This window comes from Callorhinchus milii, unplaced genomic scaffold (genome assembly GCF_018977255.1).
Source record: "Callorhinchus milii isolate IMCB2004 unplaced genomic scaffold, IMCB_Cmil_1.0 Scaffold7, whole genome shotgun sequence".
In the NCBI taxonomy this organism is placed as follows: Eukaryota; Metazoa; Chordata; class Chondrichthyes; order Chimaeriformes; family Callorhinchidae; genus Callorhinchus; species Callorhinchus milii.
This window is the reverse complement of record NW_024704748.1, coordinates 21,592,160-21,723,240: the sequence shown is the minus strand read 5'-3', so window position 1 is coordinate 21,723,240 and position 131,081 is coordinate 21,592,160. Positions and strand designations below refer to the sequence as shown.

At 38.2% G+C, this 131,081-nt stretch overlaps 2 protein-coding genes and 1 non-coding gene across 7 annotated transcripts; 1 reads left to right on the top strand and 2 right to left on the bottom strand.

The window, feature by feature from the left end:
• The first annotated feature begins 23,052 nt into the window (after window positions 1-23,052).
• Window positions 23,053-42,355, top strand: LOC103180408 (dihydropyrimidinase-related protein 2). Of its 2 annotated transcripts, none has more exons than XM_042336859.1 (14): window positions 23,053-23,610; window positions 30,669-30,757; window positions 32,375-32,559; window positions 33,558-33,728; window positions 34,553-34,614; window positions 34,721-34,801; window positions 35,238-35,306; window positions 35,988-36,108; window positions 36,533-36,689; window positions 36,997-37,138; window positions 37,702-37,872; window positions 38,252-38,431; window positions 39,103-39,268; window positions 40,454-42,355. In XM_042336859.1, exons 1-14 carry the CDS (start codon window positions 23,218-23,220, stop codon window positions 40,543-40,545), a joined length of 2,079 nt encoding a protein of 692 aa, XP_042192793.1. In that variant the 5' UTR covers window positions 23,053-23,217; the 3' UTR covers window positions 40,546-42,355. The 2 variants fall into 2 exon arrangements, with proteins under 2 accessions (XP_042192793.1, XP_042192792.1); XM_042336858.1 differs by lacking the exon at window positions 23,053-23,610 and adding an exon at window positions 26,026-26,153.
• On the bottom strand, window positions 32,975-33,046 carry trnaa-ggc. Its single transcript has one exon. It is a non-coding gene; the product is annotated as a tRNA-Ala (tRNA).
• Window positions 42,356-48,227: 5,872 nt separating the features above from the next.
• LOC103180419 (serine/threonine-protein kinase 32C) lies at window positions 48,228-128,677 on the bottom strand. 4 transcript variants are annotated; one of them, XM_042337076.1, is made up of 13 exons: window positions 128,471-128,677; window positions 93,075-93,130; window positions 71,735-71,886; window positions 66,365-66,538; window positions 64,804-64,841; window positions 64,533-64,622; window positions 63,473-63,576; window positions 63,022-63,138; window positions 53,435-53,560; window positions 53,129-53,260; window positions 52,899-52,966; window positions 51,928-52,005; window positions 48,228-49,718 (listed from the first exon to the last, which is right to left on the bottom strand). In XM_042337076.1, exons 1-13 carry the CDS (start codon window positions 128,520-128,522, stop codon window positions 49,592-49,594), a joined length of 1,314 nt encoding a protein of 437 aa, XP_042193010.1. In that variant the 5' UTR covers window positions 128,523-128,677; the 3' UTR covers window positions 48,228-49,591. The 4 variants fall into 4 exon arrangements, with proteins under 4 accessions (XP_042193010.1, XP_042193011.1, XP_042193012.1 ...); XM_042337077.1 differs by lacking the exon at window positions 51,928-52,005; XM_042337078.1 differs by lacking the exon at window positions 51,928-52,005 and having other exon boundaries at window positions 49,665-49,718; window positions 52,890-52,966.
• Window positions 128,678-131,081: the final 2,404 nt, after the last annotated feature.

Sequence of the window (131,081 nt, the reverse complement as noted above, 5' to 3'; positions counted from 1 at the left end):
TACACTGGTGGAGTGCAAGAGGCTATAAATCTTAGGCTAATGGGCCTTTAGTAAATGTTATAACATGTCATTGTAATTACAAAAAAATGCACTTCAGAAAGTATTTAGATGTTAATCATTAAGCTTGGTATTAGATCTGTTTGATGGAAATATGTTATTGAATATCAAAATTTAAATCTCTGCCTTATGCGTCATTGGCTGCCATATTTCATCCACTAAAAAAATGCCATCAATCCATTTTACAGTGTATCCTATGAAGCACTTTGAGATGTCTCAAAGACGTGATAATGCACTATATCAAATGCAAGGATTATTATTATTTCATATTTTAGACTTGTTCAGGTCTAATTTGCAATATTCATAAACTGGAATTTTCTGTAACTAATGAAATTTGTGCCAATCACATCATAAATTCTACAAGTTCAAAAACAGGCCAATGAACAAACCGGCCAGCTTTTCCTGGCAGCAGTTTCCTACCAATCGAAAATAGCCACATGTTCTGTTCATCGGCCTTTTATTGGATGTTTTCGCCCTGGGATTTACGATTTGATGGCCATCTATTTTACAAACCAGAAGATGTAATTATCAGTAGGAAACTGGTTGTGAGCGTCACAAACTAGACTGCACAGTGTTGATTTCACATTGCTACCAATTGTAATAATAATAATTGTTGCATTTAATATAGCGCCTTATCATGCCTTCTAGACGTCTCAAAAGTGCTTCACAGAATATATTGTAAAGTGAATTGACTGTTTTGTGGGTGAAACGCGGCAGCCAATTGCACACAGCAGTGTCCCACAAACAGTCGTGGATTGACAATTATTCTCTTGCACTAAAACCTTATACTGTATTACAATTGGCTTGAAGTTGGCCAGATGAAAGAAACCGGTTTGGGCTATTGCTCCCTATCTGATAGTTACCAGAACTTCAGGGAATGATGTTAACCGAGATTAAAAACAGAGATTAAAAACTGAAACTAAAAAACATATCAGGTGACTTGGGTGACTGGGTAAAGGAAAAGAGAGTGGGGGCGTGGGGGTGGGTGGGGGGTGGCGAATGTAATGGTAGGAAATCTAAAATCAAGTAGAAATTACTAGAAATGTACAGCAGGTAAATCAGCATCTGAAAAAGAAAGAAAATAATGCTTTGGGTGTGATCCTTCATCAGAACTGAGTGGATTGTCATTGCAGTAAAGATTTGGGGAGGAGACAGACTATGCTGTGCCTGAGCATATTGCTATAGCAAACTTACTGTGGGTTTAAATAAACTGCTGTTTGCTAGACACTCTTTGAATTCAGCTACTGTCATCCTGATTTGTTGGTGATGAGGATAGGCGTGTGTCAGGTTTTGTGAATTCGAGAATTTGGAGACATTACGTTCTTGCAGATGTTTGACAGATCCAGATTAGCTACCCTTCGGGCCAATTCCTCCAATGTCCTACTTGAGTCCGAGGCAAAATTCCAATTCCCCAAATCATTGTGGTGTCAGGTGAAGAGCAGAACACATGGGATTAAATATTCTCTTTTCCTAATAAATCTCATTTTTATTTAAAAAAAACGCTTTGATAGCTTTTGTCAAACTGCATTGTGAGATAAAGCTGAGATAATCAAATATCTGATTGTTCTCAAATGACACAAAAGACTATGTCCTTAAACCTTTTGAGCCTGTTTGGAAAAGAGCTCTCATTTGTCCCACTCAAGCACATTGTGCGATGGTACAAGCTATTTTCACCCCACTAATCTGCTCAGGGAACACAGACCTGCTGCATGTCTACCGACCCCTCTGTGCCATCATCGGTTTTCACCTTCAATCACTACACTCTAATTTCTGGAACTCGCTGTCTCTGACCCTCTTCCTCGCCCCTCTTTATCCATCTTTAAATCCCACTTGAAAATCTCTCTCTTCGACCACTCCTATAGCCACCTCCACTCCCCCTTCTCCCTCGTTCAGCATCCACTCCCACCACTGGACAGTGCTCCAAGACTCTATCATGCATAAAGGTTGCTCTATAAAGGCAAGTTGTTGTTGTTGATGTTGTTATAAAGAAACAGTGTGTTCGAGAATTCTGTTGTTTCAAAGAGCACAAAACAAGAGCTTGTTCAGCATGTAACATTGAGAGGCTACACTTTAGGTTCATAGGATAGCAGGTTATAGTTCTGAGAATAAGAAAATTAGAGCTGTTATATCTGGAATAGAGGGTAAGAGAGAACCATGAGAAATTTAGAAAAAAATTAAGAGGATAACATGGGGTCAGAAATTTAGGATTGCCACTGGAAGAGTTAAGGGAGAGGGGAAAAAAAATCCACCCAGATTTTGCTTCTCATTGCTACCAGTGGCTCCTGCAGGAAAGTGTGTGGACAATAGATGATAACAAGGTTAGGCTCAGCTTTAATGCCCTTCATTGTCGAACAATCTGCCAAAACTGTCTGATTTCACATATTAAGAGAATGGTGAAGAGACACTTTAATGCAGTGCTACAGAGCTGCCTGTGCCTCCGGACTGTATTCCGGCTACGGTCATCCCCTTTAGAAGAGAACAGAAAAAGTATAAATAGTCTTTATCAACATACCCAGACGAGTATAAAAGCTGACAGTATCGAAGGCTGCATCCAGTATTTTCTTTCATTAATCACAGCCATGTCACAATGTTCCATGTATTTGGATTATTCAAAAGTGATTACAGTGGGATTCGAGCTCATAAAAATGCATCTCAGTATTCATTGTAAAATACTGAAGCTGAAGAATTTGCAATTTTTAGAAACAGCATTGATGCAATTTTTTTGCAAATTTTAATTTGTAATTCAGCCTAAACTAATACTACTTCTTTCGGCTCTTAAATCTCTTTGCCTGTGCATTTGTATAAAAATCCAATTAATTGAATTATTTGCATTTTGTGTATGGTGGAGCTGAGGAGGGCATTGAAATAGTCCAGCCGGGAAGTAATGAAGGAGTGGACAGTTTCAGCTGCATTGGTTTGTAAAACATGTCAAATGGTGACTTGGACTGACAGTGCACAATCACGAGATTTTGATTTTAAGTACATTCATTAAAAATAACAATTCGATAGTCATTCAGTTTCCTTGATGAACTATAAAACTTTTTGTTACTGTGACTGCCACAAATAACAGTAGTTTGCTTGCTTATCAACTACTACAGTACTATGGTGAATGTGCAAAATACTTGTTGTATTTAGTTATCTTTACAATTTCAGCATTTTGTAATAAAGAAAGCTTCAATTAACTAAAATGACCACTCTATATCTCTCTCTCCTTTAATTTAGATTGAAGTTCCAATAAAAGATTGGTTACAACATGTGACTCTGAAAACCAGAAAGGCAATAGCAAGACTCAGGTCAAATGGTTGAATAAAAAGGTAAGAAAAATGAAATGTTTCCAATGTAATGACGAGGAGAGGAAAGAAAGTCCACAAGTAGCAGATGTTAACCCCAAGATAATGCACATCTAAATTTGTAAAATTGGATACAATATTTCAGATGAATAAATTCTTTAAGCTGAATTTCAAAGGGATATATTTGATCATTTTACATGATGAAAACCTTAAAAAATTATAATTGGAAATATTGAGATCTAATATGGAACAATATCTACCAGGAATCCTTATCTTGAGAAATCCGAGTGGAGATTTCTTCCAATAACTCAAACTATGGACCAATTACACTAACTATTGGGAACTCTACTCTGAAAATAGATTGTGTCAGAGCTGATCTACTTCCAGTTTTCCTATTTAGGAATCCAGTTAGAACATTCCTTGTTTTAGACCCTATTGATTCATTATTTTACGTTAAGTTGCACTACTGGAAGCCTTTTGAATATAATTGCAAGCACCCTGGGCAAAGTTGAAAGTGGCAGCAAAATAAAGAGTGTATTATTCCCTTATTCCTGTTAATGTTGTACAATATCGGGCTCCAGTGTAGCAATGGTCTGGCCAGTGATTGTGACACATATCTAAATGTAGCCCTGCAGACATGCAATTACATTTTTTATTGTCCAGCCACTTCTTAAATTCATTATTGTCCCCAGCTCCACATTGTTCCCCTGTCAACAGGACTGATCGATGATTGCACTTCTCATGAGCTAGCGACATGAAAATCCTCACGAGTGCTAGGAGATTAATTTTCCCCTCCAATTTTTCTCTTCCTCCCTTGGTCAAAGAGCCTGGCATTTACTAGCCAGGTTTAGCAATTCATAGTGAGCAGAGCCACCATTCTGTAAAACATAAATGAAGCACAAGCCCACTGCATCATCACAGCAATTCATAAATTACAATTCCAAACTTGGCACATTTCTTCTAGATAATATTTTTGCTAAAGGTACATCTTCAGGTTTTTTGCAGTTTAATGAAACTACAGTTATCATTCCCACACTCAAGAGTGCTTGGTTGCAAGTTTCTTTGGTTCTGCAGATCTGCTTTCAGTAACAGATGATCCTGTACAACCTTTTTATCTGTGAAGAGCAACCAAGTAATTAGAAAGGCCAATGACCATTTGAGTACTGTGATCAGTCTTCGAAGGCCTCATTGGATATGCAGGGTTAACACCTTCATTAACATTGAAAAAGGTCTTCAATTTAGCTCAGCTACACAGCTGCTGTATCCTAGCCTATGTACTTTTTATTGATACAGAATTGATTGCTCCCATCTGTCAGTGATGCTCAGTATCCCGTGTGCTGTGAGATTTAAAGGCACATTTCCCCCCCAGTTCAGTCAAAAGTTCACAGCAGTTCAATAAATGCTGCAGGAGGCTTCCAGTTTACCAGTGTCTGGCATGATCTGAATGGAGATTTAAACTTTATTTATTCTCTCAGCCCAAAATTTAGACTCTTAGGAATACAATACATGTATTCATGTATCAACAATTCATTACTAATTGATGAGTTTGGCATTGAATTTTTCCTTTCATTACAAACCTAAAATATTGGTTTGGATGAAACAGTTGGCTTGGTGATGTGATTTAACATTAACACATCGAAGATGAGGGTATCATGCAACCTACTGCTCCAAATGCTATTTGTTAAATAGCAAATGTAAGGATATAAGAATTGCTTGTAGGAAAGAAGACCAAGGTCAATCCAGTTCGCTTTCCCCCATCCTGACTGCCATGCCACATCCTAAACTAGGAGACATTGTTTCCTGACAGTAATCTATCTAATTTGTTCTTGAAAAATCAAATCAGTGAGGTAAAGACAAACCTTTGGGATAAATGTAGCAATAACAGCAATGTTGCTGAATTGTGCTCAAGATTTGTTTCTAATTACCTGCTGCAACAGTAAAACTGTGACAGGAAACTCCATTTCTAATAATTGAAGTCATGCAAAAGGTTTGAGGTAATTTCCCCAATGGTTTATTTAATTTATCCTATGACTAGCTCAGGCAAGTAGACCATGTAGATCAGTGCTGAGCTAGCTGATCTCATCCAGGTTGCAGTAGGCTTTGATGACCCTGGTCAGGGAAAGCAAAATCAGCCAGCATTCACACTGCCAATCATTATCTAGAGACTACAGCAGGAAGATTGATTACAAACTTAAAAATGTTTCCAATCCTACCAACTACAGTTCCCTACAATTTCCCTCTTCTCCTAAATGTTCTGCCGTATGTTGGAATATGTCACAAGCTCCAGTTGCCCTCCATTTCCTCATCCCGATGCTCAATCTTCATGTATGAGACTCTACAGAGAACGTTAGTCTATTCAAATCTGGGAAGGATAGCAATCAGAAGCGGGAAGCATTCAATCTTGGATGATTCCCCCACCAGCCAGGGAAACTGACACTCATTGAAGTGATGTTGCTTTTGCCCCAAGCAGGGATCGGTAAATTCAGTTTTTATTATGGACCCAACCAGACACTTTGGGTCCATGTGGCTTGTGAACGGTACATTTACTCACTGAGTCATAACATGAGTGGAATCTGTAACATAGTGATTAGCATGCGGGTCTTGTAAGCGAGAGGAACCGGGTTCGTTTCCCAAGCGGGACGAAACCTTAGGCAAGTTTCCTTACTCCACACGCCTCTGTTTACCTAACAGTAAGTAGTTACTCGATTGGCATAACACTTTCCAAGGGTAATAATCCCTCAAAAAAAATCTGGTCACTCAATCCACGACTGTTTGTGGGACACTACTGTGTGCAATTGGCTGCTGTGTTTCACCCACAAATACAGTCAATCCACTTTACCCAGAGCCTTAATGTTTCTTTTACATTCATTACACTCTAAAGCCTTGTAAATGGACCGGAACAGGTATACAGATGAGACTGATGATAAACCCCTCTGGAGAGAAGCTCACCACTTACTTTTAAGTCCGATCCCTTTTAAATAGTGACATTTCCTGTACTACCCATATGCTGTTTGAATAATCAATCAAATCTGATCTCGGCATTGCTGCCATTACATTTGCTGTCAGTTAATTGGATTTTTTTTGGATGAGCGCAGAATGAGCATTAACATGGAGTAGAATGGATACCACTTCTTGCATCGTGTAACGTGCAGTATTATTCTATGTGCTTTGAATATAGCTCTCCACAGTTGAGTTAGCAGCTTTGAAAATTCCATTAACCATCTTTTAAATCGGAAGTCAGGTTGAAATAGAATTAGTACAAAGTTCACACCTGATTTATTCCATTTAACAACATTTTCAAAATTCAACAAATTTGATATTCCTATATCTGCATGAGAATGTGTGAGATATACAGGGTCACTGGCTGCTTCTCATTGAATTACAAACAAATCCAGTTGAGGATGGAAGATGCCATGAACTGTTAAAGCAAAGCTCGAGTGTTTTATGGTTGCTATCTGAACCTTGAGATTCAATGAATCTCCTGTGCGCTGAGATGCATTGAGTTGTAATCATAGCAGAGTTTTCAGTAGACATAATTGTTTTTCTGAAATTATTAATAGATGAGATAAAGATTAGAAAGACGTCACAGAAACCTGATTTTGATGAATTTAAGTAACAACCCCTGATGTTTGACTCCAGGAATATTGGTTTTATGATTCATGACCTTGAAGAAGAGTTTATATCAAGGGCACCTTCCAAATGGGTTATTAGGTCAACTTTCTCAAAGGCAAATTACTGCATTTTCATCCATGTTATCAGAGGTGCCAAGCTGATTTAGTCTGATCAAAGCAGAATAGTTATTGTTGTACTTTTATCCCTCATTGCCCTGATCTGCATCATCTAGCAGATACAATCAATGATTAGCTTCCAGTCCACAATGAATTAGCTCAAGCCACGAGATAAGGGAGTTGATAAGAGAGTGCTTGTATCTGTCTGAATTGTTAATTTACTATCAGTTTTAAGATGGGTATTTTTACTCCAAACTAAAGTAGTAGATAGCTTTCCATAAATTGCCCCACAATTCTAAAAGCTACTACTGGCTTAGCAACTCCTACATGGCACGACCCTGTTGATGTTGGTTTGATTTCCTCTCCTGACAAAAAAGCAGGAAATAAAGTGCCATTCTCAGAAATGTGATACCGAAACACAGCATTTGTCCCAACTAGTCCGTAAATATTAGGTCACAGGCTTGAACCCTACAGTCTGTATGGAGTTAGCTGATCTTAGGTAGTTTAGCAGTTGAAGTGCTACAATTAACCTCAGCCCACTTGGGCTACAGAAGGGAAAAATCAAACAGGTTTCACTCCGAATTCCAGCATAAAACCACTGCTAGAAATTGTAATTGGGTTAATGTTGGATGAGAATGGGATTAAGATTGGTTGGGTTACAGCCAAATTGAAATAGTCTGCTGAAAAAGTCATTGTTTCTGCTCATACATGAAGAATAGCATATTTGGGAAGAGGGTGGCTAATGTGGACCTATGTCCTGTAAATAGTCAATATCTTCAGGAAAAGACAAGGGAAGAATATCAGCAAAAAATAATGAACAAAAAAGGAGATTAAAGTTCACAACACTTTGAAACGAATATTAAATTGGATACTGAAAATAACATACTTTACAATAAACATTTAATTTCCCACTCCTCCGAAATAAACAAACCAAATATGTTTTTTTATCAATGGGCAGTTACTGTAGTTGCTAACCTTGAAGTACTGCAACAAGCCCTGAAGAAGCAGGTACTACAAGATAGAGAAAGAAGCAAGAAAAGATGGGAGGTGCACTGGAAATGCACCAGTATTTCTACCACATTCTATATGTATGTGTCTGTGCACATATATACATAGGGCGAAATGTTAGCCAAGTTTCCTTACCCCACATGCCCTAGTTACCCAGAAGTAACTGGAAACCTGTTGTAAGTCAATATGTGGATCGCATTTCCGGGGGTAATAATCCTTTTAAAAAATAAATAAAAGTAATAATTTGATCACTCAAACCATTAGTGTTTGTGGGACACTGCTGTGCGCAATTGGCTGCCGCATTTCACCCACAAAATATACAGTCAATTCACTTGACAGTATGTTCTGTGAAGCACTTTGAGACGTCTCAAAGAAGTGATCAGGCGCTATATCAAATGCAAGGAATATTATTTCTCCTGAGAGTAACTTTCCAGTTCTGCTTCTGCTTGGAAGGCGTTCAAACATCCTTCTCTCTAATGCAACATTTTTACTTAATGTACAATTCCCTGAAAATATTGCAGTAATATTCCTTATCATAAACCCAGCAGGCTCAGTAAGCTACAAAGTTCCCTTTTATTAAAGTCAATAAGATTTATTATCACTGTCACCATGAACCATTGCTTCCACCCATTCAAGGAAATGCATTAAATTGGTAAATTACTACCGAACCTACATACCTGAATGTTACTTACAACAAAGGTGAAGGTTATTCTTAATACAACCAAGAGAACTCAATGATTAACAGCATGTCCCACAGAACCATACATATTTACAGCACAGAAGAAGGTTATTTGGCCCATCGTGTCTGTTGACTCAGAACAGTCCATGCTTTTTCCCCATCTCCTGCAAATTACTCCTTTTTAGGTATCACTAAGTTACATAGAAATCCTGTCATAGAAACAGAGATTTAATTAAATGTAAGAACATTAAATTGGAATTTGCTGTAATGCAAATATAAATTAGTTATTTTGTCCTTCCTGAATATTGATGATATAGAAGGTTTTTTTTGCCATTGATGGTTTAATAGAACGAATAGCAATAAATTGAACAGCAGATGAAGCAGATGAACAGATTATTTACAATATTCTATACTTGCAATATTCTAACTCCAACAATATGTTTCAAATCTTACCGATAGTTACTTGTACTTCAACTTCTTTCTAATCTCTTTGGTAAGAATTTGCAGAAATTATGTCTATGTGCAGATCAGATAGAAAGAGCTCTTTGATCTGTGCTGAATAACTGGGTTATCAGCTTCACTCGATCTAGGTTAATTGCTTTGCAATGTTTACGAGCTCCAAAAGAGCAAATGATATGTAGATGGTTCAATTATAGAGCTAATGGCTTCAGTAAAGTCGGTTAAGGCATCATTTGGGAAGTAAGCAGAACACATTGTACATGTGAGCTAAAGTACTTGATTTACACATAGGAAGTGCCCACAATGCTTTCAAAACTAGTATTATAGACAAAGCAAGGGATAATGCTCAGGTAAATAACAAGTAACCATAAAAATATAGGCCAAAAGAGCCTATAGTTTAAACTGACACATCCATAATTTTTTTTCCATAGGTCACAAATAAAAATATATAATTTGCAGAAAATCCATTGATAGAAGAACTAGAAAACAACAAACAGCACACCCAATGTAATGTGCATTAAAATTTTAAAAAGCACCAATGCATTATTAGTGTAGATTTGGCTCTCAGTATGTACTGTCTTTGGTGATTGAATGCCATTTTCCACATAGAGTGTGCAAAGAAAATGACTGCAATAAAATCGAGAGCCACCAGGCATCTGTGAATTAGAGCCTAGACTCATTTATTGGCAGCTTCTTTATTGTATGCGTGCACCAACTTTTCCCTTGACAGTATTAAAAGGATGCTACAAAGCCAGGTGACGTAAAACCATGAATGTAGAATTATTTTATTGTTGTCCTGTAGTAAATTACAAAATCACATAATCCCGATGAAAATGCACCAACATTGATCTCATTTATTTGCTGGCACAAATGCCTCATAACGTACCATTTAATGATCTCATTATGTTGTATCTGACACACTGACTTTACAGAATATTCTTTTCTTACAGTGTAAGTTTGACAGATTGACTTTAACTCACATTAATGACAATTTGGAAAATATTACTGATATCTTCATTGTCAAAGTATTCATTGGTATCAGAAATGTATATCTTCATATTTAAAAGAACTTTTTAACAAATGCAAACTCAGAATCAGTTTTGAAGAGGAAGTGGAAAAGAGATGGGCGGGCTGCCATTACTTTAACATTTTGTTGTTTGCATGGCTGCAAAGATGTGCAGGATATATTATTGACCTTCCAAGCACACTTAAATAGTTCCAGTATTTACATCCAGCATTTGTGTTCTCCCAAAGGAATTAACAACAACAACTTCCACTTATATAGTGCCCTTCACTCCAGACGGTGCCTTGGAGTGCTTAGAATCATCTCAACCAGGAAATTCGTGATTGAGATGATTCTAAGCCATATTTACCTAGTGCTCAAACCTCACCCTCTGGAACTCCATCCAGAATCCCTCCACCTCTTCTCCTCCCTTACCTCCTTCAAGCCCGTCTCAAAACTAGCCTCTTTGATCATGTTTTTGACCATCCTCCCACCATCCCTACCCTCCACCCCTTGTGATTCCACCACGTAGCTCAGATGCAAAGCCTTAACTGTCCACTGCCTTGAACTGTCCTTACGACATGAAAGACGCTATAATAAATGTAATTTTGTTGTTGATGATGGGCCACTGAATGATAGGCCACAAATATGTACACACCCATTAACCTTGGTCTTCCTGTCAGGAGGAAGTGAGAAGTGATAGTGGCCATAATCAGAGACCAGAGAAGGCCATTTCTGAAGCCCTCAAAACTGATCACTTCCTCAACTGTAAAACTACAGAAGAAACTTTTAAGTTTTAAGTTACAGAAGATCACACAATAGTGGATTCCAAACCTGTATCCGTGAGAATAGAGTAGCTGTGAGAGAATAATCAGACTGGTCACCAGGAAATGTCTCCAGAGCCTTGGCATACCTAAACAAACCTAACGCCTTCTTAGACACCACAAGTAACTATTCTGTGCATTTGGTTCTGAATGAAAGGATTTGATCAGCTCTATTGTGCATCATGTTTTACTCACTTGGAAGCTGACATTTACTTTTGAAAGCTTGCCTTTTCTTTTGGGAACATGAGTAATCTCTTACAGTCGACTGTGCCCAGAAAAAGAGTGATTCATTTGTTAATTTCTAGTGAACAGGAGTCACTCCAATGTGTATGCTATTTTTCTGGGTGATAGAAGGGTAATGGGAGTTATTCTGCCCTTTGGCATTGATGGGTAGGTGATTGTAAACTGCATTTGAAAACAAAATCATACAAAACTGTTTGATTAATTAATGACGTCACACACAAAAAGACCCAAGCCTAACAATCTGTGCTAATGAAATAAACTGGCGCATTGATGTCTAATATATGGCTATTTCCAACAGAATTCCTTGATAAGAAAGACGATTTGGAACTCCTTTCAATAACTAATCATACATCATAAAGTTCTCGCTGCACTGTGCGAATTTCGCTCCGGATATCAATTGCATTGCAGTAAAATTCCCAGGCGTTAGCGTGATGTACTTCTGGTTCCTTCTTAAGGTATATTAGAAGTTATTTTGATCTTTGTAGAACAGGCTGTTCATTCAATTGAAATTGTTTAAGACATTAACTGGTCACATTTTTCAATGCATCCAATTCATGTCTTAAAATAATGTCTGTTCTAAACATTTATGTTGTGCATGTACCAAGATAATATTCAAGTACAAATAACTGGATGATGTGTAAATGAATCAAACATAAGAATACTGCAATCAGAATGAGGTTTACAAAGTTAATGAATCTCACCATGAGGACTTCTTTACAAATCAACCAGGAGAAGAGAATTAGGATCAACATTAGCATCTCTTTGAAGTTATTTTTCTATCATTTCTGTTGATCCTTTTACACATCTGCAGTGGATGATGGATATCAGTGGGAGGATTGGCTTGGAGGCTATGTTGGAAAATCTTCCTTGCCTTTGAGAGGAATAGACTGTAATTATTTACTGAACTTGAATAAAATAATCAGTGCATTTGAAAATGTCCTTTCCTCATCCGATTTTGTAAGAGGGCTCTGATTAGTTCCAAAACTTTTGTTAAAAAAAATCAAGCACTCATTTATGTGACCTGAGTGTGAGCTGTTGCAGATGATGCTCAGATAAATACATAATTATGACTTTTTATAATAATAATACTTGCATTAGATATAGCGCTTTATCACGTCTTTGAGACGTCTCAAAGAAGCTTCACAGAATATGCTGTAAAGTGAAATAACTGTATATTTTGTGGGCGACATGCGACAAAACAATTATGCACAGCAGTGTCCCACAAACAGTCGTGGATTGAGTGACCAAATCATTGTTATTTTTCTGATACAGCATAAGTCAACTTGCTTTGTGTTAATGTGGCTGGAGTAATCACAGACCATAGAAGCAGGACAGTTTTAAGAAACAGACTCAGTGCTGTGTGCTGGCCATCTGTGCATGTGAGTTTTTGAGTCAGAGGACCTAGTATATTCTTTGGTAATAATGTTATGAATAATGGGGTAAACCAGTGCATGTTTGATCTGGCCCATTCTGCCTGCGACCAAACAGACAATTGCACCATGAGGACTTGTATGAAGTAAATAACACCCTTTTTACAATAATTAATTAGGACAAATTATTTTAGTAGAAAAAGAAACATAAGCTCAGAATAAGGCCCAGCTGTTTCAGAGCATTTACAATTACATAATCACATTAAGTATTTGAGAGAACCTGCAGCAGAGGTACTTCATCACAGACTGCAACATCGAGACCAACGGTGAATTATTGTCCTTCAAAACCAATGTAAAAATAATCATAAACAGATACAAAGTCCATCCAGTTCAATGCAGTAGTTCTTGGGAGAAAACAAGTTAAAGAAAATTCAGAGCATGAAATAAAACAGGAAATACTAGGATTTTTACAGCAAGTCCACCTTTGACGGAAAACTGCACTTTAAACAATCTACTTCTCTCTTTCAGATGCTGCTGGATCTGCTCAGCATTTGTAGCATTTTCTGTTTCAGTTGTAAATGTGGCGAGAATTGGGATGTTAATGGGATAATTATCACCAGTGCAAATTATCACTCATTGCAATTTTCACTCCCAAATAACCTCTGTTAGTTTTATCCTGGTCATTTGGAGTGGTTATTTTCTCTTCTAGAATCTAGAATCTCTCGTGTATCTAAAAGACACTTAAGAAAACAAAACTGCAGAGGTGTGGAAAAAATGAGAACTAAAAGCAGGTCAGTGAACTGCTGTATCACGACATTTAGAAGAAAGCGGATTGAGAAGATCATATTTTAGTATGATTTCCAACCTGTTATTTATCGATGAAGTTAATTTCCTCAGCTCATAACTTCCACCCACACAATATGTTGTTCCTTAACTTATAGGGCAACTTGTTACCAAGCCTCAGCTAATGCTGCTGTGGAACCAGCAACTGGGAGATCTGGAGTGTGCTAAGGCATGTTTCCTTAATAGACTGATCGACATTTCCTGACAGTTCATGTACGAGAACCTTAAGTGCAACCTAGCATTTGTCAAATATTTATGATTCTTCAATAATCTAATATAACTTGATGCAATTTTCTCATTTGGGGTTTCTCACACAACCTACCAGTCTTCAACTATTAATGTATAGCATTCTCTAGCATCAAGCTCACCATTTGGTTCCACCTATGAAACACTCTCCCGTGAGAAGAATGACTCACATGTTTTTCTAACCTCACAGTAGAGCTGAATCTTGTATAAAACACTTCAGTATCTTAATGCCCTATTTGAGCCATGGTATCTTTGACTACAATGAACTAATGCATTTGCCATTTTTATCTTGTAAATTAAACGGCCTGTGATATTCACACACTGGAAGGTATGGTTGGAGCATTTGAAGCATGATTTGCAAATTAAACCCCATATCCGATTTTTCATGAATTTAGGATTTATCAGTGCCATTAAGAACGATGATAATAGAGATCTATGCCTTTTTGCATCTCAATCTGCTAATTGTTTAGTTATAAATAAGCAACTAGCAGGCTGTGATTCATATATTTTTATATATATAAAATATCAGTATAATATCAAATGAAGAATTTATCCTAAAATTCTCAAGTCCATAAATATAATCTTTTAGCCAATAACAAAGCTGTGTAGTACAAGGAATGAAAACCAATAATTCTATCCACTTGATAGACATACAAAATGTTAAATCTTGACTGTGCATCTATAATCATCAAGGATGGTGCAAGTGTATTTTTTTTAAAAATTCTAACTGAATGGACCATTATGTGGGAAACATGCAGGAATAGACCGGTTTCTCTTTTTAACCAAAACTAGTTTATGTTTGTAAGAAAGTATCATAAATCTGTTGAGTAAGTAACATTTTAATGCTCTGTAATATTGGTTAACAGACAATATGAAAGCAGCAATTACTAAAACATTACCAATATATTGAGAGATAAGAAACATTCAGAATAGGACATTTGGAAATTACAGAATTTTAATTAAAACAGCAGGCAAATAAGACACAGTGGAACATACGTAGACTATTAAAATGAATGCAGGTTGTCTTAAATGGGGAAGACATAAAATGATCCACTTACAGCGATGGTGTTAGTTTCTCCCCAGGCATATGGTAACATAGCCCGCTGAAGCCCACAGGAGGGTTTAGTGAGTGGACAGATGGACCCTGATAGACAGCCTCTGTAAACCCATCTGCTGAATCTGGATGGGATTGCATTGACAATGTCTGATGCATTGCCCATTATCCCCTGTTCCAGCATAACAGCAAAACAACAAGGGCTGAGTAATATGAAATGTAATCCCTAAGACAGAGATCATCTTATCAATATACTCATAGGTCCTCTCGTGGCAGCAAGTCCTTGGTGTCCACTCCATCACACAAAGCCATAGTAGATGTACTGGGGGGGGAATAGGAAAGTAATCAATAGCTGCTCATCTATCTTTTTTATTACAGTCAACGTACAAATCACCAACTCTGATCAGAAAATTTTAATTTGCTTAGAATGTCATTTGAAATATCAGATATGTCTAAAACTATTTATTTTGTGATGTTCGTAATGGTCAGCCTTTCGTTGAAGTACAGAATAACATTTTGCTAATGTTCCTTCTGGACATAAAGGACCAACACATAATGAAATCCATGTTCATGAAAGTGCTTGTGTTGTGTTAAAGGGTAACAGTGTAAAGGTAAAATCCAATTGTAATCATTCAACTCTTACATATACGCCAATAAATAATATATTCATCTGATTAGCAAATTAATAATTCTAGTTATAAGGCTCCACAGAGAAACCTGATGAGTAATTCTCCAGGTTTATGGGAAAATGAAATGTTCCAGCCTGTTTTTTAGGTTATCTTTGCTCAGTTCTTGCGTTTCAAGGACACTCCATAGCAATTTTATTTGTGCGATTAAACTGGGTTTCTAAAAAGAACATTTATAATGAAGACACTAAATCGTGGCAGTTTGCAATAGCAATTCAGAGTGATGAATGGGAAATCCTGTCAGGAACTGGGAGTATGTATACAGTCGACTCACAGGATAAGTGACATCATTGGGTTCCTGTACGATATACTAATGGTTACCAGCAAAAATCCCTGTTAATTACTCTGAGCCACTATTGTATCAATGAGTCCCATTGCATACAGCAGCCTTTTTAGCTTATATTTATTTGCAAACTGCAATAATGCAGTTGATATTAACATGTTGCATCAAAAACAAACACTGCTGAATTGTACAATTTCTTTTCACATGGTAAAGTGAAATACATTAACATTAAAAAAAATGATCTTTGAATCTCAGTGTCTCCAACATCACGGAGGCAGCATTTCCATGCAGCAATCATTCAGTGCTCCCTGCTGTGCCCTTCAGTTTCTTTCCACTTACTAAATGAGTAGGAAAACAAAAACATTTGCCAACATAACTAACTCTGTGGCTGTTAAAGAGACTATTAGATGGACTGTTAAGAAATAACTTAAATAAGTATTACAAATAAGAGAGGGTAAATGTTCTACAGTTATAATTAATTTTACAGTCTAAAAATTAAAGGTTTCTCCAAAAAGGTCAATAATTATTTGAACTTTGTGTAGAAACCTTTACAACCTCATGATCATATACATTTTTGAACATTAACACTTTTGGTAGCATTACATTGAGCCAAAACAACTTCCACAATATAAACATGCTTTTGCATTATCTGAAAAATTAGTTGATTCTCTAAGGCAATTAAACAATATAAATCACCATAAATGAAGGCAACTACTCTATTGTTGGAAATATTAAACATTTTTTCAAAACTAGTTTTTACATGCATCATATTCGGACCTCTTACAATGATCATTATAAATGATGATTAATTAATTTGAAACAAATCTTAATTGATCTTTTACTATCTACAGTATTGAATTCACTCTCAAATCAAGAATGTTGAAGAGTCACCCAAGTCCCATTTTAGAAATATCATTCCACTGTCCATTCCCTGAACTAATTTTGCCCATAACACAAAATGAGACAGGCACACAAAATGCGCATGGGGTACTTTTGCTGACATTCATCAACAATCTTGTGGGACTAGGCCAGTAATGCTACCAAATTCATCAATTTGGATGATTCAAGTAATAATCTTTACATTTGCAATATAAAACATGATTTCATGTTCATGTAGGTTAGAGCAGCTGAAGGAACAAATATCAACCAAACAAAATATAGGGTTAAATGCAAAGTAAGCGTAACAGACACTAGATTCAATAGAACTGTAAATGATTAGATTTTTCATGAGCTGTGTATCAGCAGTGGTCTATAGAGATTTGCACTGAAACTACCAATTACAACAAAGGGTCACGGAGTTAGAGTAACATCTTCATGTACCAACAGCGTTCAACATTCATATGTAAAATTAACAACAGCATGCATGTATGTGAAATGTTCTGAGAAGATTTTAGATCTATTAATGGAAGTCAAATCAGTAAGAATGAATCAATGTGTATTTGTGTAAATTGAAAATCACCAATAGATTTAAAGGAAATGATGTACAATAAGGTGCTAAAATTGCTGATCACATTCTGGTTGTGGTCAAGGGGCTAAATACAGCAGATCTCTGCAACATAGCTCTTGGGAGCTTTACGAAATGTATTATCATGAAGGTCATGTTCTAGAGAGACTTTTAAATCATTTTCCTATTAGTGAAGAAAGGGTAGTCAAAAGGTCTTCAAGGCTCAGGAAGAGTAAAATCTAATATGTTCCCTCCTCTAATGTTGGGGATTATACTGGTTATTTAATTCACAGCTGCTAATAGTCTGGTGCTATGGGGATACTCGCTTCTTTTCACTGGCCCAGAATCAAGGAACCATCAAGGTTCAGTAGAGATACCAGTTCAAGCAGGCTAATATTAACGTTTTGTTAGTTGTCCAAACAAATTACTTTAGGACCATTAGATATCCAATTTTAGTACATATGAGCAAGAGAGATCTGTAAAATACCAGTGTCACTTAGAATTATTTGAATTGTGAAATTACTTTCTTTTTAACATTGGTTAAAAAGGTTTATACTTCTGCCCAAATGAATCACTTTAAAGTGTACTTATAAATGCTATTTATATACATATTTGTGTTCTTCAACAGCATTTGGATGAACCTTAGTTCTGTCAAGTTTCTGAAGAGAATGAAATTCAGTCGAACAATCTGAACCAGCTCTGTGACTGCCAACACCCTCGGCTCCAGGAAACCATGTTTCTCATGTGATTCTGGTCCATTATTTCCTATACAATGTTTCTTGTTCCTTCTGTTTCCTTCATTGTTGCCTTTGCTGCTCCAAGAATCTATTGCATTACTAAAGAAGATACCTCTCATCCAATCAGATGAAACATTAGAAACCTTGATACCAAAAACACATTTCAGAAATGTTTGGAATCACGAAATTGAATGTTTCTGGTACCTCAAACCAAGAAATTGAAAGCTATCCATATTCAAAAATGGAGAGGGGAATGAAGTGGCCAAAGGTGTGATAATAACAGTGTATGCACATTAATACTACAGACTCGAAACAAGAAGTATTGTGCATTAATGAAAGGTGCAGATTTAAAGAAATCTAGTGAAGGAAACACTCTGACATGATTAATTAAATAGACATTTTTAGCAAAAAAAATTATTAATGTTTGCACTTTGCAGAGTGTTAGATCAAATACTGATAACCATGTTCCCATGTTTGTATAATTTATATATTAAATAAGTTTAACTTCACTGTACCAAAAATGCATTTTAATTTGGGATAATTTAATAATGATTTGTGAAAATGTATTGATTTCATCTGAAAGAAAATAGTAAAATGTTGAAAGAAAATATAATTGTAATGGACTGGACAGTACACGTTGGTATTGGAAGTACTATTGGGTATCTTTTAAAACTGAAAATGAAAGTCTGAATACACAGATGTATATGAGCTCTACTGCTATTAACGGAATCACGTGGTTTTGCAGGATGTTTTATGGCATTAGTAAAACTAGACGATATTTGGATTATGTAAACTGACTCTTGTGGATACATTAATTTGAAGCTTGATTCAATTAAAAGGTTTCACTCAGGCCTTGTGCATGTTGTAAATATGCAAGAGGTGGTTTGTCAAAATAGTGATTTTTACACAGAGAAAAAGTGATATTACTGTCAATGAAAGGAAAGTTTGACTACAAAATGTACAGGAAACTCCAATGAAGCATGTTTGCAGTGATAGATGGGTTAGAATGCTTTTGATGTTTATATGTACAAAGTTGAAATGTACTATGTACAGAAAAGATGTAGTTGGATTGTTTTGATCAGTTAGTAATGAAATTGTCTGCTACATTATTCAGTTTAGTTTTGGCCATTTTAAATTGTCTAAACTAAAATCCATTGAAACTTTGACACAAGTTTGCTGACACCCACTAAATGTTTTCCACTCAAGGTCTGTCCATTGTATCGTTCTGGATCTTAGAGGATAGTAGTTTTCATTTCAAGAATTAAGTAATTTATCCAGTATTAAAAAGCCTTCAAAGAACTCCAGAGTGCCTTAAACAACTTGTTAACAAAATATAAATAATTATTGATTTCAAAGATGTGCAGTACAGCAAGCCCAGGCAAATGAAGCACACATTAGTTTGGGTACTTGAAAGGCAATGAACTCAAAAACGTTATGTCAGCATTCAGATACTACATTTATTTGCATGGTAAATGGATTTAGTTTAGACTCAGGAAATCATGCTGTGAATATGTGTATTGAATCATACAACCTTGATTTCTTGTACATTTTATAAGAGTATATTGTAAATTTATGCAAAAATATAAAAATATGAAAATGGTGCCACCTCTGACCAATAAGCTATAGGTCACTAATTTATGTGCTCTGTAAGGTAATCTCTGTTTACCCATAACTTAACTATGTATCCCTTTGTTTCTGTACTAATATAATAATTTGCTGTCCTAAAAATAAGGACTCTATGTTGATCAGCTACAAATTTTACACATATTTTTGTATTGTGATTCATGTATATTAGCAGATCTTTCTATCCATTTGTAAAATACATATATTATTGTACATTTTTTAATAAAAGTTACTGTGTTAAACTATCATGACTGCAAAAGTGGTTTTGTTCTGTTTATGATTTAATTATTCCTTATTCTTGACGAGCTCATATGCATTTCATGTCATGCATTCATTACAGTATATGGAGTTCCTAACATCTGTAGTATCTAAATTTTAAACTAATAGCATACAAGAACATCCTTTGTCGACAGAACTGAAAGCAGGCAAACCAATCAAAGGTTGAAACCCCTGATTAAATCCTTAAATCTACTGGGCTATCCTCAATTCCTAGCAGCATTGTATGATTGGTTTAATTAATGCTATTCAATTAGACTTTTAGAATATTGAAAACACTTCACCTTTTGATGAATGGATATTTGGGAGAAATTCTACTTGGGTCCAGATTTACCCTATTTATGAAGCATTTTAGAAGGTCAAAAATTTTATAAATCATTGAAATGAGTCAACTTTGAAGTCAGTTTTCTGATGTTAAGAGATCCTACAGAAAATCAGCTTTAAAATGAAGGGTGTATTTATGAACGTCTGAATTTAAATTCTGGATCCTCTAAAATACTGCATAAATAAAGTATGTCTAGACTTAGGAAGCTGTTCTCAGCCTGCTTAAAAGCAGAATAAGTTTCAGCTCAGGCTGAGAAAGGTATGATGTAAATTGCCTTGACAGCAAATATTTTATGAAATGACATAAGAATTTTAGGAAAAGGCCATTAGATCCAACACATTCCCATGTGATTGATAAATTCATCCACCAGCTATAATATATTCCTCAACCACTTCCCTTACTAAAATATCCAATGGTCTCTTGAGCTCTTTTATACATTTCACAATGTATCACACTACCCCTTGCAACCACCTCCTGCTCAGCCCCAGTTTATAATATCAATGATTTAGTGCCATCCTTGCAGTATAAATAGAAGACAAGTTTATTGTATATCTTTCTGAACAGTATCCGTTTTATTGAGGCATTGCTTTTCTACAAACTTGTCATTTGCAAACAAAACCCTTCTAATGATATCCTAATTAAAATCAATGATAGATACTGTGTATGAATAGGAGAAATGCAAGAGAAATCTCTGGGGACTCTTTTGCACACAGTTGTCTAATTTGAACATACCATTTACAACTATTGTTTTCTATTATACAGTTAATGAATCACCACATTTGCATTCTCTGTAATTCTCATGAGCTTTTATTTTAACCACAAGTCTCATGTGAGATGCCTCATCAACACTTCTGAAATAAAAAGTACTGTATATAACATCCACCATATTCTATGGTTCAACAATTTCAAGAGTATATATAGACTATTATCCACCTTTTATATTATACGCTAACTCTGACATTTTTTTTACTCCCATTAGAAGTTAAATTCCCTTAGGAAACACACAAATATTTTTACCATTATGGGGTCAACTCCAAATCTCTATGTACCCTTGCCTCTATCTAACTCTGTGTTCTTCTCCAGCATCACTCTCCTCTTTTACACAGAAAATGTGGACCCCTTAAGCATTCCTTGGCCCGTCACCCCATCATTGGCAGCCAAGCCTTCATCAACTATGCCCTTACTCTATCGAACTCCTTCCCCAAATCCCTCTGTATTTGAAAACTCTTGAAAACGTACCTCTTTGCCTATACCTCCAGTCACTTCCTCCTTCCCACTCACGGCTCGGTGTTAGGTACCAACTTTGTAAAGTGCTTGGAGACATTATCCAATGTGTAAGGTGCAACTTATTGGGGTTCATATCTTTAGATGATCTGTACTCAATAAAAACACGGCATTTATACCAAATGCAAGGATTATTATTATTAGATACCAATAGCAATTCAAGAAGTAATTGTAAAATGTTACCATAGGAAAGCCAAAAGTAATGAAGACCCACAAATATTCCTCTTTGGATCCATCACATTCACCAATGATCTTAGCTTGGGTATAATAAACAGACCCGGATTAGATAGAATATAGCACAGAATGTTGTTTGGGAAAGCAAGCAGATGCAACTTTTGTTAGGGAAAATGAACGTATGACCCAGATTCTTACGACAGTGCGATGGAGCAGTGGGCACAATCAAAAACTGAAGAAATACTGAGCAAAGGAGAAGATCTCCATCAAGAAACCATGAGCAACATTTAAGGAACAATTACTTCATAATTAGAGAAGTTAACTTATGAAATATCATGACACACTTTCTCGTAGATATGAGGTTATACATGAGAGTGCTCAGGAAATTCTCATTATATTGGGCAGTGAGTCAACTGTCCTGAGTTGATAGTTGACTCACTGCATAATGATGTAATGAAAACTGAAATAACTGAAAAGGCCTGAACTTTTTGCAATATATCGATTACAGTATCGATTGCAGGACAACATGATGGACTCGGTCCCACCAGCAGTGTATTCTTATGAACCAGATGAGAACAGGAGAGGAATTATGCAAAACACACACACACACACACAAACACACACTTTATACAACTCGCACAACAGCTGTGAAAGAGAATCCAGACTCTCCTGTCAATTACACCGGAGTGAGTCGATTCTTCGGAAAGCAAATTTGATTATCTACGGATTGGTCATCAAAAAAAAAATAAGAGACTGAACTAGCACTATTATGTTCAAGATGAAAGAAAAAGTTATTTTCGAGTGCAAACCCAATATTGGGCGATGAGCTAAGCAAAATGCTGATATAACTATATAATGAGATTTACAGAATTAGATTTCAGATGCTATTAAAATACAAGTGCGTAACATTCATTTGTACACAGCATACTGTACCGTAATGACTCACAGAGCAGTTGCTGACAAGATCTCCTTGGACAGAAGCATCCCCTCCCCTCCCCCCAATTATTTTTGTGAAATGTAATTTCTGATGGAAACACTGTCCAAACTCTTAAACTGAGCTTTAACCTGACATCGCTGAGGTTGTTCTTATTGGGTCCACATTCACGAGGTGACTTGATTGATGGTTGACCACACGTGTGTTGAGGGGGGGGTGGGGGGGGGGGGGGACATATGATGTACATGTAGTAGTGGTCAGAGCCCTCACTCGCTCCCTGTATCCAAGCGAAGTATTGCTGTGGTCCAGACCTGCCATCAGCACCACAGTCACTGAACAGCTCCACTGGTGCTTTGGGTGGTGGGTGGTGGTGGTGGGGGTGGGTGGGTGGGTGGGTGGGAGGGTGGGTGAGGGGGGGGGGGGGTTGGAGAGAATCGAGGCGGTTCCTCGTTAAATGAAGGTCGGCTGGAGACACAGGCAATCAAAGCTCGTCGCTTCCGGGTCAGGTCTGGAGCACAAGTAACTTCACAGACACAGAGGGAGACTCCACTCTCTTAACAGTTCAGTTCTGATCCACTCAGCCCTTTTGAGTCACCTCGACCAGACAGACAGTCAGACAGACAGTCAGTCAGACAGTCAGACAGACCATGGCAGAAAAGCAACCCAAATTGCCCAAGGAGGAGGAAGAGGAGGAGGAGGAGGAGGAGGAGAAGAAGGTGTACTTGGCCGGGCTTGGCACCAGCAGCCCCAAACCCCGGCAAAAGTATGGGGGGATGTTCTGTAACGTGGAGGGAGCTTATGAGAATAAGACCATCGACTTCGACTCTTTGAGTGTCGGGCGGCGCAGTGCCCGGGGTTTAAGTAGACCCGGTGGGAGCCACATCTCCATGGAGTCTGACGGGATGAGTGAGACCGGGAGTGATATCAGCGAGATGTCCGGCTACAGTGAGCCCGCGGGTCGGGGAGAATCAGGGTCCAATCCCCTGGATCAGTCTCTCAGGACTGACCGGGGAGGTGTTCCCCCCGACCCCCACAACCAGGTAATAAGCGGCTTTCCCATTTCTTCCCATTTCATCTCCTGTCCTTGCGAAAAGGTGAGCGCTGGGACTTGTTCTGCGCCGAACGCATCTCTTTAAAGTGCCTCAAAGCCACTTGTGCTTCAGTGGTTAAGTTGTTCAAACTCACACACTCTCTGTATTCGCAAATGGCGCAGAAAAAAAAAAGGGGAGAGAGGGGCGAATGCATTACTCAAAGTTCTCAGTAACGCCTCTCTGTGCAATTCACAATTCATTCTCGTTCGACTCGGTCTCTCTATCTGCCTGAACTTACCTTTCGCTAACCATGTGTGTGTGTATGTATGTGTGTGTTGTGTGTGTGTATGTGTGTGTGTGTGTGTGTATGTGTGTGTGTATGTGTGTACAGAGAGAACGAGTTGAGAGAGAGGGTGACTTTTCAGAGCGAAATCCAACGCAAACCGTTAGTTCTTTCACAGTCATTCTCAGCCGCTCTCCAGCCTTGAACTTCATTGCTATAAAGTTTCCAGGTTGTTCACGATCAGATCCTTCGCGTGGACCTTTAAATGAAGTTCAAGTCGTCTTTGTCTGTACTGTACTTGAATGTCGGCGTGGAAGTGGCAACGGTTCTCGATGACCTGAGTTTATCCCGGAATAAGGCGTCAAAGCTGTGTGTGTTTGCAGTTACACCCCTTCCACTGGAAAGAATGTCAAGCGATAGGAAAGTACAATTCTGTTCAAATTTCTTATTAACTTGTACTTGATGTTGCAATAAGGACTCATTGCACATTCACGGAAAACCCGTGTTTTAAGTCCATTCAGATGTTGCATAGATAATATGTCACTCGCTTGGCTTTGTTTGACTGGTAAGATCATACCATTTGATGTGTGTGTGTGTGTGTGTGTGTATATATAAAAAAAAACTGAGGCACAAAAGTAAAATCTACATTCGACGTGTTTGATTGAACGTAAATCGTGGATCAATGAATCAATACCCGAAACAGCATGTGTCACTTATACAATAGTACATCTGGAGGAACGATTTGAAACAGATATTGTGCATCTCCACCACGTCCACGTTACTTAAACCACAATTCAGTCCAGTCCTTACCAGAGAAGCCGCTTCATTACATTGCCAACAGCACAAAGATCAGTCAGCGAGGGTGAGGCGCCTATTCTTTAAAGGGATCTATTAGGGAGAGCTTTTTTTTAAAAAAAACACACACACACACACACAAAAGCAATCGTCCGAAAGGTTACGAGATAACAGAAAGAGCACCAAAAAAAATTCTAAATTAATTTCCTCTGGAAAGCTTCAACGTGACGGGGAGTGTGGGCGCTGGCGGAACCCTGTGCCCGGGGATTGCATATGTCTATGGTTCCAGGGACTACTTGAGGCTAAAATGTAAAAGCAAATCGCAGCTCTCCAGCAATAAGAACAAAGCAGCAAAAAAAAAAATTTGCAGAACAAAGGCAACGCCATCACTGGGAACGACCGCAGACACAAACCGCGGACACTGCCATCGCTCCGCCCTCTGGTCGTCGTTTTCCTCTGTTTAATATTGCGTTGCTCTTGTGATGTTCTATTTTTTTTTAATCAGTTCGTGTTTGGACCATTTAGGCGAAATCCCCCGACTGTGCTGTGATTTTCTTTTGCCACTGCTTAAAATACCCCGACACCCGCACATCAACCAACCTTTGAGCTATAAGGATTCTCTCTGTCTCTGTCTCTGTCTCTCTCTCTCTCTCGGTCTCTGCGCATAAAAGACTTAAGAGAGTACATAACGTTGGTGGTGTATTTTGCCTTTCTATTTATGCACCGATGGTTACAAAAAATCAACGAAGGGTGGGTGTGGGAGAGAGGGAGAGAGATGGAGGAGGAGGAGGAGGAGGGGGGGAATAGAAGCAATTTAATTCCAGGGCATTTGCCTACATCAGAGGGACCATATGAGCAGAGCTGAAAGCTGTGCCATCAGTCGGTTGCTGCTGGAGACTCCGTTTTGCAGTCGTGAGACGTGTGAATGCTGTGAATGTTAATGTAGGGAATGCTAATGAGGCAGATGGTCTTCGGGCTCACTGGAGGGAGGAGGGGAGGGGAGGGGATGGGGGGGGTGGGAGGGAGTGGGGTGGTGGGGAGGGTTAGTGATGGGGAGTGGGAGGAGGAGGAGGAGGAGGAGAGACGAGGCGGTGCCACATTGAGCTGCAAAGCCTCATCCTCTGCGAGAGCACCATTTTCAGCACCAGCAGCACCAGTCCAAACGACAAGAGATCCCGCGGCTCAGAAGCCTCTCAGAAACCCCTCGAACCGAACCGAACCGAACCTTTCCATCTGTTCGACCGACCGACCGACACAACGAAACACGACACGAGCAAAGAGGGGAGAGAGAGAGAGAGAGAGAGAGGGGAGTGAGTGAGTGAGTGAGTGAGACAGAGAGAGAGAGAGACAGAAAGAAAGACAAAAGAGAGAGAAAGAAAAAAAAATACTGTTCCCTTGTGTTTCGTAGTCAGACCGTTTCAGGTTTAGGAACATGTTGTCCTACCAGGGGAAGAAGAACATCCCGCGGATCACGGTAAGGGTTTTCCAGCCGCAGAGCCAAATCAATAACTTAAAGGAAATCTTCTTCAAGACGCACTGTTGGGTTTGTTTGTTCCGCTGTGAAACGTTGAGGTCTGTGGTCGAGACGAGTTGCGAACCCCTTTCTGCTGAGAAGGGATACGAATGTGTGTGTGTGTGGGGTGGGGGGCAGTGGGGGTGGGGTGGGGGGGGGGTGGGGGTGGGGTGGGGGGGGGGGGGGTGGGGGGGCAGTGGGGGTGGGGGGGCAGTGGGGGTGGGGGGGGTGGGGGAGCAGTGGGGGTGGGGTGGGGTGGGGGGCAGTGGGGGTGGGGTGGGGAGCAGTGGGGGTGGGGTGGGGGGGCAGTGGGGGTGGGGAGCAGTGGGGGTGGGGTGGGGGGCAGTGGGGGTGGGGGGGGGGTGGGGGTGGGGGGCAGTGGGGGTGAGGGTGGATTGTGATCGTAGAGGAAGGAAGGATGGACCCCCCCTCTCCCTTCTCATCACCATCACCTTTTTTTTTGTTGTTGTTCTAAATCTGAAAATGGCGACGTGAATATTGTGATCGAAATGTTAAATTATCTGCAAAAAAAACAAACCCCCCCAAAAAATCCCCTGTATCTCTCTCCCTCTTTCTCTCTCTCTCTCTCCCTCCTCCTCCTCCCTCTTTCTCTCTCTCTCTCTCCCCTCCTCCCTCCCTCCTCACCCCCCACTCCCCTCCCTCTCCTCCCCCCCACCCCCCGCCCCCACCGTGGGAAAATCCGAGTTTGGGCAAATCCCACGTCTGTTTTTAATGGGAAAAAAGATTTGCAAACGTAGTGAAAACGCAGAGGATCAATGCCTGACACCATTGGGAGGTGTGGGGGTGAGGGGATATGTGGGTGGGAGGGGGGGGGGGGGGGGGGGAGTGGTGGGGGGGATGTGGGTGGGGGGGGGTGTGGGTGGGGGGGTGGAAGGGTGGGATGTGGGTGGGGGGTGTCTGTGCTCCCATTAACCGACAAAGAAATGGGATTTTCATCTCCCTGCTCTCTCTCAGCCACTCAGTGCTTTTCTCTCCCTCACACTCTCACTCCCAAACGCAATGAGCAAACAATGCTGGTGTTTTATTGTGTGTGTGTGAGTGTTTGGGGGGTGTTTTTTTTTAGGATGGATTGCGTGCAATTCGTGTAAAAGTACATTATTATTTTTTTTGTGTGTGTGTGTGTGGGGGGGGGGGGGGGGGGGGATGATTCCCAAAAGCGTTTCTATGGCAAATGTTTAGCATAAAAGAGCCTCCACCGCCCACAGGGTTTGTGGAGGATGGAGGGAACATGTCTTTTATTGTGTGTGAAATGATCCACTTCTCTCTCTCTCTCTCTCTCTTTATAATGATGGTAGAGAAAGGAGCTGTGGACATGCGCACTCAGCACCAGTGGGTACTTCAGCCTTTGTGTTGTGCGGCTTTTGCTACGAAAAAAAAACTGGGCGTAGATGGTGTTTTCAAGAAAATATCTCATTCACCACAATTCTGTTTGTCAGTTTCAGGTCGCGGTAACCAAAGGAATCCATCCAGTGCTTCGACCGGTCGCCACGCTTTTGTTGGGCTGTTTTTTTGCTTTTTCGTTTCGCTCGTTCTGGGCGAGAAATGCAATTTTAAAAATCCGAAAATGTTCACCGGATTCAGACATTTAAATGCCCACACGCATGATCCATTTCTCTACCCTCTCCTTAGCACAGTGCAGGATTTCTTTTCTTCTTCTTCTTCGCCTCCTTCTTTGGATTTAGAGAATGGCGTTAATTGAAATACCTTGGCCTGGATTTTCCGAAAGGAAAAATAATCGTCTCCCCAAAGCCTTTACCGAAACGATTCATTTTCAAAGAAAGTGAATGTTGTTGCATAGATAAATCAGGCACCTCATGTGTGCCAGCAACACCCCACAAAGAATTAGAATTTATAATAATAATAGTTCTTGCATTTGATGTCGCGCCTGATCAAATCTTCGACACGTCTCAAAGTGTTTCACAGAATATACTGTAAAGCGAAGTGACTGGATATTTTGTGGGCAAAACGCGGAAGCCAATTGCTCACAGCAGTGTCCCACAAACAGTCGTGGATTGCGTGACCAAATTATTATTATTACCACTAATGTAAAAATAGTACGGAAATGAGTGAGCAGGATAATTTCCTCATTTTATGTGGTAACGATTCTTTTTATTAAAAATACCGAGGTAATAAGACAAAAAAGGGTGAAGTTCTTCCTACAAGATGGAAGTTTAGGAGTCTGACCTAATCTTTAAAAATCTTTCTGAGCACAGGAAATAAATGCTGTAACTGAGCCCTTGTCAAGCTGCTGAATTAGGCTTCACACCTTCTCCCACTCACGAACAGCAGCCATGTTCCTGAACATCACGACTTGGCCCATTTTCCAAATACTCCAATGTTGGAAATAAGTTTTAACTCATTACCAGTTCCCTGGGGGTCAACCTAAGCTATTGTGTTTCTGTTCAATACTTCAGGAAGCCTTCCTATAATTCTATAGAGTGAATTATCATGCAATATTTTAAAGACACGTTAGTGGTGATAATACAAAATATAGCACTGAAAAATAATGCATGTAATCTTTTATTAATGATAATCCTTGCATTTGATATAGTGCCTTATCACGTTTTTGAGATGTCTCAAAATGCTTCATAGGATATACTGTAAAGTGGATTGACTTTTTGTGGGTAAACCGAGACAGCTGATTGCGCATAGCAAGTCCCACAAATAGTCGTGGATTGAATAATTTTTTGTTAGCCAATGTTCTATGCAATCCATTACACTTTAGAAAGAACTGCATATTTACAAGTTTTGCTTCTGTTGACATAATTGGGAATCTAAATATTCACACAGATACGTAAGCAATACAGGGGAGTGGGGGGAGAGAATCACCAAAATTTGTTGTACTTTTCATACTAATGTTCAAATGAATCTGGAATTTGCTGTCCATTTATTTTAGTGCTGAACTTTTGTTCCAATCAAAGGCTACAATTGAAATTCAGAACTCTTTTTTAAAAAAAGAATGTGCTTTGCAAACTGGAAACAATGCTTTAAGAGATGGTTCAGTGGATAAATGCAGCAATTATATTGCAGTAAGACAGAGGAACTTGGATCCTTGCTCTACATTTGGCCAACAGATCTCATCTTGAGCAGCAGAAAAAAGTTTAAACTGGGAAAACACCCACTAGAATTCTTGCTTCTATTTGCTATCCAGTGACTGCAATTCCACTTATTTTTAAAATAAGATCATTCATAATAAAGGAAAATTCTTAAATTTGGCAGCCAGTTCTTTTTTAAAAATGGCAGAAGACTGGTTTCCAAATTGAGATTAAATGGATTTTACACGATCTTAAATTTTAAGACCAATAGTCTTACAGCTAACACAAGGTGAAATTCCAGGTGTGTATGTTTCCACTTTGGGTGAAGAAAAGACTGGGTTTGGTTATGCTTCTCTTCTGGACCACAAAATTGAATTGATCAGGAAGAAGAGTAGCAAAAAAAAGGCAATATATATATATTTTTTAAAATGCATTTTGCAGTTAATTGGCTCAATAAGTACAAATTGCTAACAAATACTTCTTGCAATAGATCAGAATAAATTTGATGTTGCAAATGACAGCAATATAACTCATAATCTACAGCTGGGAACCAGCATAAAGGACCCATTGCTGTAAAAATGCCCTGTATGTGCTCCAATCAGCACAGAGTATCTAGAAAGCTCACCAGTCTCTCGTTTTTACAGCAATGTGAACTGCACAAATGATTTATTGCAAATTGGTCCAGACATAAAGCCCAGACATAAAGCAACTCACCTCAAGGGTTGATTTCATAGTGAGACTGACACAGTCTCAATTATCAGCAGAAAGCAATGCAATGTTTGAAAATCCACAGCATCCCCCCTGGGAAAAGCAAATGCAAGCATAATTTCTGCTTGTGCTAGGTCACACTGCAAGAGTTAGTAAAGGCATTATTGAGACCAGTTGTGAAGCTGCACAGAACATGGCTGCAATGCGTTAGCCACATTTACAATTTTTCTTTCAGAATTAAAAGAAAATGTTCTTGGTGTTGATATGTGAATTCACCCTCCTTTATGATCAGCATGTATTCTCTGCCAAAGAGAAATGGGTGTGACACTTGAGAGCCGTAGATATGTCTTGCCAACTATCAACAGAAATATTTATTTGCATGAAATGGCTGAGTCAAAAAATAACATGAGCTGCACCATCCTACTATTTGCAATTCAAACGCTTCCAATTTTTGCTTTATTTTTATTCATTTATTCTGCACAAAAAGGGTGTTTCCTCATTCAGAATAGATCCATTATCCCACTTCAATTTTATACACACTATACATTTTTTTAATCTACAAAACAAATATGAACATTGATTGGCATGTTTTGAGCTAAAGCATTACTATTTTATAGCGTTAGTGTTTTGAGAAAGCTTGTTTCAGTCACGAGGTTGCTGCATTATTGTTCAAATATCTTGAAGTAGTTCATTGATTAAATATTTCTTTCAGAGTGATCGTTTGCTTATTAAAGGAGGAAAGATCGTCAATGATGACCAGTCTTTTCTAGCTGATATTTACTTGGAAGATGGGATCATAAAGTAAGTATCAGTGTAGTTTGCACAAATAGAAATGGAACATTAGATCAATAAAAGCGAATTACATGTTTATATGCTGTCCTGAGTTGGTCTAGTGCTAATAGGTGCACGAGTGCCAAAAGCACGGACAACCATACATAACTGAAATAGCCCTTGTATTTGACAATATATTTTAAACTATATAATCCATAGTTTAGATCATGAAATATGTCAATTATTGTGGAAGTTGAGTTAAGAGACATATCAATAATAAAGAAAAAAATTGAGTGTCTGACTTTGAAAATGAAATTGTACATTGAAAGATATCAGAGCCTCAAAGTATCTGCTTCATCTAATATGGAAGGGCTTATTATTAACAATTACTGTCATCATTGCAGCTATTTTCCTCTGGTGAAGGTAATACTAATAACATTGATACTAATGATAATGTGCGTTAGGAGTGTACTGACTACCAGAGATGATGATGATAATAATAATAATCATCATAAACCTTATATTTGATATAGAGCCTCATCATGTCTTTGAGATATCTCAAAGTGCTTCACAGTAGATACTTTAAAGTGTAATGACTGTGTATTTTGTTGGCGAAATGTGGCAGTTAAGGCGCACAGAAAGAGGAATTGACATCTGCACTCATGAAGGTCGAATTAATTAAATCCTAGCATCATGCCTAATAACATAATTTCAGTTTTAGGAACGAGGAGACCATTTAAAATAAAGTGCAGCAGTACAAGATTACATTTTGCCCCCTGTGATAAGTGATTTTCAAAATAGGCAAAATGGAAGTCAAGGATTAATTTCCATATTCTGATAAATCATTGTTATTTTTGTCACAACGATTAAAAGGTTTAATCCAAGAAAAGCCAGATAAAACCATTAGACAACGTGAGAACACTATTATGCCCTGGAAATGTAAGCTACTGCTTTGAGTCAAGGTAGAGCATAATCTAAATAATTGATGGCAGCAAATTCACCTCCACTTTTGAACTGAAAAAAAATCCCTTTTATAGACAAAGAAGCTGAAGTTGCTTATTGCAATTCATAAATTTCCAGAAAGAAAGCAATGTGCAAAGTTACTACTGTATATGCACGAATACACTTCTAATCATAATTTGAATCATTCTTATCACAAAGGTGACAATTTTTACACGATTTAAAGAATACCCTTTTCCATCCATTTGAAATCAGTTAAAGATTGTTATTAAAGATTGCTATTGACTTATCAGAATGAACTTTGACATCCTTTTGTTTTGTTCCATTTGGGATTTGGTATTGAGAGAGCTGCACTATTGTATACAATTGGAAAGTGATGATCACCAAAGCACCAAAATAACACGGATACCATCATGACAAAATAGTTTAGAGCGATGAACTAAGGTTCTACACCAAGACTGGAAGTGAGGGAGAAATGCAAGTCAATGTCTTCACTTTAGGAGAGTTAGAATTAACAAAGGGAAAATAGTCTACGAAAACAAATTAAAGTATGCAGGCAAATCATTGGAAAATAAATTATCTTGGAAAACAAGTCTCTTTTGAGGGTTGTAAATTTACTGCTCAACATTCTTACAAGTTTTAACACATTGTGCAGTTCTAAATTAAACCCACATCATGTCTTATTAGGCAAATTGGCGATAACCTTATTGTTCCTGGTGGCATCAAGACAATTGAGGCCAATGGACAGATGGTCATGCCAGGTGGAATAGATGTCCACACCCATCTGCAAATGCCATGCATGGGCATGACTACAGCTGATGACTTCTATCAAGGAACAAAAGCAGCACTGGCTGGAGGAACCACTATGATAAGTAAGGAACGTGACATATTGATTCACTGGACACTGTAAACAGTTCTGAATTGAGTTAAATCGAGGAGATCAAACTAAATGATACAATTATTTCTCAACAGGTCTTGGCTCTCGCCAACCTGCGCTAAATACTCTCCAGGATTAGATAAGTAGATCGAGTCCATCCAGGGAGAGTCTGCATATAATAATAATGCTTGCATTTGATATAGCACTTTTCACTTCTTCTAGACATCTCAAAGCGCTTCACAGAATACACTGTAAAGTGAATTGACTGTATATTTTGTGGGCGAAAAGCAGCAGCCAATTGCGCACAGCAGTGTCCCACAAACAGTCGTGGATTGAGTGACCAAATTATTATTTTTCTTTCTTGAGGGATTATTATCAGACGTGTGGAATAAGGAAACTTGCCCAAGGTTTCTTCCTGCCGGGAATCGAACCCAGGTCTCTCACTTGCCAGGCGAGTGCTCTAACCACTGAGCTACAGGACTCCAACCAGCAATCCAACCACAGAGACATTTCCATGTGTAGGCAGCATATATATGTGGAACTCTCAATGTGGTTTGAATACTCTTAAGCATGTGACATTCAGCTGAAAGAAATACAACAGAGGGCCTGGAAATTGTAATCGTTAGAATGGAGCCCTTGACAAGAAGGTTTGTCAAGACTGTCAAATGATGTTCATATTAAGATTCCTCAACATAATAAGTTGTACCTGTCCCAGCTGGATCATTCAGGATGCATAAAAAAAAATCATTGCATTTGATATAGCACATTTTACATTCAGAGGGCGGATCAAAACTCCTCCCAGGATTTACTTTAAAGTATAGTGTTAGTAAATGGCTACTTTATCTCTGGCTGAAAGTATGGCCACCACTTAACTGGCTTCAAATCAGAACCCCCAAAACGTTTGTGCCGACCTGAATAGCACCCCTCAGAGGAAAAAATATGAATGAGAAAAAAATGAAATGAATTGCTTGAGTTGATTTTTTCTTTGTGCAGTGGACCATGTGATCTGTGAACCTGAACCTGGATCAAGTCTGCTTTCTGCCTATGAACAGTGGAGAGAATGGGCTGATAACAAGTCCTGCTGTGACTACTCTCTACATGTGGATATCACACGCTGGCATGAGGCTCTGCGAGAAGAAATGGAAACATTGGTGAAGGATAAAGGTAATTCTCAGTCACGCTGCCGACTCCAAAAGGAAAACAGACTTTTCTTCTAATGTATGTTTTCTCAACTTTACTTCATTAAAACTGAAAAGATATATTTAAATGACTTTCATGAGCAAAATTTTCCAGTGTTCTACAGAACAGAAGATATATGACATCTAAAGAACTCAGTTATCCTTTTTCTGGGAATCATAGATTTTTTTTAATGTATCAGAAATGTAATGAAAGTAAATAATGAAAACTGCTAATTCGTTCATTTTACTGTGGAATGGGAAATAGAGTTCTGTTCTGCAACGTTACTGTGAAAACAGTTACACGGCTAACAACATTTAACTAAAGATCACCGTGCCCCTGTCTTTACATTGTTATCTCGTTGCTTAATCAGCATCACCACTGTGACAACAGCAGCAGGCATGCCAGGAGCATCCACTCACACTGTACTAACCACCAATAGGGCTACGCAAACCACTGCACTGCAGTTTGTAATGGGGGAGGAAAGTTATTCCTTGACTATTCATGAAATTATTCATGCCCGACTATATTAACAAATTAGGTGCCGGATTATTCATATAGCCTGATAAATGGTCAATATATGACAAGTTAGCAATATTTCCAGTATTAATGTTTTTTCTAGTGAGTTTTTAGTGATACGAGGATAGGATTTTTTTTTAAAAAGGTCTGGAAATTAAATTTTGAGTTCATGTATGTATTGGAAATTTTAGCTCCAAGAATACTGCAAGAATGAAATAAATATTAAGTATTGCCGGATCGATAATTAAACATTAGTTTTTTAATATTGATAACTTTTTTTATTCGTAAACCAGGTGTGAACTCTTTTCTCATATTCATGGCCTACAAAGATCAATACCAGTGTACCGATTCTCAGGTAATAACAACCTTCAGACAAAACAAAGCTATCGATAACACTGTTTGTTATAGATTTGTATTTCTGGTGAGAATCCATAGGCAATGTTATGCTTTTCCATTGGCAGATATACGACATCTTTAGCATCATTCGTGACCTGGGTGCTATTGCACTTGTGCATGCTGAAAATGGAGACATCATTCAGGAGGTAAATTTACTTTTAATTTTTAATCAACAGCAATGAATTGCATTTGGGTAGCACCTTTCATGTCAGGAGGATGTTGCAAGGAGCTGGACAGTTAGGGATTTGGACCTGAGCTAGGGGTTGGGATCAGGAAGGGTGCAGGACAGGGTGGGTAGCATGAAATTAAACTTTTAAACCACTATAGAATGATAATGGAGCTTTTCACATAGCCACAAAGAACAAATTATTCATTCATTCAGAAATATAACATGTTAAACCTATTCAAAAAGTTGTGATGCCTTTATTTGCCTAGTTTCCTCCCTATGAACATAGCTGGTCTTTAAACATAGCAATGTACACAGTATGCTTTCAGACAAGTTACATCAGGGTCTAATGTGCAGCAATCCTGTAATATACCGCTCTACACTAGAAATATTTTGATATTTTCATCTATTTTTAGGAGCAGAAAAGAATGTTGGAGCTTGGAATTACAGGACCAGAGGGACATGTTCTGAGTCGACCAGAAGAGGTAATTCTTTCCTGACCCACTGAACGATGTTATTTATAAGTGAATGAATCATAGGAATCTTGGTATTTTAAACACTGAACAACACATTAAAATGGTGTCAAAACTGATGTAACCTTTATTTCTGAGTTTCCTCACATTGCCTTATGTCTGCAATAATAATAATAATAAGTAATGGAGTGATAGACCAAGTATTTATTCCCCAATCTCAGTTGTATCATGCAATAAAAAAACTTACAGAAGACAAGAAACAAGAATCAAGTGGTGGAATGAGATGGTGAACCACAAAAATGTCAAGGGGATTTGGGACTTTGTCATAGAACACCTTTAGCAAAAGTTTAAATATTTAGGTGGTTACATAATTGTCTAAAAGTTAAGCAAGAAGTGAAAATGTACTATACACGTGTATAACCGATATAGTGGCTTATTCTAGCATTCTAACATGTTATGACCTCCTTAAATACATTTATTTTTCAGCATATAGTTCATTCATTGATGGAGTGTACATATCATCTGTTGTGAAGTGGGTCTTCATCTTGTTACAATCCAAATTTATTCTTCCTCTTCCCTACTGAAAACATTTTCCTAAGGGATCCACTCATTTCAATGGGAGAAGGCAAGGAAGGCAAAAGGGCATTCTTTAATGAAAGCTTGTTCATTGAAGTTTAAATCAATTTCTTTCAGGTCGAAGCAGAAGCTGTGTATCGTGCAATCACCATAGCAAGCCAAGCCAACTGCCCCTTGTACATCACAAAAGTAATGAGCAAAAGTGCTGCTGATGTAATTGCACAAGCACGGAAGAAAGGTAAACAGTCGACTCAATAAAATAATAAACGTCTTGAGTAATGGAATGCTTTCTTTTCTTCTGCTTATATATTTTTTCCTGATATATACAGTACCTAATCAGTTTATCTCACAGCTACTATCTTCTGCAAGTATGTTTTACTAGTCCCGCAATTTGACTAGAAGACTGTAAGAAATAAATGCATCTTAAGTATTTCCACAGAATTATATATTTTTCTGCTTCCTGTTCTCTCGTTCTTCCTCCCCCCACCCCACCACCCGTCTAGAATTTAGATATTCAGGCCTAAAAAAAAGAAGCAGATATATATTTATGCAAACAAGTATTTTGCACAATGACCAGTTTAAGTTATGTGTTACAGCAGTCAATAAAACACAACCAAGGTTTTATTTTGAGCACTTAGCCAGTTCTTTGAATGGTCTAACAGGTGCAGTGGTGTATGGAGAACCAATAACAGCAAGTCTTGGTACTGATGGATCTCACTACTGGAGCAAGAACTGGGCTAAAGCTGCTGCGTTTGTTACTTCTCCTCCACTGAGCACTGATACCTCCACCCCCGATTACCTAAACGCTCTGCTGTCTTGGTAAGATTATGTCAACGATTCTTTTTACCAAGCGGAAACAAAAAAGGCATTTTGTATTTTCATAATTGCCTAGTTAAATGCATAAATGATAAAGTAAAAAAAAACAGTGGTCAATTACAAATGAATAAATATATATACAGAAAGAAATTTAAAAACAAATTGTAGTTGTTCAAAGTGCGCTTCTTAATTCTTTACTGGGCGCTGTGATCATACCTTGATGTGCCATTTTGATCAAGTGGGTAATATTATTGAAAGGGATTGTTCCACCATGACCTTTAGTAACCAACAGTTGACTTTCTCCACACAGTGGTGATCTGCAGGTTACTGGCAGTGCTCACTGTGCTTTCACCACAGCGCAGAAAGCAGTCGGAAAAGATAACTTCAGACTGATCCCCGAAGGAGTTAATGGCATTGAAGAGAGGATGACAATTATCTGGGATAAGGCTGTGGTATGTTAACCTTTATCAGTTTATATAGTAACTACTGCTAGCTTCGAACCATTTTGAATCCTAGAAATCTAAATAAATTAGTACCTGCCTTCGGGCTTGACACCAAATAGTGCAGCTCTCAATGGTCTTTGCTAAAATTTTGCTGTATATAAAGACAAAGAAAATTAATTTCCCAAACTATCACAAATTGAGATCAGTACATTCCTGTAAGTTGATAAGAGCACAAGAGAGATTCGGATTAATAAGCCCTTCGAGCCATTCAAGCTCATCCTTCCAGAATTCCCAACCTATCGTCTTCCTATCACTTCTTTGAGCTGTTTTTAAATGAGTCCATTGTCCTGGCCTAAACCATCCCTCCTGCTAAACTGCTCCAGTTGTTTAATTACCTTGTGGCTATAGAAATCTTTCTGGTGTCTGTCCTGAAATTGTCCTTTCCAACCCTAATCAAACATGTGATTAATATCACCAGGAAGGTGACAGCAAAATATATAGATAATTTTAGACTGTAAACTATTTGCATTCAGTATAATTCCTTTTGTTTTGTTTTTCACAACAAATCTCAGACTACAGGAAAGATGAACGAGAATGAATTTGTTGCAGTAACCAGTACAAATGCTGCAAAGATCTTCGGCCTTTACCCCAGAAAGGGGCGGCTTGCTGTTGGATCTGACGCTGATTTAGTTATTTGGGATCCAGAAGCGGTCAAGATCATTTCAGCAAAAACACACAATCTGGTAATGCAAATATATAGTTATAAGAATAGTACAGTTGAAAAATCTTCTCATGTTTGCGACCTGGTAGCTCATAGAAATTCTTTCATACATTTGCATGTAATTATTCCTCTTTATTTCTTTTGTACCTATTATACCTTCCTACAAACTCCATACATCTGTTTGCTCAACTTCCTTGTAACAAATCAAAGTGGATGAAGGTTACTTTTTTAAAATTGTTTTTCTATTTCTTGCTTTTCACCCTCGATTAATTTACTTTCAGTTTAGAATCTCTTCCAGTTTCCACCACCCGCCCCCACTTCTTAAAATAATCCAGGATTTACAAAGGCATTTGATATGTAAACTCTTAAAAAAAATTAAACTCTGCATTGTACTTTTCCAGGCAATTGAATACAACATTTTTGAAGGCATGGAATGCCATGGTTCCCCTTCCGTTGTCGTAAGCCAAGGTAAAATTGTTCTGGAATATGGGACTCTGCATGTCACTGAGGGCTGTGGACGTTTCATTGCCAAAAAGACATTCCCAGATTTCGTTTATAAAAGAATAAAAGCAAGATCCAAGGTAAAGTGTTCAATTTTAATCAGGATTGCAATATCTGGGATTTAACATGCTGCAGAAGTAGCAAGAGGAAAACACAGAAATTAAATTCAAGTAAAATAAATGGGAAATAACACCTACCCAGGGTTGAGGTATACAACAACATGCAGGGTAGTGTCCCAGAATGAATATAGGCAACTATTGCCTTTCGGGGCAGTTAATAGATTCGTTAGCATTGCTTTATTAGCAGCATTGAAACTGGCAATTCTGGAGGCATCGAGCGCATATGATTTTAGGATCTCTTTAGATTGTTAATGCAAATGTTTTCCAATTTCCAACACCTGGCACATTACATATCGTTCTTTCAAATAAGAAGCCTCTAAAGCACTACAAACCCTGTACAGGCTCCCACATCCGTTACCTTCAATGAGACAACTTTCTGGTTAAAATATTTAACTGAACAATTGTTCACAGATGGCACCGTTAACACTCTCAATACATAGTTAACTGATAGTTTGAAAACTGCTATTTATGTACTACTGATCAAAACTTTTTTTATTTTATTGCTTTGAACATCTTCCAGATTGACTGTGAAAATTGTCTTATTCCCGACTTACTTTTGTTAAAATATCTAATGTTGTTCTACACGCCTTGGATCAATAACTTTTTCTCAAAGATGAGTTACACTTTTACAGTTGGCTGACATTCGAGGTGTTCCCAGAGGAATTTATGATGGTCCTGTCCAAGATGTGACTGTGGTTCCCAGAGCTATGACTCCCATTCCATCAGCCAGGATGTCCCCAGCTAAGCAGCCCGTTCAGCCGTTACGCAACCTGCACCAGTCTGGATTCACTCTGGCTGGTAAAATGTTTACTGCTTATTACATATCATCATCATCATCATTATTATTGTTATCAAGCTGTTCCAGATTGAACTGAAATCTTAAAGTGGTTATTCTAGAATTTGATAACTTGTTTTAGAACCATAAAAATCTACAGCGCAGAAGGAGGCCATTCCAAGGAGGCCCCATGTTGACCCTGGAAAGATCTCTCAACCGAGTTGTATTCTCCTGCCTTTTTCACACCAAATCAGCTGCCACGTTCACCCACAAAATGCATACAGTCACACCATTTTACAGTACATCCCGTGAAGCACTTTGAGACATATTTACAATGTGATAGGTATGATACCAAATGAAATCATCATCATTATTATTATTGATTACCCTTTTATGTTAGTCATTTTTAGATATTTGTCTAATTCCCTCTTATTTTCCTCAAAATCAGAAAAGGAACTTTTATCACTAACTGAATTCTAGCAATCTAAATACAAATAAAGTGAATAAAACAGCATAAATTAGGGGAAAGAACACAAGAAAAAAAACTGCTTTATTGGCAGTTGAGCAGCTTGGGTGAAAGAGACTAGAACTCCCATTTGGAGGGTCACATCTTAAACCCGCCACTCAGCAGTCCCCACTCTTCAGCCTCTCTGCCCCCCCCCCACCTCTGGAACTCCATCCCACATTCCCTTTGCCTTGCTCCCTCCTTTGCCTCCTTCAAAGCACGTCTCAAGACCCTCCTCTTCGACCGTGCCTTTAGCCACCCTCCCTGCTCCCAACCCCTCTCGGGTTCAAATCCCTGACTGTCCAGCTCCTTGGGACGTCCTCCTGACGTGAAAAGCGCTGTACGAACGTAATTTTGTATTGTAAATCTGTTTTAGCTGGGCCTATCTTTGCACATTGGGCAACTTAGTTTTTAGCCACTGGGTGGCAACAGAGTGCTCCAGCACAGACTGCACTGGATGCCTGAACAGTGGACAACGGAGAGATTTGGTCTTGGCTAAAGAAAGATCCAAAGGAACAGGTCACGGTAGCAGCTAAGAGATTAATTCAATTGAAACACGACATGTGATTTAAATAGCAAATGCAATTCTAAACAGACAGCGCTGAATTACATTATACATTCTCTTTCGGGATAGGCTTTTATAGATTTCGCTAGAGGTAGCTATTGCTTATTGTTTAAATGACATTTTTTCGTTCTCTTTCAGGATCCCAGACTGATGATCATATTCCTCGGCGTCCCACTCAGCGTATAAGTGCACCCCCTGGTGGGCGCTCAAATATAACTACATTGGGTTGAATTCCAATCAGCTACAGATGAGAAGAATTAATCTCAGAGCCCTTATATTGCTGCAGGTTTTGTCATCTGAGGCTCAGAAATATTCTCATAAGCAGCTGTATATAGTACAGTATTTGCGGCAAAAGTTGGTTTATGAAGTCACTGCCTTTAGCTGATGAATGATGCATTTGGAACCTTTTTGATCTGCCAAATAATTCAACAAGAGCTACAGTTTTGTATTATAAAATATAGCCATTAATTTATATTAATATTTGATTTAATTGGAAAGTATGCAACAAGCATTGAGAACTGTTTTATTGTTGTGGTTCAGTAGGATTGTACTTGTGTTTAATTCAAAAGCATGATAGTGATATTGAAGGTGACGTGTATTTTACTTTGTATTACCACAAGAGTCTGAGATGGTGTAAAACAATACAGTAATATAGGAAAAAAAAACCTTGAGGTTTTAGAAATATTTTAACCACTTTCTACAACCACATGCCAACGGTAACTCATGATGCTGTACAGCAAGCCAGTATTTTTTACTCTATTTACAGGGTAACTTTTCAAGATTTTTAACAATTAACAGAACTTGCATTTTATTGAACCAAAAAATAAGTTAGAAGCTTTTCCTCACATTTAAATGAAGGTGCATTTTTTTATGTTTAACCTTGAATATACAGTTATGGAAAGTAAAGACCTAGTTAACTGTAAAGGGCATATTGACAGCTTAAGATGGTTCTGTGCCTGAGTTTTCCAGTATCTCCCTTGCACTTTCACTTCCTTTTAAGTGTGCAATGGAGTAAAAAAATGGCTACAATGCAGTGAGTAAATTGCTCACTTATTTAAATATAAGTTGAACACAAATAAATTGTAATAAAACCCTCAAACATACAGGAAGGTGCTTGCTACAGGGGTACTAATTAGGTTCACCATCACGTGTCACACTTGGAAGTTCTGGATTTAAAGCTTTCAGAAATCATATCTACACAGCACACTTTTCAAAATAATACCATCTTTGAACAAAGCGAATTGTAATATCTTAAAATGCAGTGGTGTTGTCTTGTATGGTTACCATGTTTTTTTTGCTAAATGTCACTAATATAACTTGAACTTTTGCGAAGGCTTGAATATGTAAAATTGTAATGTTATGGCAGCTTCATTATTAACATCATCTAATTTCTGCAATTATGGCCTCAATGTCTGGATTGTCTTATAGTTTGAAATTATAAACTGAACAAACATTGATCTCAGTTGGAGCACACTATAGTCCTAGAAAAGTGTCTTTGAGCTGAAGCCATTACCCATGTGTGTTAGACTTGTATTAGGTGGTTAGAAGATGTAAAATTAACCTGGCCCAATAAACTTTCTGGGACAAGGGCTTGGTCTTGAGGTTAACAGGCGCCTATTAATTTGCTACTCATACTTAATCCAATGATGGAAAATGAATTGGCCAAAGCTAAATACATTTGAATCAAATTGCCTTAGGCTTTAGTTGAACAAGTGTGCATTGAGTAAAAATGGCTACAATGCAGTGAGTAAATTGCTCACTTATTTACATATAAATTGAACACAAATAAATTGTAAAACAAAAAGTGCTTAAATCTGATCGTCCAACTCCTCGTTGAAACAAACTCCAGTATCAATGGGCATCTACAGTGCAATCCAGATTTGATCACAAGCGGGCCAGTGTTCAGATTTTCACGTCAGAATTCTGAACACAAACTGACAAAGTTTCTAGCACATAAGCAAGCCTCAAAACTTTGTAAAGTTACGTTGTTTCAAGTTAATGGTCCGTCTTTATCAAATAAATTGTTACATAAAACAAAAAGGTTTGACTCTAATGTTCCTCACCTTCAGCAGACTGGTAGAAGGGTTCTTTCCACTCGCTGCAGTTGACCCTGGAAGCCAAAGCCCTGTAATGGGTAGGTTGATCCTAATTGTACAAACAGCAGGAAGCTTGCCAGACATTGCTCTTAATGGTCTCCCCTCACTCAGCTATCAGGGATCACACGAGCAAGGGAAACAGGCACAAAATTCAGCAATCCCAATAAAAATGGTGAAAACAACAAATTACCCGATGCAATGATGGCAAAACCCATATCGTAAATTGAAGGCCTGATTGATTGTCATCAACTGAAAGCATGAAAAGACCACAAGACATTTACAATTACATTAGATTAATTTTTAAGCGCTTTGGGACGTCCACCCGACTTGAAAAGCGCTATATCAAATGCAAGGATTATTATTATTAAACAATTTCCATTTACCCTTACAACAGCAATTACTGGCAATCTCCCTCACTGGAAAAACATTCACCTTCCACCACAGGAAATGGCCATCAGTTATGTGCAATGGGTAATTCACACTGCACATGGGCATTTACTTTTAAAGGGACATTATCCTCTTAGCCAAATTATTGACTTGTTCATTGCTGTTGCACAAAAATCTCTCAAATCATATTACAATTCATTGTAATGATACAAGCTCTCCCTTTTTCTGCTTTGGAGAGGAGAGGTTTGACTGCAGAAATATTTGTTTTTTTACCTAAATGAGAGTGAACATACTTGGAGCGTATATTTGTATCCTTTGTGAAGAAATGAGCTTTCATCAGCTCCCTAATAGTTCAAATGGTCTTTTCTCATTCCATACTTGAGTTTAGATGCTTCCCATTGTGCCAATGCCTTGACTGGAAATGTAAAGGAACAGATAATCAAAGCCATCTCACTGTTTAGTGGCACAATAAGTACACTTTACTGCATTACAGCCATCCTGTTGCACTGTTTTATTTCAATGACTCTCAGTAGTATTTTGTCCTGTGGTCAGCAGATAGGATGCATCTGAGTCTCAGCAACTGCCTAATGATCTAATAGGTACTAGAACCACAATAGATATTCAATAAACCAAATTTCACTGTAGAAAATGCAGGGAGTTTCTTCTGGTGTAGGGAGTGTCCTGGCCAACAATGCCCAGAATAAATTGGCCATTTGTTTGATCGCCCTACGAAAGAAATTGCTGTCTGCAATGGGCTGCTGCGTTCACTAACAAATTTACAGTCACTCCACCTCACAGTAAATCCTGTGAAGCACTCTGAGACGTCCTTCCAATATGAAAGGCACTAAACCAAATGCAAAGCTTATTATTAATAATTCATTTTGGCTTGATTAGTTATGTAGATTTCTGCGATGAAACAGTAACCAGTGTATATTTATTTTAATCTACATTTAGAATCTATACAAGAGGTGTATTTTCCTTTGCCTCATTATTCCCAAATTGACTCCAGATTGTCATAATATTTTTAACTTTCAATGAATTAATTTAGGATTTTTTTAACAGGAATTCACAACTACTTTAGGTTGCACTTTATAAAATGGGCAAATTGTCTTTTAATAGGCTGTTAAAAAGCCACCAGTAGGTGATGCTATTCTAGTTCAGTTGTAAACTTTGAAAAGAGCTTTAAATCATAACAAATAAAAATGTTTGTGACCAAGTAGAAAAGATTATTTTATTTGGTGCCTTTTTTAAAAAAAATCCCAAATTCCAATTCATCCCCTTAATTTTTCGAACCTACTATTTTGATGTTCAGTCTTTCTCAGTACAGTTCACAAAATTCAGACCACAATTTCATGAAATTTATGAAATTTGCCAATACATTGTACTTGTAACCAGTGTGCAGGCCATTAATCAAAGTAAATCAAATGAAAATACAATAATTTTACATTCATTCAGAGAAAAAAATCAAATTGAAAGGTACGGTTTCTGCATTTTAGTCATAAAATATTTCAAAATAGACGTATCCAGAAAATGATTGCTGCAATTAGGGTATTACTGGAAATATATTTATACCGCAAGTGTGGTTTGTGGGTATGGATTACTGAATATGTTTTACTGCTCATTACACTTTAATTTACATAATTTATTCAGCTGTGGAGTTTGGCCTTGCTTTCCAGATACTCTCCAGGTCCCAGTAATTAATCATTGTAACTTTGGAAATGCTACATTTTAATAATTTTGTCACAGAGCTGGTTTAAATTTAGTCTCTGTGACTCACTGAGAATGCCACCCATTGTAGTTTGGGCCTTCATTACACTTTGTAAAGAAGCTTGATCTCTGGAAACAATTAGGATTTAAATTTTCATCTTCCTCAGAATTTGTGTGCAATGTGGGATGGGGGAGAGAAAGGAAGGTGCAGGGAAAGAGGGATGAAGGTGAAGAGGGAAATTCACACCATCAGACCAATTTCAGTAGATATATCAAAGATTGTGTTCCTATAGAAAAAAACAGTTGCCTGGTTTTGAAAATCCATATGGTTATATCTATTTGAAAAGCTCTGTACATGAAAAAAGTGAGATTTCCTTTCAGTGGAAGAAATGTGAGGTGGTGGATGAGACTCCAAGGCCTTTGATCTAAGCCCAACTCTGAATTTGAAGCCTAAAGTCATATGAACCCATGGCTTTAACGAATTCTTCCACCAGCTTTCTCAGACATACTTAAAAGCACAGCTAGGAATTAACTGATGGACATTAAGAATATAGTTAATTTTTCGCAAGATTGGTGAAAATTCCTACTCTAACAATTTTTTAAAATTTTGCTAGAGCAGGTGGAATATCACATCTCAGGGGCTTCAATACTGATGCTGGGATTAGAATTTGAGTTAAAGAAGTCTATACATAGGCTGCTTTAATAGTTCTAATTGCTCTCTACGCAAAGCCTGCCACCTGCCGCTAAAGATTCTTTATGTCAAAGTTCTGCTTCTTAGGATCAATATCTCTCACCTTAATGAGAACAAAAAGAACGTAGCCACTAAAGGAAAAGAAACATAAAACCATAAAGCATTTATTTCCTGCTGTATTTTCCAACCAGATTAGCTATGTTTTTACTCAAAGCATTAATCTACTCAATATATAAAGTAGACTGACAGCTTTTTAAGCACAGAGACATCAGGGCTTCTTATAAGTATGAATAGATTCAGTAAGTTGCTATTGGATTCTGTTAGCAATTTAAATGGCAATACAATAAGGACCCAGGTTTCACCAAAGCCTATTGTTGTATACATGAAACTTGCTTTTGGACTATTTCTTCTTAATTTACAGATGGACGGTCTGACATATTAACAGCCCCATGGATCATATCATAATGCTCTTCTCATTGTGATCAACAACAAATCAAGTATTGAGGCAGTTTATTCTTGTAGAAAGTGATGTGGTTAGTATTTCCTTAGCTATCTTCTGAGTGTAATATCAGCTGTTTTTAATTCACATTCTGACAGTGACTATCAGAACACCAGAAGTTAATTCTTTGCAAGATTGGTGAAAATTCCTACTCTAGCAATTTTTTCAAATGCTCACTGCCAAGCCATTATCTATCTACTTATAGCAGAAGCTGAGAAATAATGTAACAGTCAGCTATTCAGATTATGCTTAGCTATGCAATTGATCGGGACATCCAACCTCTATCTGTTTAAAAGATGTAATCAGATTATTATCTGTATGAGGACCTGTGTAATAATTTTAAAGTTCTCATTATGTGCGACTCCAATGAAAATAAACCTTTCCAAATGACATTTTAGTGAGTGAATTGATCCTTGGTCATCCACTGAAAAGTGCGATTGATCAATTTACACCATTTACATTCTGCTTGCCCTGTGCAGGAACTCCCAAAGGAGCTCTGATTCAGGCAACGGGGAACTAATTCAATCGGTTAGGAATGACACTGGACTGATGGAGAATTCTGGGCACTGATTCTAGAAACTGGAATGCTTCTGAAGCAATCCGTAATCTGTAATTGACTCAACATATTGAAGAGGTTTTCCACATTACAAAATTGCTAAAGCACATGCAGAGGTCTACAGATAAGTTTTCCTTACACATTTTTCTGTGTATTTGTCCATTTAGAACAAAGTAAGAATTACGCAAAATGTTTTTAACTGCTGCTCATAGAAGGGATTAAAAAGCAAACTTGACATTTCCTGGTTTCTCAGGCATTGAAATTGCTGAGTGACTCAATACTGTCCCCACACCTCTATTTAAACACATCTTGAATCCAATCACTCTATGAGCAAAATGGTTCATCTTCTGGACCCTGCAGCATCTTGCCGTGGTAAAGAACGTCATCTCTTCACACAACCCCTCATGAAGTTGCTAGGGGATACAGTGACAATACTTAAATATGCGTAAGTAAAATCAAACATCGGTTCCAATATATTGAATTGTTTTATTTCCTCTACATAAAAATATATAGTGCCATTCTTTGCTGCAGTTCAAATTTCATTATTTACAGAGGGGCCTTTTTGCTGTAACAATATTTCACAATAAATATCGTAAAAATAATGACTTTTCAAATATTCTAAATATACTTCAAAGCAGCTCCGCATAATTTACTGAAGTGAAGCGAGTTGAACGGTTCAGTAAGCATCTGAGATATATGTAAAGGTAGACATCATGCAGCCTGTGTTGAAAGGTACAGTGAGGAGAGAACATGAGCGAGCGAATGAGTGAGTGAAAGAGACATCCACCCACAAGGGTGAGAACTAGTCCACTGAAGCTGACAGGGAATTCAGTAATGATGTTGTTTTATATCTTGTTATTTCCTACCCTATTGTTAGACATTAGATGTAATCTGGATTAACACAAAATACAATTTTGTAACTGGGATCTTGTGCGTTTGTTTTTTTAGCAGTTTGAGTTTGAGCTGCACTGATATCAGTATATATCGCTCGAACAAGAGATGTGAGAAATTGAATGGTGAGAGAGAATAACACATTGTCATTAGTTACTAGAGAACAAACAATTGGTCATGATATATCTTTCCAAGTTTTGTCATTCTGTAAAATCAAATCCACACAGGGTTTTGCGTTAATGAATATGAGTAACCTTGAGTGCCAACTCTAATACATCACTGTAATATCAGACAATGGTTTGAAAATCAATATAAATCAATATAAAGCAGTCAGGCTGCACTCTGATCTGACGGCTCCACCTCTGCTGAGAGCCACTGAAGTTGCTTCCTTGGTGCCAGAGTTGTACTAAGTTGCTTCCAGGATGACTGATGCAGTCGACAGACTATCCTGAAGCCAATATCATGGCACAGACTGAAACCACCATATCCACTAATGAAGTCTAAAGGCCCAAAGGGGAATGGGGTTACACATGGACTAATAAATTGACTGAATGTATATGTGGCCAAGTTGAAATGAGCACTCATAGTGGGTTCTCCAGTTTCCTTTAATATGGAAGTGAAGAGTTGTGGCAGCATTTGAAATGTACCTTCATGTGCAGTAATTAGTAGTTTTGTTCACACAATGACTAACTTTTACTGTGCACATTCCTCCCCCCCCCACCCAATCTTATTTATTGACTACTGTTTTTGCTACTATTTCAAAATTTAATAGAAACCACTGTAGCCCATTTAACAATCATAAATTGCAATTCTACAGTTCAGTTAGAGTGGGATCAGATCCTACACTGTGAATTAAGTGAGAATAGATTACTGTCTACTGTAGTGCTTCAATATGTGCCACGATATTACATTCAAATCCACCCTAGGTTTGTTATTAATTCCAATGAAATAAATTGTAGTTCAACACAACTTGAAGTAGGTCAACCTTTTGAAGTGACCTTAAGTCACTTTCCATCTCAAATTAATTTCATATTTTGAAAACTAGGAAACTATTTTGTGCAATAAATATACATGCTAAATCAATGTTATGTACAAGAACAAATTTATTTGCATGTGTTTTATTACAGCAAGAAACTGGATCATGCTCCATTTCTTTCAATATTAAAAATTCAACATCTCAATAATGCAGAGATACACCGTTTTTTTGAAAACCTTTGTTTCAATTGAACTAATTTGGATAAACCAGACTTTAATCCAAAACAATGTACTGTCCATGCAACAAAAAATACATAAGTAACATTTGAATACATACAGTAGGTTCTTAAAATATAATTTACTGTTTGTCGTTATCTCTGAATGATTTCTCGGTATCATCAAGCAAATTGAGCTACATGACTGCTGATGCTCAGTCTCAGAAAACCTCTTAAGGATCTCGTCTATCAATTATAATAGCCTATTGCATTAAGCAACTATGATATCAAACACTAATAATGGGCATTTCATTCATTTTTTTCTACTTTGCTATAACATTTTGTAACTGATCACACTGTACATCATTCAAAGCGACAGTATGCACTTGATGTAACAAATTGAGTATTATTATCATTTCAAGTCATTGGGTAATATGCTAATGGAATACAGCTAATTGCATGTTCCAAATGAAAATGTCAGTGCTATAAAAGCTTTGGCCATCTCACCCATGTTGTGCCTGCACATCTGATTTTTTTTTGAGCAACAGTGTAAGCTCTTGTATGAAAATTTGGTTTAATAACACTTTTTCCTATCAAAGCTTTCCACATAAAACTGTGGATATGAAACACTGTTACTATTTACACATAAAACCTTTCAGTTCAATATCTCCCAACCCTCCCCTCCCTCCCTTCCCCGTATGAAAGATTCTGAAGCTATAGAAATCATTGTTTATTTCTAATGTACGGTAATGTAGTCCAACAATACTTTTGACAATTTCTTATGTGTAATAAAATGACTGTAAGTTATCAATCTGTTTTTGTGCCAAATTTGTTTGAATAATATATTTTACATGCAATGGTCCTTCCTAAATCAAGATTTTCACCTACTGTTAGCAAGATATTATTGTCAAAGCACAAAAACTAAATAATGAGAAATACAGATAAAGCTTGTTTTAAGCATTCAAATTCCTGTTAAATTCATGACATGATGTGCCATAATGTGGTTGCATAGAGAATATCTACCTTTCAATTCCGTGAGAATCATCCAGTTTACTGATCCATTTCTTTCTAAAATACATGAAATAAATTCACTGAGCAATGCTCTTTTTTATCCCCACTGTGATTCACTCAACTTCTAAAAACTGTTCCATGGACGATCTGTTTTCAAAAGCTGTTGAAAAGTTTTGTTAAGCTTACTAGCCCAGTGAAGCAGCCTGAGAAACGTTAAGACAAATGGAAAGAGCAGCCTAACCTCAGTCCTAGCTGCTACTTGTAGAAGAACAGACCGAGCTACACATGTGCAGGTTTCCACTTTCACCCTCATCTTCGGCAACTGCTTCAGCCCTTGATACAGATGGTGTCAGCTCTCCTGGCATTTTTTTCAACCTATGTTCAGTTTTTAAAAAGTAGAAGATAATTGAAATCATGTTACTGTTAGCTCACCGCATCCCTTGACCAAATAAATTAAGGTGCGAACAGCAAAGGTTCAGTTTTTCGGTGGTAAATTAAAAATGTGTATTAACCATTAAAGTATACAAGTTACTAAATGGGTGTAGATCTTTGAATGGTTATAAAAAAAACATGTTCTGATGTTCTGAGGCCAGGTTTTCCACAGGAATTGCAAGCCCTTATTTATAAATTTAATTGGAAGGAGAGGTTTTTGGAATCCTGAGCTGGAAAAGGTGAGCTCATTATTAATGGTGACTTTCAGTATTTCTGTGTGGACCTCATTCTGATTGAAGCATGATGATGAAAACTTTAGATCTAGATCATCGGCTTAATAGAGTAATTACTCTGTTATATAATAATTATTATTACGATGTGCATTGATGAAACAATATACATCAAATGTAAGGATTATTAATAGAGCATATGGTGAATACAAGGATTATTATCCTTGTCATATAATAACCATTGTTGACACAGAAACTGATCCTTTCCTGTGCAGAAGCCATTATGAGGAAGAGGGAAAGCGTGATTAACAGATTACAAATTACGATTTTTTGATTTTTGGAGGGGAGGCAATTTAAGCGGTTAAGAATATTACCAGAATATCACCATTCTCACTGAAAATATCCCAGACCAAGGCAACGTGAAGTGCAAATAACAAAAGCAAATGTAATATTGTTTGTGATTGTTGGGCAGTTAACGGAGATCGCTGCAGTATGATCTGTTATGGTTTATCTTGAAGAAATACTTGAGATTATACAGGGTTGAAGAGAGACTAATTGGATTATTGTAAAAGTAAGGTGCAGTGCCCCATAATAGGCTTTCATGGTACGATTTTAAAGAGCTTTGCCTTGCTTTTTAACAATTTTATTTTCAGAGAAACAAAAAACAAATTTTACTGTCTGTGAGCTGCAGGTTAATGTGAGTCTGCAAAATCTCATCTCTGGAACAAACTGAACAACAAAGGTGCTTTGACAAAGAGAATTACCAGAATTATTCAGTTACAATTCTGTGCAGATATCTGAATCTGGTGCAAAACTGCATAAATACTAATTTAGTTTATCTATGTATTATTGCTGTAAGGTCTCAGATCACTTCTTCAAATATTAATACAATTCAGAGAAGTACATAAGGTTAGAATTTTACTAGAACCACAAACTCGCAGTTTGACAGAGGCCTCTACCCATACAAGTTTGACTGATAGCTCAAAAAGTAAAAAAAAGGCAAACTATATCACTCTATAAGGGCAATTCGAAAGTAATTTAAAAAAAGAAAAAAAGGTACCTTACAAAGCATGTTAGAATCGTACTTTAAGGGGAGCACTGCACCTTTAAGTCAGTTTGAATATTAAAGCAGATGGTAACTCCAGGCCTTTAAGGTATTATGAATTGTAAGTGTTTATCCCTAATTATGTCCCAGATTCGTTTTAATTTAGAGAACCTATTCTCCAAATATTGACTTTTGTAGTGCTTCCCTGTGAAGCCCTGCATATCACCCACCTCAGTAACTAAATAATGGAATAAAGGATGACTTACACAAAGGAGAGCTCCTTGGAGCGTGCTTAACTTCTTATACTTGGCATCAGTGAGCAGTCTGAATTTAGGCAACTAAAGCTTATCTTTTTCCTTCTAGCCTCCAGGGCAAATAATTATAGAATATGGGGAAAAGACAAAAAAGACACCCTAGGATGAGTTTGAAACCTTCCTGGTCACAATCAGAAAGAAAACGTGCATTTTTATAGCACGCGATCACATTAAAACAGCTCAACACAACACTAATGATAGAAAGCAAGCACACTTCAAAGACTCAATACTCAATATCTGAGTCAATAGTCAGTGTGCTCCAACATTAACGTATGTCGTGGAGATTATACAAGATTCCAAGAAAAGGATGAATGAATAAATAAATAGGAATGACGATTTGGACAACTTAATCCAATGAACAAAAACTACCAGGGACTCATTTAGGGATATTCACTTAACAAATCCACAGGTTACCTGGAGTCATCTCCACCTTTCACACCTTAATTCCAAATCACACAAGGAAATTTAATTCTACTTATTCAGAATTGTGCAGGACTAATCAGCAGAAGGCAAAGATTGAGAACGATGCTTGACCTAGTCAAAGATTAAACCCGTGTCATTACCATTTTCTAAAAGGAAGACAGCTGCCAGTCCAAACTGTAGGTTTTGATCTTGGTAAAACTTTGCATTGATTTTTCTCCCTAGGCATTTAAAAATATTTACATTGAAATAAACTGAATGACGGATTCACACAGAGAATATTCCTGCTAAAACGGAGCTGGTTTTAATTTTACAAAATCTAAACAACCAACCTCAAGTTGATGCTTAACTGTTTTTAACTACCAAAAACAAATTTGCTTTGCTGGTTACTTATTGGCTGCATTTTCCTGCTGGCTTTAATCAATACCCGTGTTTATATCACCGGTGACTTGTTTTTCTCGACTGGCCAGCAGCAGTAAAACAGCATTCGCAGCAGCTGTCTATTGCCAGAGCTCCAGGTTGCAAAGATCTCTGCTTTGATGTTCCTCTTTGTGTGCGGGGACAAAGCCAGTTGGGAGCTGGAATTGATCCTGTTGCAGTAGAGTTTTTACCCTCGATATTTCTCACACAGAGCTCAGTCTGGTATCCTGCCCTGACAGAACGGGACTCCAACTGTGTCTCAGGCACAATTCATCAAACAAAAGATCCCAAACAGAATACTTACTGTTCAGTACTGAGTACATGAACTGATAGATGCTCGACTGGATAATACCCATAACTGGATATTCGAATATAACTCTGGCACACAGAAGCAAAAATGGGTTTTTTAGCTGATTCTCCATTGGCAGAGCCACTGGTAAATCCACTATTGTCCACCATGGGTAGAATTACACTAGTATTCCAAACAACATTAGTTCAACCTCTCATATGTGTCATGTTATACATTCCAAATAAATATTTCAATAAACCGTACAAGACAACTGTGAAGTTACCTGGATGAACGCAATTTAGGGAGTTAGATCTCGTTTCATTTCAGACAACTGAATTCTTCATGTGCAGTCTAATTTGCACTGTAGCTTCAAGATTAATGATAAAATGCTCTTACCATACTTACTTTTCTCTGTTGAAGATCATAAATTCTTGTCTCACTACTTCTAAACACTCCTGGAGATACTCATTATCCTTTTAGAGAAAGGAAGAGAACATAATTACAAGAATATGAATTGCATGCATGCATACATGCATGCATACACACAGACAAACAAATAGACAGACAGACAGACAGACAGACATCTTATATAGTCTGAGTTAGTTTAATAACATAATAACGCTGGGAAGACTTACTGACTGGGAGCTATCCTTGCTGTTGTCCCTTGATTTGTTCTTTGCCAGCCTTTTCTTCTTTTTGTGCAGCGGTTTCGACTCTAAAATCATTTCTTCTAGTTCAAATGTAGGGTCGCAGTGCAGCCGACCTTTCTGTTTAATTGGCAAATAACTGTAGTTATTGATTGAAACAGGCACCGTCTCCAAGCTAATTGTGGTGACCACATAATAGTTGCACATTTAGCATTAGGGTCACATCTAGAAAGATTGGTGGGTTGTGTGATAAGAATTAAACGGTTTCATTCAATGCAGAATTGTCTTGCTTACATTCGGAACGAAGCCAGGTTCCATCTTCTTTTCAAAAACTGCGTCCCAGTTGACATCGGTTAAGTAGGGGCAGCTCTGAATCTCTGAAAGGCTGGCGACCCGATGCTCAGGGTTGACAGTAAGTAACTGGAAACAAAGCCAACATTTGTGTATTTAATTATAAATAAGTATTTATAAGTATTAAACAATAAATTAGATATCAATAAATATTGATCAGATTTTTTTGCAGGATTTTTTAATAATGTGTAACCACATTGAGATATCCACTGTCTGTGTTTGGACCCACTTCTCTAATTCCAGTTTCTGTCCACCTAATCTAATACGCCTGCATTCCACTACAATATCCTGATAATTCTTCAGCTATTGCAGTATTTAAGACTTAATTTTATTTGATACAGGATTTAAGGACTATTCACTAAGAGTATTTTCTCTAAAAATGAACTGGTTAAAACTTTAATAACTTTCATTTTTTTGAAAACAACTTGGGCGAATTACTCTGCTTGACAGCACTTATTACTTGAGTTAGTAGCTTCAGCTTCAGACGCATGAGTGGGGGAATTGCTGGCCATCTGCAAGGGCAGTGTGGAGTCCCTGTAGCTCAGTGGTTAGAGCGCTCGCCTTGCAAGCGAGACACCTGGGTTCAATTCCAGACAGGGTGAAACCTTGGGCAAGTTTCCTTACACCACACGCCTAATAATAACCCCTTCAAAACAAAAAAATAATAAATTGGTCATTTTCAATCCACGACTGTTTGTGGGACACTGCTGTGCGCAATTGGCTGCCGCGTTTCGCCCATAAATATGCAGTCAATTCACTTTACAGTATATTCGGTGAAGCACTTTGAGACGTCTAGAAGAAGTGAAAAGCACTATATCAAATGCAAGAATTATTATTATATTATTATTAGTGTGTAAAACAGGGGGCAGCTTCCACATCATACAGGACAGAGTTCTGCTTACAGAAATTGCTGTTAGAACACTGAAGACTAAGAAATATCCCAAACAGTAACTTTATTCTGAAGGAAAATAGAAACAGTGGCTTTGTTATTGCTCTGGATGCAGGCTCGTGGGATTAGTTCCCATACTGAGCAACCAGATCAATATTTTGTCCCAAGGTTCATTTAAATTACTAACTCTGTGATTTATTAAGGCAATGATTATTTTTCAAACCATCAAAACAAGTCAAAAAAAATGCAGCTTTAAGGCAAATAGTGCCTGGCTCTCTGCTGCTGCTCCCCATTCATCATGCCAGAGAAAGCCATTGTCCAATTAAAGGAAGAATGCAAGTGAATTCCAGCTAAGTAACTGTTACGTCAAGAGTTCATTGGTTGGAACATGCTTTCATCTTTAATTAGTCACAGTAGGAGAGCACTGACAAAGCATGGACGTAAAATCTATGGTTCCACAGGTCCCAAACCTACTCTTGTGGTTTAATAATTGCATCAAGTAAGTTCAGTAAAGTCATTAGGAAGCATGGAAAAGGTCGTTCAGCTGATCAAACTCACATATGTTGCAAATCATGCAAAAATAATGTCCCCTTATTAAGAACTCCACCCATCAACTATCTTCTGTGGGAAAATTCTGCACCGATATTTCCTAATCATAAAAACTATCCAACAAAAGCTCTAAATTATCCATCTATCGTCACACTTCATTGCGTCTTGACAATATCTCAGTCTGCACCTGCCTATATAACCTCCAACCATATCCCGAGCATATATTGTACTTATTCCGATCACTTTGAAGAAATTAATGAATGTAGCATCGATTGTTTTCGTTGGGAGGATCCGTTGCTCATAACTGAAGCTGATTGACAGATAGCTGCAATGTTATAACAGTGCACATGTCTGCCCCTGTTTGGCAACATACCATTAGCAATTCATCAATCAATACACCGAAAATTAAAAGAATTAAAATTGGTAAATATCAATCACCACTTTTACCTTCAGTTCAGTCAGGGAAATATTCACCAGATTAGAAACAGGAGGTTTGAAAAGCCACTTTTGTGCCAGTTAAGATCATCCATTCACCCACACCTGGTCTCCATTCCTGCTTTGCTCTGTAGCATTTGTGTAATTGGCTGCCGTGTTTCGCCCACAAAAATACACAGTCAATCCACTTTACAGTATATTCTGTGAAGCACTTTGAGACGTCTCGAAGACATGATAAGGCGCTATGTCAAATTCAAGGATTATTATTATATTATTGTGGTTAAGAATGAATTATCCAACCATAGTTTTAAAAAAAACTTCAACAACAGAAAAACAAGAACATGTTAAAAACTACTCTGGAAAAGGTGTTTTTCAACCTGTAGTCAATGAACTAGATTTCAGTAACCTCAGAGAAATTTCACACCTGCCTTTGGCTGTTGGAGGTGGAGCACTGTTAAATTTGACAAGGTTGCCCCACATTTGAAAAAATATACCAGATTCATTCCAGATACCAGAGGGCAAGTGAAAGTTAAAAACTTTAAAAATATATATATCTGTAGCACCACTCCTTTATACTTATACCAGCCATTCCCTTATTATACGTACAATATATAGCTGTAGGGGTAAGTTGAAGCAAAGAGGAAGCTTCAAAAACGTAAGACAAAAGAGGAATTGTTAGCAAGACTGAGTTTTTACTGGTGGAATCATAAAGACAGTAAACTACCACAAACTAAATTCTAATTTTTTTCAATATCCCTAAAACATAACAGTAGAGCTCCTGTTCCTCCACAAGATATGCAATTGGTACTAAGCTATGTCGTTGCCCTTTTCTCCTCTCACGATCCCAAACTAACCTCAGTTATTTTTCATCCTGGCTTCATCAATGAAAATGCTGCTTCACTCCCTACTGCTAATCCCACAGATCTCACTTAATCTACACCATTTTCAAGATGAGAGTGAAGCAGAAGCAGACAATCTAACCAATGCTAATGGCATGTTGGATCTGGCGACTTTACTAGGATGTGTGCGGTGTAGACATGATGATTAAATACCCTTTATAACACTGCAGTTTTTAGAAGCATTAGCTGTGATTATTCATCTCGCTCAGCAGATTACATGTACCAGGGAAGAGAGCATCAAAGTACAAACTGTATATTCCTGTGGTGCCATTAGGAATAGAGCAATAGGGGTGAATTTGATCATCACAGGAAGGGAGAGAAGCACAGAAAGCAAAAATATGGAGCAAGGAACAGTGCAACAATATAAAAGCTAGGTAGGAAAAGGGGTGCAATATAGGGCAAGATGGAAAGGAGTAAGATACAGACAACAAGCTAGGAGACTTAGAACAATGTTTCATTTTTTTTTAGTTCACAGGTGCCTGACTACTTTTGATGATATCCTGAATAAATTTTCTTACAATAGTCTCTAATGATTCAATCTAATAAAACGTCCATATCTTGCATTGTGAACTGATAATATTATAGTGCAGTTTTGCACTGAAGCATATGAAGGCACTGCTGAGTCAAGTGATATATTTACTGTAAAGTAATTGGAACATGAAACCCAAACATAACTAAACTTCTACATAAAACTTCAGAACACCAATATCAATAAAAACAATAACCAGTTTAGACCCTGGGGACAACTAATTTGATTGAAGAATTAACCTTTATCTGCTTATCACAATACCGATAGTGTAAGTATCAAGATTCACAAATGCTACAGTGCAAAGCAGTAATGGAGACCAGGTCCTCTTGTAGGTTTTAACTGACCATAAACCATTTGATTGAAGAACTCAGCTTGTGGTTACTGAGCTAAAGCTGTACGTTCTACATTATTAGGCATCGACAAGATGTGTTCCTCAGGGGTATTTCCAGCATTCCAACAGGAATGGAACCATATTCTTTGACACCGTATTTTGGTGACTTATGTCTATATTTATACTTCTAACCTTCAATTCTACACTTAACCAGATATTCATCTAATTTTTTCAGCAGTTAATCAATATGGCATTGATGGAATCTTATGCGACATTCTATTTCTCTGGAGAGAAAAAATAGCATCTAATCTCTGATCTTGCTCGAAGTGTGTTAATTTTATACAAGGATTTTTGAAACTTTGACATATAAGAAATGCTACATATTTCCTATCCACATCCCTTATAGCTTCCAAGATATCCATATTGTTAATTCTGCCCTTAGATTTCACTATGATATAAAATTTAATGTTACAACAATTATTAGAACCCAATTATTACTCAATCCAGTGGACTGCTCCACCTTTAATTCAGAAGCTTCCTTTGTACATAGATTTACATAGAACATTACAGGCCATTCAGTCCAACTAGACTGTGCCAGTGGTAAAGGTTCAATATAGGCCTCCTAATCCCATTTCCTATACCTCTCTATTCCCTTCTCTCTCATTAATGCATCAAGTTTCCACTTAAATACATTAATGATTTCTACGTCAACCAAAGCTTCTGACAGTGAATTTCACATTCTCACAATACATAAATTCCTTATCAACTCCCAAACAATTAAATAAATTATTATTTAAATCAATAGAAATATATACTTTTTCAGAAATTGTGCTATTTCTTCACATGTACAGTTGTGAAAATGTGAAACGTACTATTCAGTAAGGCCACACATGCAGATTAATTGAGGTGTTTAGAAGAGAGCAAGAGATATTCAGGAAGAAAGAACATTAAAAAATATGGAGAGAGAAAAAGAAAAAAACAAATGAATTAATAAAATGGTGAAGTAGGTTCAATGTGCCTACTCTTGATTCTAAGTAATAGTAATATTTTATTTATCATTTTGACGTTTTCTGGAGAAGGAAGGAACAGTTATTTGAAAGTATTGGAGAAGACAAAATGACATCTAGGATGACATGGCAAGCATCCTTCAGTTAGAATCTTGCAGGTTGTGGATATCTCGGGTAAATAGTATTGCAGCTATATTTCCATTTTGAAATATCATTGGCATCCTTCAGAGTGCAGATTTCATTGAATTTCATTGCTTGTGCCTTTCGTGACTTACCTATACACTTAGGAAGCTATAAAGGCTATACTTTATTGGAGCTATTGGTTAAGATTAACCTAATTAAATTTATAATTACCAGCTTTACTATTTAACAAATAATTAAAACTTCAGTCTTCAGTGGGTGAAGAATAACCCAGGCTTCTACTTCTACCAGCAAGTGAGAGACTTGGGATTTGGCTTACTATTTCTGACAATTAAAATATTAACAACAAACATTTCAAATTGTTTAAAGATAAAGAAGTTAAATGAGTCCGCTCCACACTTACCACCACTTTAAAGAATGACCAAATGTTCCTTTATTGATTTAGTATCAAAATAAATGCAGAGGTAACTATAATTTACCTACATTTGCCAACAAATATACAAACACTGCACTTTATAGTAAATCATACGAAGCACTTTGAGACGTTTCACAGTTGCGACAAGGTGCTATATCAAATGCAAGGATCATTATTATATTATTGTTATTATAGTGAGGAGAGCAATCTGAGCCTGCAAGGGTTGTGGAGTGCAACAACAGACTGAAGAAAATGCAGACTGAGATGTGAATGAGGAAGTCACAGTCACTGTGCCGAATGCATACTGAGCAGGTCAATTCAATTTGAATTTGCAGCACAACCTCTGAGCTATTTAACCTTGCAATCCACTTTACACTTGTATGCAGTAAACGTTCATGAAGTCAATGTCCTTCACAGTATTTTGTCAGACAAGCTCTACATAAAACATTGTGGGAGAGAAATTTCACCTGGTTCTAAATTTATTCTATTGATGTAGCATTTCAGAGAGTCCAAAATTTGGCAAATTCTTCAATTTTGAAACCAGTTTTCTGCAAATTCTCTTAAGAGCTGCAGAAAAACGACTTTAAGTCAAACATTAAGTCTGAATTCAACAATTTGCCATATTCCCTGAAATACTATATAAATAGAGTAAATCTAGACCTAAGTGGAATTTCTCGCTATACGTTTTATTGATCACAATATTCTTGTAGGAATACACTCAAATTTTTTGAAGCTATAGTTTAAACATTTTAAGAATATTTAATCCGTTTAAAACCGTATGAGTTCCACAAAATTTTATATCCTGAATCTTACACTGAATTAATTGTAGAAGAGACAACATTGGTTCCTGCCCTCTGTCGTATAGGACAAAAATTTCTTTCAATATTGCTGAATAAAACATGCCTTTTGGAGTACTCAAAGAGCCCAGGTTTGCTTTGACTGCACATCAGCTCAGTTCCACTAGACCTCCTGATCTCAGACATGAACTAACTTGCAGTTCAGAAGCTCAGTCGTCACTAAATGCGCACCTGGGATTTGAGAGTAAAACACACATTGTGATTTACTTGTTTATTTAATTATAAAATCTTTTCACCTCGTGTCAGGGTACTATCCAAAGTACGAGGTGTAGATACTACTGGGGAAGGCCGTGAGCCAACTATACTAGAGAACAAGCAGAGGAGATGGCTGTTATGATTTTGACGACCTGTCAGTTATGAAAACCCCCACAGACTGAAGAGGTCATGTTTCGAAGTTGATAAGCACAAGGGCAATGGTTTCTAAAATAAAGCACCAAATCCAACATCCATTCCCAACACTAAACACGTAATGCTGAAATAAATTGGTTACAGACTTAAAATCTAAATGACAAGTGGCAGAAGTCACACACAGTGATATGGAATGGAATCATTGTTAAGTATGTTTTATCGAAAGCATTAAATCAAGAATGTTTTGATATTATTATTTATTGTCTTGCTCCGGTCATTCACAATGTTCTGCTCACAGCTCTGCCATAATGTTTCATTCAGTATTCGCATAGGTAACTCAAGCCTACTAAATCAGCACAGATTTTTGCACTAAGTGCAGAGCGTTGTGAGTTTCAGGTGAATTTGCAGCAACTTAATCTCATTGACAAGTGGCAGAATTTTCACCCTACGATATGGAATGGAGTCATTGATAGTGCACTGTAAAGGAACGCTGGACCTGCAAAGGTCTTGTGGTTAAAACTGTGATACTTCAAAAAAATCTGATTTTGTCATAGCTTCTGTCTCAGATGCCCATTTAATGCACCTGCTATTTTCAAAGTGGGAGCGAACTTTCAGGTGCAGGATTCTGGGGTGTCAGTTTGGTTCTATTCTATAAAAGAGAAACTAAAAAGCTCCAAAAAGAGATCAAAAGCTCTAGTCGCAATCCCGTCAAGAATCCAGTCAATTCACTTTACAGTATATTCTGTGAAGCGCTTTGAGACGTCTCGAAGATGTGATAAGACGCTATATCCAATGCAAGGAATATTATTATATGAAGAATCACTTGAGTAAGGAGACAGAGAACTGACGTCATTTAAGGTGCAGACAGGATTGAGAGTTTGGATTTAAACAGGAAGCAGGTCTGAGAAAGGATTTGCTGGCAGTGGAGTCGTTAAAAAGCCATTTATAACTGCATTTGCCTATTTAATCATTTACATGCCATTAGATTACAACTTAAATCAATCAGCAGAACTCCTTGCATTCTATGGAGTGGATAGTTTCAATGTTGAGGGGCTGAGGGAATTGTAGCTGCACATCCTGCCCACCTGCTGCCTGACCTAGATTACTGAGCGGAGCAGAGCTTCGTACAAGGCAGGTGCACAGCTCTCATTGTTGTGCGTCACGTTACCTGAACTACAGCATTGAGGAGACAAGACTAGGTTAAGGGTATTACTGTCACAAGTATTTTAAAAACAAAATCTTTTCTTTGAAAAAAAGATACTTTTGATACTCTATTTCGTTTTCTCCACAGGGTTAGATTTACATGGTAATTCTACTGATTTCCATGTTCGTTTGGAAATACTAAATATCCCAAATTGACCAAATCGACATTGACGTCATAATGGCTACGAGTTGCCCCAGACTACGTCTGACACCCAAACTATCTCAGAATCTGAACCAAAAACAGAGAGAGCTGGGAAAACTCAGCAGGTCAGGCAGCTTCTATGGAGAAAGGAAAGTGTTTTGTGTTTTTGGAACTCCATCCCACAGTTCCTTCGCATCGCTTCCTCCCTTGCCTCCTTCAAGGCCAATCACAAGACCCTCCTCTTCTTTCGTGCCTTCAGTCGTGCTCCCACCTCTCTGCCTTCTCTCACCCCTACTCCACCCCTCCCTCCCCCATGCTCGGGTCTTGATCCCTGATTGTCCAGCGCCTTGGGACATCCTCCCGACGTGAAAGGCACTCTATAAATGTAATTTTGTTTGTTAGTTTGTTTGTTTTGTATCTCAGAATCTGAGTCACCTGGTCAACGGTATCAATGGTTTGGTACTATTGACCATTCTTGCCTTCCCATAAATATCTTACGTTCTCACGCAGCATCTTTCCCTAACTAATCGTACCCACAGCACATTATCCCATGAAGAGTCCAACAACGTTTAAAACAAAACCTTTTGGGGTAGTATGTGACATATGGCCATAAGTAGGGAAGTGACTTGGATTCATTAAAAGTTGAGAAAACAATGAGTAAACAAAACAAATATTGTAAGCACTATATATTTGGTAAAACAACAATTTTGTCCTTAAAATTATAATTTAGAGTAAGACACTTTATGCAGATCCAAGACAAGTCTACATCAATCACAGTGACAGATGTGCCAATGCGTTGGCTGAAGAGAGGTAGGAAGCACAGTTGGTGTGCCTTCAATCTTGTCATTAATAATAATAATAATAATAATCCTTGCATTTGATATAGCGCTTTTCACGTCGGGAGGACGTCCCAAAGCGCTTCACAGAACACACTGTAAAGTGAATTGACTGTATATTTGTGGGCGAACGCGGCAGCCAATTGCGCACAGCAATGTCCCACAAACAGTCGTAGATTGAAAATGACCAATTTATTTGTTGTTTTTAGTTTTGGAGGGATTATTATGAGGTGTGTGGAGTAAGGAAACTTGCCCAGGGTTTCGCCCTCTGCCTGGAATTGAACTCAGGTCTCTCGCTTGCAAAGTGAGTGCTCTAACCACTGAGCTACAGGACTACACAAATATTAAATATACAAAGTACATAAAAACACTTAGATTTTTGATGTTATGAGCAGCATCATTACTGACTCCTACTGTTAAGAGTAGCTAAGTATGACCGGTTGTTTAGGACAGAGGTAGAAATATCACCTCCAAATTTTTCAAACACCACTCAGAGACACATAAACATTCATTGGCATGTTCTGATTCACAACACTTAAGATTTGGTTTCTTAATGAAACATTATTCCCTCAGAAATTGGCAATATAGCTGTTGCCACACAAACTATTCATATTATATGTTCAATTTTTTGCAATTTGCATGTCTTTTAGAAGTTAATAGCTAAGAGGATATATTTAAAGGAAGCTAGAATGAAAACAGCATTATTTTGGAAAATGTAATTTTATATTTACAGTATATTACATTGGATTGCAATACTTGGATTGACCAGCAACCAATTCCTGCTATAGCAGATACTCTTTCTCCATTTTAAGTAAATGTTGCTATGTTGAAATCTGTAAAATCTGTCTCAATTCTGCAAAGAAAATTTAATTTTAAACTTGTAACTAAAAGAGTCAAAAGATTCCATTGCAAAGTATAAGAACACATAGATGTTGCCTTAAGATCTTACCTTCCGTAGCAAAGCTACAACTTCCTTTGTCCAGGAAGAGGTATACTGCACACTCACTGTGCTAAATAACTGAATGAGGGACTCAACTGTCACATTAGAATGGATATCATATGGTCTCTAGAAAAAAAAGAAATAATTGTCAAACAGCTAAACAGGCAGGTTAATAACAACACAACAACAACAAATTACATTTGTGTAGCGCCTTTCTCATCAGGAAGACGTCCCAAGGCGCTGGACAGTCAGGGATCCACACCCGAGCTGGTGGTTGGGATCAGGAGGGGTGGAGGGTGGGGAGGTTAGGAGTAGGAGGGTGACCAAAAGCACGATCGGAGAGGAGGGTCTTGAGACAGGTCTGGAAGGAGGCAAGGGAGGGGGCGAGACGGAGGGACTGTGAGATGGAGTTCCAGAACACAAAAATGCAGTGATAAAAGGTGATGATAGAATGCAGTACCCATCCTCGAAGAAGTTCATAAGCTGTGACTCCGAGTGACCACCAGTCTACCTCAAATGAGTAACCAGTCCCTCCATTGACAAACGAGTGAAAAATCTCTGGAGCTTCAAGCAGATAATAAAACAATGAATTAAATAGTAATCAATACATCAATACTACACAGTCACGACTCGGTAAATCCTCTGAAGTGTTTAGATACTAGATTATTATTATTATTTCTGATTATTTCAAATCCAAACCAAAAACTGAAAAGAAAATATTATGAAATGGCAATAACAGAATATTAACTGTAGAAAGATAACATCATAAGTAAATATGATTCTGTTCTAAATTGATTTGATTTTGAAAACCTGAAATGGCTCACCATATTACTTCAAATTTGCTATATTCTAAAATAGCAGATGTTATATAGTATATTTTATAGAATAGTGCTAAATAAACTCGAATTTATGCAAGGTAAATATGTGTAATTTGGTCAAATATTTATTCACTTAATAAGGAAAATACAAAGTGATTGATTTTTAAGGGTTTTGTGAGAAATTGTTCCTGTTGTATTGGAACATCATATGTGCTCCCTGATTTTCAGATCATAAAACCTGCATCAGATTTCACATCAATATGGTTTGTTCTAAAAATGCAAATGAATTTTAGATTGAAGATTATCTCATTTTTGGGGTATTCATTACATATGCTGCTGTAACTGGCAAATGTTAGCTTTCCCGTAATGCAGGACAGATGGGACAACAAGTTAATATTCCAAAATAGTTACAGTGACTTGGCCCAGGGACCAGGTTATACCTGCCTCCTCCTCTCTCCAGGAAAATGATAACAATAATAATGCTTGCATTTGATATAAGGTCTTATCACGTCTTCGAGTCGTCTCAAAGCGCTTCACGGATAGAGTGTAAAGTGAATTGACTGAGTGTTTTGGGGCAATATGATGTGCAACAATAAGGAGAAGTGAAAGAGTGGAAATACTTGTAAAATACCAACACACAGTGCAATTGAGTGAAGAGAGTAATCTGCAGTGGCAGAAGACTTGTCATTTCCTAGTTCTTACCCATATATGGTTTAGTTCCTGCTAAAGCAGTTGCTCTTTCTCCATCTTTAATAATTGTTGCTATGTTGAAATCTGTCAGATGTGCATGTCCTAAAAGCAATAGGCAAGTATATGTGAACAGAAAGCAACAGCTGAAATGCCAGAAAACAAAATTAAATTGAGGCCTTTTATAATTTTCACTGACAGATGCAAAACTTAATAGAGATAAATTCAATCTGTCAGGAAACTGAATGCGTAGCAATTTTATGTAAATTAACATCTGTTTTCTAACCTTGCTCATCAAGAAGAATGTTGTCAGGCTTGATATCCCTAGAAGAGAAGTAAAGGTAAATCCATGACTGAAGAGTATGCTCCCTAATGGTCTGTATTGTCTTCTTTGCCTTACTCATTAATTCAGATATGCCATTTCCTAGAAGCATCCACAGAAGCCCTATTTGCATTCATTGAATTCACTTTTTTCAATCTGTTCAATGAAGCACTTCAATAAATATGTTAGCAGTGATAAAATGATCAACTGATTCAGCACAATTTTACACAAGTCTTCTGAGTCCCATCTTAAATGTTCTGGGTTTAGATGATGTTAATGTTAAAGACAACATGTTAAAAGGATATCCCGACATGAAAGGCGCTCTATAAATGGAATCTTGTTGTTGTTGTTGATATGTTCAAGGTACATTAAAGTGGAAGTGGTAGTAGGATGTGGGTTTGATCTTTGTCAGAATGCCCGAAGCGAAGAGTTTCTCAATCAAAAAACACCTAAATGCAAGTATTTCAGCAAGGCAACATTTTTCAGACAAATCTAGACTAGCAATAGCTTGAGCAGAGGTTACTTTGATGTCTCCATTCAACTGTGGGAAACTGTATAAGAATCAAAAGAGATGTACATCTCCAACATCCGAGGAAGTATAGACTACATTCAAGAGATGACAGGAGAGTACAGATAGCCAATTGCTCACAGCAGTGTCCCACAAACTTCTACTTGTTGACGAGTCCAATGTAAAATTGCCAATAACGGTTTTAAAAAGAAGTTTAGGAGGATCGACTCTGCATAGAATATGGAAATCACCGTTTGAAGATGTGGTTGAAGCTGTAAATATCAATGTATTTAACTGGAAAACTGATGTGTGCAAGTTTCATAAAGGGAATAAATGAAGAGATAGAAGAGGAGGAATGAAGGCATATGTGGAGAATAACCACTGGTGCACACTAATTGGGCCTGATGGCCTACTTTTGTGTTGTAATATTCTATGTAATTATATCTAATCTTGCAAACCTCCAGTATGTAATTTTAACCTACAACCTACATTGTTCAAACACAAACTATCACGCTGAATCCTTGCAATATAAATAACATACATGGTGGCATTTGTATACCACAAAAAAACTTAAAGCACTCTAAGCCACTACCCTGCCTGGTGGGGCATTATATAAGGGCAAGTCTTTGTTGTTGTTGTTGTTGAATGTTGAACTGATATAAGTCTCCATATTCTATTGAGTATTCAAAAAAATATTGTGTGATTTATATAAACTTTACTCTTAAACAGTCACACCGTTATGTATATTTTTTAATCTATTTCACAGAAGCAGGCAGAAAACTATATGAGATTCATAGCGCCTAAGACAGATTTGGGTCACATCTATATACAGAAGTCTTTTGTTTGAGAGAAGAAAAACTTGCAAGAGCCAGTAAATGGTAATGATTATAATTACTATCTCACTGTCATTTTTTTTCTTAAAAGCATATCGGATGATCTAGTAATATATAAGGATTTCAAGTTTGTGTTATAGGCAGGGAGAATAATGGGATATAAATCAATTTTGTCTCTGAATACCTGTGGATAATATGCTGATTCTGTAAGTAGTCGAGTGCCAGTGCCATCTCACAGATGTAAAGCTTTACTGCATCCTCTGTAAACTGCACATTTTGTTGAAGATGATATCGAAGATCTCCACCTAAAAGAAGATCCACCACCATGAACATATCTTCCTCATCCTGAAAAGAGTACCTAAGGAATAGATACAAAAGAACGATTAAACATTGTATTAAATTCTTATTTTTTACTGCAAAACGAAGTGTCTGGAATTGTACCTGGAGCATGAACACAACTGTACCCAGCAATGGTTTCTGTTGATTATCACAAAGGTTATTACAACCTTTCTTTGTTTACAAGACAGCTGGACGTAAAATGATCCTGAGTTAGGAGTTGCAGATGATTCAGAGAAACATCTTTACACAGAAGGTGGTTAGAATGTGGAACAGATAGATGCTTAAAACAGAGGTATATTAAAGTGTGTAGGGAGCAAGCAGATTCGATGAATCATGTGGAGAAAACACCAGGACAGATTATTTCGGAGCTGTACCATTATATTATTCTATAATGAGATGACTTACTACTTTAGAGGACAAAACAATTGACATAAACGAAAAAAACAAAAGTTTGATTTAAGCAAAAAAAAAGACCTTTTGCTATACTGTCTCTACCTCTCTCTGAGCTTCAACATGACCTCCCAAAAGATATAAAGTTTAAAGCACTTGATGCTTACCAACAGAGAGTTTAAGTATACGTTTACCAGAGAACAGTGCAAAACGTCATATGTAATTGCAAGGGACAAACTTGAACCTTAATTGCCAGCAGTTTACTGACCAAGTTCAAATGGTCTTATGAACTTCACAGTATTTCAGAAGTGTTCAAAAAAGCACATCCCACTTAAATAGCTCTTGGAGCAGAAGATGAACATAGAAAGACGATGTAGAGAATTTACTAGGGTGATTCAAACCAGACAAAGTCCATGAGGCTGGGTATGATGTCCTATAGATATATATGTTCTATATTGAAATAAATTCTGATATAATAATAAACAATAATAATAATAATAAAATGGTCACTTCAATCCACGACTGCTTGTGGGACACTGCTGTGCACAATTGGCTGCCACGTTTCACCTACAAAATATATAGTCAATTCACTTAACAGTATAATCTGCGAAGCATTCTCAGTTTCCCCAGTCTTAGTGAAAACCAACATTATCTTCTTCTTCATGGGGGAAATGCTTTTAGTAAAGGTTAAAATATGTGATACTTAAATAATAATCATGCAGTTCATGTTCAGATCCAGATATTGTGCCAGTCTCCTTTGGCCAGTGGAGAACATTTTATATTGCTGTAGCACTCGCTGAAGTGGACGTAAACTTACCTTTATATCAGGAAGGATTAGAGGTTAGGCATCTAAAATATCTGGGTGTGGCAAGAACAGTTTCTGAAATTGGTTTATTTTGTTCTTTGCTTCCTAAACTTCCTAATATAATATTAATAATCATTGCATTTGATATAGCACCGTATCATGTCTTTGAGACATCTCAGCGCTTCACAGAATATACTGTAAAATGAATTGACTGTATATTTTGTACAAAACAAAAATTGCCCCTAAAATGATGGTAAATTGAAGGAGTGATTTGCAAGCGGATTGAACCTGTGCCTCTCATAAGTGCAAACCAATGTATAATGTTGTGAGAATTTAAAGAACTTGTACTTTTATTATGTCAAAATGTTTAAAGGACTATGCAGGTAATTTCTGTGAAGTGAAGTGACTGTTTTCATAGGCAATTGTAGCAGCAATGTGCACCAGCAAGGTCCCCAAAACAGCAAAAAACAAAATGATCACTTAATTTAGGATATCATTGGCCATTGACCAGGAGAAACTCCCTTCTCTTTTTCGAATAATTTCAAAGGATATTTAACGCCCACTTGCTAGCATGTGTAGGCAGAGCAATCTATGAAGTTTAGTTACCTGTTTCCAGTTTTTACTACAGCGAATTTTACAGTTCCTGTTCTCACAGTGACTGTGCATTACATGGATCTGTACTTACAATAAAAAATGGATAGCGATAAAGTATTTCATTTCAGAAAACATTCATTAGTACACAAGGACAAGTTATAAATTATGCAGGCACATACACACAGCTACATAGAAAAGCTTTAATAGCTTCCCTAAGGAATATAGACTTCAAGTAGCAGGATTAATTCTCATACTGTTTTCAGTACTAAAATTAGATGTGGAAAGCATTTATAAGGTAAGTCACTAATATAAGAAACTCAAGTAAGTTGTTATAGCCTGCAGCAAATATATTTGCTTGACCTGGAATAACTTTAAATGCTGATTATGCTTTGGAGAGACAACTATTGCAAGATGGATGGTTCTGAACTGATCATGTTATCCCAATCAGTAAACCTTCCAATAAAGTCATGCTCCAATTATTCTACATCATAGAATATGACTGAAGTTCTACATCTACAGTTTTAGCGTGGCTAGAAAGGTATCAAAATGAGGTCCAACTCACCTATATACATTTGAGATTTCTTTTTTATTTCATTGTATTACACAGGCTGAATACAGATACTACCATCGACTGTATGCTAGAACTACAGTATTGTTGATTGTACTTACAGTTTTTAGAATCTAGACTGTCATGAACTAAAAAGAGTAGCAACGATTTATTAGACTTAATTAAAATAGTCAGATATGAACCTGCTGTAACCAACCTTCCATTATCTACTTAATCTCCTTCTTGACAGAAGGAGAGCAGAACTCTTAGCACGGAGGTTTTATCCAAGAATACCTGTTATTAATTAATATTGTGGGTCATCTGTTAATCATATGCAGTTCCCTAATGTGTAGGTATTCAGATCAGCTTTCACTGATATAGTTTACATTTCAGTTCATTCCTCTTCCATTTAAAATCAGAATTATTTTCTATTTAGTGTATGCTAAACACACCAAGAAATGGATAATTCAAACTTCATTTGTAATTCAGAGCAGCCACTCATTCCGTAATAGTTTGGTTTTACATTAGCATTTCTATCAAATCCTCTTTCTTTCTGAAACATAACCATGAATATCAATTGTCTGTCTCATTCAGACCACCTTAAACTTCCTATCTTAATGGCAGCCACTTTAAGTGTACTGCTGACTGCAGCAGCACTTCCTAGCTTTTATACTCCAGACCCCTCATTATAAAGCCCAGAATTATATACTTGGATCAGATATTATCTAGACTCAACAATTCTGTTCTATAAAAGGCACATTTGATTTTCAATAATTTCAAGAACATTTTAGTTTCTGTTCAATTAACTGTCCAGGACACACATTTCAACTTCATGTCACCAAATAGACAGTACACAGAGTATATTTCGCCCACAAATATATGGTCAATTCACTTTACAGCCTATTCTGTGAAGCGCCTTGAGATGTCGAGAAGACATGAAAAGCGCTATATCAAATGCAAGGATTATTATATTATTATTACACATGTTGCGGTACTCTCCCTCAGCATCCAAACCATAATTCCAAATGGATTGATTTCTAAATGCATCTCTGCTTCCCATTTCTATTGATAAATGTTTCAACTTAAATGTCACAAATGATCAACAGAATGCAGTCACAATCTAAATATAGCACTGTCAAGAAAAAAAACAGCTTCACATTTCTAAGGTTTATAAAACTAAACATCAAGATAATTTATTTTAGTATTTTATTATTGCATTAAAATTGACTGTTAGATGCAAAAGTTTTGTGGAACCATACCTAGTACTGTATTAAACAACGACAAACTATCACAGTGGAATGGAACACATCACTGGAAAACATTTAGTTTTCAAAATTCATTAAGCCAAACATGTCCTCCCATCTATGCAATAATCCATTTAAATGCAAATTTACTTTTAATTTTATCTTGAACAAGGAGACATCACATTTGTGCAACCAATAGAGGAGTCTATTCTTATACTTGTTTTGCTATACTGTGTGTTTCTTTAATAATGTATGTCAAAATGCTCCAAATAAGTTGATATTTATAGAAAACAATGGTAGCTTGGTTTTGCTGAAAGTCTTCATACATCTTTTTGCAAATAACAGGGGGAAAGTGGGAGGGGGAGAGCACAACAATTTCCCAACAAAGAAGCTTAGGGAGACAAACTAGGCATAAGGGAGAGTTCAACATTTTATCTGGTCGGCAGAAACGACACCAAACATTCCTGATTCATAAATTTCAGATATCTTTGGCTCTTCCTTACAATAGCTAATCATTTAAGGTACCAATAAAACCCGAATAATTCAGTCAGAATTGATAGTAATCTGCGACTTAAACTAGTTAACTTTAGGAATCAGGCTGTGGACTTTTCCATTCCTTGTTTCTAACTGTCAGAAGACAATAATAAACTACTGATTATGTACTATGCCTCGCCAAGCAAATGGACGAAACTCACCCAGCCAAGACAAGTGAGTACGGAACAGAGCGCCCTCAGGCTTATGACCTTCTAGTTATGAAGTAAGACAACAACTACTCAAGCTGCTAGGCAACAGTTAGAGATTTACCAAAGCCATCACCAAGGTCAATAAACTCTTAAAAAATAATACATTTTAAAGTGGTAATTGATGCCTGTAATCCCAACAGGTTGGGGGGGGGGGGAGAAAAAGAGGGAAATGTTCATCTACTAATACAGAAACTAGCTCAACAGAAAAGCACGCTGCAAATCATCCACGGGCTGACAGTATGGGTTGGGCATAGGACCAAGTAGACCCACAGAAATGTTGCTGATCTAATTTAAGATCGGAATAAATGAAAAATGCAGATGCCGGAATTTTTTTTTAAAAAAAGATGTTTCAAAATCCACAGCTGGTCAAATAACATCCAAAACATCGGAAAAACGATTTCCAATACAAAACTTCATAATTGGCTCTGGCCTGAAACATCAATTCGACTTCATCTCTCAGAGTTCTGTTGACCTGTGGATTTCTAGTTTCAAATTTCTATATTTGTTTCCAATTATGCCAGATTTGAGACTTTTTTTATTATTATGATTATTATTATGATTGTTATTATTTTTATATTTTTTCAAAGTTCTGTTAAATAAAACAATTCAACCCAAATTGGCTACAAATCTCGGAGCTGGACTATATTTCTGCCTGTTATGATTAGTGCTGACTGCAATTTCAGCAATTTGCATCAAGATTGCTGTTTGGTAGACTGCATTTAGTTTGTGTTGCTTGACCTACTGTTGCTCGTTGTTTGTTCATAGATTCCCAGTATGATAGAAAAATAAGTTAGCATATTTTTGGATCAGTTCTAATTTAGAAAAATTTAAGGCAATAACATTGAACAAAAATGACAGTACTTTAATAGAATCAAAAACTTGAGATAGTCACCAGAGGTTTACTAAGAAAACATATTCAATTTCTTGCAGGATCTCCAGTTCCCTAAATACGTTTCGGACCTCATCTCTTTCGATGCATTGTTGTTTATTCATGTACTTCATAGCATACATCTTCTCTGTGTCCCTCTTTTGTACAATACACACCTGGAAGAAGAAAAAAAAGAAATGGGTCACTCGTGTAACAATATAAAGGGAATTAGAATTTTTTTTCAAAGAACTCTACCAAATGAGAGGATTTAAAGCACAATTGTGGGGCTTATATTATTATTATTAATAATAATAATTATAATAATCCCAGTGAAATAAGGAACTAGAGAAGATCAGGAAGTATGTTGATTTACAAATTGAATGCAGACACATGTGTCTGTGCCAAACAAGCATCGTTCCTATAATCATTGGTGCAACAGCGACTGTTAATAATACAATTCAGAAACGGCTTGACAAGATACCCAATGCAGAAAATGTCCACCTCTTCCAGAAAGTGGTTATTTTGGGAAGTTCAAATATACTAAGTAATATCCAATCAAGTGTAATGGGCAGTATTATTGGTCTGGTTGACCCATCACTGAAAACCACTTAGAAACTACTTCTACAGAGTGATCTAAACTGCAATAACATAATAATAATAATACTTGCATTTAACATAACACCTTATCACATCATCGAGACGTCTCAGAGCTTCACAAGAGTTTACTGTGAAATGTTGTTACTGTATATTTTTCTGCAATCGTTGCAGTTAATTTGCAGTCATGTCCCACAAACAACCATCAAGTGAATGACCAATTTTATCTAGGGAATTGTTGGCCAGGACATTGGGAGAAACTCCCTTCTCTTTTATCATGAGATCTTGTTGTCCATCTGAAAGGCAGGTAGAACCTTTGATTCAATTTCTCAACCGAATGATCAAGGTGATAGATTTACAACTTATCATGCATATGGTTCTGAAGATAATATACTAATTGCCTGGTGTGGTTGTGTGGATGGGAAGTATGGCAAAGGTAATATTCCAGTTAATATAGTCCCTGTATTGCAGGACATGTATGTCACTATTGGAGCTGGTTGGTAGGGTAACCGCATGCTCTTCTGTTGATTCAGAAAAGTCAATTAACAGCTCCAAAGTGGCATCCAAAAACTAAAGAGACACTAATCCTCGCTGTTACTTCGTGACTGAGTCTGTGGCTGATATCAGCCGAGTGGGTCTGGCCTCTACCCAACTTGAAATGTGAGTCCTCATTGGGGAGGATTTTGTTTTACAAAACCTGCGTCGGTGAGACCTGAAAAGGAAAATTATTCCACATTGAAAGTACATTCCACAGATTATCCTTTAAGTGTACAATGAGCTATTGTTTCATTTTTAACATTTCTACGTTCTGTGCTTAAATCACTGAAGAACCAATGTTCGAAAATCAGTAGCTTCTTTAGATTTGCATGATTTTGTAAATATAGCTAGAGCCAAAAAGCTTTGAACACTGAATCAGGTGCCCCAAGATTGAAACCCACTGTGGAATGACATTCAAACTCAGCAACCTTTATTGACAGAGTTTGACAGTTCTTGACCAAGAAGCTTAAAGAATGTGGAAGGAAGGTCATTAAGATGGTTTCGCAGTGAGAAGCACATCTCTTGCCAGTCATTTGTTTTGGAATATTACAATCTTACACAGTAAATCTCAGGTGTGACTCAATAACTGGTTAATGCTTCTGCATTGGCTACTCTTGTACTTGTACACAGGCCGGATCCTGCGCTAAAAATATCTGACTTGCAGAGTTACGGCTGACGTCACTTCCTGTGTGCTGCATGAACATAACGCGCCGGAAGTTATGTGAAGTACCTGATAACCTGGAAAGGTTTTTTTTAGCACACAGGATGCTTCATAAAGTGAGTCAGGTGGCCTACTGTCCTTATTAGTCCACACCCTATTCACACTGTAAGTAAACCTAAATAGCATGATACTGCTGTAGTCAGCATCTCAGATTGTTTGGCTTCATTGGTCCAGATAATCTGTATGTAGTTTATATGCCGAATCAAGCCAGGACAACTTAAACCCATGATAATATCTAGCTCCCTGTTTAATCCAGCCCTCGGCGGGGTAAAAATGTGCTATCGTGAATAGTATAACTTCGAACTAAAAAAATTGAAACAATAAATATACAGGATGGATTATGGAATATTCAATATGTATTAAAAACAAGTGCAATAGTGACCTATTTAAAACTAAACCAAAAGTTTATTCATCATCTTAAGGATGAAGTCAGAAATTCTATGTGAGATATTCATTTATTTATACTGTAAAAACTATGTCAAGTACCAAAGTTGTTTTACATGGTGTAGGTTTGTTTTAAAAAAAGGAATTTTTTGCAGGTGGATAGGAAAACTTGGGGAGGTAAGAAATGTAATTATTTTGAGGTCATACAAGAGGATTGATTTTGAACAGAAAACATGATTTTCAATTATCAGTATCATGTGAAGACAATAATAAAGTGAAAACATGCCTGAGGAGTGGAAAAAGAATGAGAGACAGGGTTGCTTTTGAATTCGTAACAAACTGATAAGACGACTTATCAGATTCTGCCTAGCTTGGGTGATGTTATAACCATTATTAGCTGCTTATACACTAACTTTTGTTATTAAAGAACATCAATCTGTCAACCTGTGGTGTTTATAGATAATAACTATTAAGTGATTGGTGTGTAAAAAGTGAAATGAATATTGCACACACATTGATATGTTTGTCTCCTGGATTCGAGCCAAATCTCTCAGTCACACAGCTGTCTTTGTATTTCTCCGTGGATAGATATTAGTGCCTCACAGTTGCACCATTGTGACAGTTACACATAGTATTTAAATTAAAATGCTTAATTAATGTGACACTGTTTAAACTGCAGTGCTGACAAGACAGTGCTAGATATTCCAGAGCATGGAAATCTCCAAACCAAAAGATGGAGTGTTAAAAAGAGTGTTTTACCTTTCACTGGGCCGCCTCAAAAGAGACTTGTTAATAATCTAATTAAGTATATGCTGTGTGCATACAAATATGTGTTACTCACCTCCCTAGCTGATGAGAGGCTACCTATATGATTCGCAGTTGTGGTGTCCACATTGAATTGTTTGAAGACCCTATTGAAAGCTGCTGACAATTATAGTAATTGATATCAAACAACTAAGTTTATGTCTACAGCTGCCAACTTGCAATGGTGTCAAGCCTATTAATTGATATAGCTATGCTGATGTAATGTTGTGCAATGCATTCCCTGATCTCTGCAATTCAACCATAAGTACCAGTTCCCACAGCTGTATGTGCAGTGATTGTATCTTACAGCATTAGAGGGTGGTATGTTTGACAAATGGAAACTTAATTGGTAATTTTCTCTCAGTGGGTGGTATAACCTTTTGCACACCACCTTTTAATAATAATGATAATAATAATCCTTGCATTTGATATAGCGCTTTTCACGTCTTCTAGACGTCTCAAAGCGCTTTACAGAATATACTATAAAGCGAATTGACTCTATATTTGTGGGCAAATAACTGTAAAGTGAATTGACTGCATATTTATGGGCGAAATGCAGCAGCCAATTGCGCACAGCAGTGTCCCACAAACAGTCGTGAATTGAAGTGACCAATTTATTACTGTTTTTTTTCTTGAGGGATTATCAGGCGTGTGGAGTAAGGAAACTTGCCCAAGGTTTCGACCTACCGGGAATCGAACCCAGATCTCTCGCTTGTGAGGCCAGTGCTCTTAACTGAGCTTTTAAAGGGAGCAAGGCCCATTTTTACTTATTTTTAAAGTTGCAGCAGCTTCTGCTCAAAGTTGTACCATTTACACAATCAAAATGCAAGTGAAAATTCAGATTAGTGCCATCCACATATCAGCAAATTCAAAATTTGTTATTCAGATATTTGACAGTGATCATTAATTTTTGATTGGCTACAGAATACTTTAATTTCTTTTTAAATTGGCTGTCCCCAAACACAGCAATCCTACACACTTCCCATCTAATGTATAATTTATACAAGGGCATCATTTGCTTTTGTGTATATTGCTTTAAGTGCATTATTATTCTGTTTCACTTTTTTTTAAATCCAACATAATTAAAATTTCATTGAAATTATTCTTACTTTCATCATTTATTAAAGGTATTTTATGTAGAATGAATGTATAAAATGTATGTTACACCCCCAAACTGTATTTGGACTCACTCCTGGGTATCTACAAGAAGAAAAAGCCAAGGAAATTATATATATTGATTTAACTGAGTTGCAATTAAGTTGGAAATAAATGTTAACTGCAGGTTTTAAAGCACAAATGCTAAATTAGATTTTACTGATTTCTTACTATTATTATCAGTGAGTCGAAGTATCTAAGTATAGTGATTGGAACTGTTCCATGACAAGAAATTGAAGATAGTCCGTTTAAAATAAAAGTTTTATTTTCTGGAAAAGTTCACATCAGTGACTCCAATAATGGAATGGATATTATTTTACTATTTAGTTTCAAAATGGCAATTGAAAACTATTTCTTGCTTAATTGCTATCTGTTTTAGTCATTAATGGATCAGTTCCCGCACACAAAGCCAGAGCAGCAAGCCTCTTACTGTTTCGTGAACACTATAATAATAATAATAATAATAATAATAATAATAATAATAATAATAATAATAATAATGTGCCCAACTGCTGCAAGACTAACTGTAGCAAGCAGCAGAGCCAGATGTGCATTCATCCGGTTCTTGTATTGTGCAAAAATACTCACAGAAATTCAGCTCAGAAATGTAGTTTTCGTGATGAGTTTGCTGTAATGTTTTGAACTGTAATTTGCAACAGATTTTTACGATTTCCTGCATTACCTTTTCATATATTAGTATTACTTTGTTTCCAATAGAATATTTCTCCACCACAGCATCTCGCCTCGTGATTTTGATTCCATTATTTTTCTTCAATTGTGTTACGGTTGTTACTCGACCCAGATTCACATTGCCTGTCCCCGAAAGGGCTCGGGATTTTCAGGTAAAACAGGAGTTCTGATTTGCAGGGCTGGCCATTTGGCGTAAAACCTCCAAATGTTTAAAAACAGGAGAGCAGGATCCCGCTGGTGATATCATTACACATCTTAGTACTAGTGGCATCATAATGTAGGCCTCTGGGCTGAATTATTATTTTTTCTGTAAAATGCCTGTCTTAACAGATTCTAGATCACTCTCGATTTTTTTCTAGAAACCTGGAGGCAGAAAAGCAAACACCCTTCTGTCACATTTGCAGTAACACAGAAGACAGCCATGTGAATGGACTCCTACAAGGTTTAGAAATAAATAACCAGCTGGGTCCGTACATTAAGTTTAAAACTGGACATGTATCTCCATGATTTCCTGGTCATGTGAATATATATCTGGGTGCAGGACGGATGAAGAATCCTTAGGGCATATCTCTGCAGATAGTCTTATTCTGTATTTTCTTATCAAGCTCAAAAGCATATGAACAGGATGATTTCAGACCTCTGCCTCCATATGCTCTATTTGCTGTGCAATTTGTTGCACATGAAGCTTTCACTGGAAATGGCCTGCAGGGATGAAGTAGAGCTTACAAAATGCTAGTGCAATGACCTCTCGCTTTCCCCTTCATGTACTAGGTTTTGGAGTATGGGTAGACCCTGGTCCACTGGTGAATGATGAGTTACTACTGGTACCTGAGAGGTTCACACTCGGCGTATTGCTTGCAACAAACACAAAAGCAATAGATATGAATCAGACAGGTGGACAGAATGTAATTAGATTGGGAGACTCAAGTGCAAGTGTTGTCATTTTTTGCAGTTACACCAAAGGCAGTGAAAATAAAATTCTAGCAGGTTATAAGGAGATAGCAACGATTATCCATAATGAGTATAACAGCAATTTTGCTTTAACTGTCAATAATACACCACTAAACCAATCATTTTATTTCCATTTATCCATTAATTTAAAGCAATGAGTACACAGGTTCAAATTCACAGCCTGTTAGAAATTGCTGGTCTGAAAAGATTGGCTAAGAACAAGAATTTTAACATTGCAAATGATAACAAGGGCAGCTAAAATTAAAAAAATATACTTCTCATTAAATCCAACTCATTCAATACCAGGTTGTATTCCAGATACCAAGCAGCACAATGAGCTATCTGAAACCAATCAGCTTGGAACAGACCCATTGCTACGGTTGACAATGAAACTTTACCATGAGGCAAATCTCTCAATAAAAGTTCAGATTGAGAGACAATTCTACAGCAGACAGATGAGCCGACAAACTCGTGAAATAATTATAATTAATAAGCTAACTATTTATAAGTATGTACATTTTTATTGCAAGGTGATTTCTGTGGAATAAGAGACCTTTAAGTTGCAGCAATCTTGGATCTAGTAAATCAAGGTTGTCTGTTTCATATAAAACTTGTTCTCTCTCCAAGAGACGACTCATCTTCCAAAGTAGAAGCACAGAAAGAAGATTTAGTTGCTTGAAACATTAAATATAGCAACAGTTTACAGAGGACCCACAACTGTAGCTTATTTATTTTGTCAGTGACCAGATTAATCCTATTAACACATCCATCAAAATCTGTAGAAGGTAACATTGAAGAAGCATTATTTATGCTGACAATTACATTTGAAAAGCACCAAATGTTTGGTTTTAAAGAATTATTCGTTATTATTGTGATAACGAGTACTATTTTGTAATATTATACTGAAAGAAAAATGGGATGATTTTCATATACCATGAGAATCTTTCAGTGGTCTCTTGTCGCTATCCTGTACGTTGCAGCTACGTTTCAGCAAATAAAGCTATTCCATTATACAATCTAAGGTTATCATGCTTGGATGTAGATGGTGTTATTAGACCTATAAGAAGTATTTTTGATCACAAAGAGTGCATGAAACAGAAACATTCTATGCCTGCACAACAATAATAATGAATTACATTTGATATAGCACCTTTCATGTCAGGAAGATGTCTCAAAGCACTTCACAGGAGTTGTTGTAAAAACATAGCATATGACAGGATTTATATTCTACTTCTGAAATTCATCATAACTCACTCTCTCTTGAGTTCTTGAGTCAGCCCACCTGTGAGATATAAATCACACACCTGGGTCTTTTAATGAATGTTTTATAAGCTGACTGTTTAAACAGGATTGATAAAATGATACTTAGTACATGTAACTTTGATTATATACTTTACCTTTCAAGCTCATTGAGTTAATATGAATTTACTACATTTTGCTTTTGCTTATTCATTTGCACACTGAGTCCGTTTTATTCTGTGAGGCTTCGTGTTTAGTGAGAGATTAAAGAAGGTTACTATCACTTAACTTACTGTAAACTGGAGAGCTGAGAGTTTTTTGTGACTCTGCGAGGACGAGTACCTTGTTTAAAATGGATCCGTGTAGGAAGGAGAAAATCTGATTTCTTTAGCAGTTTAGAATCTGGGTCACGGTGTGGGTGTTTGAGCCTCTAGGAAATGAATCTATCGTAACTAGATAAAAAAATTGGCTGTTTTTGTTCAAGCAATCTTTTGACCTTATCAGTCAGTTTCCAAGATTTTTGTAAAATAGGCAAGATGACCCAATAAAAAAGTGCAAGATGACCTAATAAGAAACTTTTCTATACTTAATTTGCTTGTCAGTGAGGTAGCACTTAGTCCATTAGTCTTGTGCAATCCTTGCTTTCCTTGAGATGCTGGTAATGTGTACATTTAGTGCAATTAGCTTTTACTTCTTCAGTAATGGACAAGTTGTATAAAAGGAGATGTTCAGTATCCACAGCAACTTTTACAAAAGGCAAGAATACACAAAGCAATTAATGAGTTTTGCAAGGCTTCTACAGATTGGAAGGAACCGCACATTTTACAGTTATCCAAAGCTACTGATTTTTAAAAGCCTTTCATTTTGAATAAGCAACATAAGCTACAGAATATGTATGTCTATATAATATATATCTGTTGTATTGATATTTTAAATAATAATATGGATTTTTGAATTTACAATTTGCTAAATTTTCTCTCATCCTTATCTGTTCTGTCCTGGTTCTGTTACCCAGAGAACTAGAAAGTGAATCACCTCAGCAAGTTGTTTCCTCTGTGTCGATTTTGTGGGATAAGTCTCAGAGCGCTTCACAGTAACGGATCCCGGGACTGAGCCAGGGGGAGGGGGAGGAAGGTGACCAAAGGCGCGGTCGAAAAGAAAGGTCTTCAGCAGAGACCTGAAAATAGGAAGAGAGTGGGCGAGACAAAGGGAGTGAGGAAGGGAGTTCCAGAGCCTCGGGGCATAGTGGCTGAAGGCACAGCCACCGAGGGTGGAGTGGAGGACTCGGGGGTCGAGGAAGAGGCCAGACCCAGAGGAATGAAGGCAACGGGCACTGTTGTGAGGAGAGAGGAGGTCAGAGAGGTTGGGGGGTGCAGAGGAGTGCAGGGACTTGAATACAAGGGTGAGGATCTTGAAATCGATCCTCTCTGGGACAGGCAGCCAGTGCAGTCTGGCAAGGACTGGGGTGATCGGGGAGCGGAGTTTGGTGCGGGTGAGAATGCGGGCGGTAGAGTTTTGAATAATCTGGATTTATGGATGGTAGTGGAGGGGAGGCCGACGAGGAGAGCATTTGAATAGTCCAGCCGAGAGGTGACAAAGGCATGGACCAGGGTTTCAGCGGCTTTCGGAGAGAGGTATTGACGGAGACGGGCGATGCGTCAGAAGTGGAAGAAAATGGTGCTGGTGAGGGACCGGAAATGGGGGAGGAAGGATAATTGGGGGTCGAACCTGACCCCTAGGTTGCATACGGGTTCAGAGAGGTTTAGGGGGAGGTCAGGTAGGTGACAGGATATGTACCTGGCCTGCAAACCTGAGTACTGCAGCATAGCTAACACAAAGCTTCTATTCAAAAAGAACTTAGGCACCCAGTTAAACATCTGCAACAAATAGGAAGTAGTTCCATTATCTGGGAGATATAAATTTTAGACAGCATTTCATAAACTTCTAGAAGTGTGGCTTTTAAGAACATTAACAACACAGTTTTTGTTTGTGTATCATATCCAATACAACCTGGGTTGACTGTTCAACTTTATTTCCAAGTGCAGGAGGTGAGATCGAGAATTCACTTGCCATGTCTTCCTTTAAAGTTTATTAATGTGATTATTAATAAGTTAAAGAGACTATGTGATTGTAAATGGTTTGTAGTTTATTGGAAGGAAAAAAATGTTTTCTTACAAGTTAAACAAAAATCATAGAATCAATGTTCTATATATCCTACCCTAAAAAAAAGCTTGATAGTAAAATTAATTTGATCCTTTCAACTCAGAGTTATGTAATCTGTTGTTAAAAGCTCAATAGTTCTTTTTAGGGCATTTAAGTTTCACAAGTAAGTTTTAAATTATTCAGAACTATTTGGTTGGCATTTTTGCTGTATTAAATAGAGGATGGATGAGATGGGACAGCTGGTTAAAATCCATTGGGAAAGAATGATGTCCTACTGTATTTATGTATACAAAGAAAATGGAATATAAAATCAATACATCTCTATTTATTGTTAATTTTATTTCTATTGAAGACAATTTTCAAAGGTAGCTATAACATATGTGAATAAACACTCACTTATTCAGGTAAAGCTTGTTGAAAATTAACTTTTCCTACATGATCATTTGGATTTGGGCTGATGAAATGCTATATAATAGCAGCTTCCATTGCTAAGATATTTATGTTAGTCATATTTATGCCAGCAGTTTCTGATACCTCTAATTTGTCACAATATTGTAGCCTTGCTATGTAAGGTATGGGTTTTATTTTTTAAGACCTTCCAAGTGTAGTTGTCACTATAATGGATAGCAGTTTTGCTAAGGTCATATATGCTGCTGCTGTATTAAGCATTATGATCCCAAGATTATGCTATAGTTAGAACCCATATCAATTGCTGTCAAGGTATTGCCGCTTGGGACAGTGAGAGAAAGCGTACACGGTCTACAAATTTAGTAGATCCAAATAATTTTTTTTCTAGGTTATGCACCAAAGAGCTTCAAATGCAGCAGTTGCAGTAGTTCACTTATATAAGAACATTTTTTCATACTATTAAAAGTCATGTGTGTGAGATCGTTGGAAATCTCCTTTCAAGGTTGTTTGTCATGTGGTCCAACTTCACTCGTTGGTCAAATATGTCAATTACGTCGACATTCTCTACCCGGCATCCGTCATAATGCGACATAATTTGTAAACTTAAGTATTGTTCCAAATATGCTGTTTATTGAGGTTTCTAAGAAACTGTTGTACAATGAGAAAATTCTGTGTTGGTGGAGTATTGTACTTCAAGCAGAGAGTAAACTCAGAATATAGTCAGTGACTTTCAAACTCTCCTAATCTCACTAGGGAAGTTTGGCAGGGTGCTACATGGTGCATAATTTAATAGTATTGGCACATATTCTATGACAAAGCTATAAGGCCCAGTCATGATCAACAGAAGCAGATTCCAAACTAGAACCCCAGCCATATTAATACTAGCCATGGAAAGCAAAATGACTAAGATGAATAGGAAACAATAACAATAATAATATTAATAATAATGATCATTATCCAGTTTAAAGTGATGTTAAATGGATACTGTAATACAATGATAATAATAATGCTTGCATTTGATACAGTGCCTGATCACGTCTTCGAGATGTCTCAAAGTGCTTCACAGGATATACTGTAAAGTATAGTGACTGTGTGTTTTGTGGGTGAAAAATGGCAGCCAACTGCGCACAGCAGTGTTCCACAAATAGTCATGGATTGAGTGACAGAATTATTATTATTACTTTTTTGAAAAGACAACAGCAACAAAAGTATGTTTTTATAGCACCTTTCATGTCGGGAGGATGTTCCAAGGCGCTGGACAATCAGTGTTTTGGACCCAGGCTGAGGGTCGGGATTGGGGAGGGTGTAGGGCAGGTGGGGGAAGGAGGGTGATCAAAGGCATGATCGAAAAGGAGGGTATTGAGACTGGTTTTGAAGGAGGCAAGCGAGGCGGAGGGACTGCAGGGTGGAGTTTCAGAAGATGGGGGCAGAGTGGCTGAAGGCCTGCCTGCCAATGGTGGTAAGTGCGAGGCGGGGGACGTGAAGCAGGCAGGAGCCCGCTGAGCAGAGGCTGCAACTAGGTTGGTAGGAGGATAGGAGGTCGCAGAGGTAGGGGGAAGCAAGGCCATGAAGGGCTTTGAAGGTGAGGACCAGGATCTTGAACTGTATCCTCTGTGTGATGGGAAGCCAGTGGAGTCGGGCGAGGATGGGAGTGATAGGTTCATGGAGCCTAGTGCGGGAGAAGATACGGTCTGCAGAGTTCTGGATGACCTGCAGCCTATGGAAGGAGGAATTGGGGAGGCCAACAAGCAGGGAGTTTGCATAGTCAAGCCTGGATGTTAGGGATTGTTATTATTGGAATAATAAGAATTATTACGCCCCCGCACTGTAACACTGCTCTCTCTCTCTCTCTCTCTCTCTGTATATATATATATATATATATAGTCTCGGGACTCCTAAAACCCCATAGCAACACTTCTCTAATGAGACTGTTAAGCGCCATTCAGCACTCTCTAAACAATAGTAATGGATGCTAGATACTACTTACAACAACAACAACAACAAGATTTCATTTATAGAGCTCCTTTCACATCGGAAGGACGTCCCAAGGAGCTGGACAGTTGGATCAGGACCCGGGCAAGGGGGAAATGGTCAGGGTGAGGGGAGGGAAGGGAGGGAGCGAGGAGGGGGTAGAGAGTCGAGAGGGGAGCTGAAGGCACGGTCAAAGAGAAAGGTCTTGAGACCGGCCTTGAAGGAGGAAAGGGAGGAAGCAAGGCGAAGGCACTGGGCGATGGAGTTCCAGAGCCTAGGGGCTGAGAGGCTGAAGGCCCGGCCACCGATGGTAGGGCGGTTGGGGCGGGGAATGTGGAGCAGACCGGAGCCAGAGGAACGGAGGGTACGGGCAGGTAAGTAGGGGGATAGTAAGTCGGAGAGGTAGGAGGGAGCAAGGCCGTGAATGGCCTTGTAGGTGAGGATGAGGATCTTGAATTCGATCCTCTGGGGGATGGGAAGCCAGTGGAGGCGAGCGAGGGTGGGAGTGATGTGGTCGCGAAGCCTGGTGCGGGACAATACATGAGCTGCAGAGTTCTGAATGACCTGCAGCTTGTGGAGGGAGGTGCCGGGAAGGCCGGCGAGAGGAGAGTTCCCATAGTCCAGCCTTGAGGTGATAAAGGCGTGGACCATACTTAGATTCACTGATGACTATAGCGTGTTGGAGTTGGGTAGTTTTCAGATTGAGTTATTTTCATTTTGGTCACATCAGCATTTGACGTGAAGACTGAAACAGACTCAGTATTATTCAAATCACAAATAACAAAATAGACATTCTGTGGGTCTGACAATTATGAAATAGAAATGTTCAGACTTGATATATCATACAAGCACCAAGATGATTCATTCAGTAACTAAGGATGATCTTCTATTTTTTTTAATGCAGAAATACTGCTTTGTGTCCTATAATGAGTCTTTCACCTGACTCAATGGTGCAGCAAGTGTTATTTGAGGCTGAGACAAGCCTAAAAATGGAATATTTAAATCAATATTCAGGGAATTTTCACACTGTTGCCTAGAGACTTCTGGCCAGAAGTGAACGACAGCTCACCACATAACAGCTCCGTCTCTGTGCATGACCAATGCTTTCTAAAAATGGGCATTATTAAAATCACTCATGACCTAGTGAGCACCATAACCTAGTCATGGAAATAAAAGTAATCTACTTCAGGGACTATGTATGTAAATTTAAATGTAAGTGCACACTGAATATTTTATAATTTCATATCCCACTTCTTTTTTATTGATCAAAATTACCGTATAAAAGCTTTACTAATGATTCAGTTGGTAAAGCCATGGATGGATTGGAAATGAACCATGCAAGTATGGGAGGCCTCTTGAACTCTAGTCTGTGCTGCGTTAGCTGATCCCATCTGGGGCAACAGCAGGAGCAATGCAACGGATCTCTGTACCCTTGGGATATGTGGGGAGGGGGGAATCTTCACATTCACGAGAGCTCTGCCGCTAGAAATGTGTACATGTGGAAATCAGTTAAGAGCAAAATCTATTATAGTTGTGTTTCCTTCCAAGGTTATGGAAGGGTTAGGGTTAGGTCGTGCACAAGGTCATGCACATGCACCAGCACTTCCTGTTGGGGTTCACACATGAAGAATAGCTATTTTGGTGTGACACCTGAGAACGACTGGAGTCTGTGGACTCGTATCCCAGCAAAATTCAGTGAGACTTTAGAAGAAGACAAATAAACATAGAAATGATTATACCTTTGAATGTTACTTTAATTCAACACAGTTCTGAGTCAGAATGTATTTATTGCTGTTACCTCCAAAAAGGTCACAGACGTGTGCCAGCACCTGGAAGCCTTTACATTAATTCCAACCAGGAACTGCTGAGAAACATATTGTACTTCTTTTGTAGGCCTCCCACTCTATTCAAATAAATATGAATACAGAGGATTCCCCCATTGCAACGAGATGTTGTGAGTCCAAAAGCTCAGAGGTTACATTGGAAACAAAGGGCTAAAAAATGACTGAGTTCCCGGTTGCTGCTGTTCTCTATGCACAGGAATTTACGATTCTCAAAGGAAGGAATCAATGTCAGCAAGTACTTCCTGTGCTTACCTAACATGGCACAACACATAGACAATGATGTAAGTGGTGACTTGACAATAGATTTGGAGGCGTTACTGATCAGCCTTTCCAAAAATGTAGCAAAATAATAATAACCTATATACGACTGAAATTAACATCACTAAAATATCCAAGCTTAATGATTGTTGATTGATGTTAAGTTAGATCCCACTCAAAACTACATGTACTAAACAACAACAACATTACATTTATAGAGCACCTTTCACATCGGGAGGATGTCCCAAAGCGCTGAACAGTCAGGAGTCGGGGCCCGAGCATGGGGGAGGGGTGGTGTAAGGATGAGGGAAGGCGGAGAGGTGGGAGGGCGACCAAAGGCACGTCGAAGAGAAGAGTCTTGAGACCGGCCTTGAATGAGGCAAGGGAGGAAACGAGGCGAAGGGTCCGTGGGATGGAGTTCCAGAGTGTGGGGGCAGAGAGGCTGAAAGCCCGGCCACCGATGGTAGGAGTGACTTGACGTCTATACTGTGTTGAAGTAAATTACATGAAAATTCACCTCTTTATGGCTTCTCTGAATGAGGGTGCCAAATTAGAGCAAAGTAACAGAACATTTGGTGCTGTGAGCTGCATCTATCAGGAACTCATTTGAGACAGTCTAAACATTGTTCATATGGAACCTTTGAGAAACTAGTGATCCATTTGTCTGGGCTCAATCCAAACCTAAGCCCCAGATGTTTTATTCCAATGCTACACAAAAATAATTATCCTTGCATTTGATATAGCGCCTATAACATTGAAACATCTCAAAGTATGTCATAGGCAACTGCTGTCAAGTATATAGACCATGTATTTTTAGGCAAATGCAACAAGCAAACTGTGCACAGCAAAGTTGGCACAAACAGCCAATTGACCAATCGACCTGAAGGAATGTTGGCCAGGACACTGGAAGAAACTCTCTTGTCCTTTTGAATAGTGTCATGGATCTTTAATGCCCACCTGAATATCTAGTTCATGAAGAACAGTTACTAAGCATTTGTGAAATAGAAATCATACCAGGAGCAGAGTCGAGCTTCACATCACTTTTCGACATAAGTGGGCCATTACCTAGTCTATATATGGAACCTTCTACCTGAGAGGGCTTGAGCTCTGAAATAAAAATTCCCATTTTCTACCTGTCACCCTCACATCAGACTGCAGCATAGAAAGTGATTATGATCAGTAATCATACATAACTTGAAAAAAATTCCATTATAACTGGATTTAAAATGGGCAAAACGTGGAATAATAATAATAATAATAATCCTTGTATTTGATATAGCGCTTTTCACATCGGGAGGACGTCCCAAAGCGCTTCACAGAACACACTGTAAAGTGAATTGACTGTATATTTGTGGGCGAACTCGGAAGCCAATTGCGCACAGCAATGTCCCACAAACAGTCGCAGATTGAAAATGACCAATTTATTATTATTTTTTGTTTTGGAGGGATTATTATTAGGTGTTTGGAGTAAGGAAACTTGCCCAAGGTTTCGCTCTGCCTGGAATTGAACTCAGGTCTCTCACTTGCAAAGCGAGTGCTCTAACCACTGAGCTACAGTGCCCGGGAATAACATCACTCCCAAATTCAAAATCACCAGTATCCAAAGTCAAAAAAGTAAAGCAAAAAGTTGATTAAACTACTGAATCTACTCTTTCCACTGATGACATAAAACTTACACAATACAGGGATCGACACAACAATATAAACCACAATATTGGATCCTGATCAGCTTTATTTCATAGTTGACGTACTCTTAGATGTCAACTATGAAATAAAGTTGGTCAGGATCCATTATTCTTAACTATTTTAACTATCATGCTTCAATGAATGTTTGATACAATGTAATTAAGTTTACATTTATATAATAATAATCCTTGCATTTGATCTGAGACGTTTCAAGCGCTTCACAGATCATACTATAAAGTGAATTGACTGTGTATTTTGTAGGCGAAATGCAGCAGCCCATTGCGTACAACACAAACAGTCGTGGATTGAGTGAGTGGCCAAATTATTATTATTACACCCGGAAAGCGATCTGCCAATTGACTAATAACCGGGTTCCTAATTACTGCTGGGTAAACAGAGTCATGTGGAGCAAGGAAACTTGCCTAAGGATTTGCCCTGCCCGGGAATCGAACCCAGGTCCTCTGGCTTGTGATGCGAGTGCTCTAACCAATACGCTGCAGAACTCCACAGTGCCTTTCACATTGGACAGATGTCTCAAAGCATTTAACAATGTGAGATAAGCACTGGAGGTGGGGGCCGAAGCCTAGGTGGGTGGGGAAGGGAAATGTAACCAAATGCACAGTCAAGAAAGAACGCTTTGAAACGTGTCTTTAACAAGGGGGGAGCGAGTCAGAGGGACTCCAAGGTGCAGAATGGCTGAAAGCTTTATTGTTATGACAAATTCTCATCTAAAACAGATATTTATCCATCTCATTTTAAAATGAGAAATTATTTAACATTATCTTACTTAAAGGATTACTTCACAAATCTATTAAAATATCTGGTGGAAGTGAAATTTTAAACACCTGGATCATGTTTCCTCTCAAGCTCCTAATTTCCAATGAAAGCAACTTTATATTCAGATTTTTTTTCTCATTTATGGGATTAAGGATGTTTATTAGTGTTCAGTGATGTTTCGAAGAATGGGCAATCAATGATGTTAGTTCTATTTCTGAGTTCGAAATATCATTTGGAATATAGTACATTACATGATTGGAATGTGGTGTGATAATTAATCATAACAAAAGCAAAGATAGTTAACTGCAAAGGAGAAAAAATTATAAAACATTTCTCAAATTGAAATTAATTGAATTCTACTTCATGTCACCTCGTTCATTGTAAGTAATAAAAAAAACTTCAGTACATTTTTCTTTCTAGTCTTTCTTAGATCTCCTTTCAGTCTTCATTTAATCACAGCATTTATTGCCATGCTATACGTGAACCTTTAATCCACATCACATTTTATTTTCTCACCCTTATCACCACCACTGTCTTCATCTGCCTCAAATGGGCAATAGAATTTAAGATTTCCATCCAGCTGGAATTAACCAATTTATTGTCCGGGTTTATACTCAATATTTCTCTCTAGAAAAACAAAGGCACTTAATCATCACCACAAGCTTATAAATCTAGTCACTACAATTTACAGTATATCATGTGAAGCACCTCAGGACATCCTCCTTACATGAAACAACTATAACAACAACAAGATTCCACTTATAGAGCGCCTTTCACGTCTGGAAGACGCCCCAAGGCGCTGAAAAGGTACAATATCAAATCTAAGGATTATTATTATTTATTATAATCCTGTGAAGCACTTTGAGGTGTTTCAACGAGACACTATATATGAAATGGAAGGATTATTTTGAAAGTTACTGCTGTCCATTTCAGAACCAAAATTAAAGTGAAAACTCTAGTTACCGAACGGATGTTTTCTTCCTCTCCACGATCTACATTCGTTGGTCATATCTTCAATTATAGTTTGCCTCAGATCTCACAATGAAATAATGAAAAATAACATCCATCTGACAAAAACATCACAAAAAACTACATAGGAACTGATCGACAATGATGAAAAAAATCACTGAAAGGCTTTGCGGCTAATAGCCAATCCCTCTTCGAGCACCATGTCAATGTTTATTGGCTTTACGATCTGAAATGGTACTGAGCTGCAGGCATAAACATGTGGAGTCCTGTAGCTCAGTGGTTAGAGCACTCGCTTTGCAAGTGAGAGATCCGAGTTCAATTCCAGGCAGGGCGAAACCTTGGGCAAGTTTCCTTACTCCACACGCCTAATAATAATCCCTCCAAAAAACAAAAACAATAATTAAATTGGCCATTTTCAATCTACGACTGTTTGTGGGACATTGCTGTGCGCAATTGGCTGCCGCGTTCGCCCACAAATATACAGTCAATTCACTTTACAGTGTGTTCTGTGAAGCGCTTTGGGACGTCCTCCCGACGTGAAAAGCGCTATATCAAATGCAAGGATTATTATTATTATTATTGGGCTAAGCTGTTAACTGTGCCTTTTGCTAGTGTGTCAAAGCGCTTATCACTTTTCCACCTCCAACACTCTCTTAGAAAGGAAACCAAATCTTAAGACCTGTAAACCCAGCAATTTCTTAACATATGAGTAGGCTCAAGCTCTGAGTGGTTTTGTTAGCCTGTGGTTCAAGTCTTTGAATGTCAACAGAGCAGGTCTGTGGCTCTGATGCTAAAAAGACTTGCTACTAGACCTGGAAGAGATTATAGAAAGTATGGAGAACCCAAATGTTTTTTTTTACGGCCTTATGCGTGAAAATAGAGCATTGATTTCCTGGCCAACTGTAAGTGATCGCGATCATAATAGAATTTTTTTTTCTGAACCTAGCTAAAGCTAGATTTCATGGGAAAGCTGAATTCAGACATTCTTGTCAGTGATACTTTTCTAGAAGAACAGTCAACAATGAGCCTCACTGCTGATGCTTGTAGACAGCACAGCACAAGCATAATCTGTAGTTGATTGGGAGCACAGATACTGAACTTGTGTGTTCTTGGACAAAATTATCCAAAACATGCCTTGGAAACACGTAAGATACAGTAAGTGTCGCACCAGCAGGGTTTGGGCAGACCTGTCAATGGGGCAGACAAATTTGCCAGAGAGTGCTCTCAATGGCAAGCTATGAGGTTTTCACTGGTTAGACTCCAGCTGTACTCCAATGCACGCTCTGAAGTCCCCAAGCCTTCATTTGGCCGACCTGCACCTGATACTTTCCAGAATGCATGCCTCCAGGGAGAGACTGCACATTGCATTCCAATAAATATGTTGTTTTCCCTCAAAGTATTTTCTCTCTGTTAGATAACATCATTGTTCAAGCAATTCATTAGTTGGACAAATGCAAAGAATATTGCATTTCTGAACTCTGTTATCTTAAAACCAATTAAACATTTCATGACAAATTACTTGCTTCTTGTCAAATGTTCTTTTCTTGCTTTCATTGCGCCAAATTTAGTTAAACATTAAGTAACCTTCTGAAAATCATTAACTTTTGAGTTTCAATATCTAATAGCTTGTGAATGGTTAACAACTAACAATGTTGCAGGAAGTATAAAAGGTCACAATACTCCGCACAAAATGAGTGATATTCAAATAAGTGTTACTCTAGTTGTTGGTACTGATAAACAAGCATCAGTGTTTGAAACAAGCTTGATAAGAGTTTACAACACAATAACAAAATTACATTTGTATAGCACCTTTCACATCGGGAGGACATCCCAAGGTGCTGGACAATCAGTGTTTTGGACCTGAGCTGAGGGTTGGGATCAGGGAGGGTTGAGGGCAGGTGGGGAAGGAGGGTGATCGAAGGCACGGTCGAACGAGGGTCTTGAGATGGGTCTTGAATGAGGCAAGTGAGGGGGCGAGGTGGAGGGACTGCAGGATGGAGTTCCAGAGAGTGGGTGGCTGAAGGCCCACCTGCCAATGGTGGGGCGGGCGAGGCAGGGGACATGAAGCAGAGTGGAGCCCGCTGAGCGGAGGGAGAGACCAGGTTGGTAAGGTGATAGGAGCTCGCAGAGGTAGGGAGAGCAAGGCTACGGAGGATTTTAAAGGTAAGGACCAAGATCTTTAACTGTATCCTCTGTGTGATGGGAAGCCAGTGCAGTTGGGCGAGGATAGTGTGATGGGGTAATGGAGCCTGGTGTGGGAGAGGACACGGGCTGCTGAGTTCTGGATGATCTGCAGCCTATGGAGGGAGGAGTTGGGGAGGCTGACAAGCAGGCAGTTTGCATAGTCAAACCTGGATGTTATGAATGCGTGTTTGGGCGTCTCGTCGGCCTGCACCGTGAGACAGTGGCGGAACCGGGCGATGTTGCGGAAGTGAGGGAAGGAAGAGCAGATCATGGCACAGATGTGGGGTAGAAAAGATAGTTGAGGGTTAAACAAAATGCCAAGCTTCCGGCCTGACTCAGTGAGGTGGAGTGTGCATCCTTGGATGGTGATGCTGTCAGCGCCTGAGGTGTCGAGACGCTGACGGGAGCCAATCAGTTTAAATTAACATGCTACTGAATTACTGTTATCAGAATCATTCACAGTATTGCTCTCTCCCTCTACTGTTATATAGTCACTCACAAGTATGGCTGTTGTGGCTGTTGTGGAGTCCTGTAGCTCAGTGGTTAGAGCACTCGCTTTGCAAGCGAGAGACCTGAGTTCAATTCCAGGCAGGGCGAAACCTTGGGCAAGTTTCCTTACTCCACACGCCTAATAATAATCCCTCCAAAAACCCAAAACAATAATAAATTGGTCATTTTCAATCTACGACTGTTTGTGGGACATTGCTGTGCGCAATTGGCTGCCGAGTTTGCCCACAAATATACAGTCAATTCACTTTACAGTGTGTTCTGTGAAGCGCTTTGGGACGTCCTCCCGACGTGAAAAGCGCTATATCAAATGCAAGGATTATTATTATTATTATTATTATATCAGAGTCACTCAAAGTATTTCTTATCACTATAATACAGAATATGTCATCGGATAGGAAGCCCTGTGTTGATTTCTTGAAACTTCATTCCAAGGGCACATACTGTTATTTATGGGCAATAATGGAATCTAGCATTCTCTGAACTTTATAATTAATGATCTTTTCATTACTCTTTGTAATGTAACTCCATTATGAGACTTGATGAAAATATTGCTATTTTAGCGATTGATGTTTGGTACATACCAATGTGTCCTGGAATGTTCAAGAACTAAATTTACAAATCAATTTATGGCAGAAGAGTTATATTAAGTAATGAGAGGCTGCGTGGAAGCCAAGTCAACTTTGGGAATGGGTCTACTATAGGAAAATTAACAGAGGGATGAGTGGAATGCTAAAGCAATCCCAATCACCAACTATATTATACTTCCCTGTTTATGAAAAACTTAATAATAAAGGTCACGACATGCAAATTAAACTCAACTGCTTTTTTATCAATACCATATGCCTACAAATCCAACAATTGATCAGTGGAAGTGTTGATGAAAAAAAGGATGCCCAGAATGCAGCAATGAGTCCCATGAACAATTCAATTACTATTTTAATATAGAAAATAAGCAGAAAGTTGAGTAGATGTTCCGTTTAATGAATTTTCCATTCATTTGTGTACCTTTTCTATGAGCTTGAGTACCCATTCCAAAGATGCAATTCCCCTAAATACTGAAATGTTTCTAAATATACATTTATTTTTGTTATCTCACATCTACAGGATGAATATTTCATGTTAATGCATAATGTAGCGTTCACTTGGCGAGATAGAATAATCAAAAGCATTATGTATTCTTCCTGTATTCTTGTATCTAAGGGGCAGCTTCCATTTAATACTGAAACATTTCTGAATATACAATACTTTATTTTTGTCATCTCACATCTAGAGGATTGATGCCTTATGTTTGTTGCATAATGTAGCATCCGTTTAGCAATATAAAATTCATAAGCACAACCAACTTCCTATGGGACACATCATTCTAATCTTTCCAGTAAAAGAAAAGTGTGTTTTAACATGACATTATACTGTACATTATTTTTTGTGTATTCAGATCAAGATAGTGCCCACACTTTTGTTTTAAAGCTATTGTAACCTATATACAAAAAAATTACAATCTTGCTTGCAATATATTTACCTTTCCGAAGCTCCCTTTTCCAATTGCACGTAGTATTTGAAAATGGTCAAAATTCACTGTAAAAAGATAAAACAAGAGTTGAGTGTTAGTAAAACATAGAGTTGCTTACTCTTCCAATGCTATTAAGATACTCTATTCACCAATTTGGAATGGGAAATTTAAATTACTGGCAAAGGTGAAGTTAATAAACTTATAGCTTAATATTCTGGCATATTTCCATTAAGATGATCATTTTACTGCTCACTTGCAGCACTAATATTCCAAGACCTCCAGATATTAAGGCTGAAATGATACCAGTGAGACACTCTGCTCCTGGGATCTTCCATTAGCTTACATTTCCTGAACATGCAGACTGCACCTGTGGCAGCAAGTATTAAATAAATATACCATATTTATGTAAACCTTGTCACTCAATTGGACACATTACGCTCATCAATATTACTCATTTTACATGAGGCAGTCCCGATGTAAATACCATTCTAATGTTTAATGTAGCAGGTTGAACTGTAGGAAAGAATTTGCTGGGTATTCTGTACTCATAGTTTAATTCATACAATAGTTTGAATTCAGCACTTAAATGTACAACAACATAAAAGTAAATAATAAAACAAAACTGCTTTAGAGTCTTTCATAACAGCAGTATGCCTCAAAGTACTTCACATGATTTACTGTAAAGTGCAGTGACTATAAATTTTGGAAGCTAATATGTAAAACAGCAGGCCAAATTTCTTTTAATTTAAATTAAAATTAAATTTTCTTTTAAGATGCTGAGAGGTTTGCATTTCTTTGTAACCTTGCATTTCTTCCAAAAAACATATTATATGTAGAAAACATTGCTGTTGAATGATCTACGACCAACATCAATAGACTATTAAATCTGGTCAGGGTTTGAAGCCCTTAAGGCATGAAAGTACATTAGGTTTGGCAGTTATAAGAGCATTCAGCAAAGTTGTAATTCAGTCCACTTAATTAGTCTTTTACATCAGTTATTTATTTTTACTGCAGTACAGGCAAATAGGAATGATTTTTATATCCTACTGTTGTGTTTAAGAATAGTGAAGCTCTGCACGCACATACCTTGAAGAAGCAGAGCTTCATTAACTGCAACAAAATATATAATAAATTCACTTTACAGTATATTCTGTGAAGCACTTTGAGATGTCTCGAAGACATGACAAGGATTATTATTATTATTATTATTATGTGAATGCTGGTAACAGCAATTGCACAGGTAACAGTGAAAGAAAGCAAGATATTAATAATAATAATTATAACAATCCTTGCATTTGATATAGTACCTTATCACAGCCTTTGATATAGTACCTTATCACAGCCTCGAGGCATCATGTAGTGTAGTGTGTGTTTTGTAGGTGAAATTCAGCAGCCAATTGCGCACAACAGTGTTCCACAAACAGTCGTGGATTGAATGACCAAATTATTATTATTATTTTGGAGTCCTGCAGCATATTGGTTAGAGCGCTTCGCAAGCGAGAGGACCCAGGTTTGACTTGTACATGTATTGCGGCTTTCATGAGAAAGGAAAAGCACTGAAAGAGAAAATATAAAAGAAGCCTACTCCTTAGTCAAGCAAACTAATCACCCATGATCATGCCAACCTTCTCAAGAGAATTGGCACAAATATCACTGATTCCTAAGTTTCCCTGTAGTGAAGGAAACCCAGGCATGTTCTGTAAAGTCATAAGTAGCCTCAATAATAGCAATGAAGACCATCTGTTAAGACAGCCTAACAAATTTATTCAAGAACTGTAGGATGGGAGAGGGGCAAATAATCCTATATATACGGTCCAAGTGAGCTCATTACCATCTACTACAGGTCAGACAAATAGAACTGCTACAGCAAGTTGTCAAGTCCCAATTACTTCTGTGCTTTTTATTCAGTAATATTATAGAATGGTGTGTAAGCAACTTTCACGGCGTGAAGTGATGGTTGCTTCCTGAACTTGCTAAAGTAGGTCAAGTCCTGCATATTTTTAAATAACTGTGTGCAGCAGAGTTCCACTGAGGCTCTGTCATGGCTTTAATCCAGTACATATCCTGATCCCTTTCTGTTGCTAAAATCAAATGAAGTGCTGAGCAAAGATGGTTCTAAACTAAATCAGTTTATTGAGACAAAAGAAAAGCAAATTCATCACTTAGTAGAATCCAGGCCACTTCCATGCTGCAGTCCGGTCCAATCATGCTGCATACAAACCCATTGTACATAATTTGTCCTGTGTCAGCAAGTTCCAAACTGAAATAGTTAAAAGCCATGTGGGATTAAATAAATATGTTTTATACGCAACACATCTGACATTTCTGGCAGGAATCCTATTTTGTTACCAAAGCCAGAGATTCATGTATCTACAATTATCTTCTGGCCTCAAACTATCACGTCATTCTTGCTAATAATCATGAAATAACCTCTCCAAGGCACTACCCCCTCCCCCGGCGAAGGGTGCAATATAAATATGAATTGTTGTTGTTGCAATCAAAGAGTGAAAATAGCGACATACCAGCCCAGAGCCTGCCTAACAAGGAAACAACAAGCCATGAGAAACGTTTGGAAAATAGAAAACAGAAAGTGTCTTAAGGGCCGTCACCAGTGAAGTAAAGGCAGGAAGCAGTAAATTTCACCAGGTTTGTTCAGGTTCCCTTGTTTGTATTATTCATCGATGATATAGAGAAGGGCAGTGCAAAATCTCATAATTTGTTGATGATATCAAACTAAGTGGCTCAATGATAAATATAAGTGGCATTTATGGGATTTAATATAAGATGAAACATTAACTAGATGGGCTACAGGAAAGTGAAAGGAATTTATTATGGCTAAATGGAAGGTAATAAATATCAGAATATAATATGTATTCAGACTGAAAGGGGTATTCATCAGTAAAGAGGAATAATAGGATTAAGGTAGACTACAGACCATTAACTGAACATTTGTTGTCAAGCTTACCTCACCTGAACCATGCTTTTTTTAGATTGTACTGTTTTTGGAGAGAGATTCTCATGTATCACGTACCATATATATAATACCATGTCAGACATTGGAAACTGGAAGGAGGCTCTATTTGGACTTTTTAATTAAGAACTCATACAAAATTGCCCCTTGTGTGTGCTAACATACTGAATCTAAAGTCCTCTTAATGTAAATAGTTTAACAAGTTAACAATTGAATCTTTAAGCAATACCCTTAATACTGTAGCTTAACAGTCCACATAAGGACTGTACAAGTGAAGTAGCTTCAGTTGATCTCTTAGTTATAATCTCAATGCATCAAGGGGGATAGTACTGTATTATTTTGCAGCAATGAATTCTTTCTCACCTCCTCTAACACAAGCTAGCTCTGTTTTTTCTGAGTGAAAGGTACTGAAATGAAGTGTATCTGACAGGCAAATAAATACTAGTTCACAATATCAAAACAAATTAGGAGTTTAACTAGCATTGAAGGATTTGAACTAGTTCTTCCCACACATATAGGATGATATAAACACAGACACATTTTCTTTCAATTAGGGATCTAGAAACTAGAACGGCTGATCCTAGTTAGACCAGACTGAAGGATCTTCATCTGCATTCCCCCATTGACCCGTGGCTCAGGTCCCATAATCAAGCTTCTGTCAGCTCATGTTCCATCTGTCACGCCCAGACCTCTTTCACCACCTCTTTGTTCCATCTGCCTGAATGTTTCTCTCACCTAAAACTGACAATCAATTAGAGTTGCCGCCTTCTGAAAATCCTGGGTGAGGATTCTTCCTGCATCTGGTGGGTTTGATTTTTAAAAAATATAAAATAAAACGCAGCACCCTCAAATATTTGCAAATTTAAGACGTATTCCTCTTTTGTTCTACTTTCTCTGTTGCTTGGATTCTTCATCTTATTTATTTTTCTGGACTTGGTCTCCAAACCGTCTGATGACTGCAGTTTGAAAGTACCGACTCTCGATTAGTTCATCCTCGATGGGCTAAGAGTCTCAATCACAAATCAGTCAACACCAGGAGGCAATTTGAGAATCTGCTGCAAAGATCAAGTATATAGGAGGATTGTAAACTGGAGATTTTTTAAGCTTTATTAGACAAGCTCTTCAGTCTTCGCCATTGACAGTAGGGCAGTCAGCATCTCTCCCCCAGACTCAGGAACTCTAACCCTCTAACCTGTGATGGGAGAATGGTCAGGTGGACATTCTGAAAGGCTGAAATCAAATAAGCCGAAGGGCTTTCTTCATCCGAACTAATCTTGTGACTAACCAGGAGTGACTAACTGGAGTTGACGCCATGGCTGGCCAAAACATCACTAGCAGAAGTGGATGATTCATAGGTGACTTGGCTACTTCACATCTTACCCAAGTGTAAGTATATGTCATACAAGATTGGTGATCCTAGCATATTCTTTTTCTAACACAAGTACTTTAAAAAAGTACTATGCAGGATTGTGGAAGTTCTTAAATTCAGCCCTAATTCATAGCTTGACACTGTGATGAGAAGACATTGGTGTGAGTATTCTGGAAGGTTAAGATCAAATGGGTCTAAGGGCCTTCTTCATCCAAACCAATCTTGTGATTGTGAGTTTGTGGGACATTGCTACATTTTTATTTCATAGTTTGTTACTTAAGTGAACCAATGATTTTTCACTTAATATGCATGCATCAGCAACACAAGAGAATAGTAAAAACATTACTCTGTACAGTATTTAATAAGCTAAGAAATAATTCAGAATCAATTAGATAAGGAAGGTAATAAAAAGGAAACTATAAAGGCAGACACACTCGGGCTAATTTGGTCTTTTTAATTGGGATATTAGTTAATTTAAGATTTATATTAAAATAGAGATTATGTAAATAATATCCAAATTAAATTAAATGTCACACAGATTCCCAATCAAAATATTTTAAGTTGCAATAGCCAAGATACAGTATAAATCACAGCATTAACAGAATTGGTCATAGTTCCCAAGGCACAAATCACCTTGTGCCACAGCCATAGTTTGTGGAAATGTTTGCCTGATCTAAACCATTTCTACTCTCACAATGTTCGCTTAGAAAAATCACAATGTTCGCTTAGAAAAAAAACTTCTTGCCCTAAACACAGTACATTCTCATTTGAGGCTGTCAAATATAAAATTGCTATTATATGTAAGGTACTGAAGTAAATGTCAGAAAAGTCAATTCATAAACAAAAAAAAGAGCAAAAGGCTAAAAAAATAAACCCTCCTGCAAAAGAGCAGATTTATTGAGGTCGAAAATCCAATATTCCCCAAAGGCTTCGAAAAAGATTTGTACATATTGAATTTTACAGGTGATGAGATGTGTCACACTCAGGCCTGAACTCCCCACCAATGTGTTGAGAAGGAGATTGCATCAGAGTACAGCTCTTGAGGACTGGCTTTACACAGGTCGTGTTGCCTGCAGGTTTCAGTATTTAGGAATTCCGTTAAAACCTTTTTGTAAATGTTGCATTTTTTTTTACCTCAGTGTCTATCCACCATATTCCGCAGACAATGTGCCAGCCAATTTGTGCAAGCCGTGAAATGAATTACCATTTTTTTTATTTGGGGGGATTGCCAACCAAGAAACTCCCTTCTCTTTTGAGTAAGTGCCATGGAATATTTAACGTCCACCTGAACAGGTAGGCAACCTGCCTTGTCTGACCTTGTGTATGTAAAATTAACCCAAGGAAATTGAAGTAATAATAATTGCACAGAAAAAAAAGTGGCTGAGCCTAAAATATATTTAATATTCATTGAAATTCTTAGTCCATTACCCATCCAAGTAGCTGTAACTTGGCTTCTTTTCACATTGTGCCTTTATTCAAATACTGAGTTTTTGAGCAAGCTTAGTACTTAGATCACCATTGTGCAAGCTGCTGTTCTGCCAAAATCATTTAATTTGTGCTCCAATGTTCCCATACCCAACTGGAATACTCCTCTGAGAGATTGCTTCTAAAATATTTAAATTTCTCTTTTCATGGAGTTGAAAATACCTTTGTAGGATCACTGCTAATTTGGAACTTGACCTCAATATGTTGATTGATGGCCATTTCAGTAATAAAGTACAATGTCTATGCATCTTCTCTACAAAATAGTGGACTTACAGAATTAGTCTTTGGTGTAAATCACAATTAGTTATTGAAGATTAATGGCAGAAAAAGGGTTCTGTTGTCTCAGAGCTTTTGAGAGTTTGATTGCTTACTATCTCAAATCTTTTAATAACAGACCAATAATATAAGCAAAATTGCCAAGCCATAGCTTCACTTTCAAGTTACTTAATGATGCTATACATTTGGCATTCAACAATTTTCAAAGCCACAATTTCTGCTACCAAATGAGATGAAAATTGATGGATTATTTAGTTTCTTTCACTTTCTACCAAGAATACATAGAGATAGGATTATAGCATTACATAGAACATTCGAGCTTTACAGAAATAGGCCATTTGGCCCAACTAGTTCTACACTAGTATCTATACTCCACTTGAACTTCCACCTCATAATTCGCTCTCCCATATCCCTTTTGGAAAGCATCAACCTACCCTCCCATATCCCTCTTGGGTAAGTTGATACCTTCTGCTTCTATGACCAACTTCTGCCAGTGATTTATACATTCTCACGACTCTGTGTAAAGACATTCCTCTTAAAACCCCCATTTAGACCCACTATTAGCAATCTTATATTTATGGCCCTTTGTTTGGACTCACCGACAAATGGAAACAGCTATTAACATTCACCTTATTGATTCTTGCAAATATTTTAAACACCTCTGTCAGGTCCCCAGTGCATATAATCTTCAGTATAAGTAGGAAGCCTGTCATGTCTTAAATATTGATTAAATTTATATGTGTGATATGAAGTTGCCAACAGACACTGAATAAGTTAATCAATTTAAACATCAACTGAGATTGTTTGGCAACATTTAAGACATAAATCAGAAGGTAATTAAAGTGTTGGCTGAAATTAACAATGAAAAAAATAAGACTGCAAACAGAAACACTTGAATTAGGCACAAAGCATCTATAATTTCAGTAGCACACATTTGGGAAACATTAATATGAGAAGCAGGAAAAAATCAATATAGTAGTAAATAATTATCATTGAACAGACGCATTTAGGCCCTTCCAATAGTTTAATTGGTAAAGACAGAGTGAGACTGAGCCATGCAGACCTGGTGTGAGCTGAGTTAGTTGATCTCAGCCAGGGGAGCAAGAGAAGTGCTACAATTACCCTCAAACACCTCTATTGATCGCAGATTTAAAGAATACGCAGTGCTCTATACACGTTTCTTCCTTTAAGCCTGACATTGCGTAATACAAGTGTATATCATACATGGGGCAAGTGTCTGACTACATATCAATCCTTTTCTAGTCATATTCCCCTGGGTTTGAAGGAGGCAAAATGTGTCAAGGCTCACTCTCTTCTGATAGGTATCCAGGTACTCTTGCTAGATTCTATGGAAATTATGCAAGAAATGTTTGATGTCTGTGGGCATTGTACCTATAGTTTAACATATCTCTTGAACAAAACCGTATTTTCGACCAAGAAGGAAAAGGGAACTTTAACAGGAATCAGGATAGTTCCACTGAGGGGCCACTGAGTAAAGAGCACAGTATGAGGAGGACAAGGTTGTCACTGAACTACAATACCAAGCAGAGCACCTGAGGATTGACCTACTATGCAACAAAATCCCAGAGAAAATGAAAATGAATCAGTTTTGGTGGTCATACGAAAAGCTTTCCTCCAGTGAGTTAAACATCAGCTAATATAGCAAACAGTATTGTAAAACAAGGCTTTTGGATGAAATATTCCAATACAGCTGTGGTTTGAACAGAATTAATGAAATCAAAAACTGCAAATTACAGCTGTGACGTACAAGCGAATCGAAGGATGCTGCTACTTAGAATTATAAATTGCTGCTTTTGATTATAATCTGTATTTAATTGGAGACAAAATGTCAGATTTAATCAGAATCACCATTTACCATTCTTTTGTACAAACAGACACCAAATATTGATCACCTGTTCAAATGAATGAGGCTGGCCAACACAAAATATTGATTTTAAAAGGGAAAACAGTTTCAAAATGATTCCAAAGCTTTTAAATTGGATTGTGGAAGGAAGTCAGAATTTCACATGTGAATCAACACCTCTCTATAACAACTAGCACAGCTCATTGACAACCTTGTCCTCCTCATACTGTGCTTCTTCATTCAGCGGCAAAGAACTGGCCCTAGCCCTGTCCACTATTGGTGATCCTCCTATAATAATATCATGTATATTTCATCAATGAGTTGATTGCTAGTGAAGCAACACAAGACGACTGAATCTTTGACACTAGCAGCTTCTACCTATACAACATATCAATTAGCTAATATGAGATATTAAATCATGATTTCTGACAGTAACTGAAAGTGTGCCATTAACAATCTATAGCAGCTCTGCTCTGAAAGTAGATGACGTTGAATCAACATTCCCACAAGTCAGTGTGGCATCCTCAGGAGTCATAATGTGTGATCCCTATTTAGCAAATCCAGCTCTAACACCCCATTCTCATCGCTGCAAGTACTTACTGCGAAGCACTCTGAAATGTGTCAACATTATAAGCATTATAAAAATGCACTCTTTCTCACTCGATCAAACTACCGATACTTTACAGATGTAATATGCCTGCCCCAGGTCACTGAATGACCTGAACCCCTTTCTGGAATCAGAGTTTGTCTAGTTTGGTGCAACAGGTACCCAGGAAGGGGGATAGAGGGAAGGACATTTGACGCATTTAAAAGGCAGCTTGATGTGGTGATGTGGAGACGGTAAAGTGGGTGTACTGGAGATGAGATTGGCTGGGCCGAAGGGCCTTCTTCATCCACACCAATCATGTGATCTTGTGATTTGGCTTTGAGATAAATTGACTAATATTGGCCACATCTTATCACAGAGTTTGACAGAATGTGACTGCAACTACTTGTGCCTGGTTCCATTTATTGCTACGAATTTGCCATATTCAAGGACTGACATCAGTGCTATCTGAGCAAGACTAAGGTGTCTTTGAAGACACAAATCGGTCGTAAATGGAAAGAGGCAGATCATATTACATAATTGCGAACATTACAGAATCCACTACGCTTAAATTAGGATGGGATTAAATTTTAACCAAATCATCCTCACATTTGTGACATGCATAGGATGCACAAGAGGGCAACAAATAACCAGTATATTTCCAATCATGGGAGATAATTTTATTCTTTTGCCTTTCATTCAGCAGAAAATATTCTTCTTCGACAGGGCACAAAAATATAGATACACGAGACATTTGTTGGCCAGTAAACAACTAAGGAGTTCAAATAGATGCTCTTATCCATGATTGTAAAGTTCAAGCAGTTTTTGTTCATATAACAGTATTTTGTTATGGCACTACTGACATGAATAACAACAACAATAACAACAACTGCATTTATATAGCGCCCTTTAGGCGGGGTAGCTCCCCAGAGCGCTTGACAGTGGCGGAGTCTGACCCCGAGTTAGTGGGAATAATTTACAGTATGGATTTATATCCTTCCCAGGTACATATTTTTATGAGACATGATTTGCATCTTTTTATTCTGGTTAATTTCTTACAAAGGTGATCAGTACATCAATAGATCAGTGCATCAATGCAACAAACTAATAGCTAGAATTCAGGCATTGAGAGAGGACTTTTCCTTACAAATTGTTTGAATGGGTAACTGGAAAAAACATGTCCTGCATTTGTTTGAATTATATTTCAGTATTTCACTGGCAAAGTGGTTAAAAGATTATAGTTTCATGTGATAGGAGGAAGTGATGGCCTCCAAGGAAGTCATGCCCTCTGCATTCCAATAATACATATTGATTCGTTGTTAATCGTAAATTAACTTATACTGAAATCTAAAACTATTCTAACAAAGATTATAATCAGATCACCACATAATGTAAATCAACACTAAATTTTAAAGTAAATCTAAATCTAATTTTGGATCCATTACTATTATTTTCATAGATTCTATTACTGATATTTCACAATGTGAAATTGAAGACAAAAAATTATCTTGGTAGCATCATCACAAAAATGGTTTGTGCTCTAGTGATGTAGGTATAAGGAAAGAGCAGCTATGGAGGATATTTAACCCAAAGAATAATAGCATATGACAGCTATACTTTTTTTCAGTATATTATTGGAAAACACTGTAGTGTATTGTCATTGAAGGAATAATTTCTTCATAGAAGCAAACAATTGGTACACATGGTCACAAAAGATCCTAAACACACATTATGAAAATAGGTGACTTACAATCATGTGAATTGAATGGTCTTTGGTGAAAAAAAATCACACTGAAAATTCATTCAAAATTATCTGGTTATCTTCTGGCAATATTATCGCAGCTTGGCTAAGTAGCCCTCTCGCCTCTGGGTGAGAAGGTTGTGGTTTGAAGCTGCATGTTGGGACTTGGAATCACATTGTCTAAGGTGACCCTCCAATGCAGTGCTCGGGGTGTGCTGCATTGTCAGAGGTGCCATCCTTCAAATGGGATGTTAAACTGCCTGTTCAGGTGGATGTTAAAGATCCCATGGCACTATTCAAAAAGAGAAGGAGGTCTCCCCCAGTGTCCTCGCCAGCAATCTCCCCCACCCCAAATAAAATTGGTCACTGACTCCATGGCTGTTTGTGGGACATTGCTGTGAGCAAGCTGGCTGCATGTTTCAGCCACAAAATACACAGTCACTCCAGTTACATGATAAGGTGCAATATCAAATGTAAGGATTATTATAATTCAGAAGTGCCAAGATGCTCTCAGGATTACAGTGCCAGAGGATACCAAAAAATTAAATGCCATAACTAAATTGTGAAATCCAAATAAGCTAGGCTCAGATGCTCTTTTGTAGCTCTCAGTATTAATGTACAGAGGGCAGCCCCATTATAACATGCCTTGCTATGAACTTGCATGTTGGGTGACTCATTATAATATAAGTTATTACCTGCAGACAAAACATCTTGTTGTGCTTCAAATCCCTGTGTCGTACCTCAAATCCCTTTGTCACGATGACATGATATGAAATGCAAATACATGATTTGAAGTGTATTGTGCCATTGATGCAATAAATCTCATGATCAACCGACTGGCTTTCTGCACACAATTGCAATGATATCACCAGTCATGTGGTTGGTGAGATCACAACCCACAAGTACTGAGTCCTCTTGAGCATAATCATTTTATTTGTTATAGTTATAGAACCACCTACCGCTGTGCTGCAATAATCTATTTTATATTTGAGACGTTTCGAACCATTAAGGCAAAATGCAAGTATTCTATAACACCTTCCGAAACACAAACATCCACAATGACTGTATTCATTTCTTAATAAAAAATGATCTGGGATCTCATTGTTTATATAGACTTGTAGATATTTTCCAGAAACGTGTTAAATTATTAATTCTGATTTTTTTTCAATGAAGATCTAAGACAATCTAATGTAGTTTGCCAGTTATTTTAAATTGGCACAGGCACTTCTTGACTGAAGTGCAGTTATGAGGTGGATGACATGCAACCTCAGGCAAAAATCTTTTTTATAATGCTTTCCAAGTTGTGTAAACTTCTAGGAATGTAGGTCAAAGCTAATGTTACTGCTAAATGCAAGAACAACTGCTCCAAAGCAGCTTCCCCATGTGCATTAGATAATATTTTAGCAAAAGAACAACTGCCCACTTATTTTACCATTACTTCAGTGTTTGCCCCCAAGTTACTGTGAACATTGTGAAAGAACAGTTAAGAAGATCATCTTCCCTAGAAAATCTTCCCTAGTTTTGAAGACTATTTGCAATCGGGTCACATTCATACTTGACTGACCCAATGTAAACAGAATGTAGTTCCCTTTTGAAAGCTAATATGGATTCTGCCTCACAGCAGGGCATTCCGTATCCCAACGACTTCTGAAATGAGGATAAGTTGCATATGTAGTTGTATATTCACTGACGTTCACAATTGTTCTGTTGGAACATAATGTGAATAATGTGTCCTGTTTGAAAAATGAAACATGCTTATAGTCAAAGTATTGTGAGTAAATCACAGTAAACATCATTGATTCCTTCCAAAGAAATGGTGCAGGCACTTCCCGACTGAAGTGCTATAAGCTTTCAGTAGATCCACAAAAAATGAACACAAGGAATAAGCTAAGCAGTGACCCAATAAAACAGCCTCACATCCAGATGGTTATGGCTTTGAAACCCTTGGGCTATCTGTCAGTTGAGCTTGCTACCACTTCTTGAAACAACTTTGCTAGATTTTCACCATGCTTCCACAATGACATGCCTTTCTATGTTAGGATTCTCCATTGGAAGGGAAAATGAGGAGAACTGTTATAATAATAATAATAATAATCTTTGCATTTGATATAGCGCCTTATCATATCTTCCAGACGTCTCAAAACGCTTCACAGAATATACTATAAAGTGAATTGACTGAACGTTTTGTGGGCGAAATCGCGGCAATGAATTATGCACAGCAATGTCCCACAAACAGTCGTGGATTAAGTGACCAAATTATTATTATTATTTTGAAGATATTATTACCCCCAGGTAAACAGAGGCATGTGGAGTAAAGAAACATGCCCAACTTTTCACCTTGCCGGGAATCAAACTCATAGGAAGCTCACCTCCCTTTTGTTGGAATTCCAGTCATCCACTGTTACATTTCAGTAAAAGTGACTGCCAGGAAGAAGGACATCATCCTGGTAATATGACCAAATAATAATTCCCGACTAATTAATAATTGTCGCTTTTTGCCACAAAATATACAGTCAATTCACTTTACAGTATGTTCTGGGAAGCGCTTTGAGACGTCTCAAAGACGTAATAAGGCACGATATCAAATGCAAGGATTATTATTATTATACGTGAGAGGGGTAAACTGCATTAATGATAATAATAATAATTTTATGAACAACAAAAATAAACTGTGAGAAATGTCTACAAAACTTCCATGGAAGGGAAAGGCTTGACATGTTGAAAAATCCCATCATTGAAATTATTTGAAAAGCAGAAAAAACATACACAAACATGCAAAAGTCGTTGCAAATATAGATGTGTTGATGTGAAGCAGCAGCAACGAAACAAGGTGAATCCAGCGCGAATACAATGAGAACAGCTGTCTCTCAGAATCAACATAGGTTGTGGCTCCTTTTGCCAGTTTGCCAAAAGGAAAACAGTGACCTTCTGGGGCCTTTGAGAATATAGGGAGAATCAATTGCTACTAAAATGTCACCATTTAAAGTTTCGGGCTCTATTCTTGTGCATCATCTTCCTCTCCCTACTCCACAATGGTATATACACTAAAGCCACTACGCCCACTCTGTCATCCAGAAAACTCCTCTGGTACTTATCCAAGAAGCACTGTGTAAACTGATGGATATTGATAGCACGGTGGTTACTGTCTTACAATGGTGACATTCAACATACTAATCTACGATTATCACAACACAGCACCCAGGGGAGTGTGACTAGAAAATGATTGACATAGTCAAGGCCTAGGATGTATTAGATACACCTGTTCGAGCCACAGAGGAAGCAACGACTATAGAGCACCGTATTTTACATTTATGTTTAAATCTATGATCAATATTATGTGAAAGTAGAATTTTAAAAAGCATAATTACATGTATAAAATACGTGGCTCCTTTCCAAACATTATGGGAATGGTAGGAATCAACAGCAGCAGATTTATGCCATTTGTATGCCTGTTGTAACCTCCTAAGTCAATAATCTCCTTGTGAATTTGCCTTCAGTGCTTTTGTGTGTAAATGAAGGTGTAGCTTCTGTACTAGAACTTTGTGCTATTGTTTCAATCATAATCTATATGCCACATGGAATTATCAGAAGTACAGTTTTGCCTTTGCAGGTGCAGTTTTGTGTATATGAAAGTGAGAGAGAGATGTAGCTTTCTATGTTTCATTGTCTTATTGGTAAATGCATTCCACAAGATCTCTTCCCCCGTCTCCTGCTCTCCACCCCTCCCAGCCCCATAAAAAAAACTAATGATGAGCTTGAGAAGGGGTTCCCAAACTTTCTGGGTTCAAGTCCCCCCATGACATTAGGCAGTAATGCCTGAGGACCCCCACACAATAAATCCCTAGAAATTGAGTACCACACTTTAATTGCTAACAACATTTTAAAAGTTTTAAAAGAGAATGAATAAAAAGTAACATTTTACAATGTTAATGTAGATATCATACAAAATCTGGGTTCTGCATGCTTACTGACATGGGTATGCCTGGTAATCTCTGTCATGTGGAGGCATATCGTGATTAATTTCTGTCATTGACAATCGCATGTCACTCGCATATTAATCACATTAAGTTCAACAAGTAACATGCTTAAAGTGGCTTTACTGAGAGTAAATACAAAAATACGTAGATAAGCTTTGTGGAGCTGAAAGTACATTCAAAATAACTCCAAACACCTAACAACAATAGCGCTAGGCATCTCTCGCGGAAACCATCTGATCCACAGACCCCAGTTTAGGATCTTCAGAGCCAGGCAACTTAGAAAGAGCATAAGAAAGAGCACAACTCAGAAAGTTTTGCACAGCAAAAAGGTGGTTTAATCCTGCTTGTTCTATTCCAATTAGAGAATATCAGCACTCCACTATCACACCATGCTCTCGGTTGATAAAAGTACTCTCAAGAAGTGCCACATGTACCAAAGATGAGAACATTTCATGTCAATGGGAGGCAAGGTAAGATGCAAGCTGCAACCAGGCTGGTTTCTGCTATGCCACTCAGAATTCCAAGAAAAGTAAAAATTATAATGAGCAATAAAATTTGTCCTTTCAGTCAGCATTACTAAATGTTTTATGTTAAGTACTTTCAGAAACAATACAGGTCATTAAGAAAGAAATATTTACTGATTTCAGTTAAAAATAAACCCAGATTTAGTCATTAAGTTTATAATTCTAACGGTATCAAAATGAGACTTTTCATTTAAAATCTCATTGTTCATTGTATGGAAGTAATGGTAAAGCTATTTCTTCATTCACCGTCTGTCATTGACAATGTCACGTCATGGGACTTGCAATTCTATAAATATCCAGTGTTACAGACAAGAGTGGCATAGGTAAACACTGTACATTTTTTTAGGCAAGTTTTAAATGGCCACCTGAATAAGGCGGCAGCAATAGATGTCAATTGTCACTTCATTGTCATTCAGTGGAAGCCGGTTATCAACTGGGTCAGCATATTCTGGGAGCAAATTATCTTAGACTCAAACTGTCATTGAGTTTCGACAATTGCACCTTAAGATTCCAGCTAAGAATGAATCACAAAAATTGAACAAAAGTACAGGCACTATATCTCAGTTAATTTAAACTAGAGAAAGCCAATTGAATGCCAGAGCAGTCATTTTTGTGACTAACAATGGAATCTCAATTTCTGCATTATGATAGCCAAGCAGTCGCTAATTAGGTACTGCACAGACTAACATTGTGACATTGCTTTCTTATACTGTTCTAATAACACAGTTATACATCATTCCCAACACTCAGGGCAGATTCTGCTGCGTCACTGTGATCTTTTTATCTTCCCCAAATCCTTCCCCATCTTGTTCAATGAATACAATTAATAAGGGCCATTTTTGTCTTGTGTACTTGCCTTGAAATTGCCCACCAATGCCATCTTACAAAAACAGTATATTTCAATTTGGTAAGATATTTTTCAGACCAATACCAGCATCAACATTGTGATATAAGTCTTAGAATCACTAAGGTGAGAGTCCAATGCAGTGCTATGAGTGTGTTGAATTGTTGGAGGTGCCATCCTTCAGGTGAGACATTAAAACAAGGTCCCGCCTGCCTGTTCAGGTGGACGTTAAAGATCTCATGGCCCAATTCAAAAAGAGAAGGCCGTTTCTCTGGTGTTATGGCCAACAATCCCTCCAAATAAAATTGTTCACTCGCTTCATGGCTGTTTGTGGAACATGTTAACAATCTCAATGTTAAAAGTAAAATTAATTGTTTGAGAATATAGCAATTAAAAAAGATATTCAGCCCATCCAGCTTCTCCTATCATCCATATCCTGTGCTTTTTTTAATCTTAAACCCATATTGTGCTGCTCCATCCTGAAATAGGGACTTGTTCCAATTTCCTATTGAATGTTTCAACTAAATTGGTATTTATCATAACAATGGCATAAATGCACATCAGTGCATACAAGTGGCACTAAGTAGATTATCTAAGAATAGATACTGTATTCTTTATATAAAGTTTAATCAACTTATAATCATAACCACTGGTTGCCCAAACTTGGATTTACACAAAGTAGCACGCCTCATCCATTATTTTATACCCTCAATACAGTTGTATTTGTTGTTTTATTGCATACCAAATAATTCCTTCAATGTACCCCTTCCCCCCAAAAAACTATTGACTCACGATTGGGTATAGTTCCACAAACACTAGCATTACATCGCCTAGCTTGGTCACAACAACAACAAGATTACATTTCATGTCAGGAGGACATCCCAAGGTCACTCTTCATGCATGCGCATGCACAGTGTTGGCAGGCAATTTGACTGTGAGATACATAACAGTTGAGTGTGATGCCATCTTCCCCTGACATTCACGCAGGGACACTTTCCAACAGCAGTTAGAGAAGAGTAATCAGGGAGCAGACTTTCCTGTTTCTGCCCCAGAAGCACGAAAGCCAATTTTATTGTCCTGGCAGTCGTCTCTTGCATTCTCATTTCCAGAATTTTATATATGTATCCCTATCCAAATTACGTAACAGCTGATGGAAATCTATATGGTGATTCAGGTTTCCCAGTAGCAATATTAAACAGCTGCAATGAGAGTGTGATATGATACCTTAATCCCTGTGACTAAATTGTACATTTGAAGACATTTTCAATTTGCATCAAAGCCTTAGGGCTCCATCCTTCAACCCTTTATATTCCAAACTCAGTTAAGTCTATTAGGCTGCAAATGTATCAGCTAGACTGGAACTGTTAACTGTGGCACATTAGTGCTTAATAATGCTAGAAATTACTTATCCAAACTCACACGCCTTCAAAATGAAAATTTGAGACAACCGATCCTATTTACACTGCCATTATACAATAGTGAGGCAACTCAAGCAATTGATACAATTCCAAGTTAGATTTGCTGAACCCAATATTTTGGTGTAAGATCATACTGTACTCACATCAGCCTAGAACAAGTTTCTATTCAGAAAATTCCTTTGTTACTGGTTATCGTATCTTTAGAGAGCAGTGTTTCCGTAGTAATCAAAGCTGTACAACTTACTTTATTAAGATTCCAATCTAATAACACTCTCATGGCCGGTGAACATGAAGTAAAACTTAATACTAAGTTTGTTTTGTCAGCTGAGTGCCTGACACACGTTTGGAAATCCATTGCTATGCTTAAGAGTATACAGACAAGCCTGAGAGTTCCATTTATGCTTGGCATCAACACATGGAAATTTCCCTGCATCTGGAATTGCAGTTACCTCCATATTGGAAAATAACTCTTTTTATATGAGAAACTTTGTGCCAAATGTGAGATTGTATTGAGCATTTTAGACTTCCAAAACATGATGAAAGCATTATGGAAATTCTGGGAAATATGCATAAATCACCAGTACAATGTGGCCAATGCAATTAAGGTAACTTGAATCAAGATTTGGGTGTGCGATATCTTATACTGCCTAGCTTGAGAAAACAAAGGCATTCTACTTCAATATTTGATAAAATTGATCATTCACATCATGGCTCTTTGTAGAACATTGCTGTCTGCAAACTGGTAACTGCGTTCACCTACAAATATAGTCACTGCTTTGTCCACTAAAAGTCTGTGAATTGCCTTTGAGATGTTTCAACAATGTGATATAGAGTTGTATCAAATGCAGAATTATTTTATTCTTAAAATTTTCAAATCGGAAAAGACAAGGAAAAGTCATACATTATCATTCTTTCATTTTTTGTTGTTCATTTCATTGTAATTGTCTTTTTTTTTGCCCCTGAAATTGCTGGACACAGACCTTATGGAAGCAGCTTGTGGTTTGAAATAGAAAATAAAAGTTCAGAGGCACATAGAGAACACCCAGGTTAGGCTTGTCATATTGGTTAGAAGGAATGCAAGTGTTATATGTACTGCTTTTCTCCCCAGCTCTTTCCTCTGGTCTATTCTTTCTTGCTTGTTTGCTGTGTTGAAAATAATGAAATATGGCAAAAATAACTGTTTCCTTTTTGCCTATAGATAATCAGTTTCTCCCCAGCACAATAGAGTAGAATTGATGCACAAGAAGTCAGGACAAAGTCAAGCATTTCCCCTTCAGGAATTGTTATAGGAATGCATGTATTGCTTTACAATACAGAAATAAATATATAAATATTTACTTTAACTATTCAAATTGCTTTGATGATATGATATCCCTATGGCAACTATAACCTGAAAAATAAATATTGGCATTAACCATTTTTTTCGTTGATCTAAAAGTCACAGCTTTTAGTACAGTGTGCATGTTTGCTGGAATGTTATAGCACTTCAACAGATTGTTGGTTTATTTTTCAATCGGTTAGATAATTTAAAAGACAAACACTTGCTTTCCTATGGTAAAGTATCAAATACCTCTACACTAGATAGACATGTACTTGCAGATGAGGTTCACTGAAAGGATTTATTAATACAGAAAGTACTGCCATATAAAAGGCAGCTCTTGTGCACCTGCAAGTAAATTCCTGGCACTTGTGATACTGAGTGGTACAAAGCCATAAAAATGAGAAGGACCTAGACTCCATTCCAGGCAGGATCTCAGCCGGATGACATTTGGGAATCCACGATTGGCTCAGTTATCCCCTTGATCTCCATGGTAAAAGTTTGCCTTTATTTGCAGGTGTTCCTACCAGCCAGCTGGAACCAATTTGTTTATTGGATGAAAATAAGAATTGTTTTGTTTTGAAAATATGTTTATGCGGCAGCTTATGAAACGTTACGTTTTTTCAAGCTTTCAGAATTTTAAGAGATTTTGTAATTAAAAGATACCATAAGCAAAGAGAAACAGAAACCCATCTGAAGTCATTTGAAATTGATGAAGGGAGAAAATGTTATGCTTTCCTTTAAAATGTTCCCTCTTAGATGCAGCTAAAAAAGACTTGTATTATATACAAGAGTCAATGATACACATAATGGTGTGCAGTAAAGAGCTGGAGACGAGCATTCATTTGGTTCTACTGTCGTGCTCAGTATATGAGGTCATGTGTGCACAGACAAATCCTAAGGTTGATATTCAAAGCAAAGCAATAACTTTTTTTTATTTTGCAAGGCTCTTTATTTTTCCACTCCTGAGAAACTGAGAGGGCAGCCACCTTGCTCCCAGTTCTCTACCAGGTCCTCCCTGTTGAGCTAGCCGTTAATATAAAAGAAGAACTCAGGCAATGCACTCACTGACTCTCATCCTGCTTCGCACCTCGAGTTTAGGTGGAAATATAGCCTTTGTCCCTGTATTTTGTGACACTGAATTCGATATTCCCCTACTACCCAACTGCAAGCAGTGCTTTCTTTGAAATAATTCATCAGTAAGAAATTATTTATCAGCTCATGCGTGGCATAAATTTTGCATACCCTGTGCTATTCTTACTATTCACATTGTTCTCAATGCCAACCCTAGAATTCCTTTAGCACCACCACTAACTTAAGCTTAGTCTGTAGGGCAGACTATTTGAATTCTAAGTTCTGAGGCATGACCACCATTATAAATGTCTGCACCTTCTGGAGCAACGGTCTAACATGGTTGAGTGTGTTATAAAGCAGTTATTACCCACACTAGCTTCTCAATTAAATATAGTGGTAGAAAATCAACAATATCTCTGCCTGAGATTTATTCTGGACTGGGAAATAGTAATTGCGCAGAATGCCTTCCCTACATCACCTCAAATTCGCAGTTTGGTATTATTGCACAGGGTCTGTGAGCTGATGAAAATAAATAGGTACATAGGATTGCACAGGACCAGAAAAGACCACCACAATCTATATGGCTGGTCCCAATGTAAAACAAATCTATTCCATCTCTCATACCCTTCAATTGAATTTCCATCCAATACTGTAGTTGAACTATCCAGTTCAATTTCTCTCTGACTGACACGCTCTGCATCCAATGCCTCCTTGGATAATGTATTCTACATATTTATTTCTCTCTGTGTGAAATGATTCAACCTGAGCTGTCCATTCACCTTTCCACTTTTGAACTGAATCTGTAGCACTATGTTCTAGCTTGTTCAACCATGTTAAACAGTCATTAGGATTTGTTCAGCTTTCCTTTCCACAATAGCACAAAGAAACCCTGCAACAGGATGTATAAAGGAACTGCAATCAGACACGTCCATTGCATGGTGCCCAATATTAGCACATTAATCACTGGGGCAACTTGGCAGTGGTAACAAAATCTTTCCCTGCATCTGTAAATGTTCTGCTCCAATTCCCACATGTACTGGAGCTGACATGGAATTTTATTCTTTGCCCTCTGGACTCCCATGAGTATATATGGAGGAAATAATTCATTTGGAAGGTACAGAAAAGAGATTACTGAGTTTCTAAATGAGTTCTGCACTTTATTTCACTGTCCTTTGCATCAGTATACAGCATATCAAAACTGGCAATGTACTCAGAAACAATAGAATTCTGCGCTTTCAAAAATATATTTCCATTTTATAATAAATGAAGTACTCAGTGCACCAGTTTTAAAAAAAAATGCTGCTGGTTGCTTACTCCCAAAGCATATCTCTGGTCAAAATGTTGTTTCCCTTGTCAAAAGAATTTTCAAAAAATATGTTGCTGAAGTTATATTTAGTTTACACCTGTAAATTGAGTCCTGTAGCTCTTCCTCAATCCTACGCCTTGCCCCCTCCTTCCCTATCTTCAGATCATGCCTGAAGACCTTCCTCTTCGACTGTGCTTACGGTCATCACTCTTCTCCCCTCAGCTCGACGTCAGGCTCCACCGTTGTTAAGCCCTCCAAGACACTGCATGAATGGTGCAATTTAAGTGCAAGTTGTTGTTGTTGGTTTCCCCTCAGCAACGGCCCAAAGGGACATGATTAAAATGAGGAAGGTTGCAGTGTCCTGTCACTCTGTAGTACACCATCTTGTAACAATTTTGAGAATGGTTCTCGAGAAAAAGAGGTCAATAAAAATAGAAAGCCTCGTGAGCAATAAAGTACTTCTGAGAGTAGCCCAAAACAAAGGAATTAAATGTTCCCTTTTATGGTTTGTATTGATTCGACACATTTTGTTTCTCTTCACAGAAAGATGCCTGAAATCAGAATGAATGTTATAAATGCATACATTAGACAATTATGAATATTGAATTTAACCTGACGATACCTTCATCAGACCGGATTTAATGCAACAAACAGCAGTGCTAATTCATTGAAGACTGCTTAAATAAAGATGAAGTCAAAACTGAACTGTGGGTGTTTCCTTTTATGTCTCAGAAGTGGGTCTTTTGAATCGGTGAATGATCCATTGAATAAAGCAACAACGTAGAGCCAGCTGCATCTAGCAACACACCATAGTAACGAGAGATATCTGACCCCATTACACTACTCAGCACAGTATTGGGTAGCAGTTTGTTCTTTATATCTTTTTGGCCAAAGCAATATATGGGGTACATATCTCAGCAATAAAAGGTGCAATTTTGCTTAATAAGCATGAAGGGACTAATTGGAATGGATTTACAGTGTGCTATTGCATGAGCACACTGACATTTCTTCTCAGAGTGAGTTCTCTGGTTGCCCTGCTGCACCGTATTAACCCTTACTGGAGTCCTGTAGCTCAGTGGTTAGAGCACTCGCTTTGCAAGTGAGAGACCTGAGTTCAATTCCAGGCAGGTCAGGGCGAAACCTTGGGCAAGTTTCCTTACTCCACACGCCTAATAATAATCCCTCCAAAACAAAACAATAATAAATTGGTCATTTTCAATCTACGACTGTTTGTGGGACATTGCTGTGCGCAATTGGCTGCCGCGTTCGCCCACAAATATACAGTCAATTCACTTTACAGTATATTCTGTGAAGCGCTTTGGGACGTCCTCCCGACGTGAAGAGCGCTATATCAAATGCAAGGATTATTATTATTATTACTGGTGCATTGCAAACTTAATATGACAAGCAAATGAAGAGGGGAGAACTGGATTCTGCACAAGGGTGCTGTAAAACCAATAGTACATCACAACATTCAGGGAAAGCATATTTTTGCTTTGAGACAAGTGAAAGAGCCATGTCACAATCACGTACCTGTTCATCTTCATGGCAACAAATATTTTTCTTTGAAATAATTCACCAGCAGGATCAAACACCCAATGAAGCATGCTGCTACTGAGAAAGCAATTGATTAGGCCTGACATTAAGTGCAATGCCTTATGTGCACTGTGCTTTTTGGGGTCGATTTAACATCAAAATACCAGCATGGATCTGGTGCACAAAGTAAATTGCACTGGACACACACTGCCCTAGACACTGACCACCTTGAAAAGATTGTTGTGTTTTATCAGAAAATTAATTCTCACTCTGCGGTCCATATAAATCTCCGCACAAAATATGCAACTTGATAAAGTTCTCGGCACAAACTTAAAATTGATTTAAAATTAATCTTATTAAAGAGGTGGTCATACGATCAACTCTTTAATAAGGTTCCCAAAAAAATAGTGTATTGTTGTGACTGTGCACTAAGTTGCATTGTGTGCACTGCTCTTCTCAGCCTCTGGTGAGTGCAGATTTGAAGTAGAAAATAAAATTCCCAATCGCATTGCTGCTAGAGCTATAATTGGGGCAGAAAAAGATATTGTGCTGTTCTAAGCAACAGCCTCCAGTCTGTTTTTGGCAGGGATGGGGAAGAGATGGGTCAGAAAGAATTTTTACATAAAGTAATTGGGCCAAAGGGGGAAGAAGAGAGAAAGGGTAAGAGTGTGTGTATACATGTGTGTGTCTCAGGTTCACACTGCATTTATGTAGAGACCAGTGCTGTGATACCAGTTCAGAATTTACATTTTCTCACCCACTATGGTGCAGCTGTCCTGCTTACATTGGTGAGCATCCCCAGTAAGTTGTACTCAAGATTGTCAGACTATACATGGGTGCATATTAACAGTTGACTGCACGCTACAAGTAACCGATATGAAATGAGATATGGTTGTGTGGAAAGGGTCAAATACTGGAGGGACAAATTAAAAATACATTGGGCTTCATGACCTAACTTCGCACTGAGAGGTGGGTGTCCACATATATTCAAATCTACATTTATTTAAGAGTTGACTCTAAAGTGGTCATTGTTTAAACATATGTTAATTGGGAATTTCTGATGTCAAACAGAAGTCTTAGTAAAGAGTACTGAATCTACAAACTTGGATATCCATTTATATCATGCACTTATTAGATGCACTTTTCTTTGACCCCACACAGCCAAGGGTATACTTGCATTTGTAAATTCATTAGTTTAAGTTCACACAGGACAACAGCTAGCAATGCATGCATGACAGCTGTGGCTTGCTGGACAACCAGACCATTGGTGATATACAATGAGACCAATTCCATGTCCACTTACAGGTTATGCAAGTATACATTCAAAAATCAGTGCAAGCCTAATACAGTCAGTCACTGAATTAACAGAGATTTGTTTTGGTCAGCCGGGTGTCTGACACCTGTGAAAACCCATCACTATGCTAAAGAGTATCCAAACCAAACTGAGATTTCCATGCATCCCAACGAAGTTCCAGAGACATTTATTGAAATGGAATGCTTACTCTCTCCCTGGAGGCACACATCCTGCATACCTAATTCTGGAAAGTATTAGTTGCAGGTTGGCAAGACCCAAGGCTTGGGGGCCCCAGTGTGTGATGGGATACTGCTGGAGTCTAAACAGCTGAAATCACATAACTTCCTATTGAGAGGCATATAATCATTGTGAGTGATTATATCCCTGTTCTGGCACCCGATAAAGTTCAGGCTCAATTGTATGTGTTAATTCAGCTTCCCAATCTGTCAGGCTCAGTAATTCCTCTGGAACACTAAGGAAAGGTTTGGAGTAAAGTTTTTTATAGAAAAGACAGAGCAACAAATGGGCTTTTATGTTTGTTTTGTTGTGGTAGTTTTATTTGAACAAGTGGCACCAAAAGGGATTCAAATAAACACATTCAGGGGATTCTGGAAGGATGAGATTTATTGGGCCAAAAGACCTTCTTTATCCAAACCTCTCCTGTGATTTTGTGAGTGGCAGAGCGTGAATACAGTTTAATAGGGCATGCAATGCTCACCTGATTTTTTATAATCAGAACCAGTTTTGGTTACACAAATCTAGCCTCACAAACAACAGTTAGAACATACCCATGGGGATGTTTAATGTAATGTGCACCAGTTTAAATAGTAAAAATGCATATGACATTTATTTTCAGTTGAAATGACATCAATGGCTGAGAAAGAACAGAGAGAAAAAAAACACAGAAATAACATCGGAGGTAAAAATAAAGAATGGAAAATGTAAAAGATGATGGAAAATATACGCAAGAGGGATAAGAAAAAGGAAAAATAAATCTAGACCATGATACAGAGAAGCATCTGAAGTGCTTTGAGTCATCTCAACAAAGTGATAAGGCACTATATATATCAAATGCAAGGATTATTACTATTGAAAGGATTATAATGTTGGGACGTATATTTTTAAAAAAAACTTCAGGAAATAATCTCTAATGTTAAGAGATGGGGAAAAAAATGATAATGTTGGAAATATAGTGTAAAAGGGGTGAGCTGAGCCAGAATTATTTGGGCAGGATATTGCTGCAGGATTTCAGCTGATAGAGTCCAATGGACAAACAAAAAAAACATTTAAAAATAAATTAACCTAGAGATACAGCATCAAAAATTCATGGTGGAGTAGAATAAATTAATTAGACTGATAATGCCCAACTCTACTTTCCACCACTATCCTCGATTCCAGGACTGTTGCTGTTCTGTTTCACTGACTGACTGACTTGATGTAGGAGACAATATACCACGTCATTAATGATTTCAATCAAAGAATTTTCTTTATTAATCAATGGTAATAACAAACTCATTTAAAGTATAATTAAATCTCAATTAAAGTACAGTCAAGTATAGTTATGACAATTCTATATTAAGATTGTGGCAGTAATTGGTTACTATCTCTGGGAGAGGGTGTCGTGCCTTAGCCGGCTTTTTTATTCTTCAGGCATCCCTCTCCAAAGTTTAGCTAAACCATTTTTATACCCCAAAGTTTGCTCACATGGTAACTTTGTGCGAATGTGGAGTTTAAAATTGGTTTGCCCAACCACAGTTCAGAACTGGTTTGTCCAATCACCTTACACTGACATCAAGTCATGGATGAGCGATAACATTCTGCAACTGAATGTCATCAAGGCTGAAGCCATATTGTTTGGTTCAGACCAGCACCTACATGCTTCTGGTTTCATTCAATTCTATCAACCTCCCTGGCTGCTTGGTGAGGCTGCAATGGCTGGTGTCCACACTTTGCTTTGTTCTCGACCCAGAGCTGAAGGTCAATCCCAATGTCCAATTCTTTGTCCTCCATCCATTCCTTTGATATGGTCTCATTCTTCCATCTCCACAACATTTTATTTTCTGCCCTTATCTCACCACTACTGCTGCTGAAACCATTCTCTGTGTTTTTGTTGCATTGGGGATAGATTTTCCCAATGTTGACGTCATCAACTCCACTGGCTAGAAACTTCATCTGATGCAGAACTCTCCTGCACAAGACTCTTCACAACAATTACCCTCATCTTCACTAAGCTCCATTGGCTCCCAGTGCCTCAAAGGATTTAGCTCAGAATCCTTATTCTAGTTTTCAAGACCAAGGCTTTCCTGATTAGTTCTTGTCAGCGCCTCCTCACCCCGGATGCTGACAGTATCACCATCCATGGTGGCACGCTCAACCTTGCTAAGCCAGTCCAGAACCTTGGGGTCTTGTTTGACCCCCAACTATCCTTTCTACCCCACATTTGCGCCATGACCTGCTCTGCCTTCCCCCACCTCTGCAACGTCGCCCGGCTCCAACACTGTCTCACACCACAGGCCGCCGAAACCCACACACATGCCTTCATTACATCGCGGCTCGACTATGCAAACTCACTGCTTGTCGGCCTCCCCAACTCCTCCCTCCAAAAGCTGCAGATTATCCAGAACTCTGCAGCCTATGTCTTCTCCCGCACCAGGCTCTATGACCCTATCACCCCCATCCTTGCCTAACTCCACTGGCTTCCCATCATACAGAGGATACAGTTCAAGATCCTGGTCCTCACTTTCAAAGCCCTCCATGGTCTTGCTCCCCCCTATCTCTCTGATCGCCTAACCCCCTACCATCCTGTTCACTCCCTCCGCTCAGCAGGCTTCACGTCCCCCACCTTGCTCGCTCCACTATCGTCGGGCGGGCCTTCCGCCACTCTGCACCCATCCTCTGGAACTCCATCCCGTAGTTCCTCCACCTCGCCCCCTCCCTTCAAGACCTACCTCAAGACCCTCCTCTTCGACTGTGCTTCCGATCTTCCTGCTTCTCCTATTGCCCTCGCCCCTCTCCCAACCCAATTCTCAGCTCGGGTCCATAACTCTGTCTGTCCAGCACCTTGGGACGTCCTCCCGACGTGATAGGCGCTATACACATGTAATTTTATTGTTATTGTTGTTTCAAATTCCTCTTCCCCCACCACTCTATGCAATCTTCTTCAGTCCTACATATTGGCCTGTTCCAACTTCATACTCTTCATATTCCACAATCAGTCCCACATCCTTGAAACTTTCGTTCTAACTCATTTTGCCTTGCTACCTTACTAACTTCAAAAAACACCTTAAAACATTTCTTCATCTGGTCTTGATTTTTAAATCTCTTATATTCCTTCTCAGAATCTACCATTATAATTGTCAAACACTTTGGGTTGTTTGCTTACATGAAAGGAGTTACAGTGTATAAATGTAAGTGACTATCAAACGCCTAAGCATAGAATTAAAACATTAAACAGGAGACTAAGGATTAAAGAACATAATAATAACGCTACACTATTTGGATTCTTAAACCATTTGATCCAAGGTGGCAAAGCTACCAGTCATGGATTTAGATGATGGCTAACAAAGTAAATACCAGGAGAAGAAAGATACTTTTACAGGAGAAGATAACTAGTGGCTATAGCTATGGCAACATACATTTGACATTTTATTTAAAAAATCTATACAAAAAACAATTGTAGTAAATGTCACCTTAGACGTAAGGGAATGATTGACTGTCAGGCAAGGTACTTGTCTGCAAAAACCAAGCAGCTTTAGAAGTATTGCTGTAACTGTGTATGTATATCGCCATCCTAGACCAATAAACAAATAGAATAGCTACAATAAAAGATAAGTGCTTGAATGTCTAGTGCAGAAAGATCCAAAAGAAAGAGATTAAGATCACAAGATTTGTTTGGATAAAGAAGCCTTTCTGCCCATTTATCTTATTCTTTCAGAATACCCACCCTGTTCTCCCATTATAGGACCTTGTGCTTCTTAAATAAATCTAGTGTCTTAGCTACAATGACCTTTTCTGATATTCTATGAGCTTGCAAAAGCACAAATGGGTAAAACAAATGGTAAACCCTCAACTGCTCACTTTTGTGTCATTTCTTGCTGGCCAGCTAAAACAGCATTATATTTAGAAGATTTAGAAGAAACTGCAGCTAACCTGACAGTATAGGATTAATGCCTCTCTACAAGGCTACATATAAAAATGACTGATAACAGTTTAGCATATTATTCAATCATAATCTGTCACCTTTTCATGGGAGAGCAAACTATTGCTAGGCTTATTTTACACTCCCAACACCAAAGGCAGCCCTGCCAACCTGAAGTGGAACTGGGAAACAAAGACCAGGAGCAAAAAACATTTGATGTTTTGATGCTGCTTCTGGCTTTCTCGCCCTTAGCCTTTTCATTTAAGCATCTGGTCTTTAGACATTGCAGTTCCTTGGTTCATTAATCAATCAAGTCAGTCAATTGTCCTGTGTTCAAGTCAACATTGCATGGCTTTGCAGTAGAAGTATAGCGTAACATATATACATGTTAGTGAAAGTGGAAAATTACCATCAAATCAGGAGGAAATGCCAATCACGACCTGCCTAGATCTGACTTCAGAGACCTGAATCAATACTCACTGAGGCAGAGAAGATGACTCATTTCCATACACAGGATACTCTGGTGTCTGATTAAACAAGTTGTACGTCTGTAACCCTAAAATTATATGATTGCTTCTTTACTATAGTGACTGAAAAAGCTAGATTTGCCAACTACTATGGTCTATGAGTTGAATTATGCCGTCCTGAAGCCAACTAAAGCCGTATTGCAAAAATTCTAATATCAACTTATGCTGCACTAAGTTGCAACACTGTGCCAGTCTATTATTGAAATGGTTTTCTTTGTCATGATAATGTTAACAAACACATTATCCTAGAGCTCCTCTTATGGTCCAGTGGGTAAAGACACTGTCAAGTACAACATTGAGCCACACTGATCAGAAAGTTGCAGAAGGTTTGTACTAGTTAGCTAATCTCAGTCAGACCAGCAATTGTACTTGCTGCAACTGGCCTTAGAGTGAACAGAACTGGACTTGACTCTTTCTTTCTTCTCCTTTAAATCATCAATTATATTAGTTATGCAAAACACAGGGCAGTCTTGATATAAAGGAACCTCCTCCCCCCACCTTTATAATGTGGGTTCACCTGTAAGGCAGGGGCCTTGTGGACATGCAGTTGGCTTCCAGCACAGGCCTGTCATCCTTCCCATGCTCTAAGCCATAGCCAATATCTGAGTAGTCAGATCACCACCAAAGTCACTTTCACATCGTGCCTGTACACAATGCACTTTTAGTGAAATAATGCGAAATATTACATGCGTTACTATTATAATATTGACCTTATTGAAGTCTAAGGAAGATTGACCATCCATTTTTCTTTGTTTTCTGTAGGAAAGTACCCGAACCTCTAAAATACTGCACCTGCTTCTGGAAGAGGCCAGGATTACGAACCGAATTTGGCAAATCACAGGGATGTTTTCCTCTTAGGTTACATTTCACAAGAATGTTCAAAGTATAAATATCTAACCTTGCACAACAAAAGAGATTAATTAGCACTCATATAATTTCCAGCTGCTCTACTTCATCTGGACCTACACAAAATTAGTAATATCGTGCAACAATAAACCCATCTTCTTTAACCTCTTTTTGAAATGCAATTTAAAAGTAGGATATGAATATGATGAAAACTCGTGTGAATGATTTTAGTCTTACTTGTGTCATTTGAAAGTTAGATCAGCCAGCTGTGAGATATAAAAGAATATTTGAAAGGTTTTCAAAACTCAGTATCCACTCCATTTTCTAATTTGGTGTCATTAATATGAGGACATTGGAACTGCTATGAAATAGGTTTTACTTTTGATGTCCAGCATTAACCTGAACCATGTCAAATACAGGACCTTCTGTATTCTACCCAATAATGTTAATTAAAACCCCAACCTCAAAGGAACACTCCAAGCTGCATTTCTACAAATTATTCTAGTTAATATATCAACCATCCTTTACAGCTTTGAAAGAAAGTCGCCAATTTGTTCCATGGAACTGTGCCCACCAAGAAATATGCTGAATTTGCCTTAACTCATTTTACAGATAATCCTTATAGGTGCCAGAAAAACACTTTAATTCTATTAGTCACACTATATCCAAACCTGGTCCCAGAAATTATCAATCCTACCTTAACAATACTTGTTACAAACACATCCCCATATGCTATCTGGGGAACGAAGAATGGGATCAAGAACAGCAATGCAATTACACCATTTTTCATACAAATAATCTTTCACAGTCATACTTGGGTGCCGATTGTATTAAATTTTAGCTCCATAATCACTTCATACATTTCATACATCACTCATTTATATATAAAGTATCCAGCAAAATGTGTTATAAAACTCTCTAAAACAAGAGGCAGTTTTCTTATCTCCAGTAGACCATGGACAGATCTTGCTGTGTTCAGTCCCTAAGTTAAATGAGTTAAATCATCCACTGTCCCCAAATTACATCGCATCCAATAATTTACTGATACCACGTATAATTTAAGAATAAAATAGGACAACTTTCTTAGCAGGTGACCATAGCATGCATAATGATGCATAATGGAAAAAACACGTACTGATTCATAACGTATTCTGGTAAAGTAGAAAGGCATTATAATAATTATTATTCCTTACTCAATGTAGACTCTGCTTGCTGCAGCCTTCCTTTTTTAAAAAATAATAGGCGTTTTACTTAAATTTACAAAGAATTGGAAAAAAATAAACTCATTATCATTTTTTTTCAAACTTTGCATCTTGGCAACCTTGGCCCTAAATATGTTAGGCACATCACATTCAGATCACATCTATTGCAGAAATTACTATCAAATCTACCACAACAAAAATTAAACCCTACATTTTATAGCTGAATAGGAGGGAAACTTTCTTTTAAATCCAGCAGTAAAATAATTCCTTTGATATAGCGCTTTTCACGTCAGGAGGACGTCCCAAAGCGCTTCACAGAACACACTGTAAAGTGAATTGACTGTATATTTGTGGGCGAACGCGGCAGCCAATTGCGCACAGCAATGTCCCACAAACAGTCATGGATTGAAAATGACCAATTTATTATTGTTTTTGGTTTTGGAGGGATTATTATTAGGCTCTGTGTGGAGTAAGGAAACTTGCCCAAGGTTTCGCCCTGCCTGGAATTGAACTCAGGTCTCTCGCTTGCAAAGCGAGTGCTCTAACCACTGAGCTACAGGACTCCACTGAAGGCTGCAACCGGGTTCCAGAAAAAGAATTGTCTCGCAAATACCCTCAATACCCTCTGTAACTGACATGCTACACTGTGTCTGTGAAGCTACTCGGTTGTGAAGTTTGACACATTTGTTTTATAATCCTTGATATAGTACTTCTCAAAGCACTTCACATAATCTATTGTAAAGTGAATTGACTGTTTATTTTGTGGGTGAAATACTGTAGCCAATTGCGCACAGCAATGTTCCACAAACAGTCGTGGATTGAGTCACCAAATTATTATTAAACCAAGAAATTTACAAACGATAAAGTCTGGTACCTCAGCAACTCTAAACATAAATGAAACATTCACAGCTCTTCAAGGGATTCTCAGAAATGCAACCAGTGTCAGAGGGAGAACCTGACATTTGGGAGTGTTTGAAGCAGAGACATGCCTAAAAGGGCAGAAATGTAAAGGCATGAATCATCTCAGAGAACTGGGTGCAAGTCAGTTATCTCAGAGTTACTCAGGAGGTGGGATCGTTAAAGATCCCTTGAGCAAAGATCCCACACCATTTAAAATCACAATGAGAATCTTCAGGAATATTTTCACATCTCTTTTTGAAAGAAACATTACTTTTGATAACCACACTATGGCTAAAATTACTTTAGACCTGAAGTTTTTTTTCTGATGGACAAGCCTACTTTTGTGGACAGCAATTCCAAATTACTTGGCATTCCCGAGGGCAGCTGGCATCCATACAACTAACACCAGCACGAAGCAGCACTTTGGAAAAGGAAATTATAAATGAGGAACAACTTGCACTGCACAAACACCATTATATACTGGGCTCACCAATTGCTCAGCTGGAGCTATTGAAGTGCAACAAAGCACTGATCACAAGTGCGTGAGATACAATCCCTAACCTTGCCAAGTTGCAGAGGTGGTTCATCTACTTTTGTGTCTCTGGGTTAGGGAGAAGTTTAAAAAAAAAGTCAAAATCAGTCTAATCACCAGTTATCATTTCTTTTTACTTTAAAGGGTCATCTACATTATTGAATGTGGCATTTAAAAAAAAGGGATTTATGGAGATTCCAGATTACGATTTAGTGTTTAATATTCATACCAACGTAGTACTGTACTAACTGTTCATTCTTCTGATCATTGTGCATATGTAAAGGAAGATTAAAGGTTTGTCAGAAGAACTAAAATGTCAGTAACAAATGCTAAAATGTTGACTTTGATGCACAAATGTTAAGTAAATTTATATGTCTTTTTTTTTAAACATGAATGCCTTCAGAGATTGAGGAAATCAATTAATTGGGAAATGTATTCTTTCTGAGAAAAGACTAGCACTAAAGCGAATAGTACACAGTCCTTTCACCAAATCCTTCTCGCTGTAAGAGTGCTATACAGTTGAGTTGACACTTCAGGGAGTGCTTCTTACTGAAGAAGACATCTTTCAGATGAGGTGCTAAACTGAGTTCCTATCTCTGGCTGTTTTAAAGATCCTGTGAATCAAAGAAATGAGTTTCTTCTGTGGTCCTGTTCCTCAGATTAATTGGTCAGTCACTCTGTGGCTGTTTCTGGGACCCTGCTGATACATTTACCAACAAAAGCAGCCACTATATTTGACACAAATTGTGAAGTACTTTGAGCCGTTCTGCCATGATCTATAAAGATGCAAGTTCTAACATTGAACAGTTTGAGGCCATCTCAAGACAGTTTTTAAGGGATGTATCACACAGCACAAAATTGCCAATATGATGCTTATTGTGGTGAACAAGGTTCAGTTGAAAGCAAGAAGTGTTAGCCTGGCGTAGTGGTAGCAATCTTGTCTCCGAGTCAGAAAATTGTGGGTTCAAGTCCCACATTGGGTCTTGGAATCACACAGTTTAAACTGACACTCCAATGCAGTGTGTTGGTGTGTTACCTTGTTAGAGATACCTTCCTTCAGATGAGGCACAAAATCAACATCTGCCTGTTCAGGTGGATGTTCAAAATTCCATGGCACTATTCGTAAATAGAAGGGAGTTTCTCCCGGTGTCCTGGCCAACAAATCTCCCCCCAAAAAAACTCCATAGCTGTCTGTGGTGCATTGTGTGCAAATTGGCTGATGCATTTCACCCACAAAATACAGTCAATCCACTTTACAGTATATCCTGTAAAATGCTTTAAGGTATCTCGACAACATGATAAGGAGCTATATCAAATGCAACGCTCTGATTCTTAATTAGTTTCAAGATTTGCCAAGAAAATAAAATACATTCTTTTAAAAGCGTAGTTAACAAATGCACAAGGTACCTGATGAGAAATGAGCTCACATTGGGGACAAACCAAGATAGACACAGCAGAGAAAAATAAATCAAGTAAAGCAATGGAAGATGCCTGGAACTTTGAATTATTTTTCCTGTGACTGGGGCAAGGATCCATGGACAGCAGTTGCCCTCCGGTGGCTATAATTCATGTTTAAGTCTTGACAGGGAATGTTGGCAGGCAATTGAACCATCAGTCGGTAAAGCAGTCAAGCCTATTTGTGCCTTAGCCTAATAAACACACTCATTTTCCAGCAGAGATCTCTGGATAGCAATGAACAGAAGCCCTAGTTGTTTTTCCTTTTCCCAATCTAGAGGAAATAAAGCCAATCATAGCACTCCAACTGTTTTGCCCACAACATACGCAGTCAATTCACTTTACAGTATATTCTGTGATGCGCTTTGAGACGTCTCGAAGACTGATAAGGCACAATATCAAATGCAAGGATTATTATTGTCCCAGATGAGAATAGTTAACTCAGCATAGACCAGGAATCGAATCAGCAACCTTCTGATTTGGTCTGTATGGCTTAAGTTTTGCACTGAGCAGTGACTTCATCTACAACTAGACCATCGGAGGAATAAATAACATTTTTTTTATTTAAAAAATTACTTATCCTCACAAAATAACTTCTCAATCACGACCTCACAGTCCACCAGTCTTGAAACCTAACTGCCAACTGTAATTCTAAATCTTTAGTATGGATTACTTCGTTAATATTCTGTAATCCATGGGCAAAAGTTTACTTTCCACGCATTTTACGTTTTTAAACAAAATCAAAGCTACAATGCTATTTCTACTAATTGCAAAGATGTTATAAAAGCTAAGCCAATCTGCCTTGTGCCTCAGCATTGAAAACTTTCCTTGTAAAAAAAATAAGTGTCATCCAAATTGTTTGCAATTCCAGTATGTCACTCGGTGTAACCGAGACACAGAAGTATTTGAGCAATTGTAAATGCACTAATCGTGGTAGGTAGGGACTGGAGATTCTAGGAAAGTGCTGGATGGGACGACAGGGCATTCATATAAGGGAGTCGGAAAATGGATGAGAAATCTGGAGAATCTCGTGGGAGAAGGCGAAGAGAACAAAAAGTTGATGACTGCTTTGATAAATTCTATGTGACCATATGTTTGGTTCATTAATCCAGCAGTCATTGAACATCTCAATTCTGCCGTTCAAACTTTAATTGCTGATCCACTGATAAGTATTCTATCTCTGATAATACTTACAGTGCGCAACCACAACTTTCCTTTGGGTGGTGATGGGTGTGGGGGGTGTGTGTGTGTGCGGGGGGGGGGGGGGGGGGGGGGGGGGGTGATGAAAATCAAATGAATTGCAAGCCCCAGTAGTTGCAATAAATGGATCGAAAGTTGTTTTCATACCAGATCAAAACATTCCCCTCACTACGGTGTAAAATAACGGTTTTAGTCAACTGAGTAAAGTTCTTAGGATAATTCAATCAGAGACCACATGGATAACATGGGATGGGACTCGCATCATTTTTTTCTGTACATATCCTTTATAACAGCACCGCGTTCACTACAGCCGCAGCAATGCATTATCTCCGACACTGAAAAAGGGATCTGCCAAACAAATCCACGTTAAAGAATGATCCATTATAGTATTATCCATATTACTGACAAATCCAATTAAGCGTCAAGGCATTAATGCCATTCAGAGGAGCAGCAGATGTACTTAGGTACCACACATGTTGTTCTGGGTTTATCTGCTTAAACCTCACCCACAATGGATAAGGAATGGCTAATGCTTTTTTTTTCTCCCCTTTCTCTCTCTCTCTCTCTCTCTTCCCCTCGAAGAGGGTGTCGTGTTCAGCGGGTACTGTGTTCGGATCATTTCCAGAACATGTCACTGTGTCCCTCACATCCAGTGAAAGGGAAAAGTCATCTTTCGGTCTTCAAGAAGGGTTGTGTTCCCCCAAACCGCAGAGTGTCCGGAGGTCCCCAATCGGGGGGGGGGGGGTCCCACGTCAAAAAGTTTGCTTTATTTAACCAGTGGCACTGGACTGGTCTCGGAAAACAAAAAAGCATGAGCAGAAAATGTACATTTTGTATCGAGTTATCCATTGATAATGAATGGGAAGACAGCTTTTCTCCCCCAAAACCCCCCAACCCCTCACCCCCCCAACCCAACCCCGGGCCAAGCGCAGGAAAATAACTGTTTCCAAAGAAGAAGCAGAAGAAAAAGAAGAAAAAAAGAAAGAAAGAAAGAAAGAACAGGTTGGGCTCAGTTCACTCACCGTCTTCCTTCTCGTCGAAAACTGGACGCTTTGAAGAAGTATTCGCTCCCATCCTCGTCTCACCCTCTGCCACATTTAAGAAGGAGCCGATCCGGTGGCATTCCCGAGTTGGCGCAACACGAGGGGAGCCGAGCGGGACCTGAGCGCCAACATCTCCTCACAGCCACTCACTCCCTCCCTCACTCCCTCCCTCCCTCCCCCTCTCACTCCCTCACTCACTCCCTCCCTCCCTCACTCACTCACTCGCTCACTCACTCGCTCCCTCCCTCCCTCCCTCGCTCCCTCCCTCACTCACTCACTCCCTCACTCGCTCACTCACTCACTGACTCCCTCCCTCCCTCACTCACTCCCTCCCTCCCTCACTCGTGTCTCACTCACGGCCAGAAATCTTTTTTTTCTTTCCCAGTGCGCTTTCTTTTTTTCAACCCAAACGTTACGTACGCGTTTTCGCGACTTAACAAAATAAATGATTTTTTTTTTTGCCTCCACCCCCCCCCCCCCCCACCCCCCAACCCCCCACCAAAAAAAAAATTAAAATTAAAACGATAGCTGTCGACTCGCCGCGGAGAGAAAGAACCCTTTTTTTTAAAAGCCCGCGGGTTGCATTGGTGGCACAAACCCGACCGACTGGTAACAGCGCGGAGAGAGACCCCCAAAAGGCGTGTTATTGTTCTTCTCCTCTCTCCTCTTTTCTCTTCTCTTCCCTTCTTCAGTCCAAACAAAAAAGACGTCTCCAAATAAAGGAAAGAAACACTCCCCCCCCCCACTCCCCCCCTCCCCCCCCTTGGCTTAGGTGAATGTTTGGCTATTTTGGTGGGAGGGGAGGAGGGAGAGGACATACGCAGCCATTTATATATACATATATATAGATATCTACTGGAGAGAGAGAGAGGGAGAGAGAGGGTCTGTGGTGCCCTGGGTTTTCGCCCTCTGCTATAGTAGGCACCGCACTGATTGCACAAGGTACAGGCGTTACGCGCTGCCAATCCCCCCCCCCCATCACTGCACCCCCCCCCCCCTCCCCCTCCCCATCACCGCACCCCCCCCCCCCCCCTCCCCATCCCCATCACCGCACCGGCCGTCCCCATCAACCCGCCCCTCGCAGCCACTCATTGGGGTGTCGCCGCGCCGCTCTGCCCGACTCCTGGTTGCAATAGGTGATCCAGCGCCTCAATCTCCCGGCCAGCGGGCAAGGCAACCCCCCCCCCCCCCCCCCCACCCCCAACCCCCCCTCTCTCTCTCGCTCTCTCTCTGTGTGTGTGTGTGTGTGTGTGTTTGAGGGTAAAAGGCAATATAGCACATCAGCAAAGCATCCTCTTGACCAAGTAAGTTGTGGAGTGTATTGCACTGCGATCGTATCTTCTTGTTAAAAGGCAAATGTCCAGGAGACAGAGAGAGATTTTTTTTTGTTTGCAGCAGCAGCAAATATTTACATCCTTCAGAATAAATCCCATGTGTGCATTTTGGGGTTGGAAGTGGTTTACTTTGTTTATTACCAACCGTTGTTCTCCTCTCTCTTTTTTTTAAATGGTAGATCGAAATCTTCTTGCTCGTTCGTTGATAGTTGAGAGTGTGCTCTCTCTCTCTCTCTTTCTCGCAATATGCAGAGAGAGAGAGAGGAGAGAGAGAGGGGGGGGGCAGGGGATTGTTAGGGGGAAAGACGTGGCATTGGTGGACAGAGGTCTTTAAAGATTCCTGGTGACACGTACAACAAGAACCGAACAGAAAGAACACATCCACCGTTAAGTTAAAAAAAAAGATATTCTAAAGACATAGCAAAATCAGGTGTCTTCTGTTGCTGGCATTTCCACAGTCTTGTTTTTTGTTTTGCAAAGGTCCAACCTACATCACTGCCCTGTGATATAAAACACTAACATGCAGTGGGGATGGGAACATGGCCCTCAAAGACTCTGGGTATTCGTGTGTACCAGGGTGAGCTACATCCATACAATGTGGCTGCCTCACCTCCAGCTCTGCTGGAGGAGGGTCCCCCTATCAGGCTGTTTGTGTATGGGAGCATCACTGGCAAACACTGTGCAGCTTTTGATACCATATTGTAGGGAATACTCACTGGCTTAGCTTGTTGGTGGCGCTCCTTTGTTTGATGGTTGCGGGCAAGTCACTGGCAGGTATTCAGCCTCCAAGTACCAAGTGAATCTCCGGATTGCTGGTTTCAACGTGGTGTTTTGGGGGTCTCTGCTTCTCCTAATTCTTTCCCATTTAGATCTACTTGAAAGATGCACGAGTCATCGGACAAGATCAGATTTGGCTGTAATGTTGCCACGGTCAAATATGCATTGTACGCTTGGAGAACAGTCATGTGGATGGGTTACACAAAGGTTGCTGATATCCATGGAAAATATTTTTTCTCAACATCATTAGGTGTACAATGTACATTCGCCCAGCCCCCCCCCCCCCCCCAAAAAAAAAGGGTCTTCCAGATTAATGATAATCTTTGTACATGATATAATGCTTTATTAAAGTAATTAAGTCAACTTGGGATAAATACATGCTAAACAAGTTCCAGGAATTCAACGTCTAAAATCTATTTCTGGTGTATCTTAAATCCCAGCTGACACATATTCCAGCAAGAGGTCTGTGAAGAACCTTA

Bases quoted from the DNA above. Each gene is read 5' to 3' on its own strand.
- LOC103180408 (XM_042336859.1), top strand. From the start codon at position 23,218: ATGGCAGAAAAGCAACCCAAATTGCCCAAGGAGGAGGAAGAGGAGGAG. The intron at 32,560-33,557 runs GTAAGGAACGTG...TTCTTTGTGCAG, and splicing joins TGGAGGAACCACTATGATAA to TGGACCATGTGATCTGTGAA. The intron at 34,802-35,237 runs GTAAATTTACTT...ATCTATTTTTAG, and splicing joins ATGGAGACATCATTCAGGAG to GAGCAGAAAAGAATGTTGGA.
- LOC103180419 (XM_042337076.1), bottom strand. From the start codon at position 128,522: ATGGGAGCGAATACTTCTTCAAAGCGTCCAGTTTTCGACGAGAAGGAA. The intron at 93,131-128,470 runs GTGAGTGAACTG...ATCTTTTTACAG, and splicing joins TTTCGACGAGAAGGAAGACG to TGAATTTTGACCATTTTCAA. The intron at 64,623-64,803 runs GTTAGAAAACAG...TATTGCTTTTAG, and splicing joins CATTCTTCTTGATGAGCAAG to GACATGCACATCTGACAGAT.